We start from the raw sequence: 144179 nt of genomic DNA on the forward strand, positions 1-144179 counted from the left end.
ACTACGGTAGAGATCTTGATAATGTTGAGAAGGTTTAGGACTATTTTAAGAAACTCTGGATTTGTGCTATTGTTGATATTACGTCGCTTGTGAGGAAAGAGAACTTAAGTTGGTTTGCATGTGAAATTATGATTTGAAAGGACGAAAGAATCATGTAAGTTATTAGGGTCTCAACATGTGCTAAGGTGTGATCAAAATGCTCATTTATGTTTATTTGATTAATTTTATGCTCTTGCAAGTGAGCTAGTGTCGTTGTCATCAAATTAACAAAAGAAAAGTGTGATTGCTGGGATGACAGTCAACTAAAAAAGCAAGTTGAGAAACATATCACTGATAGGTTGAATTGAGATCTTGGAATTTAAATTGATTGGTCATAACCTTGAAAGGATGTAAAAAGCTTGTTGAAAAGGTTATACGAACCAATTCTACCTTCCAGCACCTTCTTGGATGATAACTTATGAGCCGTTGGTCTTACTTCTTAACTAAATAGAGTTTAGAGCAAAGTGGATAGGAAACTTATTGCTTTGAGTTTTTGCAGGTGGACCGAGCACATCGAGTAGACCTTGAATCATAGGATTAGGAGCTCGAGGTGATTTTAGGTTTTTGTGGAGATGCATGATATGTATGGCGACATTCTAGGCAAATCCCTACCTGGGGCCAAATATGGAGTGTGTGTTGTGTTCCACAAGTGTGAGTTTTTAGGATCGTTAGATCTTATGTTTGTGTTTTTGTTTGAATGATGTGTGATATGACATGGCCCTTGACATATGAATGTAAGTATAAAATTGTTTGATTGTGTTGATTAATCGTCTTAAAAATGTTTCGTGATGGCATATGCATGTTAGACATTATAACTGTTTAGCATAAATTAGGTAGGGTATTGAGTTGAGTACCTCATCTGACTCTAATTGTGCATTAATGAGCATCCTAGCATGATATTTGCTTAGGACAACTACAATCTGATTACAGATCGAGATTACTCTTTGTGGTTCCGCTAAGTTTTTATATGAAGTGATTGTTATAACTTGATTGTTGTGATCATTAGGAAATTTTGTTTGTATTGTCGTTGGACAATGATTTAATTAAATGACTTATGGGTGAAGGTACTCATAGAGTGTGTTAGGCTAGCTAAAAGTATTGATTGAACATGTAGCCTTCCTAGGAAGGCAGATTAGGGTTTGGTTATCCTAAGAATGTATATATTTATCCTTTTAACAGGATGGGTTAAGATTTGAAGCGGTTAAGAAGCATAGTAGAGATCTTGATAATGTTGAGAAGGTTTAGGACTGTTTGACAAACTCTGGATCCATGCTATTGTCAATTTGAATATTACGTCGCTTGTGAGGAAAGAATGCTTAAGTCGGTTTGCATGTGAAATTATGATTTGAAAGGACGACAGAACATGTAAGTTATTAGGGTCCAAACATGTGCTAAGGTGTGATAAAAATGCTCGTTTATGTTGATTTGATTAATTTTATGCTCCTGCAAGTGAGCTAGTGTCATTGTCATCAAATTGACAAAGGAAAAGTATGATTGCTGGGATGATGCTCAACTAAGAAAGCAAGTTAAGAAACATACTAATGATAGGTTGAATTGAGGTCTTGGAGTTTAAATTGATTGATCATAACCTTGAAAGGATGGCAAAAACTTGTTGAAAGGTTCTATGAACTGATTCTACCTTCCGACACCTTTTCGAACGATAACCTGAGTCGTTTGTTTTACTTCTTACCTAAATAGATTTTAGAGCAAAGTGGATAGAAAACTTATTGCTTTGAGTTTTTGTAGGTGGACTGAGCACATCAAGTAGACCTTGAATGATAGGATCCAGAGCTCGAGGTGATTTTTGGTTTTTGTAGAGATGCACGACATGTATGGTGGCATTCTAGGCAAATCCCTACCTGGGGCCAAATATGGAGTGTGTGTTGTGTTCCCCAAGTGTGAGTTTCTAGGATCGTTAGATCTTATGTTTGCGTTTTTGTCTGAATGATGTGTGATATGACATGGCTCTTGGAAAATGAATGTAGGTATGAAATTGTTTGATTGTGTTGATTAACTGTCTTAAAAATGTTGCGTGATGGCATATGCATGTTAGAAATTATAACTGCTTAGGACAAATTAGGTAGGGTATTGAGTTGAGTACCTCCTCAACCCTCATTGTGCATTAATGAGCATCCTAACATGATATTTGCTTAGGACAGCTACGAACTGATTACGAATCGAGATTACTCTCTCTGGTGTGGCTAAGTTTTCATATGATGTGATTGTCATGACTTGATTGTTGTGATCATTAGGGAATTTTGTCTGTATTTCCATTGGACAATTATTTAATGAATGGACTTATGGGTAGAAGCACCATAGAATATGGTTAGGCTAGTTAAAAGCATTGATTGAATGTGTGACCTTCTTAAGAAGGCAGATTGGGGTCTGGTTGCACTCGTAAAATGAACAAGCCTTGGGTGTTAGTCAATTCACTATGAATGTGCTAAAGAAAGAAGAACTGATTGGAGGCCAGTGAGTTATAAAAGTACAATTGGGATACATCACGCCCTTGCCACTAGTCTCGCCTACACAGAGAATAGGTGGTGCAAGGTCCCAAGATATCATTGTGTGATAAGCTTGGAGCATTGGGCTCCTACCTTCCCAATCTAGGTGTCTTAGAGAATGTTGAGTAACCTCCCTTAGGATTCATACATCCATGGTGGATTGTCTTACTGCTGCAGCTTACAATTCATACATCCATGGATTGCTTTACTGTTGCAGCATGTATAGATTTATATTTTTTCGGGCCATCATAGGGGTTGTCTCTGATTGTAGGTCGCCCATGGTGTGCACGCACCTATGTTTTGTACCTACAAAAATTGTTAATTCACTGAATTGAATGTGAATGAAACAAATGTGAATGCAGTAAATGTGCATGAATTGAATATGGTTAACAAGTGTGTTGATGGTGGCTATTGAGTCATCCCTACATATTGTGGAATATCTAAGCAACTACAATGACTATTTATGTGAATATACATATGCATTGTGATATTATGGTGATTATGTTTCTTTTGTTTGATGGACTCCAGATTTGACCCCTTACTTTAAAGGGTTAGGTATTTAATTGGCTTGTTGTCGTACTGCGAAGGCTCAGCCTTCTCTTATTTATTTTTTTTAAGTTTTAGTGGACCCAGGGCATTAGGTTGATAGGATGGATTAGCTCACATCCTACTGGAGAGATTTTGGGTGTATTCTCATGTTGGCGCGTCATGTCTAGTTTTATCAATGTCTGGTCTTTGTTTAGACGTCAATTTTTTTTGTGCATTTTTGTCATGGGTGTCATTAATAAATGTTAGGCCATTTGTATGAACTCATTTTGATAAATGAATTATTCGCCCCACTGTTAATTGAATTGCATAGCTCCATTTTTATCATTGTGTCGTCACACCTCGTCAAGTTATGTTGAAAAAAAAAATTGAGGATCAAAAGGCAGGGTATGGCAATACACCAAAAACCTAGAGAATAAACTCGAGAATATATTCAACATTGGAAACCTGTATGTAGTAAATTGAGAACTCTGACAGCAAAGGATCACACCCTTGCTATTATTTTTGTTGATTCCCAAGAGCACATCAGATATCACCTCATACAACATGAGTACAAGTCATTTTAAGATCTAGCCAAGAAAGCAAAGCGTATAGAGAGAGTCTTCAAGGTCCACTACCTCAATGCATAAATTGATCAGAGCTACTACAAGAATGATGATGTCAACAAGTCAGCCAAATCTGAGGTCCATGCACTATCTTCAGCTTAGGGCAACATAACAAAAAGCAGAGATCAGAGCAAGCTATGGGAAAACAAGCACAATCATAAGGAAAACAACAATAACAATACAAAATTGCCCATGGGACAAGGAGCAAGAGACACTCAAGGTGGACAAGAGACAAAAAATTATCTCCATAAAACAAAACAACGAGGAGTTTCTGTTATCCCAAAACATTTGTAAACTGCTAAAGGTGGCCAGTCCCCTTGAGGTGAAAGGAAAATATGAGGATTAATTCTATAAATGTAGCACTGAAGACTATATTCCTCTCAAGCACATCATACAAGAGTACATATGCAAGGGGCTTCTACTGGAAAGCTCAATGCCTAAGCAGAACACTAAAGCCTAAGTTGAACTTGTTATTACTTTGTTTTCTGTTCTTTTTCATGCATTGAGGGACAGTAAGGGTCTCCTTGTCAATCCTTTGATCAAAAAAATTGTTTTTCTTTGAGTCAAATGTGTTTCTCTATCCTTTATGTCCAAGTATTTCTGTTTATTCTTTTGGTGGCCAGACTTATCTATTTCCCATGATCCTAGCATTTCTATTGCCATTTGTGAACACCTAAATTTTTCATTTGGCCAATTGGCTATTTTGCCGCTTACTATGTTAATTGTAGGGAATCTCAAAAAATTTGGACATTAATTACAAATATTTCAAAGTTTTCAGAATTTTCAAAAGATCCTCAGTTAATTCCTAAATCAATACATTTTAATTCAAGATTAGTTTTTCAATACTTTGAAGTCAAATTTCAAGAATTTCCTAAAAGTTTTCAAGTGTTTCTCAAAGATTTTAAAACCAAATTCAATGGATTTTTCAATCAATATCAAGGTTTCAAAGGGAGCAAAATCAACGGACTTTCGAGCTAACCATAAAGAAGAATTCACGGTGATTTTCTAAATCAATTTACATTCATAGATTTTAATTTTTTTTATTTTCCATTCCTCCCCCCTCCACTTTCTTGTATTTCCATTCTCTTTTGTTGGGGAGGACGATTTCTTCATCTTTGGTGTGCCTTCTCCAACTCTCTCCACTTCCTCCCCTCTTCTATGGTTTCCAACTTAGTTTCTTTCTGCATCTCCTCCTTAATGTCTCTCTCCTAGCACATGCATTTAGGGATCAAGTTTGTGAGGTGTAATCTCCGATTTGGCAAGATAAATCACCTCCAACTTCATTTATTCATCAGAACAAGAGCTGGAGTGGTGATTTGCCCTTTCATTGTCAGATTTAAGTGAATCTCTTACAATTCCCCTCTTTCACTCTTTGTCCTTTCTGTTCTTCGAGTGAAAGGGAGCTGTGGTGAGGGTTCGATGTAAGGATCCTTCGGGGAGTCTGTGGTTAAGTAACTAACACACTTTAACTGATGTTTTTGTCTTCTTCTTCAATGTTCTTTCCATGCGATCTAGTATTTCCATCGATTGTTGTTTGTATGTCAAATCTTTTTGTAAGATGATTTCTTCATGCTGAATAATATGTGATGGATATGGTACATACTTATGAAGCATCAACACATGCAACACACTTTAAATATGATCATATTGAGGAGGTAATGCAATTTGATAGGCTGTTTCACCAACTCGTTCTAAAATGTCAAACAGCCGCATGAAATGAGGACTCAACTCCCCTTTCCTGCTGAAACCCAACATGTTCTTTATAGGCAAAACACAAACAAAAACATGGTCATAAACTTCAAAGCTGATTTCTTTGTGCTTCTATTATGCATAACTCTTTTGTCGGCATTGGGCTGCAAACAGCCACTTGCGAATCAATTTGACTTGATTTGTATCATGTTGCAAGACGAGTGGGTTCTTGACAGCTCTAGCTCAAACTTCATCCCAGCAAAATAGGGATATGCATGGTGTTCCATATAATGTCTCAAATAATGCCATGCCAATGCTTACATGGAAACTGTTGTTGTGGGTGAACTCCGTAAATTGACATACGTGTCCAAGTCACCTCCCCACTCCAATGCACATGACAGCAGCATATCTTCTAGTTTGAATAGTTCTCTCTAATTAGCCATCTATATGTGGGTGGAAAGTCATGCTAAACTTCAAATTTGTTCCTAGTGTCTTCTATAGTTGTCTCCAAAACCTTGATGTAAATTGAAGGTCTTGATTAGAAATAATCTTCATAGGAACTCCATGGAGGCAAACTATCCCAATTATATACAATTCTACTAATGGGCAGATTCAAAAAAATTTATAAAATCACCTAAAGCCCCTTGTCGACCCAATCTTCCATTTCTCTTCCATGTTCTCTAATCTCTCATTCTCTTCTTCACCAGTTCGCCTTCGACCGACCTGCCACAGCCATCACCCATCTCCAGCCAGCCACTGACATCTTTGATAGCGGCAAACCACCATGGCAACTCGATGGCCACCAACTACTTCTTTGTAATCTCTATTCCTTCACTTTTTTTACATTTTAGGTTTGGTTAGAAAGGCAGCAGCTGTCTTTGGCAACCAGCACATCCACTAGCGGCATGACACCACTCGACGGCCACCAACTGGAAACGATTTTTGACTCTCTATAACCAAATGTTTTTTTTTTCTCTATTCCTTCACTTTTTTGACATTTTAGGTTTGGCTATAAAGGCGGCAGCCATCTTTGGCAACCAGCAAGCCCACTAGCGGCATGACACCACCATGGCAACTCAATGGCTACAGATTAGAAGCGATTTTTGTCTCTATCTAACCTGCTTTTTTTTGTGATCTCTATTCCTTCACTTTTTTGACATTTTAGGTTCGGCTAGAAAGGCAGCAGACATCTTCGGTGACCAGCAATCCCACTAGCGGCATGACATCGACCAAAACTCTAGTGGGTTTCTCTCTCTTGATTGTGTGTATGTGTGTGTGTGTAAGATCACATGTATATTTGTACATCTCTTTCACTCTATTTCCCTTAAGATCAAGGGTTTGGTTTCAGAGAAAGTGGGCCCTACTAGCTCCACCAATGACAACATACAAGGCCATGGTCATTGCCATCCAGAAAAGCCTACTGTTACTCATATCATTTTGTACCTATTCATTATTTGTAGGTGTCATGACTTTATTTTTTTCTCTTATTTTTTAGGGGTTTGGTATTTTGGAAAGCTCATTGGAGCCAACAAGCAATGGTGATTCAGTTTTGAGAGAAAAATTAGTGCAGATGTGCATACATATAGAAAACCTGTAGCAAGAACATGCAAAGAAAGTCATCATCATATATGTATGTGTCATTATCATGTATGCAATCTTTCTTATAAGATATAGTCAAAATAAGAACCTGAAAAACATGGACATCATGGCCATCATGCACATACATAAATGCCGATCTATATGAGACCACCAAATGGAAGTTTCATGTACTATGACACCACTTGCAATATATATATATATATATATATATATATATATATATATATATATATATATATATATATATATATTATGTATACAATACTTACTATCAAAGGTATCACACCCTAACACTTTGACCCTCAAATAACTCTTTTTCTTTTTGTTAAAACATAAATTTGAGGTGCTACGACTCAACGATTCAAAAGGAAAGGAGATATGCAAATCATGACAATGGGGCAAACTTTCCATTATATAATAAATTTCGTTCATACAAAAACACTTCATATTTCTTAATAACACATATGATAAAAATACCCCAAAACCACAACATTGATGCCTAACAAAAATATGACATCAAAGAGTCCTAAACATGACGCACCGACACTACAATAGACCCAAAATCTCCACAGTATGATGTGAATTGAGCCATCTCATCAACTTCCTGCCCCAGGTTAGCCAAAACCTAAAAAAGTAAACAACAGAAGGCTTAGCCTTCGCAGTATGGTAACAAACCAGATAAATCCCTAACCCTCTAAGTTAATGGCTCAAATTTGGGATATAACAAATACGAAAATAAAACACTATCATGTCATGATAGGAGCATGTAGTCATATGACTTGTCATGGAACCCCCATACCTATAACACGACATGTAAAGACTACTCAATGGCCACAATTAACACATTTAATTATCACATTCACTTCATGTATATTCACTTCATTTACATACACTTCATTTACATTCTTTTCATTTTCAATCATTTCATTTACATTAGCTTTAGTGAACTGACAGTTCATGTGGGTGCAAACACAGGCACGTACACGCCACGGGCGACTTACAATAGGGAGACAACCATAGTAGTTGCCCAAAACGATAAGGATCCGTTCACCATGCAGCGGTAGAGCACTCATCCATGGTGTGTGAATTCCAAGGAGAGTTGCTCAGCCATCCCTATGACACCTAGGTTGGGAATGCGGGAGCTCTACGCTCCAAGCACATCACACATCAATATCTTGAGGCCTTGCACCTAGGGGCGGAGCTAGGATTTTTTTCAGGGGCAGGCCAAACGGCCCAACGAACTATATTATATTATATTATTTTATTTTATATATTTATATATTTATATATATATATATATATATATACTCACACACTTTAGATAATACTTGCAAACCACGGTATAGTAGAAGTGAACATATGTTGTATATAATTGCCCACGTCATGAACGTGAAGCGCGACTTGTCCTACGGCACATTTAATAATTGTTTGTGTCATTAGTACAAAGTGTGATCTGTCCTCAGCAGATAAGGTGCTCTATTTCTATTGCAGTGACGTAAGTGTGAGCAGTGAGCACAAGATGGACATACAAATATCACAACTCAAAATATAGCAAACAAATACATCTATAAACTCCAAAACCAAAACATGTTACTTACCTAAAACAATAAGTTTTGTATTCTTTCTATGTAACACAATCAGCTTTTGCTTATGTTTTTATTGAAAATAGTTACATATCATCATTCATTCACCTGCACAATAAAATATAAACAAAAACTACATCATTTATTATTGAAACTAATAATGACTCAGATAAACATTAATATAAAAGTGATGCAACAAAATACTTTACTTATTGCAATTGTGTTCTACCACTTTTCATCTTGTAAAAGGCATCAATAATATCATTGGAATCAAACATTTGAGCAATTTCTTTCTCAATATAAAAAAACAAACAATCTACAAAGAATTCATCCTCCATTTTGTTGCGCAACCTTGTTTTAATAAGCTTCATAACAGATAATGTCCTTCTGTGGTTGTAGTGGAGACAGGAAGCGTTAGAATGAGACTAAGCAACCTGTAGACATAAGCATATCATTTACTTTTTCTACTACATACCATTGTTTGACATATATCTGATAGTGTACCTAAATTTTGAAAACTTTGATGTTGAACAATATCATTCTTATAATGTCTCAACTAATAATTTAAACTCATAAGATCTGAGTCTAGAAAATCTTCATGATAAAACTTCTCTGCAAGAGTGTATGCATCTAATGCATTAAATGACTCATATTGATCTCTAGGGTTGAATGTCGACATCAAACGTAGCATTTCCATAGAATTTTCTTTAAATCTACTATCCAACTCTATCAGCTGAGAAGCAATGGCAGCAATAAAAATATCAACATGTTAATGATGTCTCACTATAATAAAATTACATTCATGACGAGAACGTGATCATCTAACAAAATATTAAACATCCATATTTGGAATAGGGATATCATCTGTCATACAAACTGCTCTCATAGTATCTATAAATGAATCTCAACTATTCTCCTTAAATTCTTGTAGGAAATTTTTTGAAATATAAACTATAGCCATTGCATTTAAAATGTTTTGTCTTTGCCTTTACAATGATTGACAAAGACTATCACTCTGTCCCAAAATTTGTTTTGCCAAGTGTAAAATAAATACAAAGTCAAATGATGTGATCATATCGTAAGCTGAAAGACCTTCACCACGTATTTGATATGTTGATTCATTATCTCTTAAATTTTCCAATACTACACATGTTGCATTAAACATTTTTATTAAAATGCACATAGACAAAAAATGAGATCCTCATCTAGTATCACCAGGCCGCTGTAGTGATTCAATTTGATTAAGTTCTCTTCCTGTTTTAAGTTAATCTGTAGCAATTCTAAATGCAAATTCTTTTGCTTGAGCTTCATGCAATTCATCATTATGTTTATTGCTTACACTAACAATATTAATTACATATGTTAACTGTTCAAAAAATTTATGAACATGGTCAACTTCTTTTGAAGTTGCAACAAGTGCAAGTTGTAATCTATGAGGAAAACAATTAACATAAGGACATTCATTCAAAACTAGTGCTTGCAATCCATTCCATTCACTTCGCATATTACTAGCACCATCATATCCTTGACCCCGTATATCTTGAATGCTAAGATTATGTTGAGACAACAAAGTACAAATTGCATTCTTCAAAGTAACTATTGTAGTATCCCTTACATGCACAATATCTAAAAATTGCTCTTCAACTTGACCTTGCTTATTAACAAATCTAAGAACAACAACCATTTGCTCTCTCTTGGACTCATCTCGAGCTTCATCAATAATAATACAATATTTGACATCATCAATTTCTTTTATAATTTTGGCTCTCACTTTACTTACAAAATATGTAAAAAAAATTTCTGAACTATTGGTGATGTACATTTAGCATTCTTTGGGGCATTATCCAAGATAAGTTATGTAACTCTGTCATTATAACTAGCTAAAGTTTTAATGAGATCAATAAAGTTACCTAGATTTAATGAACTTGAACTTTCATCATGGCCTCTAAAGCACAAGCTTGAAATGCTAACCAATGAACTGCATCTACAGATGCCTTCAATCTCAAGTGGTTGTTGTGAACAAGGTCTGAACTTTGTTTTTCAATCATTTTATCTGTGTGTTTGCTTTGATGATTTAAGTCATTAAATGCTCGCACATTCATATTATGAGGTGAATTTTGACGTGTCCCTTCATGAGTATGAAATGTACATGTTTTCTCATTACCACTCACCCTCTTCCAAGCTCTGAATCCTTTACTAATAAATGGACTATCATTTGAATCTGGAGTACTGAAAAGATAACACGGCAAACAATATGCACTGTCTGTCTTGAGAGAACATTCTAACCAAGAAAATTTTTGAAACCATGAAGCTTGAAATTGACGAGGATGATTTGAAGGACCTGACACTGGATATCTATAAAGTTTGTGCTGATATGTCTGATAATTAATATATGCTCGCCTAACTTCATCTCTCTCATTTATTGATATCTCACATATAGGACGTCGCAACCCTGGAACGTGCACGATGCTTTCTGCAGTTTCAATTTTTGAATACTTAGAAGGTGGAGAATCTGAGTAAAAAAGAACAACATCAAGAGCTTTCGGACTCGAACAACTAGCATTTTGGTTTTCTCCCCCCTTGGTTTTCTCCCTCCTGATCAACAACTTGTTTTTTTTTTAATAATCTTGAATATTTGTCATCATCTTCTCAATAAGCTAACACAAAAAACCTGAAAACATACAATAAGATTTAAACATTTTAGATTATATTTGACACTTTATCTGGGAAAGATCATATTCTAAGCTAGGGTACTTGTCAAATTTTAAAGCATAGCAGGATATTCATATTCTAAATTGGCACCCTGCAGAAGCTTTCAAGAAGATGTGCCCATTAGGAAGAACTTACAAAACAAATGTCTGACTTGGTGTGCTTTCTTCAGAGTGTCTAGTCTTGCTAATTAAGCCAGCTACGAACAGTACCCAAATTGCACATGCAGATCAAGCTCAAAATTAAGTTCAAACCACCTGAAAAGCAAGACCAATCTATCACATTGTAACTTAGTCCCTCAATTGAGGGTATTCAAGTAGCAATAGTAAAAATTTGACTGTAGTTTCATATAACTGCAAACTGTCATCAGCACAATCTTCTTTTTTGAAGAAAATATTGATATCCTAGTGGTTCAGAATTCCCCAGTTGAAACTCATACCTTGAAAAGATTATGAACCTATAAGAAACAAAAGCTTTTTTATTGTTTACATATTAATATTCATTAAAATTAATGATCTCTTTTTGGCTTATAAAATCTGATATATACTAAAGAAAACATGTTTTTTCTTGATGTGGCTTATCGCGTCAGGCATGGCGATCGCATCCACACGATTAGTTTACCAAAATGTTTCAATGAGTACCAAAAAAGGAAAACCATAGGCCAATTTGGACCTACAAACACTTTTTTCTTTTTAAAATAAAGAACAAGACTTCATTTTTATGGAATCGGCCTTGTTATTTTTTACAAGAATGACTATCTATTTAATATTGATATTCTGTCCATACATCAATAGTAATTAACCTCAGGAACTGTTTTGCAAAAATTCCTAGAGAAGCCAATGAGTTCCATTAAAGCATGGAAGGAAATCACCTGGGATTCTGGGAAAGAGGTACTTTGATGAGATGAGCTATGGCTATCAAGTATAGGAAAGGAATATTCAAACACACAAACTTGTCCATACCATGATTGTATACTGCACATCCAAAACAAACAATGGAAGAACAAAAACTGCAATATTTTGACAAAGCACACAGATAGATTCATATATGGTTATGTTCCTGCTCCCTAGATACTTATTGCCTAATAATTATATATTACAGGAATGAAGGTGAATTACATGTAAAAACCCTTAATTCAAACACTGATTGTGGCTTTTCTTCGAACCACTACAGTAGGGATTTGAGCCTGAATTTTAAGCAACCTACTTAGGGAATCAGTAAATGGTAAAAACAGAGATTGGATCTTTACTCATTGTGTTGTTTATATAATATAATTTCTAACAATTTTGAAGCAGGGGAGATATATAGCATTATTCCACCCTAATATATATCAATCATCGATAAGTTTAATATTCCACTGTAAAAAGCATAACAGTAATAAATTGGGGTTATGTCCGACCAATTTTGATTGTTTAGTTCTGAATCAAAGCTAAAGATAATACAGCAGCACTGCCAAGATAGAATGAATCAAAAGCAATAGAATAGGGTGCAGACTGCAGTCACAGTAATAAAAGCATCCTCCCAAAGAAAAGGCAGAGCAGAAGCACAATAACTAAATGATACAGAGAAAGAGATGTTCACCTGTGAGCAGCAGAAGACACAAATGGCTACCTAGGGCTGCAGATGAAGGGAGGAAAAAAAGCTGAGAGAAAGATGGATGAGAGAGAAAAAAAAAAGTGTGGTAAATGCCATTGCCAATGGAATATGGACCTGGTGATTTCTGATGAGCAAATGCTGATTTGTTGACGCAATCTGCTGACTTCCGAGTCCCCTATGCTATGGGCCACGGAGGGAGTGAGCAAGAAAGAGCCAGGGTGTGAGAGAGAGGGCCCCTGTGTTGTGGTTGTGGGCCAGGGCAGGGAGGGAGAGTGCGAGAGAGGCCTGTGTTGTGGTTGTGCGCCAGGGCAGAGAGCGAGCAAGCGAGCAACAGCTAGAGAGGCCTGTACAGTGGTTGTGGGCCAGAGCAGGAGGGAGGGAGGGAGCGAGAGAGAGGGCGGGGCCGGTGAGCGACGGGTTGAGCCAAGACGAGCGGCGGGTGGGGTCAAACTAAAAAAAATTGATTTTTCAAATATATATTTTTTTCCATGCGTTGGGTAGGGCCATGGCCAGCACCCCCCCCCACCACCATGCTCCGAGCAGATGAGACGAGTGGCGAGGGTGGGACATCTCCCAAACACATTGTCATAACCCACTGGTCTCACCTCTATGATTCTGTCTAACTTATCATTGGAAAAATACATTTAGAAAATAACTGGCTAGTACATGAGGTTGGTTCACTTCACGAGTGCACCCACACCTCCAAATGTCTCCACACGAGAGCTACACATATAGTCAGTATTATTAGCTACCCATCATAACTTTACTGGTACAACTACTCTTCAAATTCATTCAATTGCATCATGCCCACCGTAATGCATACAAAACATATTACGACATTACATCAGTCAAACACATCAATCACATCTTTCAAAACTTAGCCGAACCACAGAGAGTAGTTTTGGTTTGTGATTGGCTCGTGGCTATCTTATGCAATTATCATTCTAGGATGTTTTCTAATGCACAATCGGAGTCGAGGAAATACTCGACTCGATATCACACCTCATCTGTCCTAAGCAGTTATAATTGCTAGCATGCACATGAAATTGTGTAGTAATTTGAAAAACAAAACTAATCTCATAATCATCCATTCACATGCATCCATTCATTCAACACAACACAATCATAGGATCTAACAATCTTGAAAGCATACATTCCAACTTTAGCCTCAGGCAAAAATTTGCCTGGAATGTCGCCATATTTGTTGTGCATCGCCAAAAGACCCAAAATTCCTCGAGCTTCGAATCTTATCGCTCAAGGTTTGCTCGACATGCCCAGTGTACCTGCAAACAAGGTCAAGCGATAAGATTTCTATTCGTTCTGCTTTACAGTGTATACAGGTTTGAAATTAAATCATTGAGGAATAGGGCATCGCCTCAAGAGGGTGTCGATGAGTAGTATTGGCCCATAAAGCCCTCTAATAGGACCCTTCCCAACTCTAGGAGGTTTGTGACCAAACAATTAAAACTCAAAATTTCGATTCGACCTATCACTTGTATGTTTCTCACTTGTTTTCTTGGTTGAAGCGTCTTCCCAGTAATTATGGTTCCCAACTTACATACTCTTTCCCAACCAATAATGCAATACGCAAATTGCCAATAGCATGCACCAGGTGTTCACAACAACGGTACTACACTTACGCTACGACATGAAAATCTCTACCATGCTTCCTAACCACTTCAAAAATTAACCCATGCATGGCCAAGCACAGGCCTAGCCAGCCAATCCCAGCCTGGCAGGCCCTGTTCGGCCAGGCTAGGCCTGCATCTATTTATTTGTGAACAAAAAACAGGTAAATTTTCATATCAATATCTCTCTAGACCCTTACAAAATTTTCTGAGTTTTAGAGGGTACAACACTTAAACATGTTACACGTCCACAAAATTTGCTGAAAATTGAGCCTCAACTTCCTTGAAATAAAAGTAGTAAATCTCTCCCCTAAAACAGCTAGGATTAGAAATCGGTATTTTGCACTTTGAAAAATGAACCAAAAACTCATTTTTTTTAAAGATTTTCGTCAAAACAAATGCTTGCTCTACACAAATCAGATATGTCATTTCAACAATCAAAACTTTAGATCTGGTTTGATATTTTTAAATGGTCTTTCAAACTAGCTTATTTTCTAGCATAGAACAGAAAATAGGAAGTATTATTGTCATTGTCTGTTATCCTAGAAAAACAAACTATGTTAGCCTAAAATATACTATTAGCACTCAAAATATTAGAAAAAAAAAAACCTAGGCATGCAACCCTCAAAATCTATGATACTCTAGTATATATATACATGTCTATTTGCGCCCTTCTTGCATTGTCGTTTTCAACAATAAATAGGTTGCAATAAAAGATTAAATACATAAGCAATTAATGAAAATAAAAGTCAAAACCTAACAAAAAGTGATGAGACGGCACTATATAAAGCTATCCACTTTGAGGCCCTACTGTTATTGTCTATTAGTGCATTGCAAGTGTCAATACACAATAAAAGTAGGGCCTTAAAAACATGATGTTGCACTTCCAAGTGATGTGTTCCAAAAAAGTTTTATTTATTAAGATAAATGTACATATACCACATGATATTTTGGTCACTTGATCACTTAACAAGGTGGTTTTATGAGTGGAAGCTCAGGGATACAACAAAACTTAAGGCACATCAATACATACATGTACATGCAATGTGTGTGTATGTATGTATGTATGTATTCCATATGTATGTACATGGAGGAAACTAGACCCCGAATAATCCTGACAATGGGACTCCTTATATTGGCCCTCTTCTTATTTCCCCCTATTAAATGACCCTTAATGAGAAAGTGAGGAGAGAGATCGAGGTTATTATGAAGTGCTAAAACCTAGAATAAAATATAAAGAATGAGTTTGACCCGTTCACTTTTGAGACTGCTTCTTTCAACCCCTTCCCTTCCCTCTTTTTTTATTCTTTATTTTCCTCTCTCCCTCGCCTAAGCTGCTCCTCTTGCCCTCCTTCCTCTGCTATCCTCTCTGCACCTATTTTCCCACTCTAAATTAAATAGGTGGATATTAGGAGGGGAACAGACGTAATATATATCAAGCGTGGTTTTCCCATGTATCCCAATCCAAACTTCATTAATTATGCATAATCTAGTGGTATGTGTGGATAGATTGAACGCAATTCTTGATAAAAATCAAGCTTTAGATCATACAGTACTTCACCCGTGAAGGTTTGGTGCCCTGTGAATTGTTGAAATTTTTATATTTTTGCTTTTCCTTCTTTTGCCGAGATGTGTGATTTAAAACTCAGTGTTTGTTTGTTAAACTATGTAGGTTACATCTATCATGATGTTTGTCATCCAATTATTTTTATGATTTTGAAATAGGAAATACTAGCTAGGACAAGTAAAATTGGGGAACACCAATACACACACACACGTGTGTGTCTGTGTGGAGCTGATATCGTCTAGCCAGCTAGAGATCTGTCCAATCATGGGCCACCCAATACAATGCATCAAGCGGATGCGATTAAACACACTGCCATGCAATGCATTACATGGCTCATGTTTCCTTAGAAGGCTTATGTTGGCTTTGGCATGGATTCTTCATGTGCATGTTAAATGTACGGATAAGTACTTTGGACTTCCAAGATATGTATTATATTTCGGCTTTCCTTGATTTGTTGTCCTCGCTATGCCTTAAGTTTGAACAGATTATTATCCTCCTGCCTCGATAGTTGGTTGAATTTGGCTTGCTTTCCTTGTTTGGAACAGCTTATGCTGCCTTCAAATGCCGATAGTGCAGATTTGATGCATTAACATAATTTTTAGTTGCTAGCCTTGAAGATAAGGATGTGGAGGGTTCAAATTCACGTCAAATATAGCGGTTACATGTCTACTTTGGCATTTAATTTTCGAGGATTAGATTTGGATTTAAATAAAAAAAATCCAAACTGCATCTGAATAATCAAGATTTGAATATTCTTGAAAGTCAAACACCCATCAGTTATCCCTGAGGGGGTTGGCATACGGATGTGGAAGGGTATGATAAGTGGTCAGTTTCTTCGCATTCCTGGGGCATCAACTTCCTATACTATAAAAAGAGGGCACTGAAAGAAGGCGTATACTTTGGGGGGATGGAGGGAAAGGTGGGGGTTTTGTCTCCTTCTGGGTGATAGGATAGAATACTCCTCCCGTTCACACAACAAACACCCATCATATTCATTAAGGGGCATTCAGCTATCATCTTTGGTCTAAGATATGTGGATATAGGGATGTCAACGGATCGAATATATCCTTAATCATCCGCTTTTTCGGATATTCACATATTCAGATTCGAAGTCGAATAAAGAAAAGTCATATCCGAATCTGAAATCTGATTTTACAATCCGAATCCGATCTAAATCCAAATTTTGAACCGGATTTTGCCATTTTTCAAAATCTAATAGCATTAGATACAGGATATTTGTCTAAAAATGAATCCGGTCAGATATTTATGTATATCCGAATCCGATCGGATGCCATTTATTAAATCCGAATCTGATTCGATTTCTTAAACGAATATTAAATTTTTTTCCATATCTGATTTTTTTTTATCGAATCGGTCGAATATCCTATTCAAATTGGATATATTGACATCCCTATGTCATGTGGATATAATATCGGATGTTTTTACTAAAATAGCAAAAGAACAATCCACATAAAATCTATGGTTCATCAAACTAAGGATTTTATGTCACTTCATATCCATATTTTTTAATGATCTTCATTTTACACCAGGACATGGTATAATCTAATATGAAATGGGTGAGCGACTGATCTTAAGCCTATAGTTCTCAGGTCTTGAGGATCTAAGATCATTTAGACCTGAGACAATCAAATGCCAAAAAAAAAAGAACCTATACTGCATTTGCATCCACTTGCTGATCAGGTTTGAATTTTCTTATTGAATCTTTCTATTCAAATAATGATTCACACCCAAGTTCTTGAACTTGGATCCTTATTGTAGATTATGTATGAGCCATTGGCATCCGTGCCCAAACCGCTTAAGTTCTGTTCGTTTTGCAAGGACCACGGACTCCTAGTGAGCATATTTCAGCGACTTCCTCTTTGTTCTTACAACTTGATGGTAGAATATCTCTCCATTTTAAGAGGCTCGGTCCAAATGGTCCCAGCAAAATTTCTTCTCCTGTTCATACCCACTCTAGTTGTTTCTACTTTATATAATCATGCATAATAGGTTATCATTTAGGCTAAAAAAAAAAAGAGAGGTATATGACTCATGAATATGTGTATATAGGGTGAGCAGGATGTTAACAACCATCGGCCCAGAAAAGAAACCCAACTTCATCTCCCCCACCACCAAAGAAAAAAAGAAAAAAGAAAAAAAGAAAAAACCAAAATTCCTCCTGCTTCAGAGTCTAGGGCTGCGTCAAAGACCTACATAGGGTGCAATACACCCTTCAAGTGTCGTGTTCTTACTATTTGCAGTTTTAGAAGAGTAGCGCCCAGAGGAATTGAATGGATGACACACTTTTTACGCACCGCCTGCCCGCCCAGCTATGTGGTGCCTCGAGGCAGAATATGTGTTTCCATTAAGGATTGGTTCCCCATATGTTTCCTTCAATGAGCACTGGCCATCAAGCGTTATGAGGACAACATGTACAAAGGAAAAAGCCCAGGCAACATAACAACAGAGCATCAACAGAGCATGTTCATTCATGATGCAAAATTTGAAAAAACTAGCTTTGCATGATTTTGCCATGAAATGACATATCTAAGTTCAAAAGCTCCAAGATTTTAAAATTCTAAGGCTCATTTTGCACAAAGCAAGAGTTCCAAAAGCTCGGAACGTTCCTAAAACTTCGTCCAGGTCACCAACGCAATTCTATTTATGCTTCTTTTTTGCACTCAATTCGGAATTTTGTAGTATTAATTGCAATATGGTTTTATTCTAGCTCAAAAAGGTTTGTTGAACAAACAAGTCTTAGAAGAAAAGCATTCTTGATGCATGTTGCAACACGTTGCTTTAATTTTCAGCTCGTTTTTGTTAATATATACACGTAACAAACTTACAAAATTTAAACGTATTAATGATTCAATTCGTTCATGCACCAGCTGCTACTTGTCAATCAGAGAAAGAAAAAAGTATTGATTCCTTTAGTAATTGCTCGTGGGGCAAATTGTAGAATATTCTCAATCATTCTCCGCAGCCATCAAATTAGAAAGACAAGAGAATCTGAGAACTTACTGAAAATACTTCTCGAACGAAGAGGGATAAGGACAGCAATCTTAGCCTGACTTCGAGTTCTTCAAGCTTATGATAAAGGTGAATTATTCAAGACTAAGAAAACTTCTATCGAATATGAGCACAAAAACAGGAATAGGTCGGGATTCGGGAACAAAACTGAAAGTAGGGAACGAACATGCTAAAGATGCCAAAGTAGGATTCTTTTCGAGGGCCAATTCGCGTTGGATTCAGTAGAAAGTGAAATGGCGAACTTGAGGGGAGAGGTAGGGGTGGCAGACGGGCATGGTGTGGGCAATTGGCCACACAGGCCCATAAAAAGTGTTTATTTTCATATTGAAACTTCATGGCAGTTTTCATTTACATAAAGGTGCTTCTTAAAAGTTTGATACTATATTAAATTATCATTTTTGATGAAATGGGAATTGGGTTGTCAAACAAATAATTTTGACTCCACAATTATAGGCTCATTCTTGAACCAAAATTGTAGAACTGTGATTTTATCATCAGAGGCGGAATTATGGTTACAAAATTTTAGAATTTTTCATCTCTCTTTAGGACACTTCTCATGAAGGTTTTAATCCATCAATTATATAATTTTTTAATTCATGTTTTGTCGAACACGTCATTTTCAATTCTACAATCAAAATTCTAGAATATCAAACTCAAAGGGAAATTAGAAGTGAAGTTTTCATTCCACCACTTCTAGTTTGAGGTGAAATTTTGTCCCTCGAATTTTAATTCTAAAATCAAAATTCAAGGCCCTCGAATGCAGAATTTTTCGGCTCTGCCCATAAGGAAAAGGACATATGAACCAAGATGGACTTGGGGTTCATTGTTTGGACCCTCAATTATGAAAGAAAATTGGAATCCTAAAGGAACAATGGCCAGTTGATAAGGGAAGCTGATGCCCAGGTGGATCAGTTGGAATTTGGATCACGTCATGGACTCTTTTCAACAAGTTGATTGGAGCATCGTAGTGCACAATGTTGTTACACCGGCTTGGATTCGCTGGTAAATGCTATGCCCTGACTGTCTTGAAATTGTGTTCAAATTAACTGGTCTTGGATCCACAAAATCCATGATTTGAGGCCTGTAAGAGAAGCAATAAAATTTTGTAGATCCCTCCATACACTTTCAATAGCCTCGGGAGCAGTGACGGAGACACATTTGGGCAGGTGTTCGGCAGTTGCCTACGGTAGCCTTATAAAATGGAGGCACATTACTATTTTCAACCACAAGTTGCTGATAAGGCATCACACTTGAGGGCCTTTGTTGATCCCAAAATGTTTGTAGAATATACTGGACAGGTGAATTTTCACTTGCCCATTTGTCCTGAATTCAAACACGAGTGAAATTTTTCATAGAGATTTTACATGTTACTACTTCAAAGGCCAAAAATTTTTGGAAGAAAAAACACAAGCTCAGGAGATTTGACGATATATCCATTATGTCTCCAAGTATCTCCCATTATGTCCGAGTGAATAGGAGGTAAGTAGGAAGTTAGCAACCCACCACTCAAAGAAAAGGCCCAAAGGCTCCCCTCATTCCCTTTGTCGTCAGGGTCCTGGGTTGCGTTGAGAATTAGGTAGGGTAAGATACACCCATTAAAGAGTGTTGTGATTCCACTATTTACAGTCCAAAGGGAGTGGCACTCATGAGAATGCAACCAAAGGCACGTCTTCAATGCACCACCTGTCGAACCAACCATATTGTGCGTTTGGAGTCTATCGCTATCTATATGTCAGTATCATTGTTTCTGATTGTGAAATTAATTTCTGCCAAATGTTGGATGCTCATATCAACTATTCTCTAGCATATGAAAAGTCTGATGACGGTGATGTCACTTACTCTATTTTATACAATGACTAGTCCCAAAAACAACCTGAATGCGTCGTTGTTAGCTTTGGGGCCAAAGATGAGCAAAATGATTGGCAATAACTCATCCAAGTTTATTAAGGATATAGGACTGAAACCAACCATCTACGCCTCTTAAGATTTTACATAACAATATCTTTTGCGGCACATGTGTCCACTTTGTGTGCCTTAGGTCTAAATGTTGAACCTAACTCTGATACTAATAGTAACTGTGCAGCCAAAAAATGACACAAGTGCCTAACTTTAGGCAACCCACAAGCCTCCCATAAAAGATCAAACAACGTCATAGTTGCTTAGTTGCTTTAGCATCAAGAGCGGGGGTGTACCTTTAGTTAGGTGTCACGCCTCGTACCTTTAGTTAGGTGTTGTGCCTCTATCCCTTGATATGTAGAAGCATAGCGCCCATGGTAATAAAAAGTGATTGGGTGTGAGCATAACGAGTTATGTTGCGTCCCTATCCCTTGATATATATAATCATAGTGCCCATGGTAATAAAAAATGATTGGGTGTGAGCATAGCTAGTTATGTTATGCCCTCTACGGTAATATAAGTGCCTAGGGCACCAAGCCTTGTAAACCTTCCTTCTATGGTTTCCTAAGGTGCTCGATATAAAGCTAAAACCTACTATTCTTGCATATTGGGATGTTACAATGGACCATGGGCTAAGACAAGAGGGGGCTCATAAGGGCTCTGGCCTTCTTAAAAAAAATACATGTAAATTTTAAAAAAATTTATTTATCCTACATAAAAATTTTGAAAAATGATATTTTGGCTCCTATCAAAAATTAAAAATTTTAATTTGACCCCTTCACGAAAAATTTTTGAATCTGCCCCTCCAACCACCCCCACTTTTTTTGGAGTACACGTATGTAGACTACATTGAAGCATTGAACTTTTAGTTTTAATACTAATTATAATTGCTCAATAGTACAAAAAAGTACGGCTGTTACGGACAGCCAAAAAAATATTGGCAAAGATAGTTCAAGCGTTCATAAAAATATTACCAACGTTTCCTTCAAGTGTCGGTAAAATATTGTCGCTGAAAGTTTTCACCGACATTTTCAGCCTACGTGTCGATGTAGATTGGATGTCAATTAAGAAATTATTACCGAAATAATGAAACCCCAACTAGTGGCCCGAGTCAAGGCTCCAAATTTATAGCCAATCGAAAAATTGAAGGTGGGGTGTAGAGGCCCGTGATGAAATCTGCGATGTATCAAGGTCTCAAGTTTTGTTTTGTTTTTGAGTGCGAAAGTTTCTTTGTTTTTGAGTGAGAAAGTTTTCTCAAAAGCTCTCTTAAATAAATATCTAATGTTGGTTCAAAAACTATAGAGATAAGGTGCGTGTTTGGAGGCGGAGGTAGAAATTTTTCATGAAGTGGACTGAATTAAAGTTTTTAAATTTTGACAATTTTAAATTTTAATTAAGATTCGAACTATCATTTTTCAAAATTTTTATATAGCATAAGTAAAATTTTTTAAATTTACATATATATTTTAAAAAAAATTGAGGTGGAGCCAAGGCCCAAGCGGGCCCTACCTTGGCTCAGAGCTCCTGTGTGTGTCTACGTGTATAGTTATAACTTTTCTATGCACGAGACTTTCATAATCTTAAAGTGTATATGGTTATCTGGAAAAGAAGTGGGAAAATGTTGGATGCTTATGTGTTTTGCACTAGAACTCAGCGTTCCAACTTCTCTAAAGCTTTTTGGATAAGGAGTGCGTCCAAACAAATTAAGTTAAGAGATAAGGTGGATTGTCTTGCGGTTAAGTTGCCGGAGAGATCCACATTTTCACTTAAGAAAGTTAGTTTTATGATCATATGTTCATATGGTCTATAATATTTTATTCACTTAGTACAACTACGAATGTACATGCTTTGTGAAGATGCAGCAGGCAAATGACGGTGAAAGGTGCAAGACCAAGAAGGACTAATTGAAATTAAGTTCACGTTGCAAGAGATATTTGTCATAACTTCAGTCAAGATTAGACGTAAGGCAATAAATCGTTGATTGCGAGATGGTGCTCCTGTCTCCCACAATCTAGCTCTTTGGTGGTGGATGCAACCTGTTCTCTTTCTAATGATATGAACCATAAAGACGAGGAAGCCCTTGCAGTATACGAAGGAGGACGACGCTTGGTCAGGAATGAGGATAGGGATGCCCAACGAGCAGGGCTCGAGTCGAACTCCCTCGAGTAGCTCGACTTGAGCTCCACTCGTTTAATAAAGGAGTCAACCTTCAGTTTGAGTTAAAGTTCAGTTATATATGAGTCGAGTTCAAGTTAGACGAGTTTGACTTGTTTCTCCATGTTTGTTAATCTTCATAGGCATGTTTGTAATTTTTGATAAATTTTAACACCATTTTTTGTTTTTATTTCATATATATATATATAAAGTGGCACTATCTTAAACATGTTCAGCTCGGACTCAATTTACTGAATCTAGGTCGACTCGATATCAAACTGAACAATATGTGACTGGAGCTGGTGCACTTGTTCCTAGATGAGGATGAGATGCTACCGATATTTATGAAGATAAGAAGGTCAAAATTGATCGATAATAAAGTTGGGATTGCCCCTAGAGAGAAAGAGCGAGAGAGAGAGAGAGAGTAGTTTTGTTATTTTGTTTAAATAACATTTTTCATTCACAAAGCCCCTTCTTAAGTTATGTTTGATAACCTTGGATTTGAAATCCGACACTCATTTTATATTGATGTTAGGTTAAATCCACCAACCCAACAAACAACGGATTTCTCAAATGGAGATCCCAAATTTGTATTATCTTGTGAACACCATCGGTTTGTGGTCCGACGACGGGAGAGGGGTCCGACTACGTATCCATTGTTTTAAAATTTACAGTAACATCGGATAAAAAATCTGAGGCTATGCTGGAAAAAGGTTGCCGGGAAAAAGGTTGGAGCTTCAAAAGCTGAGCGGTAACTCGGCATTCATCCAATCGTTAGGCGGCTTTTTGTTATTCTTTTTAAAATTTTTATGACGCTTAACGACTTGCCACTTTTTATCCGGCCTGAAGAGGGAATATATGCTTCCCGATAAAAACCACAGACGTTGCATAAAAACGAAAAGCTCGGCGCATAAATGCGGCCATCCCTTCCCATACCCTCCGCTTCTCTCTCAACAGCACCACCAGGCCGACGAAACCTGGGAGAAGAGGAGGGAAGAGAGGGCGATCGAAGCAACACCAAGGAAACAGTTGACTCCAAACTCCATTGTCCGCTGCGTTTAGCGGCCGAAGGTTGAGGAGGGAGGAGGAGGGGATGGACTCTTACGCGATACACTTGGCGATGGCGGCGCTTGTCGGCGCGTCATTCGTCGCTGTCTCCGCGTACTATATGCACCGCCGAACGCTATCGCAGCTTCTCGAGTTCGCTCGCAAGGTTGGCCATGAGAGCGGCAGCGACAGCGAGCGAGAGGCTCACTCTCAGGGCTACAGGAAGGTTGAGAAGCGGAGGCGGGGTCGGAAGTCCGCTCCCTCCTACCGCCGATCGTCGGCCTCGTTACCGGATGTTAGCAGCATGGCAGACGGGGGTTACCATCTGGAGGCCGGTATGGAGAAGAAGCTCAATGGACCTTTATCTGTTGAGGATGGTGGGGTTCTGCAGCAGCAGCAGCAGAGGTCCTCTTCCGCTGCTGGCTTCGCCATTCCGGCCGGCCTGCCCCGCCTGCAGACGCTTCCGGAAGGTATGCCGTTATCTGATTTCTCCCCTGAATGAAGTAGTCCAGCTCCTACGATATACGTACATTGTCGGACAACCATCCTCTGCTTCGTAATGTATGGGCGAATTGTTGTATGTATGCGCTTTGTATCGGTGGAATACGATGCTTCTTTTATATGATTAATTCCTATAATTATTGGCGCCCTTTAATTAGGTGAGCATTTCTGTGGAACCTAAGCTTCTGTAACCTACTGATTGCTTTGTAAGAGAATCCAACGAGTATTGTGAGGATCATGATGCTTAGTTCTTATTCATCTCTTCCCTATTCGACATTCTTATATCGAAATGCTTGGTTACTTCATGCTTGACCATCATTGTTCCGGTAATTGCAGGCATACTAGATACCGCCCGTTCTGTTTTCTGATACGCATCGTAACTTATGCCACTAGTACAGGTTGTTGGGCATTATGAGTTTACCAACTTTATGCATCAGGAACTCACGATGTTAGGTTCCATCACAGCGTCACTTGAGAGTGAGAGGAAGTGAACGCAAGCTTGTTTCGATTTGTAGAGGGGCCGTAAATGCAACGTCGTCCAGATGGTATTGCAGAAATTACAGGTGTTTCAACTGTATAGAATCCTCAGCACCGTCGTCCAGATGGTATTGCAGAAATTACAGGTGTTTCAACTGTATAGAATCCTCAGCACGTTGCCTCAGTATGTTTTTGTTAAGTATCTTTTCACCCTAGCTGTTTGCCTATCCCCAGTTTTCCTATTACCAAGAAGGCGCTTCTTTACATGATATAGCTTTTTCAGAAATGGGTAAGCCTTCCCAGCTAGCGTACCTATCTCATTTGTGATTTGAAGAGTATGAAAATAGTCCTAACTCCTTAGTTCCAGTGCAGCAAATATCGGTTCTAGTGTTTTTTTGGCAGTAGCTTAAACTAAATTCCTGTGTGGTTCTTAATATACTCGTGTATCTCCTATATTTCACCAAATGTTATGGCAGGTGAAGAATCACCAGGTCTTCTCCTTTGGTGTTGCCCAATTAGACAAGGGAATGTGTTTAAAAAGTCCACATAGTGTACTAAATTTTCTAAGAACCACCTAAGAAGAATTTCAGGTCAATTCCTCATCAGACCAGCTCAGAAGATAGTGACTTTGCCTAGAGAATCAAGGTTGATTTGTTGACATATACATCAACCAACCAAATGTTGCGTGTGGATTAGGTACCTAACTTTTTCCCTTTCAGAGGAGAAAGATATTAAAGTACCACATATATTATTAGCCAAGTATTGCATGATATAGACCATTAGCATTGCTAATTTACTAAATTGCTTAGCAACAATCAGAGAAGTGTATAAAAACAAAAAATTTTGGATGGAGAGAAATCTAAATGTTGGCTGAATTGGTAGAAAGCCAGCAGTCTTCAGCTTTTTCTGCAGTTTCTAATACTACACTGGCTCCCTTGTGCAACCAAGAGTTCAACAATATCCTTCTGCACGACAACTTTAAGAATATTTTAGCATATTGTCATTGCATAGCAGGGTTGATAATATGTTTGCTGATCCAATTCAATCTTCAATTAACAAGGGCCTCTTGTCATTTACACCAAAGCCTTTTAGACTCCTAAGCTACCCTTAGCCAAAAGACCATTTCCAAAGAGGCAAACACGTAGCCAGATATTCCTTTCCTAAGAACAAATCCTATGTTATAGAGAAATGACGGGCCGTCACCACTGCATCACGTCTATACCTCCAAAAGAGTAACCTAGTCTCATATCTTTAGCATAGTGAGTCCCTATAAACATCTGCACATAATTGGTCAAACTTGTTGACCTAGTCCGTGAGAGAATTAGTTTTGTGTTTATGGTTTAATGAAGGGTTTTTCTTCATTTGGTTGACCCTTAACTATTTCTTTTAGTTTGTGATAAGGTTATTCTCACCTTTTCTTTGCAAGAAGTTGAATAATTGAGAAGGAATAAACCTCGCATCCATGGTATGCGATGGCGGAGGGGGAAGCCTGCTGTATGACCTGTCTACTGACATGTTCCCGCAACTGGGTGCGGTCGGCTGGCAGCAAAGCTTAACTCAATTTTACTTTTTTATACATGTTCTAACATGCGTACTTCATTTTTATAGTTACTTGTTATATTATTATTTTTTGTTAAATTGTGGTATTCCTTATTTTGTGGCAATTTTATATTTCGTTCAGTGTCACAAATATCATTTTCGGGTTTTTATCGGGGTTTTAATGGCAAAATTGTTTTTTTGGGAAAATCTTGAGGAAAGCTCAGAAAATTTGAAAAAAAAAGGTATAAATGAAATAAATGAGGAACTAACAGGAAATATGAATAAAACTATATAAAAGTGATAAAAGGAATTAATGATAATACAAATAATGGAAATAATTTAGTTTAAATTGATATTTAAATCCATGATAATATCAATGCTAAAGAATAGAAAATGAAAAAATCACAGAAAAATGTGATAATAACACGATAAATATTTTCCCTATGTCACATGGGTATGGGTGCCGGTGCGGGATGTAGCAAGTTTAAAAAAAAATTGGGTGCGGGTGCAGCGAGATAATATAAATAAATAAATAAATAAATAAAAATAAATAAATAAATATATATATGTATATAAATTATATACATATATATGTTATTTGTTATATAAGTAATATTATTTTTGTATATTTTTAAACTTTCTTTTATCAAGGTTGTCTTGAATCGATATATCAATGAAAACTCAGCCAAAACATTTTCCAGAACGGCCAAAATTCATTTGACGCTGTGTCGGGCTGCACCAGCACCAGCATCCGCACTGATGTGTGTGTGGGTGCGGCCTGTGTGACTTAGTATTTTCCCAAATTTTCAAAATATCGCGTTTTTTTCAATTTTTTTCGTTTTTCTGTTTTTTGACGTTAATATCACAATATTTTCAAAAATGTTGCGATGTCTATGACTGATTCTGTTATAACATGTTACGTGCATGTGTATAAGAATAACTTTGTAAATTGGTTTTCTGAAAAAAAAAGTACAACACATGTTGAGTTTTAATGGAATAAATGCTTTTGTTTTGATTCCTTCGTTTGACCACTTAAATTTACATAAGAAACAGGTGGTTATATGAAGGGTTTCCAAAGTTAAGCATGTTTTTGTTATACTGTCAAAACTTACTGCATTTTTTGGTAAAATGTTCTTTCCGAAAAATAGAAAAAACCAACATTAAATACAGTTCATTGATTTTTTAAAGTTATCTTAAAATCTTGATGATGTTTTGCCAGCAGTTATAAAGGATAAGATTTATTCTTTATTGCATAAAGAATGAAATAATTAAAGTGGTCACATGACATTAACTTCGTATTTGTTTCCATGAATTTTGACCTGTTTCAAAATTGGAAATTGAATTGGATAGCAGGTGCTGATTCAGTGATTCGGCTGAATCAGCTATGAATGGGCAAAAATATTACAATAATGATTTTTTGAGAGGGGCCTTTACATAGAAAATGTGACACTCATGTCGCTTTAAAAACTTCTTGGTAAGATTTTTTGATAAATAATCAATTACTTTCTACACCCAATGTACTATTCCTCTCTCTCCAAATGAATAGCCTAAAATAGCCTAATAACTCTCTCTAACTTGTTCAAGTTGATTAAAATGAAATTAGTTATATCAATTGCCAATGCATATTCTTTGATACTTATGAATATTACTTGAATACGTACTGTTTAAGTGCCAATTATTGGATGTTAATGTTCCAGGAAAGTTTCTGATGGAAATGTAATTTTAACTTATTTATTTTTCTTGGTAAGTTTAAATAATGAAAACTTTAAATGGAGGCAGCTATGCAATAAGCGCCATTCTGCAAAACCTTCATGTAAAGTAATAAGTTGAAAATAAATTTGTTTCTTCTTCATTATACACATTTTTACTATAGACAATTTTATACGAATGTTCATTTAAAGTGAAAGAAATATAATTATGAATTAGCAGAATTTTTTTTGTAAATTTTATTCCTCATTTAGGTTATATAACTTGTAGCGTTAGTTGCATAGACTGTATAAGTGTTGATTTGTCAATATTGGAAATTTAGTTAAGGGTCAACCATAGCTTATTAATCTTAACAAAATTGCATTAATCCAACTTTATTTGATTATATTTTTTGTGAAATTAGAATACTGAAAATGCTAAGAGTACATAAGCCTGGAGTTTACAGCCTAACATAAGAGAATTAAAGTAACAAAAATGCCCCAGCTTGAGTTAGCGGGTTTGGCAATTTAACAGAAGAGTATAAGAGCAATTATCTACAAATTTTATATATGTTATACGATAATGGATGCATATAGTTTTTCTTTTATATTATTTTAGGAGATAGAAATTTTTTGTTGCTTTGTAACTTCAAGTAGGGTCGAATATGTCATTCAAATGAATGAGATACAATTGGTAAACAAATTTTAGAATACCTGGTGGTCTAATGTTATGAGCACATTCATAGTCAACCGGCTTCTTGAAGATCAGAATGACTACTTGAACAATAAAAGGTGCTTCATTTCAAGCATAACAACAATATCTTGCACACTCAAGACATTATTATTAAACCAGGTAACAAAAGTCTGCTCGTTTGATTGAAAAGTATGTTCTGTTTCGGCGTCTATGATGTGAACACAATGATTTCTTTCTTTAGTGTTCCGTGGTAAGATAAACTTATCTATCTTTAGTGTTCCATGATAAGATAAACTTGTTTAATTCACATTTAACTTTCTTCTCATATGTTATGACTTTTATCACAGTGCTAGTCTTGTGCTTGATGCATGCTTATGATGGGAGCCTCCACTTTACAAATCCATTATTCTTCCAAATGCAGGCTCTGCTAAAAGATCTGGTTCTGTCATCAGGCCTTCGTCTCCCAAGTCTCCTGTTGCTAGTGCTAGTGCCTTTGAGAGTGTAGAGGGCTCTGATGAGGATGATGATGTGCCTGAAAATGGAAAGCTGGAAAATCACTATGGCCATGTGAATGGAAATGTGGTAACATTCCCCACTTCTGTTGGCTGGTTTGGATGAAATATTTGTTTCCTTAGAATGCTCTCCTCATTAATTAGGAAACAACTAAGTCGCATGCATACTTCAGTAAGGTCCACATACCCGTCTCGCTGTACCGATACCCAAAATGGGTACTTGGACACACTTGAGTACCTTTAGATCCAAACTGCTTAATTTTACTTTGATTTAATTTTTTTCCGCCTTACTTTTCATTCTATTCTTGGAGTTATTGTTCAGTAACATATAATGTTTTTATGTTTTATTTATATCACTTCTTTATTAAAATGTTGCTTTCATTTTGATTTTTTTGTGTTATTTTGTACATATACATACATATATCCTGCCATACCCACATTTTTTTAAGTTGTCGTATCCGTACCCATATCTCCGTACCCGTACCCATACCCATGTGACTTGGGGAACCAGGTATCCTGGTTGGTCATTAGTTTTGTTCAGCAGATAATAGTTGAGCAATAAGTCTGTTAATTCAAAATGTGATTGTCTTTCCTTTGTCCTTTTATTTTCTTCATCTGCATGGAGGTTGACTCTGAAGCAACTAAATAAGTTACTATTGTTTCCATGACAAGCCATTCTGCTTCCATGTCCTGTACTTCTGCTATGGCTGCAGGATGATGTTTCCTGTGGATGTGCTCCCTGACATGTTATTTTGCATTTTCTGCCCAGTCACTTAATATTTTTGCAAATGTCATTGTATTGATATCATTTGGAGCTAGCCACCCAATGCCGTCACAATATTTGCCCCAAAAAAGATTCTGCGGCACTGTCATGATATTATGCCAACAAAATCCTGCTCATTTTGCAGTTTTTTGGACAAAAACATACTTGATATTTTTTTCTTTCTAATTTTTCTTTTGTTTGAAAAGCTTTTTGTATGGTATTTTCTTTACTTTTTGAAATATTAAAAACATATATTTTTGTAGCTTTGGTATTGTCTTATGTATTATTCATGTTTTTTGAATTCCCGATTTTCTTAGGATTATCCTTAGGAAAATCTCGTTTTGAATAACAACAGAAGTAAATCTTCCTCAGGAATTCCCAAAACAATGCTGCAAACTGTGTTCTGCATGTGAACAGGCATTTGGAACTTAATCATCTACTAGATGAGTTTGATATGGTGAAACGAATGTCACAAAAAACGTGTTTTTTTAAAAAAAAAGTGAAAAAATGCAATAAATTAAATTGCCATTTAAAACTTAAAAAAACGTGTTTTTTTTGAAAAAAATGTTAAAAACGAAAAAAAACATTTTTAATGCGTTTTTTTGTGTTTTTTTCACTTTTTCATTTTGTAATAGTAATACCAAACAGTTTTTTTTTTCATTTTCTATTTTTTATTTGTTGCAAATCTACTTATCTTTTGATGTTTGTGTTATTAGTTTCTCACTTATTTTATTTTTCCCTCACTTTTAGTTTTTATTTCTATTTTTTAAAAATTGACCGTATTTTTCCTGTTTTTTTCAAACTCACCGTATTATACTCGAGAAAAACCTTGCCGTTTAAAACTCTGAAACATTATTTGTGACTATGGGTGAAACTTATTTACCTACCTCATGATGTTATTCAACGTAGGGGTGGGCATTGGGCTTGGCCCTGGCTGGCCCGGCCGGATTCAGCTCGGGTCCGGGCTGGCCCAGCCGGATTCAGCCCGGGCCCAGTTTTAATTAAAAAAAGTCAAAAATATATATTATATATATATATATATATTTGTATGGAAATATATATAAAAAATATAATAAAAAAATTAAAAAAAAATATCAGGCCTAGGTTCCGGAGGCCTGGTTGAACCACCTGGGCCCGGGCCCTGGCTGGCCCACTGCAATTTTCATGGCCCGGCCCCGGCCCGACCATGGGCTGGGGGCCCAAAAGCCTGACGGGCCCCGTCCCAATGCCCACCCTTAATTCAACGTCATCTTATCATGTGGATAAATTAGAGGCCTTGGTGTACCTGCATTTTTTTTTCCGTCATTTCAAAATGCTATACCTACTGCAGTCAATGAATTAGTTAATGGTGCTTCTAACTTGCTGCTCAATCCATATATTTTTGCCAATATGTTTCTCTAGACTGACCTAGCACACTGGTGACATGTGAGTCTTATCAACAGGAATTAGAAGGTCGGGCACCGTTTTTAGCAATGTCAGATTCTGCTATGGCCAATGGAGACCAGAAACCCATTGTTTCAGCTAGCATGATACGATCTCATAGTGTGTCTGGAGACCTTCATGGTGTGCAGCCTGATCCGGTGGCGGCAGATATTTTAAGGAAGGAACCAGAACAGGAAACTTTTGTTAGACTAAAAATCTCTCCAAACGGTATGCATGACACTACTATCTCAATTTGAATCATTGTCTTTGCTTAGAGCGGCAATGGTGGCTTTCATGCCTGGTGTCATTTTCCAATTCTCGATGGAAATTGTGCTCAATGCTCGTGTGTGAGTTTTTTTCTTGATATGTGAAGTTGCTTTCTGATTCCCTCTCTCAAAGATCATATTGATTTTTTGTGTTTGCACTTCGGATTTTTTCATATTCTTAAATTTCTTATGAAGTTGTTTACCTCTCATCTGTCTTCTAGGTCATGTTTATCTCCAAGCCTGTTTAAAATTCCTTTTTTTCTTTTCCCAAAATTTATCTTCCAAACATCCCCACCCCCCATGCAGAAAATTTCCTTCATGTGGTTTTATCTATATATCCTTACCAACCATTTACTGAGATCTATTGGTTTCTATTCTTCTGAACTGAAATCTCCAAATTTCTCGTCGTTGGGTCCTCTTTCTTCTCCTTCCAAAACCCTAAGTGTGCTTTCCAAATGCTAAAATCTTAAATTTCTAAGTTAATCTCCTGTCATCTACATAAAGGTTACACCCAAAATCTCAGTTATGTTTCACGTGTTTTGGCCAAAAAATTCATGCCAAATCTGATTTGCTTTTTATTTCAGTTTTGACTCTAATTCTCTGTTCTGTCTTGTGCTGCACTGGCTTAAATATATCACCTATTGTGTTACTATATAAAGGACATTTTGATAAGAAATTAGATTCAGAACTTCTTCAGCACTTTGTACATGTGATCAGCCTGTGGATTTCATTCCAGGCTTAGAATTCTAGACTTCTGCTTAAAGAAAAACAGATGTCCACTTATCTGGCTTAGATGTCTATTCTTTCATGTCTTGAGTCTTGACCATTGTTGTTAGTTGGCATTGAACCTTTTTTTTTCTGTTTCTTTATTTTGTGTGTCTTGGGTCATGTCTTTTCGTTTCCTTAGCCATGGATTGTTCTTTATCTTGATTTGCGTTCTCTTCAAACTTTTTGTGCAACTTGTCTATGAAAAATTTGAACTGCAAACTTCTGGACTGGGAAAAGGCACATTTCCCTTTTATTACGAAGGTTTTTTTTTTCTTTTGGGCATATGGATGATCAATACCAGCCATGCCACAATTTGTTTTGTAGGAAGAAAAGGATGATGATAAAGAGGTCACTTCCATCATAATGGTCTGAAACTCAAAGAGTCAAACTTTGTTACTTGGATGAAGAGATGTTAGGCATTGGTTGTAGATATTGCCTCTACTCTCTCTTAAGAGGTTTCAGTATGCACTTTTGATGATTGGTTGGTGATTGAGTTGTCCAACAAACCCTTTTACACTTAATCACTTACTCTTAAATTTTAGGGGCAAAATGTGAATTTTGACTTTTGAAGAAAGGTTTTATGTTTGTGAAAAATACTTAAAAATAGTATGAAGAGTGTCACATGCTATCTGGTTGTAATTGTTATGAGGTTTTAGGCAAGAAAAAGGTTCCGGGTGTTTGATTTGCAGCAATTGCCAAGATTTACAAGAAATGAGTCAAACCACCCAACTTTATGAAGATAACTCCGGAGGAACTCAACCAAGGTCAGTTCTTGCAGATCTTGAATATATATATATATATATGTAGAGAGAGAGAGAGAGAGAGAGAGAGAGAGAGAGAGGCACTAGGGGAGAGGCCAGCCTGGGTAGTGGAGTCTTAAGTACAAGAATGGTTAGGACTTAGGCCTTCAGGAGACGTTTCTCGTTGCAAATGAGGTCAACATTCACTTTCTTTGACCATGAATTATCCACTATCAATGGTGAGTGCTGCAGCTGTTGTAGCTCTATTTGTGTAGTGGTTTTTCAAGTCACTCCTCGATGGCCAAGAGGTAGTTGATGTACCATTGACTTGTATTCAAGGGCATTGGTCGTGACTGAGGCTGTTGTGAGGAGGGTTGATGCCATAACTGAAGGTTCTGTTGAGAGTATAGAGGAGGTTTCTTGACAACCAAAATCGACCTACAAATGTTGTCAAGTGTTATCTTCTGTCTTGGTATCAAGGTTTCTATTTGCACTCACAACCCTTTGCTGCTCAAACTAAATGCCATGTCCAACTGTAGTCCACCTATGGCTAATACTAGTTGTTTTGCTAGCGACGGGGTTGTCTATGGCTAATACTAGTTGTTTTGCTAGCGACGGGATTGTCAAGTGTTATCAGCTGCGGCTAAGGTGTGCTGTCCTTCTCCCTCGGTGTTCACAACCATCGGCCGAGGCACCTTCTGCAGGGTTGCTGAGGTGCCCTTGGCAAGCCTTGCTGAGCGGTAGCTAGGCCTCTGGTGCTTTTGCCATTGCACACGTGTCTCTTGGCCTTGAGGTTGCTCAATGTGCTTGGCCCATGCTTGAGGGACCCGGACCTGGCCTCAACAGTTTCTCAACAGTGATTGCTGTCTCCATATAACCATCATTGTCCTCCAGATTTCAGTCTATTGGCTCGACTTGGGTGTCCTTGAGTCTTCTGTCACTTCCCCCACTCAATTCACCTGCCAATTGATGTCCAGTGTGATTCATATATCTCTGGTTGGTGGATTCTAACCTGCTGTATGACAGTTGCTAGTTCTAAATTAATAAGGTAACTGTCCAATTACACATAGAAATATAGAATCATTATCTATAAATTTATTCCATATCTGACTATTCCTAAATCCATCCCACATGTCAAATGTTTAGTAGATAGATAGAACTAATTATGAACCTTTTCTTAGTAGTCCATGTTCTTTAGAGCGACAGTGTGTCAATGATGTAGTATAGTTTAGTATAGACCGGATCACTGGATCTTCTTATATTCGGATCCGTTTAGGCTTATTTGTTCTTTGCTGTATTTTTGGGTTTGGATCTTTTATTTTTGTGGACCCAAGATCCTATGCGGTTCTTAGGATTAGGCCCCTTAAAAGGGCATCTTTACTTGTGATTAGCACTAGTTGATGATTAAGAAAACCCTAATTTTCTTTTAGTATTGAATTTCCCTTGTTTTCCTGCAATTTTCCCTTTGTTTGTGTTCTTTGATGCCCTTCCCGCAGGGATTAGAGTGAGGAACTCTAATCACTGCGTCAATTAATTATAGTGATTTGATTATTTTTGAACATTGCCATTGATATTTTTTCCAGGAATGTCTTGGGAAGGAAGCTTTTTAGTTTCTGTTCTCTTGGGGAAGTTTGGAATTAAAAGACATTTCAAAATCTAATAATGGTGGAAAAAATTATACAATTTGTGAGTTCTTTACTATTTTTCGTACAAAAATAGTAGCAAGTCTTAAGAAAATAATACAAACGAAACAAAAAATGAAAATGCACACTTATAATATGTATGAAAAAACATGGTTCTTTTAAACATGGAAAAATTGTGATATTTACACTTTATTAGTTTTAGGTTCTTTTTTTGGCAATAGAAATCTGATATTTTCAAAATATTGTTCCTATTGGTGACTTTTCAAATCATAATGTTGTGCCATTTTGCAACCTAATAAAGGTAGATAAGTCAGATTATCCAAGGAATCTGTATTGACATTGTTGTGCTGCTTGTGCAGCTTTAGGTGCTGTTGTTTGGTTTTTGCAGTCTTATAGTTTGAGGTTCATTCAAATTTTCAAATTGCATTTCTGCGTTCAATCTTTTTTAGTAAGAAAAGTTTAAGGTGGTTTAAGGAATTCCAAGTTGGCATGACGATGGATAAGTAGTACCTATGTGGGTTGGAGAAATTTTGCTACTGGTATAAGAGAGTTAAACATTGTTATGGTTATCTGCTTTACAAGTTCAAATTTTGTTCATTGATTAGTTTATGGCATTCTGTACACCTTTGTCACACACGTACACATGCAAAATCAAGGAAACACACACATATACAGATTCATGAGCGTGCACATTCCCATTACAGATAAGAGCACATATATGCATGTATTTCATATTTGGTTGTATGATTTTCTTCTCAAGGTCGTCCTTTTCCTTCATGTTTTTGAATTTTGCTGCACTGCCTTTTTTTTGCTTAAGCATTACTTTATTTCTTAAATCAGAAGTCACAAGTTGCATTTGTTAAAATTTTCCACTTGCTGCTGTTTGATCTTGATTGTTTTCATTTGATATATTTAGAGGTTCCATCAGTGGATGAAGAGGAGGTCTACCTTTTGCTTCAAGAATGCCTTGAACTGCGTGAGCGTTATCTATTCAGAGAAGAAGTTGCTCCATGGGATAAAGAAGAGATTACAGACCCAAGCACACCTAAGCCAAACCCTGATCCCTTTGCATATTCGACAGAAAAGAAAACAAATGTAATTATAGTAGTCTCTCCATGTATCAGCCTCTTAATGGTTTGTTAGCACTTAGCAGTACTATAACCATTTCCCTGGACATCTTTTGCAGCATCACTTGGAAATGGTCAATGGTGTGGTTCGTGTCTATGCAAACAAAGACTGTGAGAATTTTTTCATTCTTCTTGAATAAATTCACATGCTAACATTTTTATTAGTATTTGCTATATGCTGATACCGTCTATTCAGTTTGTAGCGCACAAATCTATATTTGAATGCCTGTTTTTATTTTTCCAGCTAAAGATGAGTTATTCCCTGTTGCTGATGCAACAACCTTTTTTACTGATCTTCATCGAATATTACGAGTTATTGCACTAGGCAATGTTCGGACCGTATGCCACAGACGGCTTGAACTACTTCAGCAGGTATGTGAAGTATTCAACAAATTATTCTTTGGTATTATTGTTAATTCTTTTCTCTAGAATTTTACTCCCCTTATGCAAGGCCAGCACAAAGTTGTCTTGTTTGCATTTTCCAGATGAAGTATTATGTGTAAAAGATTAAAATTGACCAGCTTATATTTGTTTTCTTTCAGAAGTTTAATCTTCACTTAATGTTGAACGCTGATAGAGAATTCCTAGCACAAAAAAGTGCACCTCATCGTGACTTTTATAATGTCCGAAAAGTTGATACCCATGTGCATCATTCAGCATGCATGAACCAGAAGCACCTTCTCAGATTCATCAAATCGAAGTTGAAGAAGGAGCCTGATGAGGTATACTCCCCTGAGGCTTTTCCAAATTATACAATATACAACATTCGATTGCTCTAAATGAACAGAAGAGTTCTTTGCCAAATAATTTTCTCATGCATGTGTGTTCAAACTTCAAATATTACATCTACAACATATTCTTCTAGGTGGTTATATTTCGTGATGGGACATATTTGACATTACAAGAGGTGTTCGAGAGCTTGGATTTGACAGGGTACAGCTAAGATACTGGTGTTCCTATGTGCTTGTTTTTGTCTGAGAGATTTTTTCCTGAATATATTTTCTTTTCCACCACAGATATGACCTTAACGTGGATCTGCTAGACGTACATGCTGATAAGAGTACATTTCATCGATTTGACAAGTTTAATCTTAAGTATAATCCTTGTGGCCAAAGCAGACTTAGAGAAATCTTCTTGAAGCAAGATAACCTTATTCAAGGTAAGTGCTCTTCCATGTCATGATTTTTCTTTCCATCCCTGTGCAAATTTTCAAACCTTTGGATGCTTCCAGTTCTGGGTATCTATATGTCTACCATACTCTTACCAAGCACATACATATTACATTGTTCATGCAAGCATGACTTCAGGCTTTAGATGCAGATTGCTAGAGGAAAATAATGGTATTAGTGTCACAAATATCGTTCTGGGGTATTAAATGGAAATGTTTTTCTTTGGTAGTTTTTGACAAAGTTGTTTTTCTTGGGAAAATCTCGGGAGTTTATTTTGAAAAATCCTAAAAATTAGGTAAAAATAAAACTAATAAGAAACTGATAAGAAAACATAAAAAATATCTAGATAAGATGATAAAAGTTGATGTTACTTTTAGACTTTTAGTAGTGATAGAAAGGAAGATAAATAGTTTAACTTTTAAACTTAAAATGTAAAAATAATGTAAAAAAGCACAATAAAAAAAAAAAACGCGCTAATTTCATTTTTGCTTTATTTTGAAAAAATCCAAAAAATAGGTTTTTTTTTTTTCAATTTAGTCATTTTTAACGTAAATGTCTCACAAAAAAGATGAACTATTTGTGTCAGTGGATGGAACCATATATATACGTATATATTGATTGAGAGAGAGAGAGAGTTGTCTGCTCTGGCTCGTCAAAATTTTCTCAGGTTTTAACTATATGGTGTGACTTTTATCTGTCAAACCATGAAATAGACATAAAAATCATGATTTTCTTTGTCACATGTTGGATGAATTTTATAAATTAAAATTTAGACTGTTAAATTAAAAGATGGTTACTGGTCCTATCACCTATGCATTCCTTGTGTGTGTGTGTGTGTGTCTGTTTAGGGTCTCTAGGTTGCTTCAGCTATTTAATCATGTGAACTGTGTGAACCTATCTTAAGCCATTGAACAGGAAGAACTGTGTCGCTAGTATGCCCTTAAAAAAAAAAATCAATGAGTGAGGTACTTTTATGAAAGGATAGTGAGGTACTTTTATGAAAGGATAGATATATGTTGAGAAAAAGAATACAGATTTGTCTCTTTGTTGAGGACATCCCATCAATACATATATCCATTTAAAGGTAGAAGGTCGTTGAGACAATCTAGAGACCTCATTTAACTTTTTCCTAGAAAAATCTTTGGAATTCAAGTAAACAGGAAAACATAAAAAGTTAGAAAAAATTATGAAATTATGAGTTTTTTATTAATTTTATTATGATACAAATTCAAAATGATCATTAAGATGTTAAAAGAAACTCCCAAAAAATGAAAATATGCTAAAAATGTCTCTTTATGAAAAAAATGCAAAAATATTGCGACAAAGCACAATTATTTTTGTCTAGGCTTTTTCAAATCTTACAACTTTTTAATGTTTTCTTGTTTCCTTTCTCTCTCACTTTTAATGCACTATTTTGAGAAGAAGTGGCAATAGTTGTTGGGTTCCTTTGCCTTTCCTTAGAGTGCCGTCTTGTTTTTCTGGCTAGGTAAAAAGTCCGCGAAAATTCAATGTTTGGATTGGATTTTATAAAACTTGTATGTTTGGATTCATAAAAAATAATTTAAGGTGAGAAGAAAACCTGGATGGCCTGTTGGATGTCATATTTCTGGATGCCATAATAGAATCTCTCTCCCTCTCTATTTTCCTCTACACCCCCCACACACAGGCACATAATAACAAACATTTTTTTTTCAGTCTTAGCAATTTCAGTGTAGGTTGGAGAGAATATGATCAGATGTACCAAAAAATTTTGGGTGTCACTTTTCAATTGCCATAATCTGCACATCATGCTGCTTAGGATTATCACCTCCTCCTGTTAGGTTTTTTTTCTTTTTACAATTCACACCTTAGCTTTCTGGCATCATTGTCATTCTAGGATCAGTCCATTCTAACCATATTGATCCACATGTCTAAGCAACCTAAGTATGTGTGTAGTGAAATTTATTTGCCTTGGGTAGTGAAATTTATTTGCCTTGGGTGCGGGACCTGAATTTGTCGTTGCGAGGCAGGTGCTGCTGACTACATCCACCCTTCTTTACAGTTAATAAAATAAACCCTACATCACACAGTCCTCCCCTATTCATCATGCATTGGAGTTCTTGTCTGTCTCTGCCTTTGCCGATTGATGATCGGTGTAGAAATAATAGACGCACAAGAAACGAAGATCGAACACAGATGTAACATGGAAAACCTTCAACTAGAGGGAAAAAACCACGGGTGAGGAGGTCTGGTGCCCACTAGCCTCCAGACTCTCTCTCTCTTAGAAAACTTCATTAACACAAGATTAGGGTTTACAATGATATAAGTATGCCCAACCCAGGACACACTGGATCGGGTCCAAACCCGGACCCATACATCAAGATCCGTCAACACTCCCCCTCAAGTTGGACATACATATCAAACATGCCCAACTTGGATACATTTCTCTTAAATGGAGTTACATGTAAAACTTTAGTTAGAATATCAGCAGTTTGGTCTTCAGACTTGATGTATGGTAATGTTAGCTCCCTGACATCAATTCTTTCTTTGATGAAGTGACGGTCAATCTCAACATGCTTTGTTCGATCATGAAGCACTGGATTGTTAGTCAAGATAATCGCAGACTTGTTATCACAATACATCCTCATAGGTCCTTCAATCTCTATCCCAATATCAGTCAGCAAGATCTTTAACCACAACAACTCTGATACTCCAGTAGCAACTACCCTATATTCAGCCTCTGCACTTGAGCGGGAACAAACATCTTGTCTCTTGCTTCTCCAAACAACTAGATTTCCCCCCAAGTAGACGCAGTACCCTGAAGTAGATCTTCTGGTGTCAACACAGCTTGCCCAGTCTGCATCAGAATACCCTTCAATTTCAATAGACCTTTGTTTCACATATAGAAGTCCCTTGCCAAGATTCTTCTTCAAGTAACACAAGATTCTATCTACAGCCTTCAAGTGCGCATCCGTAGGTGCATGCATAAACTGACTCATCACATTTACAACAAATGTGATATCCCCTCTAGTCAGAGTGAGGTATATCAATCTACCAACTAGACGTTGATATCTCCCTTTAGCTTCTTCACACAAAAGTTCTCCATCCTTGCTACCGAGTTTGTGCCCAGCATCCAGAGGAGTAGAAGCTGGTCTGCATCCCAGTTTTCCTGTCTCCTTCAGTAGATCCAAGGTATACTTCTTTTGATTAAGTACAAGAGTCGTACCTGATCTGGCAATTTCAATACCAAGGAAATACTTTAGCTTTCCAAGGTCCTTGAGATCAAATTCAGCAGATAGTAAACCCTTTTAATCTTGCTATCTCTTTTTCATCATCACCTGTAACAATCATATCATCAACATAAACCAACAGTAGAGTAACTTTACCTTCCATCCTCTTTACAAACAAGGTATGATCTCTATTTCCTTGTTTGTAGCCATGCTTCTTCATAACAAGTCTGAGACGTTCAAACCATGCTCGGGGAGACTGTTTGAGCCCATACAAAGCCTTCTCTCAAAACCCGGGGGCATAAACATATACACTTCATCTTCGAGATCTCCGTTGAGAAAGTCATTTTTATCATCGAGTTGGCACATCTCCCAACCCTTCAGCACCACTAAAGAAATAATAACTCTAACAGTCTTCATCTTCGCAATTGGCGCAAACGTCTCTAAGTAGTCGATCCCATATTTTTGACTCAACCCCTTGGCCACCGGACGTGCTTCGTACCTCTCAATGTTCTTATGTGGTTTGTACTTAATGGTGTAGACCCACTTTGACCCAACCAAATGAGTTGCTTCAGGAATCTCTACCACTTCCCATGTCTGATTTCTGTCTAAGGCCTCCATCTCTTCCTGCATAGCATGAGTCTACTTGGAGTTACTCTGCCTCTGTAACATTCCTGGGAATCACAGCCACAGACAAAGATGATACAAAACATTTGTAGTCAGTGCTCAATTTAGAGTAAGATACAAAGTTACCAATAGGGTGTTGGGTACATGACCTGACACCCTTTCTCAGGCAATGGGAAGATCCTCCTTTTCATTTTCTGTCTGACTTTCTCTCTCAACGGGTTGTTTCTGAGCATGACTTGGGTCATCCAAGGAAGAAGTAGGATTAAGATTCGGAGTGGACTTCTCACCATCAATCACCTTGTCAATACAAACTCTTTTCCTAGAATACACCTGCTCAAACAAACGATTTCATTCTTTTTCTGTCTCCGTAGGACACTCTCCCTCCTTTTCCTGTTCATGTATCTCAATAGACATCCCATCTTTTTTTCCAAGCACCTCAATAGATGGATTTTCTTCGCGCCTGTAATCCAGAAAATCTGTAAACTGAATTTCCTGACTTGGAGAATACTCTTCCTTAGACATTGACTTCTCCCCTTGAAGAGAATTCTCACCAAAATAAGAGACATGTTCCAAGAATGTGACATCATTGGTAATGTAAACTCAACCAGTGGTGGGATATAGACATTTATACCCCTTTTGAGTAGGAGAATACCCAAGAAATATTCCCTTAATTGATTTGGGGTCAAGTTTTTTCACATTTGGGCTGTGGTTATGAATGAAACATACACATCCAAAGACCCGAGGAGGGAGGTGAAAAAGGTTGGCTACTCCCTGGAAGCATGAAGTAGGGTGTACGACCATTTAGCACCCGACTAGGCATGCGATTAATCAAATAGGCACTAGTAATGACCGCATCTCCCCAATAATATTTTGGAAGATTCCTTTGGAACAATAAAGCTCTGGTGACATTAAGTAACTAACGGTTTTTCCTCTCAGCAACTCCATTTTGAGGGGGTGTATAACTACATGATGTCTCATGAATAATGCCCTTCTTCCGAAGGAATTCCTCGACAGTGAGACACATATACTCACGAGCATTATCGGACCGAAAGGTCTTGACAGACCCACCATATTGGTTTTCCACTAGGAAGATGAAAGTTTCTATAATATGAGGCACTTCGCTGTGGTCTTTCAACAGATAAACAAAAGTACACCTTGAATAGTCATCTATGAAAGTCATAAAATACTGAAAACCACCACGAGAATGAATGCCTGAGGGTCCCCACACATCAGAATGAATCAAGGAGAAAGCTTTATTAGCATGACTATTTGAAATTGGATATGAAGCTCTAACATGCTTCGTAAACTGACATACATCACAAGATAACATGGAAATGTTTAAACTGGAACATAATTCAGAGAACAATTGTTTCAAAATCCCAAAAGGGAGATGACCAAGGCGTTCATGCCAATACAAAAATAACTGACGACACTCTTCCTTCTTCTTCTCTGTCCTGCTGACTGCTGACATAAGGGCTGTGGCAACGTGTATAGGAAGCTGATACAAACCATCAGACACCAAACCAATTCCAATCTTCTTCCCTGTCACCAAGTCCTGCAAAACACAACGGTTTTCAGAAAATATAAGTTCACAGTTCAGTTCCTTGGTTATCTTGCTAACAGATAAAAGATTTAAGGGAAGATAGAGAACATGCAAGGCACCATGCACTAAAAAATTGTTCAACAAAGAAAGACTCCCTTTTCCTGCCACAGAGGTAAAGGAGCCATCGGCAAGGGACACACGTTCCTTTCCCGAGGATAGTTTGTAGTCATGAAAAAGTTTGGGGTTGCCAGTCATGTGATGAGTGGCACCGCTATCAACAATCCACTCTTCCATGCAAGAAGTACCTTGTTCACCCGAAACAGCCAGTGCCTGATTGACCTTCACTTCATCTGACGTGTCTGCCTGACCAACATCAATCTGGTTCAAATATGCTCGCAGCTTACGAATTTGTTCTGCAGAAATAGAAACTTTACCATCACTAGGATTCGTTGCATTCGAAACAAGCTTTTTCTCACCAGAAGACCTCCCCCTTCTATTCTTCTTCTCAGGATGCAGGTCCCAACAAAAGTCCATAGTAGGACCTAGTTTTTTGCAGTGTGTACATTTATGGGAAGAACGGGCAGTTCCCATAGGGGCACGGCTAACGAATGCAGACTGTTCATTGTGAGACATGGGATCCCCCTTTCTCCCACTTATGACCAGCCTCCTTTGCTCTTCAGCTTCAACACGGGAATAAACATCTTCAATACTGAATGATTCGTCAGAGTTAAAAATCTGACTCCTTATATTTTCAAATTCATCGTTCAGTCCAGCTAAGAAAAGGAATACCCTATTCTCCCACTCCTTGCCCATATACTGCATCTAGTCTTGAGGAGAACTCCATGTAACATCAGAATGGTAGTCAAGATCCTTCCACTTAGATTTTAATGCTGCGTAGAAATCTGCGACCGAGAGATCCCCTTGTCGCAGAGCATACACGTCCTTCATTAGTTGATATACACAAATTTTTCTTTTCTTTTGACCATACATCTGTTCCAAAATAATTCACATATCCCTCGCAGTCTTCTTATGAAGAATGAGAGGTTGAATATCCGAGGACACCGAATTAATAATCCAAGTTTTTACCTGGTTGTCCTCAAGAAACCATGTATCCCAAGCCATACTATCCACAACAGGTTCGACCTTTCTCCCATTCACATAGGCAATTCGTCCTCGACCAGCGATCCCCATAGTAATTGCAGCGGACCATCGTAGATAATTCTCCTTGGTAAGCCGAATGATGGTAACTTGAACCGGTACATTATCAACTCTCACGGTCTCAACATCAGGCTGATCGGTATTGACTGTGGAGGAGGAAGACAAGTCGGCCATGATCACCAACTACAAACGGCTGACCAACAAAGGCACACAGCAGCGGCAACTCCTGAGGACGACACACTTGGTCGGGTGACGCTGGAGCGATCAGCAGCGCTGGGAAAATCAGCAACGGCGCTGGAGCAGAACGATGGCATAACAAGGGCACCGGCGGCAGCAAAACAAATGAAGGCAGCGACAGCAAATAGCCGCAGCGGAAGTGGCAAGGTCGGGCAGAAGGCAGCACAAGATCAGGCGGAGCCGGAGGAGCAGAGGGTCTCAGGCGGCAGCACGGGCGACCCGAAGCTCCGTTGGAAGGCGACTCCGTTGGGTGGAAGCAATGGCCGCAACACGAGATCAGGCGGTGCCGGAGGAGCAGAGGGCAGTGGTAGACATGGGCGACGCAGAGGGTGTCAGGCGCTGCAGCCAGGCGGCGGTGGCAGCAGCAGCAGCAGCAAGTGGTTTAGGGTTGGAACTTCACAACCCTAAAAATTTTCCCAAACTCATCGGCTCTGATACCATGTAGAAATAATAGACGCACAAGAAACGAAGATCGAACACAGATGTAACGTGGAAAACCCTCAACTAGAGGGAAAAAACCACGGGTGAGGAGGTCTGGTGCCCACTAGCCTCCAGACTCTCTCTCTCTTAGAAAACTTCATTAACACAAGATTAGGGTTTACAATGGTATAAGTATGCCCAACCCAGGACACACTGGATCGGGTCCAGACCCGGACCCATACATCAAGATCCATCAACAATCGGCAATGGCAAGAATGAGTTTTCTCTAGCGACCGGCAACTAGAGGCCACTCAGTGTAGAAGCCCACCTCTTTCTTCTTTTTACTTATTTCCTCCCTTTCTCTCTCTCTCTTCCCCCTTTTTGCATCTCATTTTCCCTCTTTTTTAAAGGGTGCACATCACACTCATGCCTTTTTCCTTTTTTTCTTATTTTACCCTATCATTGTCTTTAAAAACCCTTGTCCTTTTTAAAGACAACCACAGGGTTAGAAGGTATCATTTTTTAGGATGTCCTCTTTAAGAGAAAATCTTTTTTTTATTATTTTAATTTAAGGTAAACTTTACTGTTGCCTAACACAAAAATTAAATATTTAAAATAATGATAATGATTAAAGAGTCAAAAGGGAAAAACATATGTACAAGTAAGGCTGTTGTGAGGTTTGATTGTCTAATGATGGTGGATTTATCTGCCAAAAGCTGAATACTTTAGAAAAGGGAGCCTTTGGTAAGCCTGCTTTTGGGTTGGAGATCTTTGAGAATGTTATATGGCAGTTATGGAGAGGTAATTTAGCTAGCTTTAGAAAGAGAATTGGGGGAAAGGGATCTTTCACATCAAGTAAGCATAAAGAATTTGGATAGCCTTAGATTTTCCAAGGAATGGTCTGACAAACTTGCATGGAAACAGCTGAAAAGGAAACAACTACTGGTCATGATAGGAGGATAGAATCCTAATCTATGGAGAAAATGGGTTCCAAACTGGGCAAGCTGACCAGGAAGAAAATAATCACCGAACAGATGGGAAAATGGATATGGTCAAGTGGCGGTCACCCTAAAGCCATTTGGATCTGCGACAGAGCTATAACATGGAGTGATAGGCTGAATGAAGAAAATAGGCCACCAACTTCCTAACCTGTATGAATTGTACAGGAAAGTAGAGTGGGTGGATCATCGATCACCTATGTTTCATATTGAAAGCCGTGTCTTGGCTTTCCATAAAGCTTTATGTCAGGAAGTGGTGGTCTCAATCTTTCAAGAGGAATTGGATTCAGAAGATCTAGAAAACCACCTTCCTTCACAATCATATGGAAGAATTGGGGCTTCCAAAACAAAAATCTTCAAAGTGAGTCCTGATATTTGTAAGGAAATTAGAAAAGCTGTTACAAACTCATGCTGGAAATCTATAGCTCATTGGTAGTCACTCAGCTTGTAGTAAAAACGGTAAGTCACATGGGTACGGGTATAGAAATACAGGTATAAACACGACAACTTTAGAAAATGTAGGTATGAGGGTACAACAAGATATATGTGTCATAGCCACAAATATTGTGATATTTTCCAAAATATCGTGATATTAACCAGAAAAATAAAGAAAACAATAAAAACAGGAAAATATCGTGAGATATTGAAAATGTTAAAAGCGAATTTATCGTGATTTTATCACAATTTTTTATTTATTTTTATTTCATTTTCTGTTTTTATTTTTTTCAACCTTTGTTTCATTTTTATTTCCTCTTGTTTTAGGTATTGAACATAACCTCCTAGATGCAATAGAATACTTATTAGTTTTTCATTTCTTGTATGTTTACCTAACATTTTGATTTCTTATGTTTGTTAAAAAACTCTGAGATTTTCCAAAAAAAAAAAAAAAACTTTGCCAATAAATACCCGAGAAAAAACTTGCCGATAAAAACCTAAGAACGATATTTGTGGCTATGATATGTGTATTATCCAAAATAACACAAAAAAACCGAAATTAAGCAACATTTAAATAAACGAGTGATATAAATAAAAATATTGTATGTTATGAACAATAACTCTAAAAAACAGAATGAAAACTGAGATAGAAAAAATTAAATCAAAGTAAAATTGAGCAGTTTGCATCAGCTTCGATATAAAAAGTACCTAAGTGTGTCCAAGTATCCACTTTGTGTACGGGTATCACGACACGGGTACGGAGACCTTATTGATGTACCTATGCAACTTAGTAAAAAAGTTAGACACCTTAGATCCCCTTACTAGGTAGTCTCAGATTATGGGAAAGTTATCATGGTTTCAACATTGCAAGCTTGTTATTATTAAGATGGAGGTTAAAGTCAAGATTCAATATAATAGAGTAATTCAGATCCTTAGACATGGGGGCGCTATCTGATAAAGTAATGTAATGGAAGAGACTCGGTCATCTAAGTGGTAAATTATTCAAGCTTCTCCGAAAATTCATCTCTACACCAATAAAAGAAAGTGGGCTGATTTCTCCTTAGTGCAGCTTCTCCAATCTCAGGTGGCACTTGAGACATCATTTACACAGCCCATATCAATGGCAAGGATAAAATGGGCCTTTGTTAGATGCCCTTTCATTTTGCCAAAGGTTTAATTCATTCCGTGCAAGCTGGTCATAATGGGATTTGGTTCTCTAATCTGTACGGATCTTAGGTTTAGCAGGTCTGAATCATCTTCTGTTGGTGTCCATGTGTTTCTTGTTGCGTATTCTTCCACTTTTGTCAATAAAAAGTTAGGGAGGCTATTCCCAGTTGGTTTGCATCAAAAGAGAGAAAAAATCATGCCTACTCCCTTTGTTCAATGAGAGACAGACACTAGTGCTGACCGATTGTTCAATAGGGAGTAGTAGTAGGAACACTATTAGTCAGCAAACTTCTGTTTCTTTATTGATTTTTTTTTTTTTTTGTTTGGGTACTATAAACCTTGTTTTTTCCTTCCAAACAGATGAAAATCAGGATTTTGTAGAAAAAAAGGGTTTGCATCAAAACCAGGCCTTGAACAGGCCATTGATTTTTGGCAAACAAATTTTTGGTATGAAAAATGCTTGATTTATACATTGGCACTTTTCTCTAATATTTGCTCTGGTCCTTTCTGATGTTTATCCACCTGGCTTCCTGTGCAACAGGTCGTTTTCTTGCTGAACTGACTAAGCAAGTGTTCTCTGATCTTCAAGCAAGTAAATACCAGGTACATTTTGGTAGACTTTCCTGGCTATTTTGCGGAAGGGATTTCTTATTTATTTCTTTGATTTCATGTTTTCTTTTTCCTGCATGTTGTTCCCTTATGCAAAATTATTTGCCTAATAGTATTTCATCTTTCATTATGGAATATGTACTTATCATGTAATACTTTTTCTGCACGTTGTTGCCTTATGCAAAGTTATTTGCCTAATAGTATTTCGTCTTTCATTATGGAATACGTACTTATTATATAATACTGTACGTCATTTCATATGTTGCAATGCGAGCTCACATGATTGAGGAGAGCTGTTTAATAGGTGTGTTTTAATATATTACTTGAAATCTCGTGTAACAGTCCTTTGTGGTCTAATATTTATTTTGTGATCACAATCAACACAAGACATTCATGAATGATCTCATTCAAGCATGTACCGTTATAAAGTAATCTTAAGAAAATGTTTTTAGGCGCACTGATTGTATATATACTGTATTATATATATATATATATTTTATATATATATATATATATCTATGTTTATATGTGTTAATTACATTTATGTATAATATAAGTATATATTTCTGTATATATCTTTGTATATTTTTCTGTCTTTTATTCTTGTATTTGTTTTTTTTCTGCCGTTTAAAGCAGTATTTGACCTAGCTGTTGACTAGCTCTAACGACTAGAGTTCTAGCCGTTGGAATTAGTCCAACAGTCAGCTCCTTCTGCTTCCTCTATAAATAGGCTCTCTTATTATTTTAGTTTTTACTTTTTTGGTTCTGGGTTTTGTCCTAGATTGTATTCTTTGTAATCTTGTAATTATATTCAATAAAGTTTTCGGTTCAGATCCACTGCTCTATTTAGCAAGTGTTTGGGAGATTCTTTTTAACCTGATTTGGCATGCATCCTATGACAGATAATGTACATGCACAAACACTTAAGAAGTCACACCCCATATTTTCACCCTTTTTTTCTGTAAAATGCAGAGCAAACACAAACTTATGGCAATGTGACATACAAGTCACATAAAGTTTGGACCATAAACTAGGCTATTTGTTTTCATTATATACAAACATATTTACACTCTTATATACAAAGTACACATTGTGGCCCTATTTACGTTTTCGTTATATATGACTGTAAAAACCAAAAAATAAAAAAATTCCACAGTTAAGGATGTGCCAACGCACTGAACACTTTTCCCAATGGAATGTGATCTACATTCATCAATATACTTGCTGCTCCGCTCTGCTGGATTTTGAGAAAAATGTCAACAGAAGATGAGCCTTCATAGTATGATGGATAGCCAGCAAATTCAAAACCTGCCTTGGGTGTGTCATAACAATGTTCATTGGGACTACACTACCCTATAAAACCATAGTCACAAAAAACACGTTATTTTTGAAAAAAAATGTGAGAAAATGAAATGCCGTTTAAAACTTAAGAAACGCATTTTTTTTTGAAAAAAATGTTAAAAACGAAAAAAACGTGTTCTTAACGTGTTTTTTTCACTTTTTTTCATTTTTTAGTTTTTTTCATTTTTTTTCATTTTTTTAATGCCAAACAGTTTTTTTTCCATTTTCTATTTTTTATTTGTTGCAAATTTACTTATCTTTTGATGTTTGTGTTATTATTTTCTCACTTATTTTATTTTCCCCCCATTTTTAGTTTTTTTTTTTAATTTTTTTAAAAAATACTGTATTTTTCAAGCCCACGGTATTATACCTTAGAAAACCTCACCGTTTAAAGCTCCGAGAGGTTATTTGTAACTATGGTTCAAACTTCAAACTTCAAACACATACATTATAATTTAATGCCCCGAAGGCCGGAGCCTTGCGTACCTCGAAGTAGGTTAGCCAGTGCAAAACGAAAAGGGCGCATCCACATGAATTGTCCCATCCAGCTGGCTGAAAACACACTTAGTATATTGTTAACTTTCAAGTGTTGGGTACAAGACAAATAATCAAATAGACGGGTCATATTACAAGGTCCGACTCTATACCACACTCCATTCATTCACAATGATTCACTATACACTTTCAATCACATTCTAATGGAGATTGCTGTAGTCAAACAGCGGCACCCAGTAGAGCATCTATTAGTATTCACATATTACAATACTCTGACACACATTTCCAAGTGTTGCTCAATGATAAGGGTTATTTGATAGATAGATACATCAAATCACATCTATAAGCCATGTGGACCCAGATTCACGTGTGTTTACTAGGTTCACCTAAAACCTAGGCATCTTCATCATGCAACAATTTAATTAAATGTACATATCTAGTTGAGTAGAATTTGATTTTCAGCTAATACAGACCACTAATATATCATAACAAAATCAACCCAAACCTATGTCCCATGCAGTTAACAATGACCCATGCAGTCTAATGCATGGGTCATGCTCGAGGAGTCATTCTCAATTTGGAGGCATGCCTACAACTGTCCACAGATATTTCATTATATGCATATATGCATGGTTTCCAATTATGCATCCAGTTGTCTATCAACATCTACCACACTTGAACGTATTCATTTTAATCATACGTATAAATTTAACATTGATCATCATATAGGAACATATTTTTCCAATTCCACAGTTCATTCAATCAAATGAACCACAAAATTCATTGAAATCACAATTACAAGGTAAGAATTTCACTTAGAAGCCATCTTAATTTCAAGTGTTTTTTCTCGATGTATATTTTCTTTCTTTCTTTTTTTTTTCTATTTTTTTCCCTCTTGGCTGCCCAAGCAGCCCTTGGCTGCTGCTTCCTTCCCCAGCAGCTCAATCAAATGCAGCAACTTTGCTACAATTTTTTTTTTCTTTTTTTTTCCTTTTCATTTTTTGCTACTACATAACACTTTTCCCTTTTCTTTCCTTGTTCTGTGTTTTTTTTTTTCCTGCTGAAACACCAGTTCCAAACTCTGCTTCGTAACCCTTTCTTCTCTCTTTCTTTTCTCTTCTCTCTCTCTCTCTCTCTCTTTTCTAGTTTCTGTTTTCTTTCCCACTTATGGTGGCTGCTAACTGCAGCTTCTCTCCTCCTCCTTCCTCCTGCCTCCATGGCACAACAGCCTGTTGTTGTTTTTTTTTTCTTTTTTTTTGCCTGCAACTGTCCACCACATTCCCCTCTCTCCTCGCTCTTCTTCCCTTGCTGCTATGGCAGCATGTTTTTTCCTATTTTCCTTTCTCCTTTTTTCCTCCTTTGTTCTGGTTCATAGCCTTTTTGGGGTTGGAACCAAAACTGCTCAGGGGCAGGTTGAGATCCATCGAAACAGGGGCCCAAACCCAAGAGTAGGTCGGGTCGTTACAGATTTCTTCTGTTGTTTCTTTTTCTTTGCTGCAGAGGCATCAAAAGCAGCAGCCTGCTGCTGGTCTTCTTCTTTCTCCCTCTATCATTGCCTTGTTTCTCTCAGCAACCTCCCTTTCTCTTTCTCTTGCTATCTCCCTTTTCTGGTTTTTGTTTGCTGTTTTACTTTTATTCACTCATTTAAATTTGTTCTTTTTTTTTCCTTCCACATGTTAGACTGCCTGTGAGTCCCTCCCCTTCGACTCTTCCAAAAGAGTTGATTGGAGAGGCGATTACTCTTTTGGATTTGGACCCCAGGTTCCAAATCCAACCCATTTACATATATACACATGATGCAACAATTTAAACTGTGTTTACATGATATTAACTATTTTAAAAACTACCCATAATCACCAAATTAAACCTGAAACCTAATTAATTTATTTTCAGTCATTTATTTCCTTCTTTACTTTTCAAATATGCCCTTTTTCCATATATATATATATATATATATGTGTGTGTGTGTGTGTGTCTATATATATATATATTATTATATAGTATTTTGATATTCTAATTGACTTCTGAACTCAAAAGTTTGACTCATTTAGCAACAGTGTTGGGGTTTATATATATATATAAGTACTCTAATTCATTTTGCCCCAATAATTTGGTATTTCTTAACCAAATTTTCAGGGTTCACTCAGAATATTAAATATTTAATATTCTAGTTTTACCCATTAAATGTAGGCAAAATTCCATGTTGGTCCTTGTGCTTAATATGTACCTTCTGGCGTTTTACATACAATTTCCATCATAAATCCCCATTCTAAAGCTTGTATCTGTATTTCGTCTAATTCTCCATGATCGGCAGGCAAATTTCTGATTTTACCCATGCTTTCAAAATGTGGACCTACAATTAGATTCCCATAAAAACCACGTGTTAACATCGAAAATGTGCAGATATTACACTTAATTGTCACAATTTTAGTTCACAGCAATGGTAATTCTAGCCACTTCTGTGCTTTGTAAATCTGGAGTACCGATCATTGCAAATACCTGTGCTGGTATATCATGCATTTGCTGATACTTTTCAGTTTGTTTCACTGCTTCATGCAGTGTTCTCTTCTAATTCTTTTGCTTTCCCTTGGGAGTGGGCTTATGAATGGAGTTGGGAGCAGGTTTGTGGTTAAGACATATACATATTCTTAGTACCTGTTGAAGAGATTCGTTGTCCTTTCCGATTGACATAAGTTATCCTTTATATATTACCTGGTATACAGGAATTCAATCTGTTGGCATACTAGTCAACTTTGTCTTCCTTATTTGTGTTCTTTGCGGGCTTCTTGTCTTGACTTTCCTTATGATGATGTGTGATCACCTTTTCACTGCACATTTCCAATCTTCATACCACCACAGTTCCTTTTTTTTGTATTGGGTTCTCCTGTGCTGCTTGTCCTTTTCACTTTCCTTATGTTGAAGTGCTGAACCTGATTCACTGTATACTTCTTATTTTTTATTATTGTAACTAAACTGCTTAAGTTTTAGGTTGGTGGCTGGTTTTCCCATGGAGGTCGATTTTCGTTAGTTTTTGTTTCCTTTCCTATTAACTGTAGTTAATAAATCTTGTTAATTAATTTGATTCATAATTTCATAGTCACATGTATTTGCAATGATCTGAAGACGTATTATTTGCCAAAACAACATAGGCCATTTTTAAAGGAAAATCTCATTGTATATTTGAATGATTGGAATTATCTCTTCCAATAGTATCACAATATTTTTCTCCTTTTTATAAGAATCCTTCTTAATTTATTTTTATTATATATTTCCATGTTTTACTTAAAATTGTAAAATATTTTGAATATTTATCAGTATGTTTGTCACTAGTAAGAAAATTGTAGCCCTCAATTCTGTAAAACTTTATGTTTTATATACTTTTAAAATTTTTTGAGTTCCTGAGCTTCCCCTTAGAAAGAGTTGCCATGAGCATGTAACTAATTACAAACTGGGAACTATATTTATGACCATGTTTTGGTTTAAGTTGATATTCATGTGTAGAAGATAGTCTCTCAAGTCAGGATTTACAGTTGGTAATAATTAGATGATGTTTGATTGAATAAATACATGTGGGAGATAGCAGTGTGATATTTGTTAAATGCTGTAGCTGGAGGTTCCGATTTTTTCTTCCTGAGCTATCTTTTAAGGATGTTTTGTTGTCTATTCAGATGCTTACATGTTCTAAATTAATGATTTGCTTCTATTTTAGATGGCAGAGTACAGAATATCCATATACGGGAGAAAGAAAAGTGAGTGGGACCAGCTAGCAAGTTGGATTGTGAATTACGAACTATACAGTGAAAATGTTGTGTGGCTAATCCAGGTATCTGCAATGCAACTTCTTATTGAGGCAATCCATTGTTGAATGGAAGCATTTTTCTTGTTTCATTTGAACCTTATTGTGCAGCCCGCAAGTCAACCTGCACAGGAGCATTTTTTTCTCTACAACTTTGTTTTCAGGCATTTAACTCCTTGATTTTAGTCAAATTAGTATTGTTCTCAACATTCAGAAACTGGAGAACGGTTACCAGTTGTCACCCTAATATAGCTTTTATGGGTGGCTCTCAGAATTCTATAATCTTAGGCTTAACTACATCAAGAGAGTTAGAAGTACACATGAATAAAATCCTGTGTATCATATGATATGATGTTGCAAGAGCAGAACAGAGGAAAATGTAATGTTATGAACTGTTGAGTAGAGAAAATACTACTGCCAGTATAATTATTTGGTAACTGCATGCACAACTGTGGCATTCTAAGTATATTATAGAACTTAAAATATGTTCCAATGTGCAAGTAATTGTGCAGGAAACAGCTATAGTACTCTGTGGAATCCTGGTTTCCAGGGTGTATCTTATTTGTATCAGGTACAACTTAGGGGTCATCACTAATCCTATGCTAAAGTGGGATAAACACTACGTCTGAAGCTGCAGATTTTGCAAAACTTGAACTGCACTAGTTTCTAATTTCTTTTCGAGACGTATAAAGCCCCTAAAGTCTGTTCATGTTTGGTTTTAGGAGTATGAAGGGAGACCCACATATCCTAGAGAGCTCTAGAGAGTGATTTGCAAGTTTTTTTGCAATATGCAGAAAGTTTTGCATGTTTCTCTGCAGAAGCATCTTACGTATGACTTCTATGTTGGAGAGGTTGTGGATATTGGAAATGAAGGAAATGATTATGAACACAAATATCAAAGATAATGATTGATTATCTATGTCACGGTGCAAATGAGGTGTTCAGGGTAGGGCTGTGCAAAGCATGACCTCGACTTGGGCTTGGTATCAGGACTGGTCTGGCATGTCCCACCCGAGCTTGACACCATAATAACTGTTGTTAAGCTTGGCTCAGCTTTGTGACCTGACCTGTGGTAATGAGCTGGGTCTGTTCATGAATCAAGGGCTGGGAAACCCAATTCTATTCAACTATGGAAAATTGGTGTTTAATGAGTAAAGTATATGAATCTACTGATGCTAATTGGAAGTTTTACTGATAAACTTCTTGTTAACTCTCATTTACTCTATATAGGTTTTAACATTTCGGTTGGGGGACAGGGTTTAATTGACACACATTCTCTTGTTTGCCTTCTATTGTCTTTCTTTTTGGGTAAATATATCCAAACAATTTTCAGCCACTCATCATCTGGAAACTAGGCTAGGGTCAGCCAATGAAGATGATATCAGTTGCTAGCTATCCGGAAGATGGCCATGCTTTTCTTTTGTCTGTTCTTATTTCTCTTTATATTATCTCTCCACTAATTCGCAACCACGTTCTGGCTGGTGTCACCATCATGGATGACCCATCGGCCCATTTCCTGGCCATGGTTGGCCAGGTAATTTATTTATTTATTTTTTGTTGGTTGGGGTACTCATCAGATGATGTTCGTGACAGCCAAATAGAGATAAACCATAATTTTTGGCAGGTCTGATTTGTCAAAAAACTTGGTTTTAAACCAAAAACCTCACCTTTGTAATCAAGTTTAGATCCTTGTTATCCAAAGGGCCTAATCTATGTCACACGGGTATTGGGTGAGGTACCCGTGTCGACACGAGTGCGGGTACAGGTATGCCCCTGGAAATGGCTCTGACCATGTCGGTTGTGGTCAGCGCACCCAAGGCCGTGTCTATCTATTTTTGGACATAGTCAATTTTGATCGAGTCCAAATCTATCCAAAACTTGGGACCTCTTTTTTTTGGTTAATGTTGTATAAGGGGCAGGAAGGCAGGAAAGAGTCGATTGCATTGACCCTTTCCTAGACTCATCCCCATGAAGAATCCAGCCTCCGGCAATAAGTTTTCTGTCGAGTCTTCCGGCAATGCAGGTCAATCTTGCCTTTTCTCTTATTTTATCCACGTTCTTCTTTTCCTTTCTCTCTCTCTACTTCTTATTTTGTCTTATGTATGTATTATCCATGCTTTTTTTGTTCTTTCTCTCTTTATTCCCTTCTCTTTGCCCTTCATATATGCTTGCATATGTCTTTCTCTTGTTTTAGTTTCTTTTCTTTGGAAATGAATGTCTATGCAACTATGCCCTGATTTTTGTTTTTTGTTTTTGGTTTTTTACTTGTCTGTGCCATTTCTGCTCTTTTTTATTTCTTCTTCTTTTTTTTTTTCCTTTTGATTTTATTTGGGCATTGGCAGTAATAATCTTATTGTTAAGTTTGTTGATTGTTCATCTCTTGTTTTATCAAATTTTGTAATGAAATACAGAGTAGGATTTCAGGTTTTTAAGTCTGTTCATCCCTAAGCAAATGTATCAAATGCATCTTTGTAGGATTATCCAATGTATCTTTGTTAGTGAACGTAGTTGACTTTTTGTAATTTACAAATATCAATCATAGTCATTTTTTCGTTTCTTTGGAATTTTAATGAATGTAATTGTTTTTTCTTTGTCATATATGTTTATGCAAGCACACGTGTGTGTGTGTGTGTGTGTACAGCAGTGTCCCCGTACTCAAGTTTTTTGAAAATTTTCTGCACCTGTACCGGCACCCATACCCATATCTATGTGACATAGGGCCTAATAGACTATGCTTGCTGCTCTAGTGGTTATCATTCATCATTGGTAATTACTTATTTTCTTTTCTTAATCTGGTGTAGATTCTGAGCTTGAACTTAAAATGTAGCACTTGTGGGTACTATAAGGACTTATATAAGCACTTTGGTCTGATGCATGTGTAAACTTTCTTGTTTTGAGTCACCACTTCTGAAGCTCCATCAATGAAAGCATTTTTTTAACTTCATGATGTTTTGTATTTTGCAGCTCCCAAGGTTATACAATGTGTACAAGGACATGGGAATTGTAACCTCTTTTCAGAACATTTTAGACAATATTTTCCTTCCCTTGTTTGAAGTTACTGTTGATCCAGATTCACATCCTCAGTTGCATGTCTTCTTGAAGCAGGTCTGCTTGTCCTTTTCTTCTGCTATTTGCTTGAGCATGGTTACTTTCTTGTTGTGGGCATGATAGTACTATTTTTTTAGAATATCTTCCATTCTTTATGTGAAATTATGGCATCTAGTTATTTGGTGCTTTGTGTTTGCAGTTTTGAACCCCAAGTGGCCTGGTTAGATAGGGTTTGTAGTTGGCCCTACTTCCTTTTTTTCTTGGGGATGAGAATTAGTGGATTACTGGATTAGTATGGTATGTATGTTGGATCCTAGTGCATTTAGATTATATTCTTGAATTTACACATGCTAGCCAAAACTCACACACCGACCCTTTTACCCCCAATTTTTTTTTTTTTCGTTAAAACGTCACATTGCCACGACACAACAATTAAAAATGAGCTATGCAAATCAAAATAACAATGTAGCAAACATTTCATTATGTAGAGAATTCAGTTCATACAAAATACATATTTATCAACGACATACATGACAAAAATGCCCCAAACTAACAAAAACAAGACATCAATGTGACCAAAAACATGACGCTCTGACACAACTATAGACTCAAAATCTCTCCAGTAGGATGTGAGCATTGACATCTGATCAACCTGCTGTCGTGGATCTACTAAAACTTGAAAAAGGTAAATAACAGAAGGCTTAGCCTTCACAGTATGACAACAAACTAGATAAATCCCTAACCCTCTAAGGTAATGACTCAAATTTGCAATATAATATATATGAAAACATAATCACTATGCTATCATGATACGCATATGCAATCATATGACTTGTCATGGGAGTCCCTTACATATCCCATATGTAGAGACCTCTCAATAGCCACGATCCACACATCATACTTAATTTAAACACATTCACTTAATTCACATTCGTTTCATTTACATTCATTTCATTTATATTCGATTTAGTGAATTGACAACTCTTATGAGTGCAAACACAAGAGCGTGCACACCACGGGCGACTTATAGTTGGGAGACAACCCCTGTGGTAGCCCAAAACGATGCAGATCCGTTCACGCCAGCCATAGAACAATCATCCATGGATGTGTGAATTCCAAAGAGAGTTGCTCAACCTTTCCGAGGGCACCTAGGTTGGGAAGGTGGGAGCCCAACGTCCAAACACATCACACAACCATATCTTAGAGCCTTCTACCGCCTGCGCTCCAAACATACGAGATTAGTGGCGAGCGCCGGACATATCCCAAACATATTGCCATAACCCATTGGCCTCCCATCAATTATTCTTTCTTAATTTATCATTATGAGGGCATATCCTCAATAAGACCGGCTAACACACGAGGTTGGTTCACTTCATGAGTGCACTCATACCTCAAAACACATCCATAAGAGGGTTACACATTCAGTGAATACTCTTAGCTAGCCATCATACTTTATGGGTACTTCTATCCTTCAAGTTAAATTAATTGAATCATTGCCCAACGACAATGCAAACAAAAATCTCAAAGCATTCACATCAGTCAAACTTAACAGTCACTTTATGCAAAAACTTAGCCAAACCACAACGAGTAGTCTCAATCCATGATTAGCTTGTAGCTGTCCTATGCAAATATCATGCTATGATGCTCACTAATGCCCAGTCGGGGTTGAGGAGATACTTGACTCGATACCCTGCCTAAGCTGTCCTAAGCAATTATAATATCTAGCATGCATATGCCATTGCTTAATAATTTAAAAACAATATAGTTAATCAATCACACACATACATTCTTGTGGCAATAAGCACGTTATATCACACATCTATGTTTGGCTTGAGGTAGGGATTTGCTTGGAATACCGCTATACCTGTCATGCTTGCCACAAACACTCAAAATCGCCTCGAGCTCTGAATCCTGTCGCTCAAGGTCTACTCGACATGCCTGGTTCACCTGCAAAAATTCAAAGTGATACGTTTTTCATTCCTTGTGCTCTAAAATCTGTTTAGGTAAGAAATAAGACCATGGAGGCGCAAGTCATCGACTTGAGCAAATGCTGATAGGCTATGTCACCCGGGTACGGGTATGCAAACACGGCAATTTTCAAAATTTTAGGATATGCGGACACAGCGAATTTTATATTCTAAAAAGTTAAAAATGATAATAAAATAAAAAAACATTAAACTAATAATTCACTCTTACAATCTCATAAGTCATAAGAAAGAAAGTCTCAAACAAAACATTGTTTATCACAAAACATTGTTTATCTCAAACAAAACATTGTTCATCATCATTCTAGACTTCTAGTCATCGTCAATGCCCAAATCGTTCTCCTCAATCTCCCCTTCTTCCACAATAGAAGATGTTGATGGAAGGTTATTTGAATCTTGAATTAACAACTTCAAATTCATTCTCTTGTTCTAAGTTAAAGTCCTCAACATTCACGTCCCAATTTTTAGTTTCTCCTTTCCTACATGACAAAAAAATTGTAATTATTATGATATTAGTGAATAAGAAGAGAAACATCTAAATCAATAAATCATGTACTTAATTTACCTATATTCTTCTTTGTTCCGTGATAGAAGTCGAATGTTAGAATGCACATAAACCAGATCTTCTGCACGTTTGCTTGTGAGATTATTTCGTTTTATAGTGTGAATTTGTGAATATGTACTCTAATTTCTTTCACAGCATGAAGATGTAGCAGGTTGAACTAGCAATCTAAAAGCAATGTATTGAAAGGTAGGATAAACACATCCATGTTTAATCCACCAAGATAGATGGATAATCATCTTTGTCTGCATTTGCACCTACATCTTCTCCAATTCCAGTAGAAAACCTTTCAAACTCATCATGAACTCGGCGATTTTGATGTACATCAATAAAAATCCTATTAAGACATGCCAATCTGTTTGTTGATAATTCTGGATCCATATGTGGTGGGGTTCTTCCAACACCCTCTGCAAGCCACTTTCTTCCATAATATTTAGGATTTAATGTATGTGCCATGCATTGAAGAGGATTGCTACTTTTATCCCATCTTGCAATCAATATTCTATGCACATGATAAAAAAATGCTGAATCTTCAAGTGCAATATTTTTTTTCTCATGCTTAAAAATGACCTCTTGGATTTTTTCAATCATAGTGTCCCACATCTCATACACACAGTGCAACGTTGAATTATCACAATCAAGAACTCTCAACATCTCCCAAATCGGCTCTGTGAATGCAAGAATATAAAAGATTTTATCCCACAACTTTGTCATCATCATCAACACGGTAGAAATTCCAATCATCATCAGTCACCATATTGATCAATGGACTTTTCACCATTTTTATCCTTTTGACCATAACAATTAGAGATGCAAAACGTGTCTTTGCAACTGTTAGTAATTTTAGATCAGAATGCTTGTTATAAATGGAAAGTGCATGTTGATGATTTACTATGAAATTTCTGATGTTCTTCACATCCTTTTCCAAGTCTTCAATCCACGAACATAGTTCATAAGCATGCGGATGTTGCTCTTTACTTGGTGGATTGCTTATACTCTTTAGAGCCAAATTTAAGCTATGAACTGCACAAGTAGTCCAAAAGATATGATGGTACTCCTTTTCTATCGCAATACCAGCTGCTCTGCATACATGTGCGTTGTCTGTAATTAGTTGAACAACCTTATCTTTCCCCACTTCTTCATTTATTTCCATGAACAATCCTTTCAAATACTCAACACTTTTGTATTCACGAGATGCATCTATTGCTTTCAAGAAAATTGGTCCATTTGCTGAAGTTGCAATGAAATTAATAAGAGGGCGCCTTTGCAAATCTGTTCAGCCATCAGAAACAATTGAAACTCCGTGTCGCTCCCAAGTTAACTTTTGATACTCTAACAACTTGTTCACTCGAGTCTTTTGTTGTTCTAGTAGTGCAGTGCGAACCCTTTTAGAACTAGGGGGAACATACCTAGTCAAGTTACAATTTGCAATAGATGTAACTAATTCTCTCCAAATGGACTTCTAGCTACATTAAATGGTATGCAATTAGCATAAAAAAATGTAGCCACTTTTAGATCTAATTCTCGCCGTCGTTGTAAACTAAATGAATCCTTAATTGATTTCTGATTAACATCAACAACTTTTGTTACTTTTCTTTTTTTGGGACGATCCTGAATATCATCATGTAAAATTGAAGCAATGTCAATGTAACCAGATTCGGATGATGTCGTGCTTGTCTTATTCTCAAAGGCTTTTTGTTCTTTCTTCAACTGATCCAAAGTTTCGTTAGTTCCTTTTTGACTGATTTTTAACAGATGCGCTTTCACTCTTGTATATGATCCATTGAACTCTCTCCCACAAAAAGTACACCTAAAAAAGGCATTTCCACCACCTCGAGGAGGTTTCCCTATTATTTTCACGTATGACCATAATGGTGGCTGTGCAATAGGCGTAGCTGATCCAGAACCACAACTTGTAGGTTGAGAGACTCTTTTTCCTTTGCTCGCCATACTACATTAAAAATAATAAAAAGATGCAAAAGACATAATGAACATAAAATTTAAGAAATAAAACAATACAACAAAGTATAAACATGCAGATTTATTTCTAGGTAATGCAAAACAGTCCTCATGATCTACAATGAGAAGCGCAATGGAGAACAGAACTGTTACAAGCACTCTCAGTCACTCACTATTGTTGAAGAACAGAACTGCTATTCCACGAGTAAGGCACGAAGGCACAACAGCAGATCGGCAAAATCCCCAAATCGACAAAATCCCCAAATCAAACAAAAAAAAATAACAGATGCACATAGCATTGAAGAAGAGGATCAAGATCGACGGATTAACCATCTAATCTTCAAACGAAAACATCCCCAAATCGGCAAATGCAAAAAAAAAAAAAAACCCAAATGAAGCATGAAACCCTAACTTCTAATATTGAAAAGAAAAAAAAAAAAACACTTACCTGTCTGTTGCCGGCTGCCGTGGATCACCGGACCTCGTCGCCCACCATTGCCAAACTCTGCTGTCGCTGGTTACAAGTCGTCGAGGGTAAAGGTCGAGCGTGAAAGCGTAAAGAAGTCGAGGGTTAAAAAGAATATCGGATTAGGAAAGTGGTTCAGATCGGGTCTGACCCATAACCAACCCAAAACGTATCCTGCCGTGTCCAAGGGTCGGGATCCGCGTGTCGGAGTGTCGACGCCGGTACGCGGCCCATTTTGCCGTTTCCGTGTGTCTTAGCCGATAGGTTGAAGCAGCCTGTAGATCATTTCTTCAAGTTTTTTTTTCATATTTAAGAGGTCATTAAGCGTGAACCTTCCCAAATGCATCCGTAGACGCACCATCAATAAATTAGACACTCAATAGGTGCCTAACACCCTGTTGAGGCATCACCATTTGCAATTTTACTTCCTCATTAGCAATCCGAGGATGATACTGTACTATTTCAGTAGCAATAGCATATATCACACAAATCACCTAGAAAAAGGTGTTTCCTTCGCACCCTTGTGTACATCTGGATCCTAACAACTTAAATGTTTCGTCTTTCCTCCAAACCGTAAATTTAACCTACAAAGCAACACCACCACTCCCTCCCCACATGCATCATAACATCCTACAAAATATACATAGATCCTTGCCCTTTTGAAACAGTCCTAGACCTTCTCTAATGTAATAAAATCTTTATCGTGCGCTCTAAATTATTCACTCTTGAACCTAGCATGCTCAAATAATAATTATTCATGCACTTAAGGAAAACATTAGACAAAATAGGCTCGATTAGGCCTCACTCACCCCTCTTTTAGAGTCCTAGTTGATGTAGGTGTCCCTGGTAGCTACCCCAAACGCTTGACTGATCACCAAACGGCTAAGGTTATATGCTGCGATTGCCTCCAACACCTTCTATTCGCTGTATGAGTGGAAAGGCGCAATTTTCTAACTGCCAAAACCAAGACAGGCCTAAAGGGCGTGGGAATGAGCAAGAGAGAGATCAAGAGAGAGGTCTGATGATAGAAGAGGGCATCCGGTTGAGAGGGAGATGGTTCGGTTGTGGGAAACACACGCTCAGGAGAGAGAGATAGCAATAGAGAGACAAAGAGAGAAATACAAAAAGGGGTGATAAATACAAAAACAAACGAGGGAGAGGGTGCCTGGCTGAGCAGAGAGACTAAGTTCGAGAGTGAGGGAGCAGATGCGTGAGACAAAGAGAAGTCGGAGGAGAGACAAAGGGCAAGAATGACAGTGAGGATTCTTGGGCGAGGAAGGAAAAGAAAAAAAAAAAACTGAGAGGGGGGGAGCGTGCGTGAGAGAGAGCTCAGGGAGGGAGCACTCGAGACGAGATAGAGGGCGAGAGTGAGCGAGTGAAGGTGAGAGGAGGCTGGTGGGAGAGAAAGCAGAGGACGAGGGATGGTGAAGGCAAGCCGGGAGAGAACTCGAGACAGAGAGGGAGAAGAACATAGATGAGAAAGAGGGCAAGAAAGAGAGGAAAGACAGAAGAGACAGAGAGAAATCGAGAGGGGTTTACTTCAGCGCTGCTGCCCTTCATCTCCACTGCCGCTGCTCCTTCTGCCTCCTGTTCCTCTGTGCCAAGCTCGAACCAGCGAGAGAGACGAAGAGGGAGAGCACTAGCGTCGGGCCTTCCTCTTTCGTGCGGGTGGAATTCGTGTCTGGGTCTGGACCCTGATCCATGCCCGATGCCCAAAATGTCACTCGTTACAAAAACAAGTTGCATCTAAAGGTTGCTTGGGAGAATGTTTGTGCTTTCTTGCATTAACTAAAATTAGGAACGTAGTTGCAGATTAACCTAAAATTAGAAAAGAGTAGGTTCATGGTTGGCATGATTGTGATTAAGTTGATTATGTCTTGTTCTAGTCATAGGTTCTGGTTGGCATGATTACTAATTCTTATGCTGCAAGAAATTCTATTCACAGCACTGAGGGAAATGAGAAGAAGCAACTCATGCATACGTACCCAGAGAGTCCCACTTCGAGGGGGAAACCTCAGAATTCTTATTCGTCATTGGGCTTTTTGCCCTAATTACAGTATAAATGTATAAGCAGGAGAAACTGCAGGTTGTGGGGTCCTAACTGATAGACCCAATATTATTCTCCTTCTCTGAAGACCTAATAATGTATACCTTGGGGCATTTTCCCCTAATTACAGCGGACATAATGCATCAAACCCATGTAAGAATGTCTTTTTTGGCCCCAAAATAAATCCCCTATAAATTCTGAACTCTACAAAAGGGAAAAGGAATGATGTTCTCATCCCCCCTCAAATCCTAGATACAACCTATATTCTGGGCCATTATTTAAGTATAACAAAGAAGGATGATTGGGGAAAGTATTATTTGTTCTACAACATGCAATGTAGTAGATTGAACCAAAATTTTATCTTTTACTTGTCTCAGTATAGAACCTAGAATCTGAATCAGCAAACATGAAACTTTGTGATATAGTCAATAGTATTATTGTCACCAGGGCGTTTGTATAGTGAACATTATTATTCTGAGGGAGGCTTTTGTAGAGGACTTCACCAGATGTGGCTTTTTTTGGGGAAGCTCAGAAAGATTTGTGAAGTTATAAGACAAACAGCAAAAAAAGCAAATATGCTTAAAATATATAAAAACATATTTTCTTTTCAAGGAAATTGTGAATGTATCATGATGTTGTCATGATAATTTTGATGTTCTTGATGATGTATTGAACATCATGATATTGATATTACTGGCTGGACCCAAAATGCCAATCATATTAGGCCGTATTTTCAATTTTCTGGAGATATTGATTTCAAGGTTTAAACTTTAAGCATAATTGATGGAGAAAAAGAAATGCACAGCTTGTGAGGGTCAATGTTCAAAATTTTTGAATTTATTTAATTTTTCTCTTCTAACTGATATTATCGTTTCATATGCATGAAAATTCCTGGTAATACTCTTATTGCTATCACAAAGAGTCTTCCCAATGCCCTTTATCTTTGGTGGTAAGGTTGATGTATGTTGATGTCTGGAAGCTTTTATTATTAGCTCTGATAAATTCCTGGTTAGTTGAATTTTGCCATAAATCCAGCATTGCTAGTCATTCCTAGTTTTTGGTTGTTTTCCTCCATCTTTTTTGGTCCAACATTATTTTTGGCCTTTCCCTTGGCATCTTGTTCTTTGTTTTCCAATGTTTAATTCGACAGAGCCGAACGAACCTCTACCAGCCATTCACTTGTAGCAAGAGTGAATGACAAGTCATTGACTTACCTACTATGTTGTTAAGGCCTCACCTAGGCATGGACTAAGCATCAGTCCACACCCGTAAGTCTACCACTTAAGTGATGGGATATGTGTTGGCGCCTAAGTTGGTGCCTAGGCTGGCCTAGGTGCCAATACCCCTTGTAGAAACATGCAACACACGAGGGAAGAAGAAAGGAGCACACGGTATACGTGGAAAAACCTCAGAAAGAGGAAAAAACCGCGGGAAGCTCTAACCTAGGTGCACACCGCAACCCTAGGAGAGAGAAAAAACTTTTCACTTAATTCAACAATTACACTTAAGTGAAGATTATATAGGAGGGAGAGAAAGAGTGCCGCCTAGGGTACCGAGCCAGCCTCGGTACCCGTGCCCCATGGGACCGGGTCCAGAATTGGACCTGGTTCCCCATTACAATCTATTTCAACACTCCCCCTCAAGCTTGGCATACATGTCAAACATGCCAAGCTTGCTAACATTTTTCTCAAATTGAGATGTACATAAAGACTTAGTTAAGACATCAACAACTTGATCTTCAGACTTCATATAAGGCAGGATCAACTCCTTAGAATCTATGCGTTCCCGTATGAAGTGGCGATCGATCTCCACATGTTTGGTTCTGTCGTGCAGGACTGGATTGTTTGCCAAGTTAATAGCCGACTTGTTGTGACAATACATCCTCATCTTCTTTTCCATTTTCACCCCAATATCTGCTAACAGAATTTTGAGCCATAACATTTCTGTAACCCCCATAGCAACCGCCCTGTATTCAGCCTCAGCACTGGACCTGGAACAAACTTCTTGTCTTTTACTTCTCCATACCACCAGGTTACCTCCAAGAAAGATGCAGTATCATGTGGTAGACCTTCTAGTATCTGTGCAACCTGGCCAGTCGGCGTTAGAGTATCCTTCAATGCTGAGTTGACCTTGTCGAGTATAGAGCAGTCCTTTCCCTGGGTCATTCTTTAAGTATCCCAATACTTTTTCAACACTTTTCCAATGACAATCAGTAGGGGCATGCATAAACTGACTTAACACACCCACAGCATACGTAATATTCGGGCGAGTAAGAGTGAGATAAATGAGTTTACCAACCAGCCGTTGATACCTCCCTTTTCCTTCCTCATCCAAGATCGTCCCAGTTTTGATACTTATCCTTGTGCCAGACTCCATTGGAGTAAGAAAGGGCCTGCATCCCAGTTTACCTGTCTCTTTTAGAAGATCCAAAGTGTATTTCCTTTGGCTCATAACAAGACCAGTCTCAGATCTAGCGATCTCAATTCCCAAAAAATACCTCAATTTACCCAGATCTTTGAGATCAAATTCAGCAGCTAACGTTTCTTTCATCTTCCTTTTTTCTTCTTCGTCATCACCTGTGACAATCATATCATCAACATATACTAGTAGAAGGCTCACCAGACCATTTCTCTGCTTGATGAAGAGGGTGTGATCACCATTTCCCTGTTTATATCCATTAGTCTTCATCACAACCCTTAGTCTTTCAAACCACGCTCTAGGGGACTGCTTGAGGCCATACAATGCTTTCTTGAGATAACAACACTTTCCTTTCTGCGCATATCCAGGCGGCATGCTCATATAGACTTCTTCCTCAAGGTGACCATTCAAGAAGGCGTTCTTGACATCAAGTTGGTCCATGCTCCACTTCTTTTGTACTGCCAGAGCTAAGATGACCCTTACTGTCTTCAGTTTAGCAACGGGAGCAAACGTCTCAAGATAGTCAATCCCATATTTCTGGCTAAACCCCTTTGCAACAAGACGAGCTTTATAGCGTTCAACAGTGCCATCAGGTTTGTACTTCACAGTAAACACCCACTTGGAACCAACTAAGTGAGTTCCATTAGGAATATCAACAACCTCTCACGTATTGTTCTTTGCCAGGGCGTCCATCTCCTCTGTTATGGCCTGTAGCCATTTGGGATCCTCCCTGGCATCCTCCACTGACCTGGGAATAACAGCCATAGATAAAGAGGTAATAAAGCACTTATAGTCTTTACTGAGTTTAGCATACGAAACAAATCTCTGAATAGGATGAGAAGTACATGACCTGGTGCCTTTGCGTAGGGCTATGGGAAGATCTTCATTCATTGGACTTGGATCATCCGGGGAGCTCACAAGATCGGGATTGGTAACATCAACAACCTCCATCACATCCTTCTTCTTCCTGTTGTATACCTGACCAAACAAATGATCACGAGACTGTTCTTCCACAGGGCCCCCCTCCATCTGACTGTCTCTGTCCTCACTGACTGTGTCTACCACACTCACACTCGGAGAACTAGCCGTGTAATCCAAGAAATCTGTGAACTGAATCAACTGATGCGAAGAATACTCGTCCACTCTCTCACCTAGACACTCCCCCTGAAGAGGATTCGCAGGAAAGTATGCCTCATGTTCATGAAATGTAACATCCCTGGAGACATATACTCTGGAAGTGCTAGGGTCAACACACTTGTATCCCTTCTGGGTGGAGGAATACCCCAAGAAGATCGCTTTGATGGACCGAGGATCAAGTTTCTTGAGAGTGGGACTATGATCATGGACAAAGCAAACACACCCAAACACCCGAGGGGTCAAAGGCCAGGGATTCTGAGTGGGCCACAAAACAGAATAAGGGGAATGACCATTCAACACACGAGTAGGCATACGGTTAATGAGATGAGCACTAGTGAGAAGTGCATCACCCCAGTACCGCTTAGGGACATGACGTTGAAACATGATGGCCCGGGTGACATTTAACAAATGACGGTTCTTCCTTTCAGCCACGCCATTCTGAGGAGGTTGTAGCTACAAGATGTTTCATGTATAATACCCTTGCTTCGCAAGAAGTCATCAAGGGATTGGGAGACATACTCTTGAGCATTGTCAGTACGAAGGGTCTGAACAGGGGTCTGGAATTGAGTTTCAACAAATGCAACGAAGTTTTTGACAATGCTGGGAACTTCACTACGTTCTTTCAACAAATACACGAACGTACACCGAGAGTAATCATCGATAAGAGTCATGAAATAATGAAAACTACGACAGGTGGTACTCCCGAAGGACCCCAAACATCAGAGTGAACCAAAGCAAATGGACGGCTGGTTTTATTGAACGAAATAGGGTACGAAGCCCTAACATGCTTAGACAACTGACACACTTCACAGGCGAAGGTGTCCAAAGAAACAGACTGAAACATCTTAGGAAACAACTGTTTAATCAACTAAAAAGGAAGATGACCAAGTCTCTCGTGCCAGCGCATAATAACGGATCTGTCCTCCACGCCAGACAACTGTCCACTAGTGGCTGAAATCAAAGCAGAGGCAACCTGTACTGGCATTCTGTAGAGCCCATCAATAGCCGAACCAATCCCAATCTTCTGCCCCGTCCCCAAGTCTTGCAGTAAACAACGATCAACAGAGAATATTAGATTACAGTTTAGCTCTTTGGTAATACTGCTGACAGATAACAAATTTACGGGAATATTAGGAACATGCAGGGCATTATGAAGACAATATTTGTTCAGTAATGATAAACTCCATTTTCCAGCCACAGAAATAGAAGAACCATCAACCATAGATACACGCTGCTGCCCAGAAGTCAACTTATATTCTTGAAACATCTTAGGGTCCCCGGTCATATGATGAGTAGCCCCACTGTCAACAATCCAATCACCGGGAGGGGAATTACCTTGATCACTAGTAGCAACAAGAGCCTGAGCTAACTTAGCTCCATCAGACGTAGATGTGTCCTCTGACGTAGTAGAAAGGCGACTGATGTAAGCTTGTAGTTCCTTGATTTGATCCGGGGAAAGCCTCGACTTTTCACCACTAGAAGAACCACTCTGATTTGAGTCCTGCACAAGAGAACCTCGCCGACTAGACGGAGGGCGACCACGAACAAGTCTCTTCTCAGGGTGTAGATCCCAACAAAAGTCAACAGAATGTCCTGACTTGTGACAATGTGTACATCGCCTAACAGGGCGCTGGCCAGACACAAAAGAACGGCTAACAAAGGCCGAGGGACCATTCCCATGACTGGGGTCAATCTGCATCACTTGGCGTCTTTGTTCCTCGGATTCCACTCTAGCATAAACATCTTCTATTCCAGGAATCTCATCACAGTTGAGAATTTGACTCCGAATGGATTTAAACTCATCACGCAAGCCTCCAAGGAAAAGGAACGTCCGGTCCATCCATTCCTTTTCCCAGTACCGGGCATGATCAGAACCACAGTCCCAGTTATCATTCACATGATAATCAAGTTCCTCCCACTTAGTTTTCAGGGTTGCATAGAAGGAGGCAACAAACAGGTCACCCTGTTTCAGAGAATAAATACTGCGTTTAATCTGGTACGTACGCAGAACCCTTTTCTTGCGACCATACATCCTCGCAAGCACAGTCCACATATCAAACGAAGTCGGCTTCCACAGAATAAGAGGCTGAATATCAGCGGACACAGAGCTGATGATCCACACCTTAACCTGACTGTCTTCCAACACCCACGTTGCCCATTGAGGATCAGTTTTGCTGGGTGCCGGTTTGTCGCCTGTGATATAGGAAAGACGACCACGGCTTGTTATCCCAATCTCGAGAGCAACAGACCAGGAGAGATAGTTGTCTTTAGTCAGACGAATGGGCGTGACCTGGACCGGCAAGATCTCGCTCTTGGGAGCGCTACCCGCGTCAAAGGCCACATCACTTTTAGGTGTGATCTCTTCTGCCATCACAAGCAGTCAAGTCAGACGCAACACCAGGCAGCAACAAGACAACACAGCGGTGGCTGAAACACCAGCACTACACGGAACCCTAGGTGTCGGCGATGGCGCGCTGGATCGCCCGACGGCGGCGGCGCAGAGGCGTGACAGCGCTGGATCGTTCGACGGGGGCGGCGCTGGATCGTCTGACGACGGCGGCGGCGCTAGATCGTCCGACGGAGGCGGCGCAGAAGATCCCAAAGGCGGGGGCGTGGAAAACTCCAACGGCGCAGGCGGCAGCGGCGCAGGGGCGACGGCGGAAACACGAAGCCGAACGATCTCACGAACCTGGCTCTGATACCATGTAGAAACATGCAACACACGAGGGAAGAAGAAAGGAGCACACGGTATACGTGGAAAAACCTCAGAAAGAGGAAAAAACCATGGGAAGCTCTAACCTAGGTGCACACCGCAACCCTAGGAGAGAGAAAAAACTTTTCACTTAATTCAACAATTACACTTAAGTGAAGATTATATAGGAGGGAGAGAAAGAGTGCCGCCTAGGGTACCGAGCCAGCCTCGGTACCCGTGCCCCAAGGGACCGGGTCCAGAATTGGACCCGGTTCCCCATTACAATCTATTTCAACACCCCTAGTCCATGGGAAAGTGAAAAGTCGCATTCCCTTTCAATTATACCTGTTATAAACTTATATGTATATACTATTATGTTAAGTTGTATTGTAATACAATTTTTTATTCCTGTTATATGTATTGTAATATGTGTTATAGGTATATACTGTTATATAGTATTGCATCAACCTATTACATGTGTTGACGAGAAGCATGGTGGGCCCATAACCCATAGGTCCTAGGGTCGTCAACAATATGTATATACTGTTAGTTTGTTATATAATATGTAGTATTGTGATACCTGTTTTATGTATACATTAGTATGGTTATGTGCTTATATGTATTGTTACTGTTGTGTACTTATATGTATACTAGTATGTACTATTAGTCTTTGTTATTATACAATGTGTTTCTTTAAGTACAGATGGATTAAAGCCTTCTTGTGGATTTACATTCATTCTTCTAGAGATTAGATCTAGTTTTTTTTTTTGTGTATTAGATTACATTTAATGAATAATGTTGAACTTCTTCTATTGATTTTGTATATTCAATGAAGTCAACAATTAATTTTTTATTGTTTAAGTTGATTATGTTTGTTATATTACTACTCTCCACATTTCAAATATTAGTAATAAGTAATCAATATAACTTGACATATGAACCTAACTAAAAAAATGAAAAAAAAAATTGGTCACTTTTTTTGCCTAGGCTTGCCTAGGGCCACCTAGGCGCTAGGCCATGCCGGGCACCCAAGCACTGCCTGGGAGCCTTGACAACATAGCTTACTTGCCTATGCAACTCGACTTGTTTCTAGTTCTGTAGACCCAACATGAAGTTGAAGAGCTTATTATCCTTGGATATGTTCTTAACTTCAAGCAAATGCCCAGACAAGCCTTTTATGTAGTCTTGAATAGTGCCAGTCTTCTTTAGTCGGCATAGCACGTCACGGCCGTGGTAACCTACTTCACTGGAAAGAATTGATTCCTCAGCTCCTACTTCATTTCCTCCCAACGAGAGATAGGAGGTTGTTGCATAGACAACCCAAAGCCTATTCAAAACGTATCCGTGTTTGTCGACATGTCCACCCATGCTTGTTGATGCATCAACACGGGCGGCTATTTAGCTGTACCCATGTGACTCGTTTAGTTATAAACTTGCTTGACAAATATCCTTCACTGGAGTCGAATCTAAAGAAAGAGTCAAATCTCAAGAAGTTGGAGTTGTAAAATAAACGTAAGTTGATGAAAAGAAGGGAGAGAAGATGCTGCTTCTCTCTCTCTCTCTCTCTCTTGTTGTCTCTATCTCATGCCGAGTTGGAGATCTAAAGAGAGCTCCCCCTCCCCCTTGCTTCTTTCTAAAAGGGATGGGAGGGACATCTCACTCTCTTTGCCAATTCCTTTAGGCAGCTAAATTCTTAATTTCTTTAGGAACATAACTTTCTATCTTCTTTAGGAAAATTGCCATTATGGCCACGATAATGTATATGATAGTGCATCATATAATGCATTAAATTGCGACATGCTAAATATAAGTAGTCCATCTGAGTTGACTGAGAACTGCAAAAAAAGTATGAATTATTCATAAAATGTCATGTGTCTATATGTGGCCACACCTAGAAACAATCAACAAAAGTACATGACTGCATGGATATGCTGGGCATATTGGGGAAGCTATCTATACTAACAGATGTGGTTGCCAGAGGTTACATGTGCTTGTGCGTAAATTATACTGCATGAGATTATGAAATCATGTGGTAGTTTGCTAATTTTTCAATAAGAGTGATCACTGAACTGTTTATTTGGTTTCCAGGTTGTTGGATTTGATTTAGTTGACGATGAAAGCAAGCCAGAAAGGCGTCCTACTAAGCACATGCCCACACCATCTGAGTGGACAAATATATTCAATCCTGCCTTTTCATACTACACATATTATTGTTATGCAAATCTTTACACTCTCAATAAAGTGAGTTCCGAAGCCTTTTCCTGTACAAACTGTCAACTGTTTGTCCCTTTTGGCCATCTTTTTATTTCCTATATAAGTGAATGTGTTTGACAGGTATTGTGATTTGCTTGTATTTCACTTATAAGGCTGTCTTGTTAAATTTACAGCTTCGAGAGTCGAAAGGAATGACGACCATCAAACTACGTCCACATGCAGGCGAGGTGACTTTAAGAAAATTCTGCCTTTGAGGAAAAAAATGTTTTTAATGTCTTTCAAGTACTAATTTGAGCAATTTTAATATGTTTACATAGGCAGGTGATATTGACCATCTTGCTGCCACATTTCTCCTTTCACACAACATTGCTCATGGAATAAATCTGAGGAAATCTCCTGTCCTTCAGTACTTATATTATCTTGCACAGGTATCCTTTGAATTGCTGTTGAGATTTCAACAGTGTTGTAGTTGGCCCACTGGTTAATTTCACCTGGTTTATCATGTCATAAATGTTTTTCTTTTCCTGGTCGAGCTTGGATCAATGTTCATTCGTCCAGGGAAATTTTACTTGCAGTCTCATTTCACTTATAATCATAACAGACTTTTTATTTCTCAAGAAACTTGGACTTTCATTTCTAAATGTTATCAATCTGCATGTTTTGTCCAGAATGTCTTGATGTGGTGCCCAATCTTCAGGTCACATACACCTATCGTCTGCTTCTTAATATTAATTTAATTCACAGCTGTTGTTTGATATTCTGTCATCCTTGATGTATGTTCCGATTTGTGTGTGTGTGTGTGTGTGTGTGCGTACACATGCCTTAGCTTATGGCATCCATAATGCTATCTACCTTTTGCTGCTTTCAGAAGTTGCTTTGGATGAAACTACCGCATGATGAACTTAGGTTGTCCCAAATTTCGTGATGAAAATAATGAAGATCCAATTACATAGATTCTGATTTTTTTGCCTGCAAACATCAGATCATCTTTTAAATGATTTTATTAATCTGAAGTCTGAACGATATGTCACATTTTTATGGTTTTTTTGGATGTTATAGTTGTGGACGTTTTGAGTTTGTCCACATTGTTGGATTCGTAAACAAACAACCTTAGAAATGTCAGAGAGCCAAACAACACTCTAGACATTATAGTTGGAGATGTCAAGTGTTGTATATATATATATAGAAACTGTTCTGTTTTGTTTTTTTCTTCCCTCTTCTGCATTATGCTGATTGTGTGTATTCCATTATCGTCTGTACCATGAAAAATGATTGTGATTCTCATAGTCTTTTGCACTTGTTGGCTCAATTATAATAATTCACATTGACCAATGATCATAGGCAGTGAGCAGGTGCTAAGAGGGGAGTGTTAAGGGTGTCAAGTTGAAGACCATAGATCAAGCCCCAACCATGCTGTTATGTTGCCTGAGCTTTCTTTTTCTTTTGACCTTGTAAGGCTTCGTGGTTAAAGTTTACCTGCATTCATAAAAGAAAAAATAATCGAGTAGTCTGATATTCTGGCACTACAATAATAGGCATGCTTCTTCTCTAGTTTTGATATCAGTTACTGTTTCAATGTTTCAGATGCTTGTTTTTTGTTCATTTTTCAGACAAAGCTTTTTTTGTGTGTAATTTTTATTAATATTCTGGTTTTCAATTGTTCATAATTGATTGTGTGTTTTTTTTCTGCTTCTTTTGTTCAGATTGGCTTGGCAATGTCTCCTCTAAGCAACAATTCCTTGTTTCTTGATTATCATCGGAATCCTTTTCCCAGTTTTTTCTTACGTGGACTCAATGTCTCACTCTCAACTGATGACCCCTTACAAATCCACTTAACCAAAGAACCGTTGGTCGAGGAATACAGTATAGCTGCCTCGGTATGAGTGACAGTCCTCTCTTTACAAAACTAGAATGAATGAATAGGGACTGGAATAATAAACCTTGTTTTTTAATTTGTGGTGCTTTATGCAGGTTTGGAAACTAAGTTCATGTGATTTATGTGAGATTGCACGGAACTCTGTGTACCAATCAGGGTTCTCACATGCACTCAAAGTAAGTGCAAAACCTTGAAACTTTCAAGCTTATTTATTTATCTAATGAATTTTTATTTTTCCATCTTTCAGTCCTTATGTAGTTGTAACAGCGTACAGGAAAGATTATAAAAGGGAATAAGAGAAAAATAATTTTATTTTCTAAACGTGCCTATTACCTGGTTATTTCTGGAGTTCTTGGGTAAGCTTGATGTGTTTGGTCCCACTCTAATCTGGCGTTTAGATGCTGACTGGGGTGTATAATTTCCAGATCTCTAGTGGACATACTGATGATGCTCTTACTCTGTTGCATGGACATTTAAAGAGTTAAAAAAATGTTAGATACTCTATGGACTTAATAATAAACTATGTGTCTGTTTGTCTGTCTATCTATCTCTACCCTTTCTTACTATTGTCACAGATATTTTTTTGTTTTTGAAAATATTTTTGTAATAACATAAAAATAGAGTAAAAAAGAAAAAAAATGCAAAACATTACAGCATTTTGAAAATACTTCCATAAAGTACTTCTCATGATGTTATTGTGATATTTTCCCTCTTAATATAACATCTTAAATGCATTTGTTCCCTTCTTTTTTCTTTTAACATTTATAAAAATATTTTGGACTTTTATCGGTGTTTTGTAAGAAAATTAGCAGAAACCTCATCATTTAATGATTTATTTATCTTTTATCTGTTGGAATCTCTAAGATTTTCCAAGCAAAACAATCTTTTTGAGAAATGCTTGAGAATTACCTCATGGTTAAAACACCAGGAACAATATTGTTGTGACAAGGTCTCAACGTTGCAACTTATAATGGGTGGATGATGTTAACCAAATTAAATCTCATCTAGTAGTCAGTTACGATGTGTCGTTCTTCTTCCATCTCATTCTAATTCTTTTTCCTTCTATTTTCATTTTCAATCATTGTCATTGAAAACACGTTTTTTTGGAAAAAATGCCTATAATATGCAAAAAATAAGTCAGTTGTACAAAACAGCAATTAGACGCTTTTTTTTTAAATGAAAAAAAACTTGTATTATACGCTTTTTTTGTATTTTTTATTAAATTTTATTTTTTAATAATTATCAGGATTTATTAAATGTTTTAATTTTTAAAAAAATTTGCCGAGATTTTCTTGAGATATACAACTTTGCCATATTACACCCGAGAAATTCCTCGCCATATAATACCATACATTATATGTGTGACAATGTTGTCAACCAAGGATTTGTCTATATATATATATATATATATATAACCACTCTCAAAGTAAGAATGATTTTTTAAGTCCCTTCCCTTTGTAAGTTTCACCAATCCTGGGGTGGAGAGGTTGGTTGTAAAAAAAAAGTGGGGAGAGAGAAAAAGTAAGTGACAAAATGTGAGAGAAGAATGATAAGATTGTAAATCATGCTTGAACTTGATGATAGAAACACTTCAAGAATCACACTCTTGAAAATACCAGCTTCTCCAAGAAATCACACAAGGAGAAATCTCAAACTAAAGGTGAAAACTTGTATTTAATCTCAAATAAAGCACAAAAACAATGATGTTGTCTAGATTTAGAGCAAGTGGCTGAGTTTCTAGTACTGAGGCAGGCATAGGTTGTGCACCACCGGTCCTTGGATTGCAGAGGATGAACAGTTTCCTACAAAGAATAGATTGTAGGGCAGATATCTAGTGAGGCCAATGCCTTGGGTTAGGCTTAGATCGGCACTGAGAACTTTGAAGGATGGCACAAAAGGATGGATGGTCATTATTGGCATATTTGACTTCCTTCCAAATGGAGCTGAGGAAAGGACAAATGTCGGCTTGTAGAAAGCATGCTTTTGAATGCATAAATTTACAAACCTGATAGAGCTGCAAGGAAACCTTATGATAGGCTTGCTATGTCAAATGGGTGCGTGTACGGGTACGACAGTATGGGTTCGGGCACAACAATTTTAAAAATTGTCGGTTCGTGGGTAGGACAAATTGTTAAACTCCCAAAATGATAAAATGAAAAAAAAACATTAATAGTTCATACTTGTAATCCCATAAAAAAAAGTCTACAAACCAAAACAACAAACAAAGCATTGTTTATCAAAAGACCACTATCATTATCATCATTCTATGATTCTAGCTATTCCAAGTCAATGCCTATCTCATCCTCCTCTTCTTCCACTGCCTCAAGCACATTAGAAGATGTTGATGGTATAGAGGGCTCTTCGAATCTTGAATTAACAACTTTAAGTGTGTCTTCTTCTAAGTTAAAGTCCTCAACATTCATGTCCCAATTTTTAGTTTTTTCTTTCCTACAAGACAAAAAACAAATTGTAATTATTACCAAATAAGAAGAGAAACATTTAAATGATATACTTATTTACCTATATTCTTCTTTGTTTCGTGAAAGAAGCCGAAGGTTAGAATGCACATAAACTAGATCTTCTGGATGCTTGTTTGTGGGATTGTTTCATTTTATATTGTGGATTTGTGAATATGTACTCCAGTTTCTCTCACAACATGAAGATGTAGAAGGTTGAACTAGCAATCTGAAAGCAAGGTATTGAAGAGTAGGATAAACATGTCCATGTTTAATCCACCAAGAACTAGGTGAATAAAATCTTAACTACATTTGCACATACATCTTCTCCAATTCCAATAGAAAACTTTGCAAACTCATCGTGAGCTTGGCGATTTTGATGTAGATCAATAAAAATCCTATTAAGACATGACAATCTGTGTTTTGATCATTCTGAATCCTTATGTGCTTGGGTTCTTCTAATACCAATACTTTTTGCGAGTCAGTTTTTCCACAATATTTAGGATTCAATGAATGTGCCATGCATTGAAAAGGAGTGCTACTTTTATCCCATCTTGCAATCAATATTTTATGCACATGATAAAGAAAAGCTGAATCTTCCAGTGCAATATTTTTTTTCTCATGCTTAAGAATGACCTCTTGGACTTTCAATCATACTGTCCCACATCTCATAAATACAATGCAATGTTGAAATGTCACAATCAAGAGCTCTCAACATGTCCCAAATAGGCTTTGCCCACCACTTGTCATAAAAAATCAGTCTTTTGATTGCTTGAGCTTTGTCATCATCATCAACACGATTGAAATTCCAATCATCATTAGTCACCATACTGATCAATGCACTTTTAATCCTTTTCATCATTTTGACCATAACAACTAAAGATGCAAAACGTATATCTGCAACTCTTAACAATATTAGATTAGAATGCTTGTTATAAATGAAAAGTGTGTCTTGATGATTTACTATGAAATTTTTGATTTTCCTCACATCCTTTTCCAAGTCTCATTCCATGAACATATTTCATAAGCATGAGAATCTTGCTCTTTACTTGGTGGATTGCATATACTCTGCAGAGCCAAATCTAAACTATGGACTGCATAAGGAGTCTGAAAGATATGAGGGTGTAATTATTTGAATAACCTTATCTTTCCACACCTCTTCAACTATTTCCATGAACAATCCTTTCAAATACTCGGCACGAAAGATATGAGGGTGTAATTATTTGAATAACCTTATCTTTCCCCACCTCTTCAACTATTTCCATGAACAATCCTTTCAAATACTTGACACTTTTGTATTCGCCAGATGCATTTATCACTTTCAAGAAAATTGGTCCATTTGCTGAAGTTGCAATAAAATTAATAAGAGGACGCCTTTGCAAATCTATCTAGCCATTAGAGACAATAGAAACTCCATGTTGCTCCCAAGTTAATTTTGAAACTCTAACAATTTATTCACATGAGTCTTTTGTTGTTCTAGTAGTACAGTGCGAAGCCTTTTAGAACTAGAGAGAACATACCCAAACAAGTTACAATTTTCAATAGATGTAACTAAATCCCTCCAATATGGACTCCTAGCTACATTAAATCGTATGCAATTAGCACAGAAAATGTTGCCACTTTTAGATCTAATTCTCGTTGTCCTTGTAAACCAAATGACTCCTTAATTGGTTTTTAAGTGGCATCAACTTTTCTTTTTTTGACATCATCATATAAAATTGAAGCAATGCCAATAAAACTGGATGATCCCATACTTTTCATTTTCTGAAAAAGTTCTTGTTCTTTCTTCAATTGATCCCAGACCTCATTTGTGATATCTTTACATATTTGAATTCCCTGTGCTTTGATTTTTAACAGATGCACTTTTCCTTGTATATGATCCATTGAACACTTTCCCACAAAAACGACACATAAAAACAACATTTCCACCAACTCCATGAGTTTTTCCTTTATTTTCTACGTATGACCATAATGGTTGGTTGTCATGTGTAGTAGATCTAGCTGATACACTTTCCCACAAAAACGACACATAAAAACAACATTTCCACCAACTCCATGAGTTTTTCCTTTATTTTCTACGTATGACCATAATGGTTGGTTGTCATGTGTAGTAGATCTAGCTGATCCAAAACTTGAACTTGTAGTAGGTTGAGAGACTCCTTCCTTTGTTCGTCATATTACGTTAAAAATAATAAAAAGATGCAAAACAAAAAACATATAATGAATAGAAAATTGAAGGAATAAAACAATACACAATAATAAGCATAAGTCATAAGTTGCTGGCATTTAGGCTTAGAGCTGATCAGCACGCGGCAGCCTTTTGTTTGGTTGATGAAGATTGAAGATTGAAGATAATCTTGCAGTTGCCAATAGATTCTTCAAACTTCTAATAAAACATGGCAGCAACAACAACCAAACAAAAATGGCAGGCGACAGAAAGGCAGCCAAAATAGCCAGCAACAAATAAACATTAAGCACGTAAAATCAAACAAAACATGAAATAAATGGAAAGGCCTATGGTTTTATAGTTCAATCTTCAAAGTTCAAACAAAAACATCCCCAAATCAAAAAAACGAATACCCCCAAATCAAGAAAATGGAACCCTAACTTGTAATAGCGAAAAGAAGAAAGAAAAACACTTACCTGGCTGCTGCCAGACACCACCGAAAGTAGCTGTGGGTCGTCGGACATCCTCACCACTGCCGCCAGTCATTGCTATTGTAGACGAGGGTTGAAGAAAACACATGTAGTTCGCAGAGCTCGACTTGTGTTTCATAAGTTAAAACGAAAGATTTTTATGGTTTGGATCGGGTCTGACCCAAACCCATTCCAACCTGTACCTAATAGCTTAGTAATACCTACTTCTGGGTACCCACGTACCGGAGCGGGTACGTGGGGCAATCCCATATACCCGTGTCACATAGCAGGCTTGAATGGAAGGATGATGGGACATTCAATGGCCTAAGCAAGGCCCATGTACTGGTCACCAGCCATTTTCCATAGTGCCTGTGAATATTTGTACCAAGGATTATGGAGTGAAATCTGCTGGAACTGATTATGGAACCCTTTTGAGCATGTTTTTCTGGTCGACAACCGACCTTTCCTGTTGGGATGGGCATCTAAAATCATTGCTGGACTGTGACTTGAGGAGCATCTACCACAGCAAATGCCATGAGAGAGAGAGAGAGAAATAAGGAAAAGAGGAGGAAGCAACATATAGTACTTAGTTCAAAGGGCGAGAGCGAGATTCTTGGAATGTCATCAAAAGAAAGATTGGAAGAGAAATGGAGAAAAAGAGGAGAAGTAGAAGAAGAGCGACAATAACAAGAAGAAGAGCAACAAGAAGCGAGATTTGGAGTGGCTGGCTTATTTAGTTTTTGGAGGTATGGAGTTGTTTATTTAATTTTTTGAAAGTTTGGAATGCGACCGCCAATATTGGCATGTTTTAGAATATGGGGCAGGTTTGGATCTGTTGCAGGCAATTGGGTTAATTTTCGATTGTGTGGTCATATTTGGTGTTATTGCAATATTCACCAATCAAGTTTAGACTCAGCTGAGAATGCTGGCTTTGTCGCGTCTTATCTATGGACAGGACTTGAAAATAATCCTAAATGGAACATTTTGAATCATGACATATTTGTGTCTCATACTATCCTTAATTGTTAAACTAGCAGCTAGTCGGTCTGTTTAGTCACCTAGTTGGGCTAGCTGCGTGGATTTTAGGATATAGGGCAGGTTAGGATCTGTTGCAGGCAATTGGGTTAATTTTGGACTGTGTGTTTATAGTTTGGTATCATTGCCATATTCACCAATCAAGTTTAGACGATGCTGGCTACCTCATGAGATACTTGAGTCTCATATCATCCTTAATTGTTAAATTAGCAGCTAGTCGGTCCATCTAGTCGTCTAATTGGGCTAGGTGCTGGTGAGATGACTAGTCCCTGCCTCCTAGTCACTTTGGCTCGTTAGCAGAACTAGTTGGCTGATTTGATTGAATCAACCAGTAGTCATTGTTCAAATGGTTTTGGCATGGGCCCTTATAAACCAGTGTTGTATGTCATGTGGCTTATCGTATGATTGGTTATGTTATCTAATGTAACTATAAAGTCAAATAATGTGATACACCCCTAAAACCAGTTTTGGGAGTGTAACTACACTATACCACTGTAACTTATGATACACCTCTTCTGTTGTACATGACAGTACAATATAGGGTGTAACTTAGTCCTTGGAAACATATAAAGAGTGTCCTTTTTTTTTTGGATTTAGAGTTACATAAATTTCTATCATGTTCAACGTCCAAGTTATTTTTTCACATTTAAACTAAAAAATAAAATTTTATGGCTGATTTCATGCAATAGAAATAGAGCTTTCATTGATTTTCTTACAAGGTCCTATGTTCAAGAAATACAAAGTGAAAATTCAAACTTTGTGATCATAAGTTGCTTAGGGACTCGAAGGAGTAAAACATAACAAAAAGTTATTTATTTTGATACCATTAAGTATTGGGGTAATTTAAATGGTCCATTTTTTTATTATTTCGGATGGAAACATGCATGTTATGCCATTATTTTTTTTCACATGTTTTCCTTCTTTTTCTTTTATTAGCTTTATTAATATTTAAATTTTAAAAAATTAGATTTATGATTTTTATGTTATGTTCTACGTTGTCAAGGCACCCAGGCAGAGGGCAGCGCCTAGGCAAAAAAGACGAACAATTTTTTTTTTAGTTTTGTTAATATGTCAAGTTATTTTGATTAACTATTACTAATATTTGAAATATGGAGAGTAGTAATATAACCAGCATAATAAACTTAGACAATAAAAAATTAATTGTTGACTTCACTGAATATGCAAAATCAATAGAAGAAGTTTAACATTCCTCATTAAATGTAAACTAATATGAGAAACAAAAACAAGCTAAATCTAATCTCTAGAAGGAATGTAAATCTGCAAGAAAGCTTTAATTCATCTGTACTTAAAGAAAGACATAACATAATAAAAAACACTACCAGTACATAATAGCATACATATAAGTACATAACCATGTTAACAAATACGTAACAGGTATCACGATACTACATATCATATAACAGGCTAATAGTATATACATATAATAGGTTGATGCAATACTATATAACAGGTATAACAGACTGTACATATATCAACATGATATAAGTACGTAACATAACCGTACTAATGTATACATATCACATGTATGAGGTATCACAAAACTATATAACAAACTAAGTGATTAACAGTATATACATATAACAGTATGCGTATAACAGCATAATCAACACAACAATATATAAAAATACGTAATCAATACAAAATGAAGTATGTAACAATCTATACTCAATTAAGAAACTTTAATTGAAAAAGAATGTGACTTTTCACTTTCCCATGGACTAGGGGTGTTGGTGGCTAGGCCAGCCTAGGTGCCAACACATATCCCATCACCTAAGTGGCGGACTTAGGCAACAAGTGTGGACTTACGCTTAGTCCATGCCTAAGCGAGGCTTTAACAACATAGGTTATGTTTCATGTGTGACTTTTGATCCATCCAGTGTGGGTTACACCATACATTTTACAATTTTGTTCTAAACAAAAGGGACTCTTCAATATGTATATATGTTATATGTATATTTTGTATTTCTATATATTACTTATTCTGCCTATTCTATGTTTCTGTGTGTGTGATGTATGTGTGTGTATATATTCTGTTGGGTGTATATTCTCCCTTTTCTTCTCTAAAATGTGAAGCTTTTATAGGTTTTTTTAGCTCTATATATTTCAAGTCTTTCTGCCGCCTTACTAGTTTTATTTTAGTCAACCGACTTGGACCAACTCAAACTGTCTAGTCTGTGGTATTCTTTCTTAGGGCGTTGACCAAGCTGAGTCTGACTTTTGAGTTTGACAACAAAGATATTACCTCATATCCGGTTGATCATTTTCTAGGTTGAGAGCCAAAGCTGGGTATGGGGTGGTTTAAGATTCCACCAAACTAGGCACTTGGGTTGGTGTTGGGCCAGGTTACCATTGTGTGATATTCTCATGCATGGTCTGGATGGCATAGCTTAGTTGATTGAACGTTGCAAGAATCATGTTTTTTGGGGTTACTATATCTTGATTGCTGATACACTAATCTCAAAGCTCCTTTTGCTTTACTGGGAAGGGCTTAGGAAATGCTAATGGACATACTTCCCTATGAATGCCATATTTGGTCCTTGTCTTTTCATTGTCATACAAGTTAAAAAGTACTAAGAGTCCATATAGTCTGTTCACAAGCTGCCATACCTGGTAGATGGCTTAACTTTCTTGATGTTCTGATATTACTAAGATGTCAGGCTTTCCTCTGGAACATTGGTTAGTTTATCAACAAATTATTTACTGGACATTGTGTCTTTCGTAACCATGTAACAATGAATTAGAAGGGAGTGCATAGTGGATGTCCTGATACTCTGGAGCTGTCTCAAGTAGTCTGGATAGGTCCCAAATAAAAAATCTATTGATGAGTCCGAGCACCACCTTTTCTTTTGTTATGCTTCTTGCTCTGTCACAGTTCAAGGTTCTTACCATTATGTTAGTAATCATGAAACTCTTTTTGTGGACGTGTTCTTATTTACTTATATAACTTCCATTTTGCAGTCTCATTGGATTGGAAAGAAGTATTATAAACGAGGCCCAGAAGGAAATGATATTCACAAGACCAATGTCCCTCACATCCGAGTAGAGTTTCGTGACATGGTATTCTCCTGATCCCCTTCCATGTTTCCTTTTTGCTTGTCAAGTCCGAAGCATGAGTTATAATGTGTCTTGCAGATCTGGAGAGAAGAGATGCAACTAGTTTATCTAGGGAAGGCTAACTTGCCCGAGGAAGTGAATGCATGAACAGCAATTCCACTGATTTAGTGGCCACACGACGGTTACAAGGGCTTTACTATTCTCCCCATTTTACCTCATGGGTCTTTCATACGTTGGTTAATTCCTCCTGTTCGACTCAACTCAAGGATTCCATGAACGTAAACTGGAAATTTAAGAGGAGAGACAGTGGAGGTTGCTTTTGACATGTTGAATGATGGATGGTGGACGTGGCATTCTCAAGCAAGGGAAGAATGTCAGTCAAGTTGGCTTGCCTTAACAGAAGGGATACAGGTATTTGGGGACTCATCGTCACTTTACCGCCTGGTGTATAGCCCTGTTATTGGGGTATAATTTTGAGAATAAGCATCAGTCTAATTCATAGGGGTATACTTTTGAGAATAAATATTAGTATAATTCACAGGGGTGTGCTTCCAACAGCAAGATGGCTTGTTGTTTTGTAGTATTTTAGAATCTGAATTTTTATATAACCTACCATGGTTTCTAATTTTTTCATGGGGATACTGTTTCTTCTTATGGCTATGCATTCACATTCATTTTCATGTTTGCAGTAGAGATGAAGGACCCCGTGGAGAAAAAATAGTTCGTGGGGGATGACCATGGGGCCATAAAATCTCCCATCTTACCCTTGAATAAAAATTTAACCACTTTACGTGCATGCACTTTTAGTTCAATGCCCTTTTCATAATCTTTGTTTATAAAAGCTTGCAAGTTTTCTTCCGTTGGAAGAAGTGGGTTGTGAATTGTCATCCCTGGTTGCATATATTTCCGTGATAAGAGTTGATTTCAATCGTATTCATGATTTACCTATTCACCTTGATGGAGAAATTTATTTAATAGCCTTGGTGGAAGCTCGGTCAAGACTTGCATTGGTGGAAAAGAAAACAGAGTTTGAAGACATTAATTCGTCTTCAAGCACAAAAGTAGGTCAGAGAGAAGGTGATATTATGGGAAGTCGTGTTGAAGAAATAAACAGGAAAACGAGTATACCAAAGTCGAGATGTGAGTTTTTAAGAAGCAGCGAGTATAACTCTATGCCATCATGCTTTTGCTTCAAATCATGGGCTATATATTTACGTTATTATATAAATCTTCATTGCAAGGGTTACACTTGATATTGAACAAAAATTTCCACCTGTCGACAAAGCTCACTTGATTACAGATGCGACGGTAGTATAGGAATATGCATGGTCCGGCCATATCATGTGATTTACCTTCAATTGCACACTAAAACAAACTCATCCACCACTTTTGCCACAACCTTGGCCTTTAATCTGGTTTTCACTAAGCTGCCTCTGCTTCATCTACGTGTCTGGATTGCTTGCTAAAGCTAAATCACAATTTTTCATTAAAATCACAAATTATAACTAAATTGTAATTGAAAATCAAACTAGCATTTGAAACTTAAATGTGTATATTATTTCTTGAATTGCTTCCTGAAGCCAAATTACCTTTTGACGTCTATTTCAAACTGTACTGCAAATTTATTTCGATTGGAAACCAACGAAGCACTCGTTGGCAATCTGGCTTGATTATGAACACGACATGATGCTGGAATGTCATGTGATATACATTGTGCATTAGAACTTAGTTCACCAATTTTTGCTCACTTATCTTGGCCACCAATTGATTTTCACCTAAGTCGACTTTGCTTCATCTATAAATTGTATTGAATATTCAATCACAAATCTAAACAAAATCATGCATTGAATATTGAACTGGTAATTGGAATTGAATGACTTAAATTATTTATTGAATTCCTTCTTGAAACGGAATCAGCTTTTTGACGTCTATTTTAAACTAAACTGTACATCTATTTTCGATTAGAAACTAACGAACAATAAGCCGTCCATGGAAATAAATTGTCAACATCTTTTTGCCTTCATTAAGTGACGTTGCAACTTAAATCACCTATTTATTTTCTTTCACCTAATCTCCTTTTTACCATCTATTTTAAGTTATTTGCACTAATACTGTAAACCACCTATGCTTCGGCCACCAACAAACCATGCTTTATTACATTTAATATCGAGTTAATAGAAGCTCAACCGATTTGCCTAATAGACTAGGACAGCATCATATAGGTTGAATAGATAGTATGAAATGGTTAATCTCATAGCCGAGTTTCCTAATCCGACTAAGATACTACCATCAAAGGGTTGAAATGATAGGGTAAAAGGTTAAGCTACAGTCGACTCTCCTAATGAACTAGGATGCCACTCTTGTTGGTCAGTTGGGAAAAGAATATTAAGAATTGTTTTAAGTGCTAGTTTAATGCCTAGTTTGAATTGTTGAAAGTTTTTTCGATGAAGGAAATTAAATTTTGCCAACCAATTCTGGAGAATAGGCTGCAAAAGAGGTAAAAGTATGTTAGTATGGCCAATTCTAGAGAATGGACCACCAGGAAAAATGGGCCAAAACAAAGGATTGTAACCAATACTGGAGTACAAGTTATGAGGGAATAGGAGAATGTATTATCTGCACTTGTCTCCATTCTCTCATGTGGGAATCTAAGATACGGAACTCGGACCGTTCCTATGCCTTTATCACGGTAGTGTTCCAGAGTCCAAGTCTTTTCTGCTGGCCTTTACACTGGTCGTAATATTATGTCAGTGGATCAAATGCAAAGTCTGGTCCACTAACGTAGTTTCCAGCAACAGTAAGTGATCGGGCTTCCTTGACAGTGGTGCTTTGCATCATGTCCAACATAGGCAGATTTTTGGAGTTGCAACTTTTGATGGCTACATCAATATGAATCTTCACATTGTGAATCTTTACCAAATCTGGACCAACATCTCTCTCTTCAGAAGATAATCCATAGGACTAAATTCATGTAATGTTTCAAGATTTGTGAGAAAGCTGATGCTATCCTAATGAAACCCTTTGTTTGTATGCATTTGACTTTTAGGTGAGACATATTCTAATTCTCTTACTATTCCCTATTTCTGGTTGAAGTATGTTGATGTTTCAGAAACTATTAGTTACTATTATGTGCCTTTCGTATATTTAACAATTCGATTAATCTACGTCTTTTGCAGGTGAAGATTCATGTGCCACTACAACCATGTTTATGGAGGGCTGTTCATGGTCGGTACGTTGCTTTACTTCATTTATTTTGACGCTAAAATACATTCCTGCATGTAATAATTGTGAGCAAAAGGGAGATACAACGCTTTCGTAGTTGGATTTGATCTACTTCTATCTTTTTACAAACATATAATCTTTTATTACAACATTTAAATGTTGGTACATTTTTTTTTCCAATATCGATTACATTGAAGCGGAGTTTTATGGAATAAAGTTATGAAGAACTGCTTACAAAAGATTTTTTTCTATTAATCAAAACTAATTAAAGTGAAAAATATCACAATAATCTCCTTAATGATCGTCGCCCATGAGTTATTAAAGGTTGTACCTGCGAAGATGATGAACACCGGTACAGTAGTAGACTCATTGGAATAGATCTGTCATCGCTATATGCAACTATACCGGTGATTTTCCAAATCTTGGCAATAGACAATGGCAGAGCCACATATCGGCTGGTGTGGACAGTTGCCCACACCAATCCTTCAATGTTTCTTTACCTTTACATTAACGTCTTCAAATATTTGGTATATGAGTGCCTTTTCGATATAGAAATAAATGAGTGAGTGCCCCTCCAGAAAAAATTTCGTGTTCCACCACTGGCAATAGGCTATTGTGATGGCATTTATAGCGGTGATTGTGGATTGATTATCATGGTAAGTATTTACAAGAGTGATATTTCACTCTCTAGACACAGGTTGGTCGACTGAACCACATTAGTCCTTGATTTGTTTTTCTTTATTCCTTGAATCCATTTAATCTTATCAATGTGCATTCATTTAATGGCAAGGATTAGGTATTTGATGTTGAGCAAATTTCGTCAATGTTTCTCATGAAGATGCACAAGATTGGGGAGGCCAACCTCTACATCACCATCAAAGACCTTCCTACTTTAATGACTCCGAAGATCATGCTACAAAGGACACTACTGTCATTGTTGGATTTGAACATTGCACATGAAAAGCCTGCCCACTGCTGCTTCACTAGTTGGATTTGGATCAAATATCCGCATCTTACTTCAAAAAGTTGGATCTTGAATACATTTTTAACATCCATTTAAGAGATCTGACTAGATTCTGATTTTAAAAATGGCACTTGATTGGAAATCAGTTCAGTTTACAATAAATATCTGATCAGATTTGTATTTAACCAAATTAAGATCTAATTTTAATCAATATTTTATGTTTAATATCTTTACATTTTGAAACTCAGTTCTTAACCTATCATCATGCAATTGAGATTCAGATTCAGTTGTAAATGTAATGGATTCAACTCAGATTTGGATTATAGATTCAGCTTCAGCTTCATACATCCCTAGCTGTCGTCACCTATGGCTTTGTCAAGATTGTGAAACATGCAGATGGAGAGAAGGTTCCCTTGTTTGTTTGTTTTTCTTTTTTTTTTAATGTTGATATTGACACCCATGATGTCTCCATCGTCGCCATGAAACGATGAACAGGGGTGGAGCTAGGGTAGGTCCGCAAGGGCCATGGCCCTACCTCAAAAAGAAAATTAAAATTTACATGTAAAATTTTAAAAAAATTCACTTGTCCTGCATAAAAAATTTTAAAAATGATCTTTTGGCCCATGTCAAAATTTAGAAACTTTAATTCGACCTCCTTCATGAAAAATTTTTGGCTCTACCCCGTAACGATGCAACTTCGAGATGAGGTCCACTGCAGGAGATGACCACCACAACCACAACGCCTTCGACAATAGAACGATGACACATTTTGCTCAAGAGTTTGACAAGAAGCACCAAGAAGGCCCATTCCTTAAACCATGAACACAATCTGGGTGCTACGAGCATGAGGGCATTTTAGCACTTTTCTATTTCATTTAAGTTTTTCACTCAGCTTCTGTGCCTGAGTTTGAGAATTAGCTTCATAAAGAGCACTTTTAACTTATGCTGCTAACACAGGAAACCATGTTCCCTTGTTCAAACGAAGGGGCAATTTTGTCATTTGACATAGGATATATTTTTTTCCTCATTCCACTTATGTCCTTATGGAGAGAGGTTGTCAATTTAAATTGTATGAGTATTTTTGTCATTTTAGTATCCAACACACCAAGACAATATAGCTCGCGGAACTGTATATAGACTATGCAGTTTCCAAATATCAATTTTTGCAAACTTGGTAGTCTTGTAAATTGCCCATCGAGCAGAAATTTGCAGTTCTTTATTGATATAATTAACCATGTTAGTACCGATTAATCAACATAAAGATGTGCTTTTATTAAAAGTGTTTTAACTAATTTATTTTATAAATACAACTTAAGTTAGTGAGAAACTTGGTGTGTAAGTGGCTCAAGGTTACTTTTTTGAAATTAGTGCAAAATTGAGCAGTGTTTTCTAACAACATTGAAACATAGACTGTGTTTCTTATTATTGCTAATCATTTAAGTATGTTTATGAAAACCATAGCAAAACTAATGATAATGATGAAATGGAGGAGGACAGGTGGAAAAAGGGCAAAAGTTGTCGTGAAGAGTCGTAGCATGAGCGTTGAAGATGGATGACCCAACGGCTACTGCACAACGGCACGGGGCCCCGATGTCAACAAAGACTGCATTTTCTACCGTCAAAACTTGGAAGAAGTATCCCAACTTCCTATGGCGTTTGACTGTTCCCAGCATTCCACTGCAGTAGTATTTGTCTTGCTTTTCTCCTATCTTTTATGTTGGGAGGCTGCGCTGACTAGCATGACTGGTTTATTGTGGTGGACATTATTTGTTTCTCAAAATCTAATTATTATGATCTCTTGCCTGTTGTTGATATATGATAGAGGGTAAGCTAAAACTTGAGTCTATATGCTTGGTAGGTACATTTTTTCATATATACTTAAAGAAAAAGGGAAAAATCCGTTCAAGTTTGTACCATTTTCTCTTTGAATTTTTCCTTTTGTGGAGACATAAAAACTCATGAACACTTTCAGATGAGTAGCCACATGAAAGTTACTTGTTTGATATGTGTTTGTGTGTGTGCAATGTGTACAACATTAAAAAAAAAAAACACTGAATTTATCACATAAACTATTTATAAAATTGAATTCAACAAAAAGTTCTTAGGAAGAAGCTCAAAATTATGCATGTTGTTTAGTTATCTATAAGCTTAGTTCTTAGGAGGAGGTGATGAATGTTCATCTTCCCCAACAAGACATATGTCCCATATGTGATTTTTTTTTTTTTTTGAAATAATCCTATATTTTGCAGAGAAGAATGCCCACATATACCTTTATAAAATGATGAAGCTAGCTGTTGTCTAGCCTCAAATGTTAGTTTTCTTGGTTTAAGACCTCTTTCTTCCTGTGTGCATGTCAGTCTCTCTCTCTCTCTCTCTCTCTCTCTCTCTCTCTCTCTCTGTGTGTGTGTGTGTGTGTAGATATATGTAAACTGGAATCTTTTATTGAAATCTTATTAAAATTTGGACAAAATCAAATTTTAAAATAATTAAAAAAACAAGATCCTAAACGTAAAATGCAAAAATAAGAATGCGGTAGTAAAAACCATAAAATAACACAAAAAAGGCAAAAATAATATGAAAAACCAAAGAATATAAAAATACGTGAGAAACATGAAAAAAACTTTTTCCCGTGTTTTTAATTTTGGTATTTCTAAAAAAAAAAACATTTGTTTGCCTTTTTCGATTGATTTATTTTCACATTTTTAACAAATCTGTACAAGAAAAACATATTTTTGGAACTATGATTTAAAGTACAATATGGTAAACATGCAGGCTGGATAGAATTGATTCATAATTGTTGAATGTATCTTATGGTTAAAAAATAAAAATCCATAACTAAAAACACTATAAATCATACCTAAAAGTACTATGTTGCGTTATAAAACCATCACTAATGTTCTCATAGCATGAAAATAAATTTTCAGCGATGTATATGACCTCCCCTAACATATGAATATGATTTTAGTGTCCAGAGCCTTTTTTTTATTGTTCTAAACCTGTCGACAGAGGAGACACGTAAAGGCAGGCACCGAACACCGATACAGAGCCCCATCGACATGAACTCATTCAATAAACACATGATCGATCAATTTGTCAACTCCTTGAGAAGGAAATTGCAGTGAAAGAATTTACATCTTAAATGGCTTCCATAATCCACCGCTCCACAATAAATTACCCAAAAGAATCAGATGAAACAACCAATTAAAAATTTTGCAAATCAAATCCAACAATTAGAACAATGTAGAGAGGAGAATGAAAATGGAGAAGCACGGTGATGCAGAGTAGCAGAAAGAAGAAAATTGGCGGCGCAGGCGACCTTCTCTTGTAGTGCTATAAGCTGACAGATGAAATGCCATTGCTGGAGATGCTCCCATGGCTCTCACTGAACCTGGACACGGCCCTCTCTAAATTGGCCACGATATCAGTCATGCTCGGCCGCTCCCTGCCATCCAAATTCACGCAATGCGCCGCCATGTAGGCCATGAGCTCCACCGCCTCCGCCTCCGCACCCTGCGGCGGAGCCACCCTCCTGTCCAGTATCGCCGTCAATTCGTCGGAAATGATCTTCCCAACGGCGAAATCGACGACGCTCACCGGCGTCCCGGTCGCCTCGTCCTTGTGAATCGCGCGCTTGCCCGTCAGCATCTCCAGCATGACCACGCCGAACCCATAGACATCGCTCTTGGTGGTGAGGTGCTGCAGCCCGTAGTATTCGGGATCCATGTAGCCGACGGTCCCCGCTGCTACCAAATTCAGGTGGCCGTCTTCCGCGTCCGGCCCCTTGAGCGAAAGCCCGAAATCCGACACCCTCGCCGTCCATCCGATGTCTAGCAAGATGTTGGACGACTTTATGTCCCGGTGAATGATCGGCGGCACGGCGTAGTTGTGCAGGTACTCGATGCCGCGCGCCGCGTCGAGGGCGATCCTGATTCTCGTTCGCCATGAGTTTATGTGCGAGCTTGGCTCGTTCCTGGTGTGCAGGTGATCGTAGAGAGCGCCGTTGTGCATGAATTCGTAGACCAACAGCCTCTCCTCGAGCTCCTCGCAAAAGCCCACAAGGGAGACCAGGTGCTTGTGATGAAGACGAGAGAGGAAGGCGAGTTCGGATTGGAACGCGCTCTCTTTCTCCTGGAATTTCTTCGTCCTGGGGCCGATCTCCCCCCTCTTGATCGCCACTTCCCGACCATCGGAAAGCTTTCCCCTGTAGACGGTGCCGAAACTCCCCGCTCCGATAATGTTCTCCGCTGCAAACCCATTTGTGGCGGCGGAGAGCTCCGAGAAGGAGAATTCTTCTGCCCCTCGATCAATTGGCTTCGTCGACGACGTGCCGCTCCTCTGCCGCCGGAATACTGAAGACCTTGACGGGCTTGTCGTGATAACACCGGCGATCCTTGGCTGCACAGAATTGTGTATCCTTTGTTGCCTGCAGCAGCAAATGCCGGACCACATGCAGTAGACGACGGTGGCGATGCCGGAAAGAGCACCGAGGCTTCCTATCGCAGCGAAGGCGATAAGCCCCTTGCTTTTCGAGCTACCTGACGGGCTTAAGGACGGAGGAGGAGAAAGAAATGGTGGTGGAGGCGGCGGAGGTTGGTCGCTACAGAGCGCGCAGATCATCAGAGAAGCGGAACAGAGGTTCTCCGAGTCAGGGTAAGGGCCGCATTGACATTCTGCCGGCCGAGTGCAACGTCCCGGGATGATCTGCGGCAACGGAACGGCTCTGGCCGGATTGAACCTGTTTAGCCCCCAGCAAACGACGGAAAGCTTGCCCGTGGTCAGCCCGCAGACGAAGTCGTCGCCGGAGACGATGGACTCGAAAGAGGTGTCATTTGGATAAGAGCGGGGAAACCCACCGCCCCAGCACACTGTTGTTCCGTTTGATTTCCTAATCGCGCAACTCCAGTTCCTCCCCAAAGCAAGGCCGGTGAATGAGAATGGCGGTCCCTGTGGAGCATTCAGTTGCCCGGAGTCATTCTTCCCATGGCAAACTAACGCGCCATCGACGGCTACCCCGCAAGCATGCGATTCACCAGCTACCAACGTGAGCAAACCGGCGGTAGATTGAGCAAATCCTGCTTGAATATCCGACGCGACCGCCGTGGCAGCTCCGTCACCTGCCACGGCCCAACAGAGGACGCGACGATTCTCAGCGACGGATATGCCGCAGGAGAAGCCGCGTCCGGCGGTGATGGACCGGAGCCCTCCCAGGTCGACTGCAGGGTCTCGGAAGGGACGCCAACAACCAACTGCCCCCGTGGCATTGTGGATGGCGCAGACATGACTCTCGCCGACGGTGGCTTCGGCCAGCGGCATAGTGGCGCTGTTGTAGATGCGCTTCGGAGAGAGAGTTCCATTCCCCGGCAACATTGCCAAGGCCTCCCAGCAGAGAAGCTGCAAACCGCCGGCCCTCAACCCACAGAAGAAATCCCTGCCACCGGCGATTCCGTTGAAGGAGACACTGGGGAGGACCTGCACCACCGCTCCCCCAACCACACACTCGATGCTCTGCGGGACCCGTCTCCCGCTTCGAATCCCGCACACGGTGCCCGTCCCGTACGCCACGGCGACGGTCGACATGGAGCCGAGCCCATCTGCCTTGGGAGCAGCGAACAGCAGGAACTCGATCACCACCAAAGCGGAGGCGAGGAAAGATGTGGCGGAGCTGCGCCTCTCTCCCCTCATCTGCAGACCAGCAGGAGAGATCGAGAAAAAGATAATGTGACCACACCCTTCATCGCCATACGACGAGCTGCAGCTGCCGGACGACGATGGAGGAGGAAGATGGGACTCGTTCTCTGCACACACCGAGAGAGAGAGAGAGAGAGATCAACGTCTTGGTCTTCTCATTTCTAAAGCCAAAAAGGGAAAAGGAGGAGGTGATTGAAGGACTATAATTTAACAGGGGCGGTGGATGGCCCTCGGATCGTGTGAGGCAATGCGCATGAGTTTGTCTGTCACGCCCTTGTTGACGTGAATCAGGTGAAGAAAACTAAGGAGAGCAGAGGAGGAATAAAGAACAGGACAAGCAGGAAAGAACTCGATGTCGGGGACGGAGGAAAGGGGCAACTACAGAGGCGACGGGAAGAAAAAGAAAGAACGAAATGAAAGACCAAAAGAGGCGCTTATGCATGCTTCATCCACCCTGCCTCCTTCCCCTCTCTCTCTCTCCGAGCTGGTCTGGTCGGTGAGACAGGCCGAGGCTGCCATTTCTCACTTTTTGAAGGTCAACTTTGATGGCTTGAATCACGCTACAAAAGAAAATCTGTTCGGTTGGGGGGACGAAGATGTTACTCAGAATCTTCTTATAGTTGCGCGAAAGACCCACCGTTCGATGGAAGACCAAACCTCCATCCAACTCCTCCTTTGTCCTACAAGACACTCGGCTTACCGTCGGTGCTCAGATGTTACATTTATTTTACTCCAACTTAACTTGTATGTTGGTGGTTTATCTTTACAACACAAAAAATTGTACATTATTTATTTTTACCACACAAAACCTCAACCCATGCACCAACCCCTAGTTGTCATTTTTTTTTCATGTTTGATTTACAAATTTACAACAACTTTCCACTCGAACGTTGAAAAGTTGCTTGGCGCGTTTCAACAAACATTTGGGATAGAAAATGGAAGAAAAAGGACAACCAACTCCAAATAGATATAAAAGCGACGCCTCCAAATAGGTAAAGAAAGCAAATCGTTCACACTCTGCTCTTCCATCTTTGTTGCTATGGCTGAATGTAGGTTGCAGGTGGGGCTTTGTGGATGGTTGTCAAAGGTAGCAGCCGCGTCGATGGCTTCTGGCGCGGTGTCTTCGATCATTAGCCTTGGTGGGAGCAGAGACGAGCAGGTGAAAAAAAGTGGGACCTCATCGAGTCGGACTGTCTTCCTCTCCACAACAGTTCCCAACTTTTAATACATGAAGGGCCATCGTTTTAGAATTGTGGACAATGGATTTTGAATTAGAAAATTTTTCCAACCAATCAAATTTGGCCTACGAAAGATTCGGCATCTCTTCTCGTTGGCTTTTTTCTGGGAAGCCAGTAGTCTCCTGTATGCTTAAACCATATCCACTTTTTGGGATGTTCACAATATTTAGATTTGAATATATATGAGAAACCTGTACGTGCCATATTCCAATTCTCGGATGTTCACAATATTTAGATTTGAATATAGATGAGAAAACTCTACATGCCATGTTTGAGTTCAAAACTGAATTTACGATCTAAACCTGATGGCAATTTGATTTTTAAGTTCATATCCAAACCTGAATACAACTTTTAAACTGAATTTGAACTATACATGAAATTTTAAGAATCAAATTTAAAAGTTTATAGGCATTACGTAAAGGATATTTATATAAAATCAAATCAAATAGGCAGTCATTTCTTAAATTGGAATCCGATCCAATTTAACTCATATCTAATTTTTTAAAACCAGATTCATAGATTCCAAATCAGATTTATTGGCGTCCCTATCCATGACTGCACCACTTGGACAGTTTGTGCATAAAATAATAATAATAATAAGATAAGTGATCGCAACACAAGCTGCAGCTCCACATAAAAAACAGGATGCATTTCCTGGGAGAAAATGTTGGTCGTTTTCTGCTAGAATACCTCTTATCCGTTTCAGAACTAAAAATAATTTCTTTTTTTCTTTTTTGGTTCTCTTGGCATGACCATAAACACACACATTACCGCTGGGCCCCTTTTAAAGGGTAAAGAAATTTCCTCTTGAACAATTTTAATTAAGGCGTATTTTTAGGAAACAATTTTGGGTCAGTACGTTTGAAACTGGCTTTGCACTTTCTGAATCTCTTGAGCTAAACCAACTAGATCATACTCTGCATCATATTCATTTTAATAAAAAAATAAAAGAGAATTTTAAAGAATCGTTGTAGACAGGGATATTAATCGATCAGAGTCAAACCAACCATAAATAAATGCTTACATCCGATTCAGTGGTGAAGTAAGATACATAAGGGGCTTGCAATTTTTATGGGGCAGCCAATATTTAAATAAGTATATGAGGAATTAATATGCAAGTAAGCCATTTATGTGCATCGGCCCTTGGCCGCTGATACGATTACATTGATGCTGCCAATTATATTAGATCCTCGCTAGGTTTAGATTCAAATATTAAAGTAGGAGGTCTACAGCTTTAAAATTTTAAGTGCAATCGACTTGGATGCTGCCAAATTGGATATGTATCAGATTTTACTACAACAACCCTACACCTTTGCCAGGGGTAGAGTTAGAAATTTTTCATGAGAGGGTCGAATTAAGTTTTTAAATTTTGACGTGAGCCGAAATAGTGAAAATTTTTAAAAATTTTACATGTAAAGTTTTAATTTTTTTTTTGAGGTAGGACCATGGGCCCTTGCGGGGTGAAGGGGAGCCTCGTCTTAGTAGTAGCTCAAATTAAATTTTGTTATAGGATCCAACTTCTTAAGTTTGGATTTGGCTCAAATATCAAATTATATTGGAGACTTATGCATCTTAAGAGCAGGTTGTGTGTTATGCGGCGAGGTGGAGGCAGTCTTTCCCCTAAGGCTCCCGGATTGACAGACCAGTGAAAATCAGCTAGTCAATTCAATTTTCTGGATGCTATTTTTTGGAATTGTAAATAGTAGACACATGAAATTCAAGTTGACTGTGTACCGTTTTCTACTCAAGTCCTCTGCACAACCGGAATAGAGTGAAATGGGAAGACGCTTTGGCATATCTCCTCCATCCATCTCCCTAACCTTGGGCATCGGGCTGGCCCGGCTCGGCCCAACACCTGAAACCCAAGCCTAGGCTCAGCCCAACCCTTAATTTTGCTCGATTAAATTAAAAAATATATATTTTTAACATAAAATAATATATAAATATAATTAATTGTAATAAAATATTATAATTATATATAAAAGTTAATCAAATATGTATTAAAAAATTTTATCGAGTCGTACTGGGCTTCGTAACCCACTCGGGCTGGCCAATAACGCTCGGTTACTTTTTTTAGGCCCCGAGTCAGCTGGGTACCACGGGGCATGGGTACCCGACCCGACCAGACGCACAGCCTTACATCCCCACCCTGTTGCACCTAATTGTAAAAAAAAAAAAAAAAACATGGGGCCTCTAAGAACACCGGTAAAACGGTGGATTGTATATAAAAAGTGCACCGTAATCAATTGGGTCGTAATGTTGGGATAACATTAAAAATCATTTATCGGTTGGGCATGGCAAGCATGCTCACCATACACGCCCTGCCCTGCACCGCCGATTTCTTTAAATGGCGTCTTGAGAATGCCAACAGGCGTTTGGAAATATGCTCTTTTAGTGGCAGGGTTTTTCTAAAAATATTGAAATTAACAAACCTCTCATACTTTTCGAATCTCTTGGCAACTCCAAAACTTGAATCTTAATGTTATGGGGCCTATCTGCTTGCTAGCATATCCAAACAAATACTTTTCAGTTTCGATCCCCAAAAAATCTTGTCTTTCATTTATTGGCAAAAGTATAGTCTTTTGGTAAGACTTTTAAATATAATACATAAAAATTGATCTTGTTCTTCTTGAATTTAGATAAACCAGCAGAATTTGGAAATAAATATCTCTCAATCTTTCTCCCCCTCTTTCTATGCTATGCCAAGCTACCACAAAAAAAAAAGGCCCATTGCTGACTAGAAAAAAAAAATGTTAGTAACAATTTGGGAAAACGCAAGTAAAAGCTTTAGTGATGTTTTCAGAAAAACATCAGAGAAAAGTATGTCGACCATTAACCTGAAGCAACATATTTATTTTCTTAAAGGTTCATTTTTTCATGGTGAACAGGTTACCCTGAAACGGCATATTTATTTTCAGGGGTCGAACTACAGCAGCAACATTGAGTATCCATGTGGGCTCACGCGTGGTTACAACTCCAAAAGTTGTTGACTCTCTTGCATCCGAGCCAAACTTCTGTGGCATAAAGTATGCTGCGAAGTTGGTAAAGCCATGCATGTGCATATAGAGACTCTTAGGTATTAGATCCATAAAGAACCATTTTGATCGTTAATAATTCCAAGCTAGGTGGTTGAGAGAAAAGGCGAAATGGTGTTTTGGTTAATTCACACTTCTTAACAATTTTTTAACCATCTACCTTGTAAAGATTAATGACTAAGATGATTGTTTACTAGCTTAGAACCTTGTTTTCTTAATTGTGATTTGTTTTAGTGATGAATAACGTCAAGCGAAGCTTTCGTTCGAATTTATGTGAAGGGATCTGCCTTGGAAATAAAGTGGAGTAGAAAGCCATTACTGCAAAAACATAATTAGGGGGCATAAACCTACAAATGTTTGTGCTTGACCGTTTCGGAGTTAAAGGTTCATGCATTCACAACCAATGGCTCTACATTTACACAAAGCTTGGGCATCCAGTTCGAAGCCAGGCTTGGGCCTGCCTAGGGCCTATGCCTGCAGCCGAGGGCCCAACCATCAACGCCAGGCCCGGGCCCGCTGGTCCGACCCGATTTTTGTGAAAAGAATATTCATATTTAATATATAAATATAATATTTCATTATATTAATATAATACATATGTTACCGGGCCAAATCTGGCCTGGCCTGAAGTCTAGTGTCGGCTGGCCCAAGCCCTTATTTTACTCGAAGGACCTGGCCAAGTACATCGTCAGGTACCCAACCCAAAACCCACCTTTAATTTATGTCATCCAATTTAAGCGGTGCCAAATCACAAATAAACTAAGAAAGTTCAGAAGAAGACACATTCAAAATGGTGGATGCATGACTGGTGTAGAAATATACTTCATGACCCCCTACGCGGCCCAGCCCGCCTGTAAACCGCTATGGCTATGGCTGGGTTACCACTTATCAATCGAACGAGAGAAAGGGAGAGCTGAAAGGCAGCTGGCACCGGCTGGCGGCATTCAAGCGGGTGACAAACTTCCGCTGAAGGCAACATAGATGAAGGCAGCATTTTAGTCTTCTACTTGCTGCTATCATAGTGGGAAAGACTTCTTTAGCAAAAAAAATTGAGAGAGGTGGAGATGACTTCTATTTTCTTGCTGCATTCCTACTTGAAATCTAAGTTGACGATAATGACTTATTCTCTTGTCATCTTCCTTTGAAGTGTTAGAGAAGGAAATTAGTGGGCTGCTGATTTGGATTCAAGTCATCTCTATTTAAGTGAGTGCTCTACTTAGTTTGGGTTGATAATCTTGAATGTAAAGATATTGTCATGTGCTAAAGAGTATGTGGTAATCTGGACATATATGATTATGTATGTGTAGTGCAAGGAAAGAGAAGGAACTGATTAGTAGTAGTCAACCAGGACTGGATTTGTTCATAAATTCCTCAAGTATGTATTTAGAAACAGAAACAAGCCCATTTTTGGACATCTATGCAGTTTTGAATTGAGTATGTTATGATCTAATCGTAAATATATACACATATATATGTTGCAAGGGTGTAGAGAGAGAGCTAGTGCAACAACTATCATAGACTAGAGTCTTGGTGGACTGCGCTTGAAGTACACAGATCCGCAGGCAGATTGAGTGAGCAGACCTTATATTTTTAGGTATGGAAATATTTAGACCTAAGTGCAACATATAGTTCATGTATTTTATGTTGTGTATATATGGATATAAATATGTGTGTGTGTGTGTGTGGAATTATGCAATTGAATATATGTTACAATGTATTGTAGAAATATGAGTACATGCATGTCAGAATATATTAATATATGATCATGTCGAGAGTTATAGCATGCAATGAGACCGTATGGCTGTAAGAGACTAGGCCTATAAAAAAACTGTATGGGATATCCACCTATGAGTGAAACATGTAGTTCATGTATATTTTGTTTATATATATATATATATATATATATATATATATATATATATATATATATATATATATATATATATGCTTTCGGTAATATGCAAAGTTAAACATGTGTCTGTTATTGAGTAGGGAAAGATGTTATTTGTATCAAAGTAATATTAAACTGATGTAGTATATAATTTTGTGAGACATGTCTACTAACTTTAGAGAAAACAGAAAATATGAGATAATGTTGTTGTTACACATATATACATGACATTCATAAAGATATATCAGACATGTGATAATATTATTCTTGCTCGAATATATATATGACAACCATAAGGATATATCTTAGATGATATAATGTTGTTGTTACACACATATATATGACAACCATATGAACATATTATAGATGAGATAATATTGTTGTTATGCACATTTATTTAACAATCATAGGGATAGATCATAGATGCGATAATATTGTTCTTGCATGAATATGTATGACAATCATACGAATATATGATAGTTGAGATAATAATGTTGTTATGCACATATATATATGACAATCTTATGAATAAATTATAAATGATATAATATTGTTCCTGCTTGAATATGTATGACAATCATATAAATATATCAAAGATGAAATAATATTGTTCTTACATAAATATATATGACAAGCATACAAATGTATCAAAGACGAGATAATACAGTTATTGATTGAATATATATGACAGTTTATATATATATATATATATATATATATATCAGAGATGAGGTAATACTATTCTTACATGAATATATATGACAACCATACAGATATATCAAAGATGAGATATGACTATTCTTACACATATATATGACAATTACATAGTCATATCATAAATGAGAAAATACTGTTGTTACACACACACACACACACACACACACACACATATATATATATATATATATATGACATTTATATAGATATATCATATATATATATTGTTATATATATGTATATATGACAATGATATGGTAGATCATATAAGATAATACTATTATTGCTTGAATATATATAACAATCATATAGAGACATCAAAAATGAGATAATACAGTTCTTACATAAATTTATACAATAATCATATGGATATATCAAGATGAGATAATATTGTTTTTGCTTGAATACATATGACAATCATATAGATATATCATGAATGAGATAATGTTTTTGTTACACACACACACACACACATATATATATATATGTATGACAACCTTATGCATACATCATAGATGAGATAATATCGTTATTGCTTGAATATATGTAACAATCATATAAAGATCTCAGAAATGAGATAATAAGGTTCTTACATGAATATATATTATAACCATATGGATATATTAGAGGTAAGGTAACACTGTTCTTTTTTTAATATATATGGCAATAATATAGATATCATAGATGACATAATGTTGTTGTTATACACATATATATGACAATCATATTGATATATCATAGATGATATAATATTATTCTTGCTTGAATATATATGACAATCATATAAAGATATTAGAGATGATATAATATTGTTCTTACATGAATATATAAAACAACTATATAGATATATTAGAGATAAGATAATATTGTTCTTGCTTGAATATATACAACAATGATATAGATATATCACATGTAAGATAATATAGTTCTTACAAGAATATATTTGAAAACCATATGAATATAACAGATATGAGATCATAATGTTCTTGCTTGAATATATATGACAATCATATGAATATATCAAGATAAGATAATATTGTTCTTACCTATCAATATGACAATCATATGTGCATACTAAAGTAGAGATAATTTTTGACATACATGTATATCCCTGATAGCTATTTGTTCACGCTAGAGTTGAAATAATATTGTTCTTATGCATATATACTTGGCAATCTTATGTACCTAATAGAATTGAAATAGTGTTATTCATATCTATTTGTATTCATGCCAACTATATGAATACACTAGGTCATAGATAATCCTGCTCATACATGTGCATATTCATGAAAAAGTGGACAATTTTGTGGACACATTTGAACGTCGATAATGCTGTACATGAAAATGTTATATTAATGAAATTTGAAAGTTGTTCTACCCAAAGATATGCTGACCATCAATGCCTATTATCACCCAATTTGATTAGAGTGATCATAATTTTGTAAGGCAATGTATTCTGAGGTAGTTGAACTTGTTGGTCTTGAGAATTGTGTTTAAGGCTGGGTTCAATGATGAATTATTGGAATATGTTTTGATATGACAAATCGTTTGCTGATATACAAAAGAACACCAAATATGTCTTATGCTATGACACATGAGAGTGCAAGTGGAGTTTGGTGGTTAGTTTGTCCGGGAAGGTTATTGGGTGTCATAGGCTCACTGTGGCTCCGTTCATCTATCTGCACCAGACTGTCCATAGGGTATTGGGCTGCACAAGTGCCTATGTTTCTGTTGATGTGGAGAGCGAGGCATCTCCTAGTCTCTCAACCCAGGTGCTTAGAGGGGCCAGTCTACCACTTGGGTTAAGGCTAGGTGGTTGGACATGCTGCTACAATGTCGTTTTGGGATATCTAAGGAAGTTTCGCTACATGTTACTCTTGGTCTTTATGGACTGCCTTGTGAAATTATCTCTATCTGCCTGTGTTTGTGCCCGCCAAGATTTCTACTGATGCTTTCCCTATGACCATGTTTGGTAGTGGTTAGACTATTGGTCTAACTTTGTAACCCTCAATGAATTGTGTTACTACATTTGTGGTAGTAAGCTTAACCTTGGTGAGGTTCAAGGTATTAGCTCATAGGTGATGGTCGTGAGCTTGACCACGTTTGGAGGTTGTTAGACTATTGGTATATCTTTGTAACCCTCAATAGATTGTATTACTACATTTGTAGTAGTAAGCTTAGCCTTGTGTTAGCTCACAGGCGATGGTCTTGAGCTTGACCATGTTTGATGGTTGTTAAACTATTGATGTATCTTTGTAAGTCTCAATAGATTATGTTACTACATTTGTGGTAGTAAGCTTGCCCTTGGTGTGGCTTAAAGTTTCAACTCACAAGCGGTAGACTTAAGTTGCATATTGGTTTTTGTTTGATATAATTGTATTCCTATTTTGCTGAACCATGCTCTACATATGGTTGAATATTTTCATACTCAGAGCAGTCTGACCCTTTTTCCCTTCTATCTCTATAGGTAGTCATTGATTGATTGATGGATTTTGGATGGACTCCCTCAATTTTGTAAAGAACGAGCATTGACACTCTAGACATTGAGTCAAGCCTTGAGATTTTTGTGACTTAAAGTCATTGTAGTCCTTTGTTCGGGTTCTACATGGATTCTTGTGACATCATTCTTTTCGTTGCATCTATTTCTGCATTGGTCATTACCCAAGATTTGATTTGATTTTTAAGCCTTGATGATCATGCCACAATCTACCTATATTTTCCTCCTAAAAAAAATTGTGCCAAAACTTATGTCATGACAAGATGAATCACTCATAAAGTCCCTTCATCCACCACCGATCTCCACAAGACCAGTCAGCATGTTGCCAAACCCCAAATTCAAAACCAAACTAGTGTAAATCCCAAGCTCCATCACTCCAACCCCTAAAATCACATCATAGAAGATCAGAAAAAACCATAGAAATGCCTTACTCGATCAAATGTCTTAGAAAACACCTTTTTAGAGAATGACAACACAAAAAATAAGAGAGAAGAGAAAAAGCAAGGAACCAATGGATTGCTTTAATAGCTCCCCTCTCTGACCCTTCACATTACCTGGCCTGAATGCGTACTAGGCAGGGTCGAGCTTGATTGTGCAGGCCCGTGTATGGTAGTAGGCATGTGCAGGCCCCTGTATGGTAGTAGGCAAAATGGGCCTGCACTGGGTTGCATGATCAGGCCCGGCCTAGTACGCATTTGGGCCGGGTAATATCTTTGGTGTTTTAATTTTATCTATAGTCACATGGATAAGGTTGACTATGTCGTAACTTTTTTTGTGTTCTTGCACCTACAAGCTGTCTAGAGTTATTTCTATTGTGTGCTCAAGAGTCTGTGCTTGGAATACTATAACATTAGAGCTATTGGCCCATATAGCAATCCTCTTTCTACGACAATCAATGAACACATCATGCTCATTCAATCAGTCCATACCTAGGATTATATCAAATACTTTTGGGTCAATGATTATCAAGTTTTTGGGAAGTATATTTCCTAAAATTTCTATCCCAATATCAGACAAATACCATGTACAACAATCATGAATTACACTAGACACTCTAAGTTTATATGGTACATGCAGTGTTCGCACATTTAAGCATAGTGACAAAGGTCTAGATTTAAAAAAAAGAGAAGCTCTAGAATCAAACAAAACACACACCAAAAATGAGTATTTAAGTAGGGTACTTTCCACAAAATTTGGATTCTGAAGGCTCTCAATTGTTTTGACATACAGCCATCCATGTACTTTCTTTGTTAGAGGTCTATTTATAGGTTGCGGTGGTTGAGTAGGTCTGGCGTGAAGTGGTCCTCATGGTGGAAATCTTTGTCTTTTAGGACATTCTCTAGCGAACTGTCCTTATTCACTACAATTCAAACATGTCCCCGTGAGTCTAGGACAAGGTTTCCCAAAATGTAGTCGGTGGCATAATTGACGTTCTTCATGATTAGGCTTGTTTTTGGGAAAGGGTTTATGAAATGGCGTGATTAAAAGGGTATATGCTTAGGCGCAATAGATTTCTTAGTTAGAGCTTGAGGTGATGATTCAAACCCATAAAACTTTCTTTTTTCTTGACCTCAAATCTGACTCAGATTCTCTTGTATGTGACCCACTTTCTCAATAGCCTGTGTTAGGTCTACAAGACTTATTCCCACCATTCTCAACCCCAAACTATCATTCAACCCCTTGATAAATTTATTTTACTATGGCCTTATCAGTAGTGTATGTATTCAAACAGTCTTTTTTCAGATGATGGAACTTATAGATATACTTTTCAATAGTTCTATCGCACTGAGCCAAGTCAAGGAATTGTTGCATCCTTCTTTCCTTGACCTGATCAAGAATATATTTTTCAGTCAAATTCTGCCTGAATTGCTCCCACCACTAGATTATCAAACTTTATATACTTAATTGTTTTCCACCAATTTTTAGCATCTCCACCAAGCATGTAAGTGCTGAACTTGGGTTTTAGGTAGTCAGGTACATCTGCTAGTTCAAAAACCTCTTCAATTTCATCTGGCCATTCTTCAACATCCATTGTGTTTGTACCTCCTGTAAATTTTGGTAGATTCAAGTTCATGAATTGCTTGGTTACCATTAACTACTTATACCCCAGTCAGCTCTAATGGTGAAACCAAATATGCCAACTAGGTGCTTGCTTGGGCCAAGGTCTAGATAGACCCAGAGATTATCTGTAGGTTCTCCAAAAAGGTCAACCTAGTCTCCTTGCTGATGACCCTTGTCTCTTTTCTAACCACCAACAGTCTTTGTGGCATCTTGTCAAGACCTTTGTTTAGTATACTGAGAAATTTTTATATGAATTAAGACTTTACTCTCTATAATGCCCAAATTTTTATTTCTCATTAGATAAATTTTCTACTTGTTTTATTTAAATCTACTCATAATGAGTTTCTCAGTATCTTATCAATAACATTTTTACCTGATACTCACCTGCTAGATGATGTTGTAATCAGAGGCTGATTTGAGAAAAGAAGGGGTAGCTCTGATACCATTAACTGTAACACTCCAATGTCATACACAACTAATCACGAAAAGGAAACAGACGCAGAGTTTTTTTTTTGTCTTGTAGCAACAGTACAATCACATAGCTAAGTAGTTGGTGTATGCCTGATCTGTCTATTGCATATTGATAACGTACCTGCATAGTTAGCGCACGACACAATTTGTCCTAGTAGTTAATGCTACAAATGAAAACACCTATTACAAAAAAAATAACTTTACATGCATTGAAGAGCCACTCTCTCAAGTCTTAGTCTAAAACAACTTAAAAGGTTGTACAAACAAAACTACATAAGAAGACTGTATATGACATTGTCTCATTTTTTTTAGCAATCCCTCATCCTTTCAACCGATCGATCAATGAGCATCATCTGTCACATGGTGAGAACCTAATGAAGGTAGATAGTCATTGCATCAGTACCACCACTGAGTACAATAAAAATCATAACAAGATTTTTGATATATCACTTGAATGTAAAGTTTATGTATTGTATTGATTGTTAAAATAATAATGATTGAGTATGGTTATTAGAAGCAAGCTCACTCCAGCACTGGTGAGTCGTCATCCAAAAGGTTCATTAAGTTCGGTTTACCGATTTCTTCAGCATTCCAACGAGTCAAACTCAATCGGGATCACACAAAACCAATCACATCAGTGCCGATAAAGAAAGCAGATAAATGAACAAATAAATAAATAGATAAGACAATTCAGAATCTCATGAATTTTTATAATGCATACACAAGCACCCGCCTAAGGAAGATAGCCACACAGCTTGTCAATGTATTTAAGATGGACCGCTGCAAGCTTACGGTCTCAAACTTTGAGTCATGAAGAATATTGGCATAGTTTGGGTAACAATTGTCGTGACTCACATTTTGATGAGCTCAACTGCATTACTGTAGCAACTACATTCCACATTCGCTACCTCACAATAGGGATGGGCTCCTCTAAGTAGCCCAAGAAAGAGCACTTTATCAATCCTTGCATTCGAGGAACATTCTGCTCATGGGTCCCCGGACGCCTGCGCCACCCAACCTACAATTGGGTTAAACTATTAATAGTTACAACATGTGCCGATCTTAGACTTTTCATTTCTGGTATATTGTGCCGCTCTTGGACTTTTCCCTTGTACCATCAACCCGAAAATATAAAATCAACCCCAGGCTATTGCCCACATCATAATGATTACTCAGACCATAAACAAAAATTTGAGTAAAGTAAATGAACAAACATCATGCTCAATCAATTCAATGCATGAACATACTTCCACATCTATCATCACTACCCTGCTTGCATTATCAAATATGCTCATCTCAAAGCTAAAGCACAAGTTTATCATTAAACAACTCATTATTGGAACTCACAATTGAGCTTGTATCACCAACACAGCTCAAGTTCTTTATTTGAGTGTCATGTACTTCCAAAAACAGATACAACTAAACAACATGCATGTGTGCATGGACATGTATTCAAAGAATAAAAAAAAAGTTAATTAACTTAAGCCATAAACTTGCAACTTAGTTCAAGTCTACTAAATATCAACTTTGCTAGCCTAAGGACTCTATAAACTACGTGATTAATCTAATTATGTATTATTAACATCAATCTTAACTAAAACTCTATGTAATCAATTGCCCACCCTACTTCATCTCGACTCTAAGTACATCCAAGGTTATCTAACCAAAACTGCCTTGTAGCTGACCAAGATCTACTAGTAATCATAGCCGAGTAAGACTAGCTAGGTTTCACGGCCTACCCTAGCCCACTGTCAAGTTTCATGATACAGCAGACCGGTGCATAGTTCGATAAGGATTTCAATGTAGTCTAGACAATTGAGCCACGTGAACACTGATGGCATTGTGAGTTTGTTGTTTGTATGCGCTACACACAAAATGAGGGGGTTCAAGATTTCTGACAATATTTCACCAGCATCTCATTGCTACTTTTGATTTTCTGGATTTTGATCTGTCAGAATCATGAAGAATAGCTGCAAAGTGCAGCCTAAAAGAAGCAATTTAAATTTCTATGGTAAACAATAAAATTTTACATGTAATTGAAAAAACTGCTATAACTTTCATTATACCTAATATTTTAGCAAAGTCTTTGCTCTAAGTGAGTACAATGCGCAAGAGGAAGGATTCAGCAAAGTTTCATTGTCAACAGATAATTTCTTTGTCCTCAACTTTCTCACTTTACCCTCTCTTTCTCTCTCCTCTCTCTCTACTTTCTCTCTCTTTCTCCTCTTCTCCCTTTTTCTCTCTTCAGGCTTGTCTCTCTTTCTCTATCTCTTCTCTCTCTTCCTCTTCTCCCTCACATTGCATTCCAAAGGGGGTGGCTACCCCTATTTATAGCCAAAATTTATTATTTTTATATTACTTATTATGTCATATTTTATATTAATCTATCTTAAGGAGGTTTATAAAAATGAATCTATTGTGAGGAGGTCTATTCAATTAATTGGATTTAGTGATTTTTTTCAGTTTTGCTTAGTGTTCAATCCTAGCTTAAGAGCTCTAACCTATCATTAATTAAGTGTTTAAGCCCTTAAACTATCATTAGCTAAACTTAATCATGTTTAGCATAATTAAATCTCAATTAGCTAATTACTATTCTACCTTTGTCACAAGTTTGCCATTGAGCAAAGACCATAATACCCTGGTCTTACTGGGTCTTGAACTATTTTAGCCTCTTAGTTTGAATGTGAAGTTTATAACCAACGCACATTCATTTTTCATCTGGTTCAAAACATGAGCAAGACGAGGTTGAATACTTTTTATTTGTATTATTATATTCAGATTCTGACATAGTGTCTTAGCAATATACACACAAAAACCCAGTAGGGTTTAGAAACTTTTAGGGATAAAAATTTAACTCATGAATTGTTTTTGATGCCAAGAAGCTATATGTTACAACTTAGATATGCCCACACTACATGCACCGTATGAACTTAGAGTGTTTAGTGCTATTGAATTTGATGATTGTTGTGCACAACATTTGCCTGATATTGAGATAGAATTTTAGAAAATAAACTTTCTGCAAATGTAATAACCATGGACTAAATGAGTGATCATGATGCATTCATTGATTGTCATAGAAAGAGGATTACTATATAGGCCAATATCTCAAGCCCTATAGTATTCCAAGCATAGACACATGAATGTGCATAAAAAATAACAATACCTAGCTTGTGGATGCAAGAAAACAAAAGGGGTTACAACAGAGTCTATCTTATCTATGTAGCTATGGAGAAAACTAAAACACCAAAGATAAATCAGATCCTAGTGGTCCGAGAGTTTGGAGATGCATTTCCAGAAGATCTTTCAGGATTACCACCACCGTGAGAGATTGAATTTACTTTTGTTACCCAGCTGCTCTGATTTCAAAAGCACCCTATAGAATAGCACCAGCTAAACTAGAAGAATTACAGAAAAAGTTGCAACAACTTGTTAATAAAAGATTTATTAGACCGAGTGCATCACCTTGGGGTGCACCTGTACTATTTGTGATGTTTGATCAACTAAAGAATGCCCATGTATTCTCCAAGATTGATCTTAGATTGGGGTATCACCAATTAAGAATTAAGGAAGAGAATATTCTTAACACTGCTTTTCGAACATGATAAAGACATTATAAGTTTCATGTTCTACCTTTTGATTTGACTAATGAGCCGGCTGTGTTCATGAATTTAATGAACAAAGTGTTTAAGGAGTTTTTTGATCAGTTTGCCATTGTGTATATAGATGATGTGTTAATTTATTCATCCACACAAGAAGAACACAAGTAACAGTTGAGTATATTCTTCGACAACACAAGTTATATGCAAAATTCTCAAAGTGTAACTTTTGGTTATCCAAGACAAGCTTCTTGGGGCACATCATTTGTGGTGAAGGTATTATTGTGGATCCACCAAGATTGAGGTAGTTTAGAACTGGAAGACTCCTACTTATGTTACTAAAGTGAGAGTCTTCTATAGATTGGCTAGTTACTATAAAAGATTTATACAAGGATTTTTCCAAATAGCACTACCCCTGATTGCACTCCTAAAGAAGGGAATAAAATTTGAATAGGAGAAAAATGTGAACGATGTTTTCAAACTTTAAAACATAAGCTAATTATAGCACCAGTTTTGGTGATCCCATCAAGAAAAGAAGGTTTGTGGTTTATACTGATGATCTAAGTATAGTTATGTGTCATGATAACTTCGTCCACATGGGTGTAATTACCTGACCCATGACTTGGAACTTGGTGCAGTGGTACATGCTTTGAAGATGTGGTGACACTACTTATATGGCACACAATTTGAAGTATTTACAGATCATAAGTCACTTACTTATCTGTTCACAGAAAGACTTGAACCTTCAATAATGTTGTTGGGTAGAGTATCTAATGGACAGTATAGTTATGTGTCATGATAACTTCGTCCACATGGGTGTAATTACCTGACCCATGACTTGGAACTTGGTGCAGTGGTACATGCTTTGAAGATGTGGTGACACTACTTATATGGCACACAATTTGAAGTATTTACAGATCATAAGTCACTTACTTATCTGTTCACAGAAAGACTTGAACCTTCAATAATGTTGTTGGGTAGAGTATCTAATGGACTATGATTTTAAGATGTCATACCACCCAAAGCAAATATTGTAGCAGATGCCCTTAGTCGAAAGGGTACTGTGACTGGAGGAAGTCTAATAGTTGCAAGATGGAAACTATTAAAGAATTGACTTCTTGGCATCCTTTCCAACCTACTCCCACAAATACTTACCTATGTGCAATAACACCAAGTGATTTAATTGAAATGATTAGGCAGAAATAGAAGAATGAATCAGATTTTTCTTTGGATAGTGTGAGAATGATGAATCAAATTTTTCTTTGGACAGTAACGATAGCATTTGTTTTCAATGCTGGTTATGGATACCAAAAGATACAACAGTAAGAAAGAAACACTTGAAAGATTACAAGTATACAATCCATTCAAGAGCAAATAAAATGTATCAAGATGCTCAACCAAATTTTAGTGGCCAGGAATGAAATCCGATATTGCCAAACATGTGGCAAGTTGTTTTATTTGTGAGCAAGTTAAGGCAGAACACCAAATGCCTGGAGGATATTACAGCCAATTGAGATTCCTCTATGCAAATGGGAGGGTATAGCGATGGACTTCATTATGAGATGGCCAAGGACTTAAAATAACATGAGACCATTTTGGTCATTGTCGATTGGTTAATGAAGATGAAGACCACTCACTTCTTTCCAATAAGAGTAAATCAATCATTGAAATCTTTAGCCAAATTGTATGTTCATGAGATAATTCGACTACATGGTGAAACACGTATAATTATTTCAGTCAGAGATCCTAGGTTCACCTCTCATTTTTTAAAAGCACTTCAGCTTGCTTTAGGAATTAAGCTATGTGTGAGTTCAATATTTCACCCCCAGATTGATGGACAAACAGAGAGGATAATCTTAACCTTAAGAGGATATGTTATAAGTGTGTTCTCTAGAAAGGAAAGGTGAATGAGATAAACATGTTAAGTTAGTTGAATCTACCTATAACAATAACTATCATTGGACCATTGGCATGAAACTCTTGAAATTTCATATGGACGTCCATGCCGATCATCTATATATTGAGATGAAATTGGTGATAAAAAAATGAATATCCTTTGGTTTTACAACATTATCTTGACCAAATGAAGATGATACGGAATAATTATCAGCTGCTCAAGATCATAAAAAAAGTTATGCTAATAAGAGACGATGAGCTCTAAACTTTGAAGTTAGAGACCATGTTTTCTTACTTGTGCTCCCAATTAAAGGAATTTTCAGATTCGGTAAGAGGAAAAAATTGAATTCTTGAATTATTGGACCATCTGAAATCCTTGAAAGAATTGGTGAGATGGTATATTGACTGGCAATGCCACCATTGAATTCACAGGTTCATGATGTCTTCCATGTGTCAATGTTGCATAGTTGATGAACAAAAGTGGGTACTGAGAACAAAGAGGATACCAGTAGTAAAGATAGAATGGCAATTCCATGGAGTTACAAACCTTAATAGTTGGGAGTTGAAAGCCGATATGCAGAAGCACTATCCCCAACTATTTTCACATACATAAGAAATTTTGAGGATAAATTTTCTTAGTGGGGTATGAATTATAACATACAACTTCTTGGCATTATAAACAATTTACGAATTACAGTTTTAGCCCTAAAAGTCTCTAAACTTTACTATTGTTTTATGTGAGTATCGCAAAGGCATTACATCAAAACTTAAAATTAATATTACTTGTACACGACTTAATCTCACTTATGTTCCGAACAAATGGAAAACGGATGTCTAATGGTTACGAAGCAGTCAAACTATGAGACTAAAATTGTCCAAGAACCAATAAGACCGGGGTATTATGGTCATTGGACAGTTACAAACTTGTAATTTTCAGCCATGACCATGGGTAGATTAGTAATTATCATATTAATCATGATTAAGTTTAGCTAATGATAGTTTAAGAGCTTATGCACCCAATTAATTACGGATTATAGCTCTTAAGCCGAGATTACATGTTCAGCTAAACTGAATTTGAAACTAGTCATTTAAAAAATAATAACTTTTGGCTATAAATAGGGGTTGCCATCCCCTTTGGGGTGCAACATGAGGGAGAAGAGCAAGAGGGAGAAGGGAAAGAGAGGATAGGAGAAAGAGGGAGGAGAAGACAAAGAGAGAGAAGAAGAGAAAGAGGGAGGTGACAAGAAAGAGAGAGATGAGGAGAAAGAGAGAGGAGACGGAGAAGAGGAGAAAGAGAGAGAAAGGAGAGTGAGATAGAGAGAAGAAAGAAAGAGAGGGTAGAGAGAGAAAGTGTCTATCCATTACAAAACTTTGCTGAATTCTTCCTCTTGCTCTTTGTAATCACCTAGAGTAGAGACTTTACTAAAATATCAGATGTAATAAAAGTTATTACAACTTTTTCTATTATATGTAAAGTTTTAGATTTTTAATAAAAAAAGTATAATTGCTTCTTTTAAGCTGCACTCTATAGCTATTCTTCACGATTCTGATGGATCGGAATCTCAAAAAATCAGATTGGTAGATGAGATGCCACCAAACTTTTACTAAAAATCTTGAACCTCTTTGTTTTGCGTGTATCATACATGCATTGAATTGATTGTGCCAATAGTGTTTGTGTAGCTTAATTATCTAGGCTGTGTTGAAGTCTATGTTGAACCATGCACCAGTTTGCTATATCATGAAATTTGACAGTGGGTTAGGCTGGCCGTGAGACCCAACTAGCGTTAATTGACCATGATTACAAGTAAATCTAGGTCGGATACGATCCAGTTTTGGTTAGACTACCTTGGGCATACCCATAGTCAAGATGAAGGTGGGCGGGCAATTGAACACATGGAGTTTTAGCTAAGATTTAATGTTAATAAAACATAAGTAGAATAATCACATGGTTGTAGAGTGCTTAGACTAGCAAAGTTGAGATTTATCAGGCTTGAACTAAGCTGCAAGTTTAAGTAAATGACTTAAGTTAATTAAGTTCAATTTGATTCTTTGAATACATGTTTATGAATACATGCATGTTATTTAGTTGTATCTGATTTTGGAAATACTTGCAACACTCAAAAAAGAAACTAGAACTATAATGATGATACATGCACGTAATTGAGTTCCAAGAGTGTCTTGTTTGATGATAAACTATGCTTTAGCTCCGAAATGAACGTATTTGATAATATAGACAGGGTAGTGATGATAGAAGCAAAAGTATGTTCATGCGTTGAATTGATTGAGCATGATGGTTGTTTATATACTCTACACAAATGTATGCTCATGGCCTAAGGTATCATTATGATGTAGACAATGGCCTAAGGCCGGTTTTATATTTTCAGGTTGACGGTATAATGAGAAAGTTCAAGAACGATCAGGTATACTGGAAATAAAAGTATGTTACAAGCACACGTTGTGACTATAAAGTGTCGAACCTAACTGTAAAACATAAAAGTAAGCATGGGCATTGGGCCGGGCTGCCACTAGTTATCTGGTACCCGGCCTGACTCGGGCCCGGGCCCTGAAAAACTGCTTAATTTTAGGCCCGGCCTAGCCTGTAATTAATAGGTCAGGCTCAGGCTTTCAGCTGTGATCATCGAGGGCCTGAGAAGACAGACAATAACTTACTTTTTTTTTTTGAAAAAAAAATTAGCTTAGAATTTTTGTTTCACACTTTCAGTCTTTCATTCTCGACTCGAGTCGTCTGTCGTTCTTCACTTCTCCTCTAGTCCTCCACTCCCTTTGCACCTGCGGCTCTGCGAGAGGAGTGAGCTGCGAGATTGCCTCCTCCGGTCCTTCCCGTTGCCCATCGGCTGCCTCCTCAGGTCCTTCCCCTCGGCCATCACCGTCGCCCATCGGCGATTCGGCTGCCTTCTCCGGTCCTCCCCGTCGCCCATCTTCTACCTCCTCCAGTCCTCCCCATCGGCCATTGCCGTCTCCCATCGGCTGCCTCCTTTGGTCCTTCCCATCGGTCGTCGTGGTCACCCATCGACGATTCACATGCCTCCTTTGGTCCTCCCCATCGCCTATCGGCTGCCTCCTCCGGTCCTCCCCATTGCCCATCGGCCGCTTCCTCCGGTCCTCCCCATTGCCTATCGGCTGCCTCCTCCAGCCTGATAATTTTGTTTAACATTATGCATAGCTAGTCTACGATAAGATGTCCAAATGTCTAAAGCGAGTCTATTTCACCACAGGGGCACTTTACTTAGTAGAGCTTTCTTGTGTCAACGTCAGGCAACATAGGGAACATCTCTTTTGGCTGTTAAATCTAACACTTGATACCTCTGGTTTTTTGTGTAGGCCGATTGTATGCTTTTGAAAAGGCTCACAGGTTGGATCCAACATCTAGTGGACGTGGTGTTCGTTAGTTTAAAACTGCGCTTCTTCAACCTTTGGAAAGGGTGATGTAGAAAATGTTTGTCTTTCTTCATACCTGCATTCAACAATATCATGATCTAAGTTTTATGAGCTTGCTAATTACAATTGCTTGACAAATTTATAATGTTGAATTTGTCATAAATTAATTTATTGTCTTCCATATTCATTATTATTTTTTAATCTGGGCTTTCATTCTGCTACAAATTGCTTTGTTTTTAACCTATGGAATCTTCTGCTCTTAGATTTTGACCATTTATGAAGAATAGTTATTATTTTCTTATGCTCTAGTGCCCATCATTTTCTTATTTTCTATAATTTGGCTTACCATACCTAAAGATTAGTACAAATGAAAATGTTTGTAATGGATAGAACTCAGGGACCATAGGTGTTTCCAAAATTTCAGCAGTCATATGATGGAAATTGGAAAAGTTCAGAAGGAGATTCTCTTTAGAAGGAGGTTCTCTTCTTGTCATAGTATTGTACAACATAGGGTGGCTTGTGTTTCCAATAATACATTGTCTATGGCCTTCTACAAGAAGCTGAAACAATACTTTCAGAGATTTGGAAGAACACAAGATTCGTGAATTAGAGTATTCTATGTCTAAAACTAAACTTACCTTAACTAAGTTGATAATGATAGCCTATGGAATCTATTTTTGGTCATATAAAGTTGTGGCACATGGTCATTTTTTGTTCAGATGATAGCAATGGTGAAAGGTAGAGGATTTAGTAGCATTGATGCTTTCCCTCTCTTGGAGCATCATGAAATGGAATAAAGAGAATTTTGATATAATAGTAATGGAATTCATTGATACGGTTACAGAAACAATTGAAGTGATAGATTGTGACATAGATTATCATGTAACTTCTCTCATGTAACTTAAAGTTATGTATTCTTGAACTTGTTTTGGTATGTTTGTTTGTCATGTAACTTCTCTCAATCTTCTATGTGATATATTTTGGCATGTTTGTTTCTTTCAACAAGTTGCAACTTATTCTGTTTTAGTTATTGTTCATCAATAGTTTCAACAAGTCCATTCTTACAAACTTTATTATGCATCTTATTGTTCTTTTTACTGTCTTGGTTATTTACATGTGTCATTTCAATTTATGTCAGTTATGTCGCATAGTTCCTCTCATAAAGAATATTGTCCAACTCCTATTATAGAATCATTCGAATCATACTCATCTACCGAGAGAGAAGTTGTCTCCAAGAGAAAAATGACTTCAAAAGTATGGATTGATTTTATGTTGGTTAAATATAAGAAAAAAGAGTTTGCCAAATGCAAACCTTGTGGAGAGCGAATGAAACCAAGCAGTGCTAATGGAACTAGTCAATTAAGTCGACATATAAAATCTTGTTTAAATAGGCAAATCAGTGAAGGAAAACAAAGAACTTTATCACTTGCAGTTGATGACTCTAGTGCAACTTCTCTATGTGTATAAAAATTTGACACGGAGTCTATAATAACGTTGATGTCAAAGTGTGTAATATAGCACATGAGCTTTTGTTCAATTTTGCAAAATATAAATATCATAACAAACTTGTTCAAGCTTACAGTACAAGTTTTGTTCCATTTTCTAGAAGAACGTTGAAAAAAGAAATTATGTCAATGTACAAGACTGAGAAAGCCCAATTTGAAGGATTTATAAATGATTCTACGCAGTGAGTTTCATTGACATTTGATATGTGAACTTTAAAGCAAACATTGGGTTATCTATGCGTGACACGACAATATATTGATAGATATTGGAAGTTGCATGCTCATATGTTCAATTTTGTACAGGTACCTCCACTACATAATGCAAATAGTTTGTATGAGGTTTTGTCAGAATGCATCTCTAAACGGAAGATTCAGTCAAAGTTATTTTCTATTACTCCTGACAATTGTTCGATGAATGTTAGTGCAATAACTACACTGGAAAGGAACTTAGGAAGAAGAAATTTTATTCTAGTGAAGGAGCAACATTTGCATATTTGCTACGGTGTGCAAATTCTAAATCTTATGGTACAAGATGGTATGCATAATCTGCATGATACAATTTCAAAAATTCGTGAAAGTGTTAAATATGTAAAGCGATCACCAAAGCAATTACATTCCTTAAAGTATTGTATAAGAATAGTGGGCTTGAATGGTACAAAGAAATTAGCCTATGATGTTCCAACTCGATGGAACTCTACATATGTCATGTTGAGAGATGCATTGTTCTACAAAGATGCATTTCAACATTTGGCTTATATAGATCCCAAATATATAAATTTACTTTCTGATGATGAATGGTCTTATGCAACTTTATGCCAGTTTTTGAAGTTATTCTGTAATGTTACAAATATCTTCTCTGCCACTAGAAATGCAACAGCTAATGTGGTTTTTAAAGAAATACAGAAGGTATGCAACCATTTGCATACACATCATGGGGCAGACAATGATTATATAATGTCATTAGCATACAAAATGCAAGAAAAATTTGACAAGTATTAGAAAAATGACTACAATGTGCTCTTTGCAATTGCATTTGTCTTAGATCCTAGGCCTAAATTGTGATACTTGAAATATGTGTTTGACAGTTCAAATGAAGTTGATGCAATGGTACAATATGAAAGAGTAGAGAGCAGTCTTCATGAATTGTATGTTGAGTAAAAAAATGTATATGGTACAAACGATGAAGAAAATGAAAACGCAAACAACTCCATTGTGGAATTTGAAGAAGAGAGAGCTTTCGAGAGATTTCTTCTTCACATATTACATGAGTTCTGCATCTTTTCAAGTACCTCTCATAGATGTGGAAGCACAGTTAAATGATCCAATAGAACGACCCCGGCCGAATGAAAGCTTCAATATATTATCTTGGTGGAAGGCAAATGAAAGTAAACATAGAGTTTGCATTCAGTACAGTTGGAAGAATCATTAGTGATTATCGATGTTTAACTACTCCTAAAACTATTGAAGCACTAATTTGTACATAAAGTTGGATTCGTGATGAAGACAATTCATGCGAAACATAAGATGTTCATTGTTTAAAAATAATTTTTGAATGATTCCTTTTGTTTTTCATGATATACTAATGTCATTGATGATGTGTTTTTTGTAGTTTTGAAGATAAGGATAAATCTTCTGGTGATGAATGACAAATGATAATTCAATGCATGATTCATATTTCATTGTGGTAAACCTTTTGTATTTGGTGTGTTTCAGTTTATTGTCTAATATTTGTTACATGTTATTTTTATTTACTTTTTTAGACTAACCATTGAAAGTATTTTGCAAGATAATTAAAGAAATGAAGTCATATAGAAGTCTTCATGAAAGTCGAAGTTCAAATGTGTTTTGTTAAACTATGACATAATTTTGCTGATGGTTGAGGAACAAAAGTTTCTTAATATATGTCATTAGTCTTGTGGATTGCACTTTGTCTAATATTTTTATGTTGGGGATATTGTATGTTTCTTCTTCTTTTTCTTTTGTTAATGGTGTATCAAATGAAGATCATATATTTTGCTCATTACAAAATTCAGTTTTTGACTACCTTATTCTTGTTGAGCTAATCAGAATGACCTTAGTGCATTTCATGCATGAATCTCTATTGAGAAAGAGATAAACACAGATCAGGAAGATCTGCCCCTTCCTAAAATATCGAATGGTGATTGTAACCTCCCTACAAAGATAATGGAAGGTGATAAAAAATGTAATCAAGATCCTAAAAATATGGATCTGGCTTGTAACAGCTATCCATTAAATAAAGGAAGCTCTCCCTCTCATAGTGTGTGAGAGATTGAGGGAGAAAACTTCATCGTGGGTGTAGGCCAACTCACTGGTTGAAATATGTTAAAATTTCATGCTTTCTCTTCTTTTTTCTTTCCATTTCACATGGTATCAGAGACATAAAGGCACGCGTGAGGAGTAGAGGTCGTACAGAGGAATTTCTTGTCCATCCGATGGTTGTTGCCGATGATCAACATTTCCAAATATTCATTGCCATCTGGTGACTCGTCTCGTCTCTGCTTAGAGGATTTCTTGTCGTCGATTTGTCATCCTGTTCAAGATTTTCGTCAGTTTGTGAGCTTGTTCATGTTTTAAATCATTTTGATTCCATAAACGTGTGATTGTCTCTAGCGAAAGGGCTTTCGCCCATCTCCAACGGGTGGCGAACATAATCTCCCCTTGATTTAATCTGAGGGATGACTAAGTTTTTGCCTTTATTTCTCACATTTTCAACAGAAGACATCTTTCACTAGTGGTAATTTTTTCAGTGGTTCTAGTTGTCGAGCAAAAGCACCATGGACATCCAAACATCTCTTGTCAGTTTGCTTGTTCAAGATCTAAAATCTTCGTTTTTGCCACCACAAATTTCTCTGCTATTTTTTGTACATGTGAGAGTCGGTGGTTTCAGAAAGCTGTTTCCAAGAGTGACAGAACATAGCACTGCGATTTCGGCTAGCGTTGTCAACTTCAGTGATGATAGAAGTCGAGCAAGGACTCATTGGATTCATCTGTCTCTGAGGAACATTTCCACTAATTTTCATAATTTTTGGAGCAGGTGTTGAGGAGGTATTGATTTTACAAGAGTTGCTGGTTTCAGGAAGCTTTTTCCAAGAGTGACAGAACAAAACATTGCAATTTTGGCTGGTGTTGCCAGATCCAATGGCGACAAAAGTCGAACAAGAACTCGTTGGATTTGTCTGTCTCCAAGGAACATTCCCACCAATTTTTATAATTTTTGGAGCAGGCATTGAGGAGCTATTGATTTTACAAGAGCCACTGGTTTTAGGAGCCTTCGGTAAATTCCTACAAGGGAGAACCTCGCCTACGATTCCAATAGAGAAGTCTTCTATCAGAACACAACGATAGTTTTCACTGGCGTTTGTTTTCTATGGTGGTTCTGGCTGTTGAGCACTAAAACTTTGGTATTTTATTCCTCATTCTTTGATCAATGGCAACACCAAACTCGTCATCTTCCACAACATTTAGTCCTAGCCATGCTGCACCATCAACTACTTAGTGGAATGCATTTTCCAGTTTCGTATCTATCAAGTTTGATCGAACAAATTATCTACTATGGTGATCTCAAATTACCAGTGTTATGAATAGTCAAGGACTACTAAGGTATGTCAACGGCACCCTTACTGCTCCTCTTGAGTATCTTGATGCAAATCAAACCATAGTAAATCCTAATTTTGAAGCATGGGAACAGACAGATCAATTAGCTTTAAGTTGGATTAAGATTATAGTATTTGAACATATTCTGCCACAATTAATTTCATATTCCACTGCACGTGAGGCTTTGTGTGCTTTAGAACAACAATATGCTTCTCAATCTAACTTGTGAATCATTCAGTTAAAAAGGGATTTATAGAACGTAAAGAAAGGAGATATGATGATGGCTGATTATCTAAATCATGTCAAATTTTTATATGACTCTTTAGCTGCTATTAATCATCAGGTTTCTGACACTGATTTGGTTTTATATACACTTAATGGACTGTCTACTGAATATGAGGCCTTCATCACTACCGTAACTACTCTCTGAAATTTTTGATATGCTCATTTCTCAAGAAAATCGTCGACAAATTCTTACACCTCCTCTTGATATTTCTCAAGAAACAAAAACAATAGCCATGGTTACTCATCGGACTGGCAACTATGAGAATTCTTATGCAAGAGGGAGAGGAGACCGAAATGGTGGTTGCAACAATTATAACTCATACAATGGCAGTGGTCGAGGCAACTTTGGCACATACAATGGAGGATGTAGGAACAATAGAGGTCATGGGTATAATGGAGGCTGCAGTAATATCTCTAACAATAAAATACCTGTAACTGATACTTGACAATACTGTGGCCGCAAGGGTCACAACACTCGTTAGAGTTATGATATTCCAAAAGCTTTTATGGTTATGGCTTTCAATACAAGAACAATTAATAGTGCTGCTTCATTGTTGACTTTATCTCCTAATGTGATGGACAACAATCAAGAGTGGTATCTAGATACGGGAGTGTCCCATCATATGACAAACTATGATCAATCTATGGAAGGTAAATCCTCTTATCATGGTTGCAATTCTATTATTGTTGGCAACAGACAAAAACTATTCATTAAAAGCATAAGTAACATGTTCTTACCTTCCGAGCATGAAAGTTTTCAGTTAAAGAATGTGCTTCATGTTTCTATTATTCATAAGAATCTACTGTCTGTTGCTAAGTTCACTAGAGATAATGACTGCAAAATGGAATTTACGGCTCATGATATTTCTATCAAGAAAATGCAGACTGGGGAAGTAATGCATCAGGGACGGATTAAGGATGAGCTTTACGCATGGACAAACACTAGCATTGCTGTAAGAAAACTACCTATTGAAAATAAATTGCAGACATGCAACACTTACATTTCCTGTTTCAATAATGTTGCTCAAGTTCCTAGAGATACTTTCAAACTTTGGCATGAACATTTGGGACGTGTAAATGACTCTTTATTGAATCACATGACCTCATCTAAATATATTGTTGTTGTCTCAATGCCTAAAGAGCATTTTTGTTCTGTTTGTGCTTTAGCTAAGATGCATCAGTTGCCTTTTGAATCAGTTGAGTTGAAAATGTCTTCTTCTTTAGAATTATTACATGCTGATTTATGGGGACCTTCACCATGTATCTCTATATAAGGATACAAATATTAGTTCATAATATTAGATGATTTTTTATGGTTTACCATGATTTTTATGCTTACAAAGAAGTCTGAAATTTTCTTGTGCTTTCATAAAACTTTCACAAGATCATAGAGAAACAACTTGAGTACAAGATCAAAGTTTTTCATAGTGATTGCGGAGGTAAGTTTATGAGTACAGAATTTTCTATGTCTCTTGCTACTCATGGCATTCAAAGACGACTCTCATGTCCCTACACACCACAACAAAATGGTGTAGGTTGGTATAATGGAGGCTGCAGTAATATCTCTAACTATAAAATGTCTGCAACTATTACTTGACAATACTGTGGTCGTAAGGGTTACAACACTCGACAGAGTTATGATATTCCAAAAGGTTTTATGGCTATGGCTCTCAATAAAGGAACATTATTAATAGTGTTGTTTCACCGTCGACTTCCTCTCCTAATGTGATGGACAACAATCAAGAGTGGTATCCGGATATGGGGATGTCCCATTATATGACAAACTATGATCAATCTATGGAAGGTAAATCCTCTTATCATGGTTGCAACTCTAATATTATTGGCAACAGACAAAAACTATCCATTAGAAGCATCGGTAACATGTTCTTACCTTTTAAGCATGAAAGTTTTCAGTTAAAGAATGTGCCTCATGTTCCTATGATTCATAAGAATCTACTGTCTGTTGTTAAGTTCAATAGAGATAATGACTGCAAAATGGAATTTACGGCTCATGATTTTTCTGTTAAGAAAATGCAAACTGGGGAAATAATGCATCAGGGACGGCTTAAGGATGAGCTTTACGCATGGACAAACACTAGCATTGTTGTAAGAAAACTGCCTACTGAAAATAAATTGCAGACATGCAACACTTACATTTCCTGTTTCAATAATGTTGCTCAAGTTCCTAGAGATACTTTCAAACTTTGGCATGAACATTTGGGACGTGTAAATGACTCTTTCTTGAATCACATGACCTCATCTAAATATATTGTTGCTAACTCAATGCCTAAAGAGCATTTTTGTTCTGTTTGTGCTTTAGCTAAGATGCATCGGTTGCCCTTTGAATCAGCTGAGTTGAAAACGTCTTCTTCTTTAGAATTATTACATGCTGATTTATGGGGACCTTCACCATGTATCTCTATATAAGGATACAAATATTAGTTGATAATAGTAGATGATTTTTCAAGGTTCACCATGATTTTTATGCTTCCAAAGAAGTCTGAAACTTTCTTGTGCTTTCAGAAAACTTTCACAAGATCATTGAAAAACAACTTGAGTACATTATCAAAGTTTTTCATAGTGATTGCGGAAGTGAGTTTATGAGTGCAGAATTTTCTATGTATCTTGCTTCTCATGGCATTCAAAGATGACTCTCAGGTCCCTATACACACAACAAAATGGTGTAGCGGAACAAAAACATCGCCATATTATTGAAGTTGGACTTACTATGCTTATTAATGCTTGTTTGCCACCTTTTTTTTGGATTGATGCTTTCAGAATGGCAGTATATATTATCAACAGGTTACCAATTAGTGCACAAGATTCAACTCCATTCGAGAAACTTCTTGGTACTAAGCCTCAATGGAGAACCTTAATGTTTTCTGCTTATCCATTAGTAAGCCCTCAAAATAAAACAAAACTTTCTCCAAAGTCCCATGTGTGTGTCTTTCTTGGCTTCTCAAAATGCTTTAAAGACTACATATGTTACAATCCCTTAGACAAGCATATTACTATTTCCAGACATGTTATATTTGATGAAAACACCTTTTTATACTCTAGAACATGACCACGCACTACTTCTCAAGAGATCAACCACTGATTAGCTAAAGATACCTCCCAAACCACCACCAGTTCCCAACTCATCCATTTACCCAATCCTAGTGCACCCACTCTAAGCGAGCCTTCAAATGTCTCTCCCAACCGTCACTTTTCCCAACAAAACAACATGGTTATTTCCGCACCTACAACCCAGGAAGAATCCAATCAACCTTCCTTACCTCTTGAAAACCTTAGTCGTATCAGAAACCACTCTATGATTACCATTCTCAAGATGGAACCTGGCGATCTAGAGTATTCACCTATCATAGTGAGACAAAACCTATTGACATTGAAACTGAAATTCTTGACCTATAAGAAGCCCAACAGGATGATCGATGGCAAGCAGCTTTGAACAGTAAGATTGAACCTCTTCACAAAAATAAAACTTGGGATTTGATTCCTTGTATGCCTCATTATAATGTAGTGGGATGTCGATGGATCTACAAAATCAAGCGGCATGTCGATGGGTCTGTATATTGGTTTAAAGCACGCCTTGTAGCCAAAGGATATAGTCAACATAAAGGCATTGATTACGTCGATACTTTTAGCCCAGTGGTGATTCCTACTATTATTCATCTTGTTCTCTCCATTACCACTAGTCAAAATTGAAAATTCATCAACTGGATGTTAACAATGTCTTTCTTCTTGAAACTCTAAAGGAAAGAAGTTTATATGAGTCAGCCTCTAGGGTTTGAAGACAAGAGCAATCCACACCATGTGTGTAGGTTGAAGAAATCTCTATATGGCCTCAAACAATCTCCTCGGGCTTGGTTTAAAAGTCTGAGCACATATCTTATATCCAAGGGATTCTAAGGATCCAAATCTGACTCATCCATGTTCATATATTTGTCTAAGTCCTACATTGCTTATATTCTCATTTATGTAGATGATATTATTGTGACAGGAATCTCTTTGTAGGAATTACAAAAATTTATCTATGACATTGGAAATAAGTTCTCCATCAAAGATCTTGGGACAATTCATTACTTTCTTGAACTAGAAGTCAATCGCCAAGCTAATGGGCTTCTTTTATCACAACACAAATATATCACAGATCTTCTAAAAAAGGTTCAAATGGAAGAAGCCAAGACGGTAAACACACCGGCAGCACCTAATGTGAAGGAGATACACTGAAAGATAGAACTTTGTACCGAAGCATTGTTAGTGCATTACAGTATGTAACACTCACTCACCCAAATATCGCTTTTGCTGTCAACAAGGCTTGTCAATTCCTTCATGAATCTACCAATATACATTGGATTTATGTGAAGCGAATACTTCGCTATCTTCAAGGAACACAACATATTAGCCTACACATAAAAAGAGCGACTCATTGGATACTTGAAACCTACTCTGATGCAGATTGGGTTGGATGTCCTGATGATAGGAGGTCAACAAGTGGATTTATCACCATGCTTGAAGGAAATATTATATAATGGGAATCTAACAAGTGGCAAACCGTTGCTCGCTCAAGCACAGAAGCATAATATAAAGCCATGGTTGGGGTTGTTCCCTTGTGTCGTGTCTGTACAATCATCCTTTGCTTTCGATGTATTTGTTTTGTTTATGTTGTGTCTTGGTGTAAGCTCAAATATTCACTGTGTTGGAGCACCCTTCCAAAACCGGCCCCAAGTGTAAGATTGAGATTCCTTGTTTTGGATAGTCGGCATAGGAATTCTGTAAGTGGCTTCGGCCATCCTTTGCAAGTAAAGTGTAAAGTTTGCTTGCTTTCCCTCATGATGTACTCAACTGTTTAAGTAAATATATTGCGACTTTTCTTTCTACACTCTTGTGTATTTTGTGTCTTGAGTTTTCAAAAGGCGTTCAAGTGATCTGCACCCACTTAAACAAGGCGAAGACTTGTAGCTTACTGGCGAGAGGTTACTGCGCCACACGTACCGAAGGAGTCGGCCCATGACAACTGGTATCAGAGCCCAAATTCTGCTCAATCTAGGAAAGCGATTGGAGAGTCGGTGTAGAGCTTCATACTGGCTTCCTGCTGTTTAGGAAGACATTGTAGCATCACAATACAATTTGCAAGGTGCCAAAGGCAAGGAGCTGGCCATCCAGAGGAGACAAGCCTGGCCCATGACTAGGGAAACCTAGAGAAAACGATGAATCAGTTGGTCACAGATGTGGCCACCCATGAAGAAGCCATCGGGTTTGCTGCCGAAGCCTTTGAGGGATTCAAGGAGGAGATGAAGTTGATGCAGGAACAGATAGCCGAGTCGGTGACCATGAACCGACCACTCTCTGACTTAGTGAAAACTCTACAGGATGAAGTCGTCGGACTTTGGGCTTCAAACCAAAGATTGCTACATACTAACTCAGCAAGTAGTAGTCAAGAGAGGACCAGTAGGGTCGATGTTCAACGTCTGGGGAAGTATAGTGGTAACCGGGATGCCAGGGCAATCGACAACTATTTGTTCCAAGTAGACTACTACTTGGACTTGCAGAACGTAGTAGAGGAGGACTTGAATACTAAGACCACAACAATGTTGTTAGAAGGAGACGCTATGGCTTGGTGGAGGCAAAAAATGTTAGATATTGAGAATGGGGACTGCACAATTAGGACCTTCGATGACTTTGCAAGCAGTTGAAGGGATACTTCTTGCCTGTGGATGCTGAAAGACATGCCTATCGGTTGGTTGCGAACCTGAAGCAGACAGGTGCCTTGAGAGATTATGTCAAGACCTACCAAAAGGTCATGTTAGACGTGCCTATGATGCCAGAAAAATATAAACTTCACTGGTTCATCATAGGGCTCCAATTTTGAGCCCAAGCCAACGTGGAGAGATCGAATCTAGAGACTTTGGAGTAAGCATATGTGGCAGCCGAACGCTTCGCCAACACCCAACGCAAAGCTACACCAATACCTTCAAGTCTACGAAGAAGTCCGACCATGGCGGTAAGAAAGAGGAACGGTGAGATAACAGAAATGAATCAGTATCCCATAAGCCAACCGAGAGAAAACCCTTTTTTCGCAAAGACTACACTGGGCCACCAAGAGAAGTGATTTGTTAGGTCTGCGGAGGAAGGCACCAAGCACGTGTCTACCCGAAACGAGTGAGACCGAAGAAGGTTAACCACGGATGGGTGTCACCTTGACGATCAATGTTGTCCAAAGTCGTGCAGTGTCTAGCAGTATGGTGAACAAGGAGCTGATGTACCTATATGTCACTCTGAATGGAATGTCTACTATTGTGATGGTAGACTCTGGAGCAACGCATAACTTCGTCTCAAGAGAGGAGGCGGAGTGAGTGGGATTGAAACTTGTAATGCAACAGAGGACCCTTAAAACAATGAACTCTGAAGTCAGGTCCATCATAGGAGAAGCGAAGGGTGTAACAGTGGACTTGTTCGACCAGTTGGGCAAAGCGAGGATCTTTTTGTAGCTAGACCTTCGTTTCGGCTACTGGCAAGTCAGAATCGTAGAAGGTGATGAATTAAAAATAACTTGCGTCACCCGCTATGGAGCGTATGAGTTCCTAGTCATGCTATTCGGGTTGACGAATGCCCCTGCAACTTTCTCGACCCTAATGAACAAGATATTCTACCCCTACCTTGACAAGTTTGTGGCAGTCTACGTTGATGACATTGTGGTCTTTAGCAACAACCTAGATGAGCACGTCGGTCACTTGAGAACGGTGTTCCAGGTACTCAAAGAAAATGATCTCTATGTGAAGAAGGAGAAATGCATCTTTGACCAAAGAGAGATCAGTTTCTTCGACCATATTATAGGAAAAGCTGTGAATGGATCCGGAGAAAGTGAAAGTTGTTTAACACTGGAAGCGACCCTCAAATGTGTCTGAATTGCAGTCCTTTCTTGGGTTGGCCAATTACTATCAACGGTTCATCACGAGGTATTCATTCATAGCGGTGCCCCTCACTGACCTACTAAAAAAGAATCGATTCTGGATTTGGACTCAGTCTGCCCAAGATGCCTTTGAAGGCCTTAAGCGTGCCCTTGTACAAGAGCTCCTTCTCAGATTGCCAGATCACTCAAAGCCCTTTGAAGTACACATAGACGTCTCAGATTCTGCCATTGGTGGTGTAATAATGTAGGACGGTCATAAAATTGCCTATGATAGCCGAAAGCTGAAGGACCTGAGAAGCGGTACACGGTCCATGAACAGGAAATGACTGCCATTGTGCATTGCTTGTGCATATGGGGGCACTACCTACTGGGGGCAGAGTTCATCGTCAAGACAGATAATGTAACCACAAATTACTTCAAACCCAGAAGAAGTTAACTCTGAAGCAGGCTCGTTGGCAGGAATTCTTGGCGGAGTTTGATTTCACTTTGGAGTACAAGGTTGGTGAGACCAACGTGGTAGCAGATGCATTGAGTCGAAAGGCAGAACTTGCAGCCTCTCGAGCGGGGACCTCCAAAGCCCAATTGGAGGGTGCGATGCTTGAGCGGGTTTGTGAAAGAATGTAGCAGGACTCATCGGCCCAACACTTGGTTGCCTTGCCCAAAGCGAGAAAGACTCAAAGATTCTGACTACGAGATGGATTGCTCCTCACCAAGGACAGATGCATTTTCGTGCCAAAGTGGGGTAATCTCCGGTGAGAGCTAACAAAGGAGTGCCACGATACGCTTCAGGCTGGCTATCTAAGCCATGAGCAGGCTCTGGCCCTTCTCAAACGATGGTATTATTGGTCCCACATGTGCGACGATGTAGAGGCATATGTGAAGACTTGCCTCATCTGCCAGCAGGACAAGAGGAGTAACCAGAAGTCTGTCGGCTTACTCGAGCCTCTTCCTATTCCAGAGTGTCTGTGGGAGAGCATCTCTATGGACTTTATTGTGAGTCTACCTAAAGTAGATGACTACAACTCTATCTTCGTTGTTGTGGATAGGTTTTCTAAGTATGTCACATTCATCCCAATTACGAAGGAGAGTCCAACGGAAAAGACGGCAAAGATGTTTGTGAAAAACATCGTAAAGTACTGGGGCGTGCCGAAGAGTATTGTGACTGATCTCGATGTTCGCTTCACAGGCATGTTTTGGCATCAAGTGTTTCGGCTGCTTGGCTCAGACTTGTTGTTTTCCACAAGCTTCCACCCACATACTGACCGCCAGACCAAATGCATCAATGCCTTGTTAGAACAGTACCTATGGCACTTTGTCAGCGCCAACCAAAAAAAATTGGGTAAAGCTGCTCGATGTTGCCCAATTTTGTTACAACCTGTAGAAGAGCGAGTCTTCAGGTTACTGCCCCTTCGAAGTAGCCACCCGATAGCAACCATTGATGCCTCACACTCTTGCTGCCCAAGAGAATGGAAGACACAGCTTCGCCTACTAGTTTGTTAGGGACTGACAAGAACAGATAGAGGTAGCTAAGGCGTTCTTGCATAAGGCAGCCAAAAAGATGAAGAAATGGGCTGACAAGAATCGGAGTCTTGCCAAGTTTCGAGTGGGAGACCAAGTTCTTGTCAAACTATACCCAGACCGCTCAGGTATTTTACGTGGATGACACCGATCACTGATCCAAAAATATGAACGGTCATTTACGGTGGTCAAGAGGATTGAGAAGTTAGCATACAAGTTAGACCTATCGCCGAACTCGAAGGTGCATTCTATGTTTCACGTCTGCAACCTTAAGCCCTTCTATCCCGACGAGAGCCAATTTTGCAACGAGCCCCTTCGACTCGACGGGTCACCGATCGACAATTGGACCAGATCCTTCTATACAAAGTCAACTACCTTGGCGAACTGAAGCGATACTTGGTCAAGTGGGTATATGAAGAAACATGGGAGTATGCATTTCGTTTGAAGTGAAGCCATCCAGAAGAAGTCAGAATCTACCACGAAGCTACTAGCACCAAGGACGACACTTGATTTGAAGGGGGGAGACTGTTTCCTTGTGTCATGTCTGTAAAGTCATCTTTTGCTTTTGTTGTATTTGCTTTGTTTATGTTGTGTCTTGGTGTAAGCTCGAGTGTTCACCTGTGTCGCAGCACCCTCCCAAAACCGACCCCAAGTGTAAAATTGGTATTCCTTATTTTGGATGGTCGGCATAAGAATTTTGTAAGTGTCTTCGGCCATTCTTTGTAAATAAAGTGATGTACTCAATTGTTTAAGTGAATATATTGCGAGTTTTCTTTCCACACTCTATGTGTATTTTGTGTCTTGAGTTTTCAAAAGACGTTCAAGTGATCTGTGCCCACTTGAACAAGGCAAAGGCTTGCGGCTTACTGGCGAGAGTTTGCTGCACCGCACGGTCCGGAAGAGTCGGCCCATGATAGGGGCTGCGGCTGAATTAATATGGTTGCAACATCTTCTTAACAATCTTCAAGTTCTTATACAAGAAAAATAAAGTGTGATAATCTAGGTGCAACATATGTTGCAGCCAATCCTGTATTTCATGCCCGTGCCAAACGTATCGAGATTGATTTCCATTTTGTCAGAGAAAAAGTGGCAGCACGAGAGATTAGAATTGAGTTTGTTAAATATGAAGATTAGCTTGCAGATATTCTGACTAAGGCACTAGCTGGACCAAAATTTCATGATCTCAAGAACAAGCTCAACCTTGTTCCCACAAGGGATGGCTCGTGGGGGCGTGTTGAGAAAGAGATAAACGCATATCCAAAAGATCTCCCCTTCCTAAAATATCGAATTGTGATTGTAACCTCCCTCCTAAGATAATGGAAGGTGATCATAAATATAATCAATATCCTAAAAATATGAATCTAGCTTGTAACGGTTATCCATTAAATAAAGGAAGCTCTCCCTCTCATAGTGTGTGAGACATTGATTGAGAAAACTTCATCGTGGACATAGGCCAACTCACTGGCTGAACCATGTTAAAATTTTATGCTTTCTCTTCTTCTTCCTTTCATTTTCACAATCTCTAGACACTTTCACGGTTTGTCAAGCCTTCAGATGCCTTTATCTTGCTGCATAAACCTCTTTTACATTGTCTCATAATTAGTTTATGCATATGCAATTGCAGATATTCGTCAAGAAACTTCATCTTTTTTGTTTCATATGTACATCAGTTGCCCACGGAATTAACTTCTTGCTCATTTTTCATGGTTTACCCTATATACTGAGCTTTATTTTGATTTCACTCCTATAAACTGAGTTTTATGTGATTGCTTGCCAACAAATTTCTCCACAGAGCATACCAAGGAGATTTTTGCTCAAATGTCGTTTGAACAACAAAGTAACTCTTTTCAATTCAAATGGTATGTCATGGCAAGTTGGATGTTACCATGCAGATGGCCATGCCAAATTTATACATGGTTGGGGCATTTTTCGCTTGCTAACAATTTGGAGGAAGGAGATGTGTGTGTTTTTTAGTTAACTCACGGGGACTCTACGATGGATGTACACATTTTCAGGGTGGTGGATGAAATTACACCCTTTTCAAGTTTTTGCTCATGTACTTTTGTCCTCAGTTCAGCTGAAAGTGATTACCTTCTACCACAGTATTTGTTGCACTAGTTATGTTCATCCTTTTTGTTAATAGCCAGGGTGACTTGCACATCCTTTTATTTTTGCCTTCATGGGGTATTAGTATTACCCTACTAATGTGATATTTGTGACATTCACAAAAGCTCAATTTCAAGCATTTCAGTTTCACAGTGTAGCTTTTTTCTTTGCAAGGAAACAATAGCTAAAAGGGTTTTCTTAACAACACAAAACATAGTGTATGCCTAAAAAAGCTGGCCCAACAAGATCTGGCCCGGACCAACAATAATCGGGCAGGGGCGGGCCTCGGGCATACACTAAAGCCCAAGGCCCGATAATACAAAGCCCAGCCCGGCCAGGTTAGAAACGGGCCGGGTCTCGGGCTGGCCCGATGGCAATGACGGGCTTACATTTGGGCATTTTTTTTTAGGCTGGGCTGGCCCAGCCCACCCCAACCCGATGCCTAGCCCTACATAAGAGGGGCCAGGTTAGGTGGCATAGGGGTTTCAGGATCCATGTGATTGGAATGCTCCTGAACGCAGAGATTGATGTATAAAGTGATTCTTCCCCCAGCTACTTGGAGGAGCTCATCCTCGTCATGAGGCAGCAAGTGTGGGATATGGTTACTGCAATAATACAATTGAGCTCAATGAAATATGCGTCAAGGTAGTGGTTACTCCAAACTATGCCAATATTCTCGATAACTCAATGTTTGGGACTCTAAGCTGCATAATGGTCAGCCCTAAATACACTGACAAGATAAGTGACATCATTGATCTTACTCAGGTGGGTGTGTGTGTATGCATCATAAAAATCATAAAAATTCATGAGATTCTCAATTGCATGTTTATTTATTTATTTATTTATTTATTTGTTTGTTTGTTCATTTAACTGTTTTCTCTATTATCACTGATATCGTCAGTTTTTTGTGATTCAGATTGAGTCTACTTTGTTGGAATGTTGAATAAAATTGCAAACCAAACTTAATGAACCTTTTGAAATATGATTTACCAGTGCTAGAGTGAGCTTTCTTTTCTTCCAGTGATGATACTCACTCGTTATTATTTTAACAATCAATACAATACATAAACTCTACACTCAAATGATATATTAGAGATCTTGTGATGATTTTCTTTGTACTTAGTGGTTGTGCTGATGCTACATCTATCTGCCTTCATTAGGTTTTCACCATGTAATGGATGATGCTTGTTGTTTAGGCAGCTGAATGGATGGGGAATGCTGGGAAGAAATATGACAACGTCATATACTTTTCTCCTATAAACTTCTACCTATACAAACTTGTACACCTTTTTTGCTGTTAGAGACCAAGACTTGAGAGTTATGACTCTCTAACATATGTATAAAGTAATATTTTTATTAATAGGTGTTTTTCATTGGCAACATTAACTGCTAGAACAGATCGTGCCATACATTAATTATGTAGGCAAGTTATCTGTGCATAATAGACATATCAATCCTAGGCCAAGTATATAGGTGTGTGATTGTTCTGCTTCCACCTCACTTTTTTTTTAAAAAAAAAAGACTACACTTAAAAAAAAGAACTCTATATCTATTTTATTTTCGTGTTTTGTTGTGTATGACATTGGATACAAAATCCCATGCACTTGCAAATACAAACCTATGGATTATGTGGTTCAAAGCTATTATTGCATATTTGTAAGTCTCAACTATACAACCAGCATTATTGTTATGTGACAAGTCAACTTCCAAATGTCAGCCTAACCCGTAAAGCATGAACACACCAATCACATATTGATAGACTGCCAATTTGTAAGAGATTAAGCAAAGGCAGGTGCAATTCAAATTCAGTATGTTCCTTTATAATTGTAGCTGGTAGAATCTTTACACAGCTTCTTGAAAGAGAACAGTTTATCTTTACAAAATCCAAACTAAGTTTATGCATTTGCATGCTCTAGTTAATGTTGAGTTTTATTTTCTTAAAGGATAAATTAAAATTTTTCATGGTTAAGTATTACGTGGAAGCTGCTGGTAGCATTCTTCTCAAGACAATGTAGATATATGTCTGAAGATCAAAATCAATACGAAGCACTAGGCGTGATCGCCATCTTGGCTATCTTTGTTTTCTGCTGTTTTGCATCCAAACTTGCTGCTATAGTCTGTCTTGGCCCTTGGCTATGTTCTTTTGAGATTGTCTTCCATTTATTACAACATTGCACACGATTTGAAATAGAGAATGACGACATGGGGATCTGCCTATTGCTTCTTATGGTGTCACGATTTCATAATGTTTCTGCAATTCCATTTCTCTAATTTGTTTCTTTAAAATGACTCCATGCAGTATTATTATATTTCTCTCATTTTTCTGCTATTGTTCTTGAATAAGACAAGGACGACGAGCAAACAGTTTGATGTCTTTTTCAAACTCCATTAGTTTTCACCAATGCAAGTGAAGACCGACTCTCCATCAAGGAAATGCATCCAATTTTCAACCAACTTACAATAAATATATTATTAATATCATTAAAGGCCACATTCCATGCAAAAGAAAATGCATGCGCTTGGAGATGACAATCAACTGCTGGCAACTCACTTATTTAAGAAGCTGCTTATATGCACATGCCTGTGCATGAGTGCTTGACACCTACCCCATGGGTGAGCCAAGGGCATTTTAAGAGTGAGTCAGAGGTCCACATATCATGCACCAGGGGTTGTGCACGGTTCACTCTAATGCACTTAACCATCTCTCACTTATTATAACCGAAAAAGACCATACAAACTTACAATATGAGCTTTTCTAAATAAAAAAGCACAAAAGGCAAGCACAGAAAGCACATTCATCCATGGTAAAAGCATAAGCACGTGCAATGGATCCCTTTTGTCTTTTAGAGGGTAAAATGGGAAGAGAAATTTTATAGGCCCCACATGCACAAAACCAAACCCCAACTTGTAACGGGGCTCACCGGAGGGTCTGAAGAATAAGGTGGTGAGAGAGTTACGAATTGTTGTTTTTCCAACAAGGAGGAGACGGTGGGAGAGACATTCACGTCATGACCATATTCCTTGTCGTGTTTGTCCTTCTTAACTACGAGACGTTGAATTCTTTAATGAGATTTCAAGGGTAGACTACAAAGTGATTTCCTGATCTTATGATTCTAAAAATTTTCTGGTTCGTAAGCATGAGAAGTAAGGTGACCAAGAATTGTCAAAGGGCGAACTACTTGATAGATATGAGTAAAGAACAGCGGTGCCCAATGCCCATATCATTTTACCAATCTCGACGCTTTTGTTTACATGATCTCTCTCAAGTGAAGCTGCACAGAACAAAAGTAAGGAAGGTAGAAAGAATGAAAGGACTGGATAAGAGGAATAACGGTCATGAACTCCTTAATGGCGCCATATCTATCCACACCTTCTTCCTTTTCTGTTTAATTATCATAGGGTCACGAAGAAGATGAAGTTGTGACAGTGTTTGTATGTCAGTTTAAGCGCCTGAGTTTTAGAGAGAATGAACATCAGATGTTTCATTCATAACTACTCTTTTGGCGGATGTTTCTAGCTGCATCTATGCTTCGGATTTCACTTCTATGGTCAAGGATCGCTGCCACTGTAGGCTTTCAGATTCATGGAAGACCGAATTGCCGCAAAGCTCGCAAGCTCCTGCTCTGAGAACCGCCCACTAGGGTCTCCAACTCCTAAAAAATCTCTTGTCAATCCATGCTCAGTTTCTTGACGTTGACATTGAAGTTTTAGCTGACCGTTTCTTGAACTTGGCAGGATCAAACCTGCCAAAGTGGGGGATGAATCTATAAAGGAACTCACGCTTGCATGGTTGAACACCCCGTTACCGTTCGCTGCCGGCAGCAAAGTCATGAACTCCTGCAAATTTTCCTGTTGTTTAGACTGCCCAAGCAGCTGAAACTCGTTTGTGGCCTGGACATCGTGGGGCGACACAAAGGCGGCCTTGGAAGAGGACACGCCAATTGAACGCAGCAGAGATGGGTTGCTTGTGGTTGCACCCATTTGAGCTGCTTTCTGCAACAAGGCTGTCGCTGACATGTGAGAGGAATTCACCTTCTGGTTCTGAGAGGTGTTGCACGAAGAAGCTAAGCTGCCCAACTGCTGGTTCTTCACCATTTCATCCATCAAAGCACCATTGGACGTCGACAGTGAGAGGTTAGCCACGGTTCCGGCCGAGGAAGTCCTATTCATCCACAGTGAGGGGAAGCACCCACCATACTCCGGCGCTGCCGCTGCCAATGCCTCCGCCACCGCCGATGAGCTGAACAGGGTTGTCGCCGATGCCAACTGTACCAATTGTGGCGGGCAGCCCAGGCTCCTGGGTCCCTGAGTGACGGCTGAGCCAGCCATGGGCTTGCAGGAATCCGGGAAGTAGCTTAGTGGATTAGCTCCAACGTCAATGGACTGATCGATAAGTAGAGACAGTCCTTCCTTTTCGGAGTTTCTTTGCCCGAGATCGGCAGCGGTGTAGTCTCCAGCAGCGAAGGCAGGCTGCAAAATAGGGCAGAATTGGTTGACAGATCCCCTGGATATTGTTGCTCTGGACGGCGATGATGGGGAGCTAACCAAATGGGAGTTGGAGTTAAGGGAGTCGTTCTTGAAGTCTATGTTGGTCGAGTTCCCGGTGGAAAGCCTTGCACTCTCTTCCGCCAGGGCGTCGCAGAACGCTCTGTGAGTTACAAAACTGTCCTTCCTGCAATCAGAAAACCAACAAAGTAAACGAAGAGCCTTAAATCTTTCAATTAATGAAAAAAATGAGCTGCCATGGATGAATCTTCTTCATGAATAAGATGATGAAGGTCACCGTGAGAATAGAGTGCCACAGTCGCACTTGTATTCCCTAGTCCCGCACGTTTTGGAATGGGCTTTCCAGTCGGATTTAACGGCATATTTCTTGGAACACTTCTCGCACTTCCATTTCTTCTCGCCATGCTTCCTACTGAAATGTTTCTTGATCCCCGTAAGATCGCCGAGAGCTCTCGAGGGATCATGGTGCACGCAGGTCTTCTCAGGGCAGATGTATACCCGCTTCCTGACCTCCTTGCTCGACCGCTGGCGGAGCTTCCATGGGAGATTGTGGCCACGGCGATGCAGTTGCAGGTTTTGATCTCTTTGAAATCCCTTGTTGCAGATCTCGCACACGAACCTGTTAGTGGCCATGAGCGTCCGTGGGGATAGCGCTATCACTTCTGCATCCGGATCTGTATGAAGGCGATCGAGTTAAGCAATTTTACCTCCAACCATTCATCACTATCCTTCGCCTTTTCCATGAACCAGAGAGTGGGGAGACACAAATCTCAAGATCACAGAGCAAAGAGAAAAGAAGAAGAAATTAATGGTACCTGGAGTTCCAGGGAGGTTTCTTTTCTTCTTCTTAGCAGGAGGTTGATCTTCGGATTGCTTTAGATTTAAAGCAGGTTTTGGATCCGCCATAAAGCTTCTGGTAGATGGCAGTAGGTGAATCGCATCGGCGTCGGACATGTCTCGCCGATTGATCATGACTCTTCCAAAACTGGCGATGCTTCTTCGGCCGAATCTCAGATCAAAAGCTTTCTTGGGTTCTGTTAGCAAGAGAAGTGAAAGGAGAAGGAAAAGCTTTCAATAAAGTAAGAACCTCCTCTACACAGCAAGGAAAGATAAACACCTTGCTGCCAACATATATGCCCACTTCACCATGAAGCGAAGCAATCTCAGCAAACTCTTTTTCAGCACTAAACTGCCGGTGAATCTCTCGAATATGCGTGGGTAGAAGCAAAAACACAAAAGCAGACCGAAAGTTGAAGTATATCCTCTCTCTCTCTCTCTCTCTCTCTCCCTGAAAATTTAAACATCTGGTGGCGTTCATCAGAACCGAATTATTTTAAGGCAACATAATAGTCGAATGGTGTTTTTCTTTTGGAGTGGTTCAGCTTTTAGCTTTCAAGTATTAATTTAGTGGGTTTTAGTTGATTCCTTTCTAACTGTTAAAAAAGTAAAAGGTGGTGGTCTAGGTGAGGTGATTTCTACATGATAACACATATGATGAGGTGATGACACAAACGCTGAGGTGGTTCTTTACAAAAGATCGATGGATATCTGTGTAAAAAATATAAAGAGGAAAGAAAAAGGCAAAGAGAAAGTGAAAAAGAAGGCAGTCCTTTCACCCCTTTTGGTGAGAATGATTAAGTTATAATTGTGCCAGTTCCCCTCACCCCGTATCAGCTTCAATGTACAATTCTTCGCTTCGAATCAACTTCATTACCTTTCTACTTTACTGATTCAGCAACCTCCCTCTCTCTCTCTCTCTCTCTCTCTCTCTCTCTCTCTCTGCTTTTCCCTAGCAGCAACACAACAGATGGTGTCATTCGCTTCCCTTGAATCTCCTTTTGAACACTAATTTGCCTCTCTTTTCTGGCCAGTATGAATGGTAACTGGAAAAGTTATCCCAAAGAATCTCAAGGTACACGATCACTTCCATACTGTTTAGTTCTATTTGTGGCTTACTTACGATTAAAGGAAAAGAAGATTTAAAACATGAGAAAAACAAAGCACTACGTAGACTACTGACTGCTTGTCTTACGAACTGTGCCGTTGCGTTCTTGGCCAGCTCCAGCGATCAGCTAATTAAGGATTTCAGACAGTAAAGTTTCTCTGTAGGCCTACGACATATATTTTTGTATCTTTGCATAATTATTGACCATTGATCTCCAATAATGATTACTATATTTCGGGGTGAAGAGAGCACATTTTAGTTAGGCACTACTAATAAAATTTTTAAATTTTTAAAGAGCACCAACATGTAAATGAAGAAAACTTCCCTGAAATATATAGATATATGAATAAGAATTTATGTTGGGTTTGTGTGGGCAATTGCCTACATAGTGCATACACCTGCCTCCGCCCCTGCTATTCTTGCTGGACCAGAGCTGCAGAAACATTGGAAACGTTAATAATTCAAACAATAAGCATCTTAAAGAAAAAGAGTTCTTAGTGTTTCGTTTAATAAGCATAAACTAACAAAGCTGATATACTAATTCTTCTCCAACCCCATAAATTTATAAGGAAAAGGGAGAATTAGGTTACAGGGGTGGGCGGCTAAGAAAGCTGCGGCAAGTGTGTAAGAGTAGAGGCAATTCAAGTGACGAGAATAACAATATGATAAAGGATAAAAAATTTATAAAACGAGGAAAGGGGTAGCTATCGTATAGCTCATAGCTTTGCCAATGAACCGCTATAATCCAAAAGGCACCAAAAATATAAGTGCACAATCTAGATATTTGCAATAACCTGCCTAAACGTGATTTTTTTGTCATTATTTAAAATTCCAAAGCAGTTTTCCTACACAAGTACAAAACCCAACTTTGTTTCCTCTTGGAAAAAGCATTAAAAGGAATTTTTTGTGGCTTTGTTTTGTCAACAGCATAAACTTAGAAACATTCTGATCAGTCTGTGAGAGCAGCACTCTACTTCGATTAATGGTGCCCATTAGAAAACAGAGGAGGGGGCCAAGTCCTTGTGAAACCAACAAGGGCATCAAAACAAACAAAGGGCAGAGTTATCAAAAGAAGGGGAAAAGCCTTGTCGAAAAGCATTGAATTTTTCGTGTCATGTGCAAGCGTCTGCATGTGGGCTGACTTCGGCCTAAAGCAGTACGTGCCAAAGCCTGGTTATATCAGCTGACCGGGTATGATCCTATGTAATATGGATCCGATCATGGCCTCCTGCTTTGGTGGTGACAAATGAGTTAATGAGTTATCGTGGTCGGACTTAGAGAGTCTCGTTAAGCAAGTAGATCAATCGGGTGCAGTGGCGGAGCCACATGTGTTCACCACAAAGTGCCTTCATTTTTACACTGCTGCCTTCAAATATTTGATTATTTTTATATATATTGGTGCTCCTTTAACCATGAAGGTTTGGATTAATGCCCCTCCAGCTATAATTTATGGTTTTCTCAATGGGGTTTAATTAGAAAATTCTATGCCCGTCTCAAATGATTTAAAAAAGATCTGTATAGAGAAGCCAATATATCCATTTTAGATCAGATATCCAACTAAACCGTTCAGAAAAAAGTGAATATGGATAAAAAATTAATATTCAATAAAGAAATTGGATCAGATTCGGGATTAAGAAATGACATCGGATCCTATTCGAATACACATAAATATTTGATTGGATCAGATGTGGCTTAGATTTAGTTTTAATTAAATGTCTTATATCCAATGCTCTTACATATTAAAATCGGCCACATTTGGATTTGGATATGAATATCAAAATCAGATTCGAACGGTGAGATCAGATTTTAGATTTGAATATGATTTTTCCTTGTTTGTATTCAAATCTAAATTTGAATTTGATACAATCTGTGAATATCTGAAATATAATACGGTTAAGGGTATATCCCATTTGAGCCTGATCTATTGACATCAAAATCTGCATTATTCAATATCTGTGAATATCTGAAATATAATACGGTTAAGGGTATATCCCATTTGAGCCTGATCTATTGACATCAAAATCTGCATTATTCAATACAAACAAAGATCAGCAGGTTTATAATGCAAAATTTTCTAACTGGGGGAACCAAACGAATATTTTTCATGTCTAATACGATGAACCCAAGATTCAAATCGGATGTGATATATCGAGTGCCAATGCCTCGTTATCTCTGACTTCTAGCACGACCACTGCCGCACCATCTACTTGTAGCACCCGTCGGCAGCCCTTCCAAGAGAAGGGCTACCACTGGAGGGCATCGTCCTCTTCTCGCTGACTTGTTTATTCACCTGCTTTTGGCTCATCTGTTCGGATCTTCTTCCCACAAGAAGGATGCTCGCACAGATTTCCAACCCTATGAAGCCCTTTTTTTTAATTTCTCTCCTCTTCGTCGTTTTTCCTCCCGTCTTCCTTTTTTTAGGTGCCTTTTTTTATTCTTTAGCCTTCTCCTTTTTCAAGGGAGAACCCTCATTCCCAGGGAGTTCTTCCGACCAGATACGACAGCCACTATAGCGCCAACATCTCCACCGCATAGATTCCCTCCCCTACCACAAATAATGCAAACATAGACTATGCAACGCCTCTTATTTTCTTTGTTCTCTAATAGAAAAGCTTATTGAGAACAACGGTACGAGGTGCTGCGACCCCCGTGCAGATAATATTCCACACCACAGTTAATCCTATATATATATATATATATATATATATAGAGAGAGAGAGAGAGTAGGTGATAAATAACTAACTATTTGGATAAAGGATGCAACGATAGAAAGGATCGTCTCCTCCAAATCCCAACTCAACAATCTCTCAATCAAAAAACCAACAAGGTAATCAAAATAACAAAGTCTACAAACAAAGGAAATAATCCTAATGTAACTCACCTAGGTTTTTTCACTAACCAAAGAACTTAAAAAAAAAAAAAAAACTACTTCACACATGAGGTATTTATACCTAAATTTAACTAGGAAATAAGAAATGAATCCAAAATAAAATAACTGGTCTAAACACCTTGACTTGATCAAAAATGTCTAAACTACGACCAAGAAGGGCTGAACCTTTGTCGTCTTTGTCCCTTTGTCGAAAGCGTGGACCTCTTCACGTGTATTTCCCTTGATTGAGAGCTTTGACCCGCACATGGATTCCCATGAGCTCTCGACTGCCGTGCTCATCAGGGATAGACCCTTGGATGCATCAAGCAAGTTTAGATCTACCGAGTCCCATCTGGTTCTGTCCTGCGTCATTTTCTCCTGACTGAAAAAAATTCGGCTTCGACAAAATTGAAGGCCCATGATGTGCCAAAATTAAAAACATTAAAAATTGCCGACATGTTTCAATCACTCGACAAATCAATCAACCATGCATTGTCACCAAACTTTTGAAGGACTGTAAATGGACCATCCTTGCACAGACAACTTACTTATGATATGTTCCAATACAAAAATGTTCGGGGCGTAACTAGATCATGACTAAATCCTCAACCTCAAAAACTCAGAAGTTGATGTGACTGGTTGACTCGGGTCCTGTAAACATTGAAGTTTTCCTCTTATGTTTGTTTCACTTAGGCATGAATTTTTTGGGTATATTCAACAATAGAACTGACAAGCAGGTGGTGCCGCTAAGAGGGATGGAGGCAAGATCAACAACAAACACAGAAGACTACCATAGACAATCAGAAAAGGTGCCATACCAGTGGACTTATTAACAAAATTATTATAGGAAAACACAGTATGTGGAAATATAAGGTTCCAAGCCTTTTAGATAATCCCTGACAAAAGATTCTCTAGACTGCAATTATCTCAGTCTGCTCATCCGTCTAGAAATGGTGGGCGCTACTAAACTGTAACTTTGTTTTCAATGAAGCCCACAAAGAATGCCAAAAATGTCTTAAGAAGTAGACGTCTCTATGTAAAGTGATGGACCGGAGAATACCATGGAAACATGACACCTACAAAATAGTATGATGCAACAATGGAAGCATCAGTTGCATGCTTATAAGGGACGAAATGTTCCATTTGAGAAAAGGATCAATTACTGCAATGATAGAGTCAAACCTACTGAAGGTCTTGGGTAAACCTACCACAAAATCCATTGACACATGCTCTCATAGCGGATGGAGAATGGAAAGTGGAATGTACAATCCAACGTTCTGCTTTTGTCCCTTAAACATACAACAACTCTTGACAACATAAGATACATCATGATGCCTTTTTTGGCTAACATATCGTTCAGAAGCTAAAGGAAATGTTTTATCATGACCAAAATAATTGGATAAATCACTGGAATGTAACTCAGATATAAGAAAGAGTTGAAGTGATGGGTCAAGAATACCCAATATATTCTCATAAAAAAGATAGCCATCATGAATAGAAAATTGAAGGTCACTTCAAGATGGTTTAGAAAAACAAGATTCCCAAGCATTTTTGAAATCTAAGTCTATGGGACATGAATCTTTGCGAACTTAAATCCCATGGCACTAAAACCGTGAACCTTGCAATTAAGGGCATTAGCTACCTTATTCAAAGCTTTCGTCTGGTACTTAGTTGAAAAAGAGTATTTTTGCAAAAAGAAAATCCATTTAGCACAATGGATAGTAACCTTCTTCTGACTATTTAAAAATCGTAATGCTTCATGGTTAGTATAAAAAACAAACTCTTCATAAATCAAGTAGTGTTTCCAATACTGAAGAGCACAGACAACAGCATAAAACTCAAGATTATAATTAGAGTAATTGTGTTTACCGTTGAAAGCTTCTCACTAAAGAAAGCCATGGGCTGATGGTTTTGGCTCAAAACTTCTATGCCTACATTGCAGGCATCACATTCAACTTCAAAGACTTGAAAAAAATTAAAAAGTGTTAGAATTGGGGCTTGTGTCATTTTCTCATTGACTGTGTTAAAAACTCAACCTGCTTCAGAGGTCAAAAGAAACCTAGAACCTTTGAGACACTCTATAATGAGTGCTATAATAGTAATAAAATTTCAAATAAAGCAACGGTAGAAGGTAGCCAACTCATGAAAACTTTGGGTTTTCCCTACAATTTTTCTACAATTGTTTGGACCTTTGAAGGGTTTGCATTTACACTATCTATGGAAAGCACAAAAACTAGACTGGGGGACAAGAAAGCACACTTCTTACTATTCACAAAAAGCCTTTCTTTTCTAAGAACTATTAAAACCTATTTCAAATGTATCAAATGTGATGATTTTGTGGGACTGTAAACAAGAATGTCGTCAAAATATACAATCACAAATTTCTCAATAAATGGTTGCAAAACCTATGTCATGACATGCATGAATGTGCTTGGTGCATTAGATAACCTGAAAGGCATCACTAACCACTTGTAAAGTCCATATGTGGTTTTAAAGTGGTTTTTCATTCATCCCCTTCTCGAATAGCCACTCTTTAAGGTCAACCTTGGAAAAGACATAGGAACCGACTAACTGGTTTAACATATCATCTAGCCTAGGGATGGGAAAATGATACTTGATTGTGATTTTATTTATGAGTCCTTCTTAGGGGTAGGAATGGCAATTATTCTCTAGGGACTAACATTTTTCCCTAATGAACCATTTTTGCAATAACTCTCCTACTTGATGTTCTATCTCTGCATTATCTGTTGAGTTCAAACAATAAGTAGGCAAATTAGGGAGGCTAGACCCTGGAATAAAATCTATGGAATGCTACACATACCTCAAGGAAGAGGGGCAATCTAGAAGGTCATCAGTCCTGCTGTCATCAAACTCCTAAAACAAAGTTAAAACGCTTGCAGACACTTCATTAGGGAAAACTAAAGTATGTTTTGCTACAAGAGTTAGACAAAATCATCATTCCTAAGAACTCCTTTTGGGAAAGACAAATAAATCCTACTGCCTTCACCCGTTTTCCTACAGTGTGGTACCCTAAATCTTTAAGGAGAAGTATTTTAATGTTAGTTTCATGCATCTTAAATGCATACGTATTATTACGACCATCATGAATAGACTTTCCTATCATATTGTCAAGGACTCCCTAACAACACATGGCACATATCTATGGGAGCTACATCACACCACACATTATCCTTGTGATGTGGTGTTATTGAATACTTGACTAAACAACAATTCACAATAGGACATTTATTCTTCTTCTTGAACCACGACATTCTGTAAAGATGAGGGTATTTCTTTACCCTGAGGTTCAGAAGCTCAACTAGGGAGGCCGACACCAAATTCTCACATTGCCCACTATCAATCACCACAACACAAATGTGACCCTCACATTTACAATGTGTGTGAAATATGGCATTCCACAACCACTTGTTATTATCTAGGGCATGGACAGCTTGACAGAAACCAAATTGTTGACATCACTCCTATCAAACTCTATGAAGCTACCATCTCCCTCAAGACATTCACTGGCCGAAGACTAGGACTGCTCATCCATGTCATGATCATGATCATCCAATATCATAACTTTGTATCAGAACTTTGAAGCTATCATCTCCAGACCCATGACAACAGAAGAACTTTGTATCGGAACTCGAACTGCAAGCTTTGGACTTAGTGTTAAAGGCAATACCACTATCGTTTTTGTTTTGATTATTTAGTTCAGACTTTTCCCCGGTGTAATCACCCCAAATTTTTCTAAAGGACTATGATGTTTTATCCAAGTGCGAAATTCAAATTAAGGCACAAGATTTCCAAAATACAACTTTTAGATCCAAAACCCAAGTTTAGATCCAAATCAATCATTTAAGACTAATTTGCCCCTCCTTTTGACCAAAAAACCTCTTTTTAGAGGGTTATTTTAGTCTTTTCTAAACAAGACCGATTTGCCCCTCCTTTTGACCAAAAAACTTCCTTTTAGATGGTGATTTTAGTCTTTTTTTTTTAAACAAGACCAATTTGCCCCTCCTTTTGACCAAAAAACCTCCTTTTAGAGGGTGATTTTAGTCTTTTTTAAACAAGACCGATTTGCCTCTTCTTTTGACCAAAAAACCTCTTTTTAGATGATGATTTTAGTTTTTTTTAAACAAGACCGATTTGCCCTTTCTTTTGACCAAAAAACCTCTTTTTAGAGGGTGATTTTAGTTTTTTTGGTAAACATGACCAATTTGCCCCTTCTTTTGACAAAAAAACATCCTTTTAGAGGGTAATTTTAGTCTTTTTTGATGGACAAGACCCATTTGCCCTTCTTTTTTGCCAAAAAAATCTTCTTTTGGAGGGTGATTTTAGTTTTTTTAGGTCAAAAAATTCAAATTTTGGGTTTTGGCTCCAAAATCCTCTATAAATACCCCTCATATCCTCCCTCTTGGGCAAGATTGGTCCTTGGGAGAAACTCTAGTGTATTCTCACTTGAAGACTTAGAGTTTCTCTTGAGCTCTCTCTCTCTCCCTCTTTTTCTTTTCATTTCCTTCTCCAACTTAGAGCAAGCTACAACACTCTTGGAGCTTCATTCAAAAGGGGATCTTCAAGTGAATGTGTCATTTCCCATTAGAGGTATGTAATCTTCATCCCTCTCATTCCTCTCTTCTTTCTTTTCATTAATATTCTTATTATTATGCTATCTCTTTTTCTTAAACATAGTCTTGTTGTTGTTTTCATTTTCTCTTCTTACCTTCATCTCCCCATGGCCAAAGGAGATAGCATTCAACATTTTTTTAGAGACAAGAGGCTATGCTCAAGTGCACCGGGAGTATGAGAAGATGAGATGATATTTTATTTTATGATTAAATCATGCTCTTTCAAGTATTCTTGTTGTTCTTGTTCTTTCTCTTTATTAATATCTTCTTGCTCTTTCTTCTCTTCAATATATTCTTGTTGTTGTTGTTCTTTTCCTTAATGGATATATTTTTGTTGTTATTGTTATTTCATTTCTTCAATATAGTCTTGTTCTTGTTATTTTCTTTTTTTTCTCTTCCTCCTCTTTCCATGACCAAAGGAGATAGCTCTCAATCTCTTTTTAGAGACAAGAGGCTATGCTCAAATGCATT

At 37.9% G+C, this 144179-nt stretch overlaps 3 protein-coding genes across 4 annotated transcripts; 1 reads left to right on the forward strand and 2 right to left on the reverse strand.

The window, feature by feature from the left end:
• The first annotated feature begins 24042 nt into the window (after window positions 1-24042).
• LOC116254316 (AMP deaminase) lies at window positions 24043-83770 on the forward strand. Of its 2 annotated transcripts, XM_031629641.2 has the most exons (20): window positions 24043-24662; window positions 29510-29670; window positions 31806-32013; window positions 36119-36297; window positions 36389-36440; window positions 36574-36701; window positions 36872-37051; window positions 37195-37262; window positions 37346-37488; window positions 47650-47736; window positions 47831-47892; window positions 53444-53557; window positions 56495-56635; window positions 71933-72085; window positions 72232-72285; window positions 72376-72486; window positions 73762-73935; window positions 74030-74110; window positions 83042-83140; window positions 83216-83770. In XM_031629641.2, the coding sequence occupies exons 1-20, from the start codon at window positions 24239-24241 to the stop codon at window positions 83282-83284; spliced, it is 2688 nt and encodes an 895-aa protein (XP_031485501.1). In that variant the 5' UTR covers window positions 24043-24238; the 3' UTR covers window positions 83285-83770. The 2 variants fall into 2 exon arrangements, with proteins under 2 accessions (XP_031485501.1, XP_031485502.1); XM_031629642.2 differs by lacking the exon at window positions 47650-47736 and having other exon boundaries at window positions 24044-24662.
• A 6631-nt stretch (window positions 83771-90401) lies between these two features.
• On the reverse strand, window positions 90402-93818 carry LOC116255094 (putative serine/threonine-protein kinase-like protein CCR3). The gene has a single exon (XM_031630846.2). The coding sequence runs from the start codon at window positions 93003-93005 to the stop codon at window positions 90654-90656; it is 2352 nt and encodes a 783-aa protein (XP_031486706.1). The 5' UTR covers window positions 93006-93818; the 3' UTR covers window positions 90402-90653.
• Window positions 93819-132946: 39128 nt separating this feature from the next.
• LOC116254038 (zinc finger protein GAI-ASSOCIATED FACTOR 1-like) lies at window positions 132947-135544 on the reverse strand. The gene is made up of 3 exons (XM_031629064.2): window positions 135079-135544; window positions 134541-134937; window positions 132947-134429 (listed from the first exon to the last, which is right to left on the reverse strand). Exons 1-3 carry the CDS (start codon window positions 135233-135235, stop codon window positions 133307-133309), a joined length of 1677 nt encoding a protein of 558 aa, XP_031484924.1. The 5' UTR covers window positions 135236-135544; the 3' UTR covers window positions 132947-133306.
• Between the last annotated feature and the right edge of the window lie 8635 nt (window positions 135545-144179).

Source organism: Nymphaea colorata, chromosome 5 (genome assembly GCF_008831285.2).
Source record: "Nymphaea colorata isolate Beijing-Zhang1983 chromosome 5, ASM883128v2, whole genome shotgun sequence".
NCBI classification, from domain to species: Eukaryota; Viridiplantae; Streptophyta; class Magnoliopsida; order Nymphaeales; family Nymphaeaceae; genus Nymphaea; species Nymphaea colorata.

Coding starts and splice junctions, on each gene's coding strand:
- LOC116254316 (XM_031629641.2), top strand. CDS start 24,239: ATGGACTCTTACGCGATACACTTGGCGATGGCGGCGCTTGTCGGCGCG. Junction 32,014..36,118: donor ACTAAAAATCTCTCCAAACG/GTATGCATGACA, acceptor TGATATATTTAG/AGGTTCCATCAGTGGATGAA. Junction 37,263..37,345: donor GAGAGCTTGGATTTGACAGG/GTACAGCTAAGA, acceptor TTTCCACCACAG/ATATGACCTTAACGTGGATC.
- LOC116255094 (XM_031630846.2), bottom strand. CDS start 93,005: ATGAGGGGAGAGAGGCGCAGCTCCGCCACATCTTTCCTCGCCTCCGCT.
- LOC116254038 (XM_031629064.2), bottom strand. CDS start 135,235: ATGATCAATCGGCGAGACATGTCCGACGCCGATGCGATTCACCTACTG. Junction 134,938..135,078: donor AAACCTCCCTGGAACTCCAG/GTACCATTAATT, acceptor GCCTTCATACAG/ATCCGGATGCAGAAGTGATA. Junction 134,430..134,540: donor TGTGGCACTCTATTCTCACG/GTGACCTTCATC, acceptor TTCTGATTGCAG/GAAGGACAGTTTTGTAACTC.